Source organism: Rissa tridactyla, chromosome 21, assembly GCF_028500815.1.
Source record: "Rissa tridactyla isolate bRisTri1 chromosome 21, bRisTri1.patW.cur.20221130, whole genome shotgun sequence".
Taxonomy (NCBI): Eukaryota; Metazoa; Chordata; class Aves; order Charadriiformes; family Laridae; genus Rissa; species Rissa tridactyla.
In genome coordinates this window covers 4270116-4409093 of record NC_071486.1, presented here as the reverse complement: position 1 = coordinate 4409093, position 138978 = coordinate 4270116, and the positions used below count along the sequence as shown (strand labels likewise).

Here is a 138978-nt window from a genome sequence, read left to right as displayed (position 1 = left end):
GCCGCCTCAGGATTACCACCTCTTCCTAAATCCCACATTTACTCGTTTCCCACCTTGCCTGCTCCTATCAGCCCCCGTTATCTGATAAGTTTGCTGGGGCAGTCGGAAACAGCTGATTAGCACTAACAGGAGAGCGCTGACACCTCGCCAGAGAAATTACAAGGAACACAAGAGATAAGCAAGGACCCTGGGTACACCGAGATAACACGGGTCTGCGTTTCACAGCGCTCGCCCTGCCTAGGTAGCACAGATGTGAGCGCGGACACCCTCACACGGTAACATCGGCACGTTCATCAGAACCTGCAGATACATATTTATCCTGACAGATGAACACATAAGATTCGGTGGAAGAAGCAGCGTCAGTCAGCAGCGCTTTCTTCTCCACAAATTACAGGAGACAGGGGAGTCTATAAATAACAGCTCTTTAAACTCCCTGGGAGGCAGCTGGGTGAGACCCCCAGCTACAGCAGAGGTGATCGCCCATCTCCAGGCACCCCCGGGAGCCCCGAGGCCCTGGGTCAGACCCACCACACATGGGAAGAGCAACTGGATTTTACACGCTGGGTGCGGTGGACCTGCTGGCACCCCCGAAAGCCAAGGGGGCACCTCTGCCTGTGCCCCGTAGACCTGGCGCATACAACGCTGGATGAAGGCTTCCTCAGAGCGGGTAAGACATAGTGCCTGCGTGCCATGAGTTGACCGATTCATTCGTGCTGCGGGGAGATACGGAGCTTGCCTGATCCATGGCTTTGGCTGCTGCAGCAAATCCTAAACCTGGGGAGCACAAGACAAATGCGAGACTCTCGGGCTGGAGAGTTTCGTGGCTGTAGTTAATGTGCTTCCCTATCTGTGTGCAAGGACGGCCCAGACAAAGGCATAGAAATGACAAACTGCACACCCGCCTGCAATTATGGTCGCAACATGTAGGATGTATTTTTGACCTGGCAGCTCTAGCAGGGCCCCCTTTGAACACATAAAAATCTTTCTTTTTGTTTATTATGCGACACATCTGATGACACCACACACATCAGAGTGGCTAATTGCTTGGAGTATTCCAATGGGTGCTACTTGGCCCATCATAAACTGTCGGTGAAGGAGAATTGCTGATAAACACACTATCTTGCCTCATCATATAAATAATTGGTAGTATTATGAATGCATGAGCCAGCACAATTAGGACCTGAAGGTTGTGCCATATGTCACAGCAAAGCTAATTTCTCCTAGATTTGCAATGAGGCTTATTACTCAATGTCACAAGCTTATTTAGAAGTGGATTCTGGTTTCATGTAAATCAGCGTAACTATGTTAGAGAACAGGGCAGCTCTGATTTATGCCAGGTGATGAACTAGTCCATAATGTCCATATGGGTCTATAATTATCCATATGGACATTCTGCACCAAACCACTACTGTGCCTGTTGCAGTTATGATTCAAGATCATAAAAAAAGGCTAATGGTGTGTTATATGCCCATCAAAAGTCCCAGGCTAGTAGAAAAGTAAAATTTTCCAATTGCTACAGGCCCTAAGTAGACAAAATAATGTCCATTTTGTTTTGTAGGTTGGTTGAAGCTGAATTAGCGAGAGAGATTAACCTAATAAAATACAACATTCCAACACTGGAAATGTCATATACTGATGGCGGATGCAGACGCCTTAGTTTAAGGTTAGAACAGACATTGCAAAGAGTGACTTTACTGCAGGGGAAATGCACTACAGAGCACAAGACCTGAATCCAGACCTCCCAAAAGCCACCCCAGCGCCTGGACCAGCTTTTCACCAGTGCTGCAAGCCATCCATCTGCAGGAGGTGGGACGGGGAGGATGGCAGGAGATGACTCAGCCTCCTCCGTACTTCAGTGGAGACGCAGCATGAGCAAGCAGAGGATGTTGTGCCTACCTGCGCGTTCGCAGCCTCCTCCGAGGGAATCCTGGGGAGCACAGGATGCTGAGAACGAGCACACACACCGATTCAAGTGCAAACCTCCAGAAATCCCAGCGCTTGGACCATATGGAGAAGGTTCAAGACAGGTTTACAGGAAATTCTAAGCACAGAGAGCAAGATAGGTGCAGCACACTTCTGTCTGTGCTGTGCAGATTAGCAAAGGATCTGTGCTGGGCTTGATCTACTCAGGGATCCCATCCAAAGCCAGCTGTGATGCTCCCACAGGGCTCAGCCACACACTCAGACCTGGTTATCCCCCACCCATCCAACAGCAGCCTCCCATCCATCAGGGCAGCAGAGCATCACCGGTTTGGGTCACTGACAGCTTTGTATGGCAGGAATTTTAATCTCAAGCCCAAGGACTTCTTGTTTTATCCAAAAAGGCAGCCCCTGAGGCACCCGTCCCTGGCCAGTGACTGTCCTGGGCAGCAGCACAAGCAGGAGGACCTCTGCGGTCATGCTGTCCCATTGCTCTAGGCTCAGCATGGGGCTGTCGCCCCCAAAGGCTGTGCCGAGGCTGCAGAAAGCCACAGCAGGGACCCTGCTCCCTGCACCCTTACAGAGCCAGGGCCGGGCTCGCACCTTCTGGAGCGGGACACTCGCCAAATTTCACCTGAGACACGAAATGGACATGTGGACCGTTCCCCAGGATTGATCTTCCTACAGGAGTGAGCTTCTGGAAATAGTAACAGCTCACCTACTTCCCTGGCAGCCTTTTCCCCATGCCCAGCACCCCCCTGGCATCCCCGCGGTGGGCTCGGCCCCGCATCGGTCCCCAGCCCCTCTCGATCCTGGCGCAGCATTTGTGCCCGCCCCGGGTCCGACGGCGTGGAGGTGATGAACAGACAGGTGCCTGTTGCAGCTGATTTATCACATCCCATTGTGTCTTGTGATTCTGGATGGGGCGCAGGCTACGCCGTGGAAACAGAGCTCTTTCCCTGCCTCTTCTGAAGCCATGCGAACCACCAACAGGACCGGATAGCTTGTTTTATTCAGGGTAGCAGAGCTAATAAGCACCAGCAAGGCAAGCATTAATAAGGTACTATAAATACCGGTGTCCCTCTCGGAAGCAGCAAGGGGGGCTCAGCTTTCAGTTATATGCCTCGCAGCAAACCTAAGGCTTGAACCTACACAGAAATCCCCTCTGATCCGTTATGGGCTCACATTATCCACAGCACCAGCTCTTTTAATTTGACATTTTCCTCCAGCTTTCCCAGCCTGATTCAAACTCCAGCCACCAAAAGTGAGAATTTACATTTCCAATTCATAGGCAATACAGTCCATTAGGTTTAACAAGTGAATGAACTTCACATGTAACCTACAGCAAGCATCAGCTCTGTGGCTATTCATTTTAACTGATTACCTCGTTTGCTATATCTAGGAGCCCCTGGCGTGGCCATGGCAACTGGTTTTGCTTAAATGCAGCTGAACAGTGAAGTTAATTTTAGATTAGGTGAGGAGGAAGCTGGTGTGCCAAGGGAAGCTCAGTGTTAGAGATCTCATCTCATCTTCCCTAATGGAAATGGCTCTGCCAGGTCCTTCGCAGCCGGCTGTTCCCTTGCCACGCACCAGGCTCCCCGCTGGGGTTGCCAGGCTTCAGGCATCCCTGCACCAGACCAACCACACGCAAGTCCATTAGCCATCCGTAAGCCCTCCAAGCCACCAGAACACCGGCTGAGACCCTGCTGGTGGAATCCCTCTCCTCCAGCCCACCACCAGCCCTCTTCCCAGCTTCGTGTACAGTCAGAGGAGGAAAGCAGATGGTGCGGTTTCTCACGTCCCAGGGTAGGTCTCTAACCCAGGGGGGCTGGTTTGCCCTCTCCCTTCCAGCACTGCATACATCACCGAGATGATTTCCTCTTGGTATATTACAAAGGTGTCAAAAACATCGTTAACAACCCAGGCCTGGGGACAGCCATGCCCCAGCTCAGCACACTCATCTACACATATTGATGGGAATGTTCACGCCTTAGCCAGAAAAACCCCATAAATAAGCTAGAAGTGACCTTAAACGTAATTAGTACTTTGGACCTAAGAGGTATATTTTGGTTGCTCTCACATGAAAATGTGAAGTAGGTGGTAAATGGGCATTTCTGTGAAGCAAGGCTGCTTATTACTCCAGTCCTTCCCCCCAGGACTGCAGGAAGCAAACAATGGCAGGCAGCTTCAGAGCCCGGATTCCCACATCTCTTATTCCAACCAAGGGCTCACCCTGGAAAGCTTTCTCAGAGGCCGGGTTCGCAGGGCTTCCTTTGCTCTTTTGGGTTTTCTGCCTTCTTCCCCGCCTGCTCCTGTGAAGTTTCTGGCTCGGGCCATACAGGTCTGCATCAAGCAGTGGCAGTCTATAGCTGTACATACAATACATGCGTATATATAGTCATGTGTTAGCATTTTTGTTACATATCCATACACTGCGTGCAAACCATCACTGACTATTAATACATATATACATATGCTCACATAAGAAAGCAATACTGAAATAAAAACAAGACCAAAGCATGCCTTGATTTGGCTCCAAACTGTTGCCTAGCATAAAAAAAAATGCCTGCCTGCATTTAAAATGTATATTTACTTATAAAATTTTATATTTACTTGGGCAGCGACCCCGAGTCCCCGCGATGCCCGTTGCCCACCGTGGCCCAAGGGCAGTGGGACTGGTTTGGTGCTCAGCCTTTCCCAGCTCCAGGGCTCAGGCAGGGCTGAACCAAGCCCTGCTTCTCGCTGCTTGCACGAGGCTTGGTGCTCAGATGCGCACACGAGAGTCCTTTTATTTATTCCTTTTTAGTTTGTATTCAGGCCTCTGGCCATCCAGCCCAGGACTTCAGAAAAAGACAAAAATAACCAGGACCTCTCTAGCAATTCCAACTAATTCCCACGACTGGGAGACAAAAAAGCATCCGCTACTACAGTCTTTTCCAGGAGACGGTTTAAAAAAAACTTCATACAGCAAAACCTATTGAGATTGATTAACCAACACAGTGATTTGTAATTTTGCTTAATGCTATTAAAGAAAAGCATTGACCATTTGTTCAAGAGAAAGGCTGGCAGGGCGCCAAGTTTTTGCATAATGAATTCAGAGGATTAATCCTATTAGTCTGCCTCCCTTCCCCCAGCCCCTTAACTTCTCTCCAGATGAATCGCAGATGCAAAAAAAAAAACCAACCCAAAAAAACCAACAAACAGCCAGATATTGGCTGAGCTGCATCTGATATCTCCCAGACCTTTGTGCTCGCCCTGCAAGAGAGCAGGATGACTCAGAGGAGTGGCGGTAGGTGAGGAGAACAATGGTGATGCTATCAGAGAGGCTGGGAGACGGCTTCAGAGCCTCCAGCAGCTGAAATACACAGAACAATAGAAGGGGGGGGGAATATTTGTGTGGTTGAGGAGTAGGTAGAGGGGTATTATTAGCAGGTTACAAGCGGTGTGTGTGAGGGGGGCTGCACCCCATTGCGTGGTACAGGGTGGTCCCGGGGTTCAGCCTCATTGCAGAGGGGCACCAGCAGCCCAGTGCCTTCCATGGAGGGTGTCACTGTCCGGAGGTGCCCCCTCACCCCTGAGTCAGGCTTGCAAGCACTAGTGGCAGGGGACACGCAGGAGGAGAGCTGGAGAGCCACCTGGGCCCCTCTTGCCTTCCCCCCACCTCTGAGATGCCAGCATGGAGCAGGGTGCAGCAGCCCTGGCTCCCCCCATACCTCCACGGGCTGGGACAGGAGACCTTTCTGCTCCCACCCAGGCAGCAGTGGCCCAGAGCTGCTGGGGGGGAGACACGACACAATCCTGGATCACCTCGGAGCAGTGCCAGGGGGGTTTTCCCCCACCTCACAGGACAGGCATGCTCACCACCGCCACCCTGGTCCTGCAGCAAGGGGTGCTCATGGGGAAGATTTCACATCAACTCTCATCTTAGAGCCATCCGAAAGGCTAAACTAATTTTCTGAGCTTCCCCTCCCTTATCTTTAAGTATCATGTCAGGGAGGAAATGACTCTTCCACACCCAGTTCCCTTGTCCTCTAGCTACATGTAAGGCATTGCCATTGCACTTTCGCCAGGAGCCGAGGAGGACATGAGCTGCTTTCCTTTGGTGCAGCGTGTCACCTATAGACAACGTCACGTTAGCTTCACATCATTGCATGTGACAAGCCTCTGCATTAAGAGCCATAAATATTTATATAGCATGAATGCAGACAACAGAGCCAACACCTCGCACTGCAAAGGGATTCAAGCATGGAATATTATTTACAAGTTCTACAGTAACACTTGAGTGTCATCCCTTCAGTGCCTCCCTCTCTCCTCTGCATTATTCCTTCCAGGAAAGGAGGAATATACATCTCCAGGCACGGAGGGGTTTGCCTGTGACATTTCTCAGCTAGAACTGACTGTACAGTATTTCTCCACCGAGGACATCCCACGCAGTCAGCCACCAGCTCTAACCAAGTGATCAGAGAGAGCTGAGGAAGCCGGGGCTACCTACTACAGAGACACACCACAAACCCAGCTGCGCTGGTGGACTGCCAGGCAGGCCATTAAAAACCGGCTGGTTTTAACCACCAGGATGATAATCCTCTCATAGCTGCACTTTCCTTAGGAGTCTCTCAAAGCCAGACCTGAAGACACCAAACTCTGCCAGGCAGCACCTTCCCTTTCAGGGAAGGTTCAGCAGGTTAAACCATTCCAGCAGCACCTGGGACTGCTGTGGGCTCCCAAATCCAACCATCCCCCACAACCTGTTCACTAGTGAGATGAACCCTTTGGGAGCTGCTCCTCCCCAGGAGCTCCTGCCTGTGTACAAACAATGGCACCGCACCCCTTCCAAACCCAGAAGGTTTCCTTCCTTACCTTATCACCCGTGCCCACGGGGCAGCTCAGGATCACACCTCCCATCCTCAGTCTTCTGCAGGAGCAAGTAACACCAAGAGCTTCTGGTTGCAGCCATATGTCCCAGCAGCCATGGCCACCTCAGCCAGCACCAAGCCTGTCCCATAGCACACTCAGGAGAAGGGACGTGCCACCCCAACACACCACCAGTGCCACATCCAGGCACCCCAGGTCCAGCAGCAGCACCCAGGGGAAGCAGCCCCCTCCCCTTCCACAACTTTATTTGCAGAGCAGCTCTTACACAGGTGCTCAGTGTCTTGAATTTCCAACACTTTTCAGGTGTTGGACATCAATCTTGATGAAAGCAGCCAACTGCCAAGTGTCTCCTTTGTGAGCTTGCTGATGAGCACTCAGACTTTGTGTTCTTTTCCATTAATAGTTTACTAATGAATTTCTTGGCACGTGTGTTTGAGCAAACAGCCAAATCCAAAGCAACTTTTAGAGATATTTCCAGAAAGTGCATTCAGAGCTCGCTACCGCAAGCATTCAAAGAGCCATCCCACAGGGGAGCAGAGGCACAGGAGGAATAACTGATCCGGAGCTCACCGAGGCAGTTCATACTGCAAATCTCCTGTCTGCTGCTTGTGCGTTAGCTGCCGTTTGAGCAGCTGGTGCAGAAGTTATTCCACGATTGATTTTTAAAAGAAGATCTGGCCAGGAAACTCATAAGCTGCTCACAAGCGAGTTTCAAGCCAAGACTTGTCCAGAAAATTATTTTCTGGGAGGCATTTACTCAGTTCTAGCCTTGCCCTAACAAATCCGATATGGTGCCCATGATGCTCCAGACCGAAGAGGCTGCTGCAGTCACTCGGCCTGTGCTCCAGCCATGAAATTCCTGCAGTTTACACTAATAACCATCTTACACTTATGGTTTGTGACTGAACTGGAGCACCTCCCTGAACCTCCTGCGTGGAGAGGCGCGGAGGGAAGGTGGGCAGCCTCGTGGGCCCCGTCCATGAGTCCAGAGCTTCCCGGACATGCCGGAGCAGCATTGCAGGCGCGGGGTTGTCTCCTCGCAGGTAGTGCTCTGCAGAATTAGCTCTCATTAATCCTCATACACTGCCAGTTGACCACAGCATTAAATTAGCATCTGGCTAAGCATGCACAGGAGCCGCAGGAGATCGATCAACGGGAATGAGTCTCCAGTGGCCATAGATCAGCTGCGGAGTGTTGGGGACACCGGGTGAGCGGGGAGGTCCCACCACTGCAGCATCCATCCATGGGGCGGTGTTCGGCTGCCCCTCCACAGGGGCACATGCAGGACCATGGCAGGGGGTCCCAACGCTGGTGGGACCTCTCAGGCCCCCAGCAGTCGTGTGCCCTGGTCTCCCAGAGGGCTGAGGGGAATTGAGCAGCTCAGTCCCACCAGAAGCACAGGGTTCGAGGAGGAGCTACCACCAGTGATGCCCAGCCAGGGGCCACTGGAGGTGGGACAATCCTGTGAAAGGCAGAGTGAGATGGACCTGAGGTGGTCCTGATAAGCCCTATGTGTGTCATCTTCCAGGTGGAACCATCATTTAGCTGGAACCAAGACACGGATGACCCATGACGACTAGTCCAGGAGGCGGTCGCTGCAAGGGGAAGACCAGGCTGTGCCCTTGTCCACATTCCTGCTCCAGAAACCTGCCCTGGGCGGGTCCAGAGCACGACACATCCAACCAGAAACCCTCTCAGATCCACCTCTGTGGCTGCGGCAGTGCCGCAGGGCGAGGGGACACCTGGATGCTGCTGGCAGCTGATGCATGGCACTGATGCTCATCGGGGTTCCTGGCTGCAAAAGAAGCGCCCTGGAAAATTGTTCCTGTCTTGTTTCCTCAAAACGTTTTGTAATGAGGCTTGCAAGCCACAAAATTTTCACCACTACGGTGGTTTTGCCCTCTCATTTCAAGCAGCGTGTCTCTAAGAATTAGCTGCCTGAATACCTAAGGACAGTCTCTGCTATGAGAGGCTTCTGAATGCACGGCAGGGCATCCTTCCAGTGCCCCAGGCTGCTGCCCAAAGTCTGCGCCTGGGGTCCCTCATCTGCTTCCCAGGATTATACAGGAGCAAACACCAGACCCTTCCCTCCAACCTCCCCTGTGATGACAGCTGAAGCTGCAGCCTTGGCTTCTACCGATGGCAGGTTTCAATGTTTGCTTTCTGGAAGAACTTGCATGGGGACGTTAGCAGGAGCGGCGCAAACTTGGCGGGGATCCTGCACCGCTACCCACCATGGGCAACCTGGGCTGGCCATGGTCAGGTGTCCTCCAGCCTGTATGACTCAGGGTTGAGCCGCTGGGTGCTTCTGTCCTGGCTCCTGCTCGCCTCCCTGGCACAGAGCACTGGGGGAATGATGGCCAGCAGGTGGAGGGAGGTCATCCTCCCCCTCTGCTCTGCCCTGGGGAGGCCACATCTGGAGTACTTTGTCCAGTTCTGGGCTCCCCGGGTCAAGAAGGGCAGGGAACTGCTGGAGAGGGGACAGCAAAGGGCTACAAAGTTGAAGAGGGGACTAGAACTTCCTTCTTATGAAGAAAGGCTGAGGGATTTGGGTCTTTTCAGTCTGGAAAAAAGACAACTGAGGGGGGATCTTATCAACGCTTATAAATACCTCAAGGGGGGGTGTCAGGAGGATGGGGCCAGGCTCTTCTCAGTGGTGCCCGGCGACAGGACAAGGGGTAACGGGCACAAACCTGACCATGGGAAGTTCCATCTCAACACGAGGAGGAACTTCTTTGCTGTGAGGGTGGCAGAGCCCTGGCACAGGCTGCCCAGAGAGGTGGGGGAGTCTCTGTCTCTGGAGACATCCCAACCCCGCCTGGACGCGTTCCTGTGCCACCTGCTCTGGGTGACCCTGCTCTGGATGATCTCCAGAGGGCCCTGCCAACCCCGGCCATTCTGTGATTCTGTGGTTTGCGGTCCCAGGGACCCCTCGTCACTGGTCCACCCCATCACCGAGCCATGGCGGCTGCCGAGGCGTGCGGGGAAGCGAGCAAGCACTGAGCACGTTAAGCAATGAACATTGTGTCTTACGCCTGCCTGAAGGCTATTTACACAGTTCCAATTGATTTGTTGTAACCTGTAATTATTTTAGTTGATTTTTTTTTTTTTTTTTTTTTTTATTTCATGCTCTGTTTGTTTTCCCTCTCTGGGAGAAGCACAATATTTCTCACTGCCAAAGCAACGCTGAATGGGCTGGGGTGGGCAGGGGTCTAGCAGAATAGCAGCTCACAGAACCGCTGGTCACTCGCTTGCTTTCCGTCCCCCCCCCGCGAGCGATGGCTGCTCACTCCCCTGCCCTTCCAACGGGCTAGCAGAAGTGTGGCTTCGATAGCCGGCCTGATTCCTTCCTCCTATTTATCTCACATCTATTTTTATTCTGGTGATTTTCTTTTATTTTTCTCCTTCTTTCTTCTACGCCACCTTACAGCAATAAAACACCTTCGCCTGGAAAATCGGTGTTTTCTGCCGGAAAAGAGACCGCATAAAGCCAGCACAGCCCAGAGCCCCCCGCTTTTGAGGCTGGAGCCTGAATGCATCCCCATGAGCGGTCCCAGTTGTTTATTATTCGAGCTCCATTAGCAGCCAGAGACGCTTCTGTGCTCGCACAGCCCGAGCTGGAGCCGCTCGCTCTCACCTGAGAGCTGGGGGGAAACCCTGGCCGGGACTGACCTTCTCGTCCTGCTTTGGGGATAGGTAAACGTCAGATTTATTCATTTCCCCGATCCATTTAGTGGGTCACCTTTCTAATTTACCTTGCCTTTTACCTCTTGGTTTCCTGGGGATGCTCTGACGGTATTGCAAAGGAAAAGAATTATTATTCATAAAAGAAGTGGGAGAGATGCTATAAATGTAAAGCGCAAGAGCAATCCTTAATCATCCTCATCATTAGTTAATTGCCGTAGCCTGAGTCCATTCCAAGGAGAACACAGAGTGTTAAATATAGATGTAGAAATGGGATCTATTTTTGTGATTTTGTGCTCTCTCTGAAACGGATCCTCGCCTGCTGCTCTTCCGAAGGATATCAACACCGGGGACTGGCAGAGCAGCGTCAGCCCCGCAGTCGGTGGGACGTGGGCTCCTACCCAGCGCCTCTGGGAATCCGTGTAGCGAGAGCGATGCCTGACAAATGGATGCAATTAGGATCCTGCCACATTTTGCACTCGGCCTTTGGGGAAAACCTGGTAAATACCTGATTCCAACAGTGCCTTGTCCAAAGTCACATCAGGAAGCCGGTGGCAGAGCCCGGAGCTGAGTCAAGATCGGCTGAATCCTGCCCAGTGCCTCGACCACGAGGCAGTTGGTTTCCTCCACGTAAGGAACCATTTGCATCTGTTTCTTGGGCCTTAGGCTGCAGAAGTCTTTGCTCTCCTCCATTTTTTTTCTCCTGTCTGTACCTTCATTCTGTGTCCTCTCTGCATTTTCTCCCTCCCTCCCTCTCTCCTCCCATTCCATCCACTCCACTAAACGTTTTCTTCTCAATCAGGGTGGTGGCACCCACGGAGAGCGGCTGGCCACGGAGCGGAGAGGGTCTGAAACACGTGGAGCGGCTTCGTCCTCAATTACCTGCCCAGAGATTTCTCCGGTCCAGCGCTCCTAAAAACGCTTCGCAGTTAACTCCTGCTTTGCGGGGGGCTTTGCAGCAGCGCCGACGACGGAGAAAGATGCTTTTGCTCCAGCCCAGGCACAAGGCCGCGGGGGGCAGAAACCCGTGCCCCTCTCCAGCCGCCCAGATTAGCGGAGGCTTCCGGAGCTAAATCCCTTGGCAGCGCCGGCAGCGGGGACGGTGGCTCCGAGAGATAAAGCCCCGGTGAATGCTTTTTCCCATGGCCGGCGGGGAGGCGGGTGCCAGGCTCCCCGCGTCTCGTCGCCTTAGAGATGGCAGCGTTACCCTGCGTCCTGGTTTGAGGTGAAACAGAACCAACTTTCTGTTCAGTAATTTTAACCTCTTAGCTAGGCCTCTGCTAACTCTCTGACATTAACAGCGCGTGGTGTCTGAAACGGTTCGTTCAGGGTGATAAGACAGTTTGTGCCAAGGAATGGTGTGCACAGACGCTCTTGCTTATCCTTATTGCTGTAACAACCAGGGTCAGCTAATTTCGTTATTTGCCCCGTTGGAGGGTCGGAAGCCGAAAAGCCTAGAGGGGTCCCACCTGCAGGGAGGAGCGGACAGGAGAGGGAACCCAAAATTGACCAACAGGGGTATTCCGTCCCATCTGCCCAAAGCTCAGTATAAAAGCTGAGGGATCAAAGGGTCAGCTCTTTTTCTTCAATGGCCGACGTCTGAGGAGGACCCTGCTGTTCATCTGCCTTTGATCCTGATCCGTGTGCTCCTGACTCCATCTGTGGAACCAAGTTCCCACCCGTCACTGAGTCCAGTCTGGGACTCCCCCAGTGTCTGCTGGTGATACCATCCTGGGAGCTTGATACGGTTTTGTATATATTGTATCTATTTCATTATTTTCCTTTTTATTTTCTTATTAATATTTCATTAAAGTAGTTTAGTTTCTTCTAAACTCGTAAATCTCTTTATCTCTCCTCCTCCCCTCCGTGCATGAGAGGCTGGGGGGGAGCATCTGTCACCAGCCATTGGCCAATTTGGCCAAAACCACGACACACTGCCATCCTGCTCAGCTCTGAGCCATGGATGCTCTGGCATTAGGCCACATTTGGGGACAGAGTTGGGACGGAGGAGCAAGCGCTGCCTGCGTTTCAGTGTAAGGGAGTGGGACAGGGCAGGAGTTAGGGGACATGCAGCATCCTTGGGGTCCCTGAGGTCCAGGGTGGGTGTGTGAGTCCCTGAGCATCCAGACTTGTCCCCGGCGGTGTTTGCATCCCTGTGCTCATCTTGATTATACAGCACGCGTGACCCATGCGTGTCCACGTGGTACTGTGTGCATGTCACAGCGGGTGACACAACCCCCGGTCACACTGCGGCGATGCCGGTGCTGGGGGACGTGCATGCTTCACCCCCCTGCAAGCGCACTGCCGAGCGAGTGGCTGGACCAGCACGAGCGTGCAATTTTGCGGGGGGGCTGAGCATGTCCAAGCACGCTCGTCCTTGAGCAGAGGCTCGGGAAAGGAGGATTAAATGCCAAGCGCTCTGCAGAGCTCTGCCAAGGGTTGACGCCTGATGGATCGAACCTGCTGGCCCGCTGACAGATACCTGGGCTTAGTGGCTTCTCTGCTCTCTAGCAACACCCCAGCAGCATCTTAACGCTAAAAATTCGGCTGCACTGAGCTGAGTTGTGCCCCAGGTCCGAAAGCGCAGGGACACTGAGTGTGCACACGTGCACAGCTGGGCAGCGCGCATCGGTGTGCGCGTGTGCTCCTGTGTGCCTGCTGCCCCTGCACACGCGTGTTCAATGCGTGTGCATCAGGTGCGTCTCCCCCGTGCGGGTGTGCGCACACCGGGGTGTGCTGCTGCTGCGTTCCTGGGACATACGGTTATGTGACGTGTGTGTGTCATTCACCCTCTGCAGGGCCATGCCTTCGTGTACGTGTTTGGCCAATTAGGGGCTTAATTACCTGCCTATATCCTGGCCCAAGGGACTGGTATAATGAGAGGTGGCCGAATGCGACTCCCCAGCAGACGTTCACACTGAGCTTCAGCAGCAGAGGCTGGGGCTGATCTCCAGCACCCACCTCTGATACCCTGGGGCCACCTTTGTCCTCCCTGCTCCTCCGTCCAGGGACTGGCCATCCCTTCAAGCCACTGGTAAGAGCAGCTGTTGCACCCGCATTGGGTCCCTCTGCAGCAGGGGCTGTGCCAGCCTTTGCCCTTGTAGCCCATCAGCAAAGGGCAGGTACCCACTCCAGGGGAGGGTATTTTCTGCTTTTTGTGGTACGGATTAATGAAACTTGGGTTTCGTTCCTCTGCTCTGCACCTTTCTTGATGCCAGGTGTTGGGGAAAGATGCTTTTCTCCAGCATTGTCCTTCACCCTGCCATCTCCACCAGTAAAGCAGGAGATGAAGAGGCAGAGGGGGTCCCACAGGGCTGGGGGGAGCAGGGATGAGGAGGAAGCATCCATCCCCTCTCAGCCAGCATTTCTCCACCATAATCCATGTGTACCCTTTTTTTCAGGTGGCTGGGGCTCTGTCACCTGCAGGCAGGAGCTGTGCCATCCCCTCTGCTCCTCTCAGCTGGATCTGCCCCTTCGCAGAGAGGAGAGAGCCGTCCTCACGCCTCCCGGCGAAGCCTCGGTCCCTTCGTTTGGATGCCAACACTCGCAGGAAAACGGCTGGCAGCTGGGGGGGGGAGATTGGGCAGAGGATCTCAAAGGGGATAGAAAGGGAAAGTCAAAACTTAATAAGACATTAAGACAACAGATTCATTAAAAAGTCATTAGTCTCTGTCAGGAGTGGCTTTAATTAACAAATGCCAGGAACTGCCGTACTGTCTTGTTGCTGCCACTGTGCCTCAACAGTATTGTGACCACCTGAATGCCACTAATTAAATGCCATTTAAAGCTCCCCCAAACCTGGCAGCAAATTTTCAACGCTTTGCCAAATTTTCTCCGCAGCCTCCAAATTCACCTCGTTTGTCATTGTCCTCCCCACACGGTGGGTGGCGTTTCTTGGAAAACCTTCCCTCCCCTCCTCCCCTCCCAAGAAGGGCTTTCTAAAGGTTGTTTCCATCTTCCAGTCGTTTAGCCAAATCCCACACTACTTCTGTATTTTTTAAGCTGTGGGCCCATTGACACTGCTGTGGGGCAGCTTGGAGAGCTGAGCTTTCTCTGAAACACAGACGCACCGGCTCTTGGACAAGGTCTAGTTGAAGATGTCCCTGCTCACTGCAGGGGGGATTGGACTACATGACCTTTAAAGGTCCCTTCCAACCCAAACCATTCTGTGATTCTGTGATTCTGTGAAGGTGTTCCTCATCTAAGGCTCCTTCAGCATCTTCAGCTCATACCCATCCTTAGCCAGGGAAGGTCCTCATTCCTCCTCCCACAGCTCCAGCTGGGACCATCGCCCCTGTGCATCCCCCAGCACCGGGCAGCCCAGAGCCTGCAGATGCTCCTTGGCCATCTCGAGGCATCTGCAGATAAGGGATGGGGTTGCTGCTTGGGGGGAAGCTCTGTCAGCTTAATTTATTCCTCTGCATTGCACTTTTACAGAGGCTTCACTGTCAGAGCTGCACCGGTGGAAAATAAACCCCGGTGTCCACCTGCCAGCCACCCCCACCCCAGCGTCTTTTGTAGAGGGGCTCCGAGCGCAGCTGCAGTGACCCCGGCGGGCTCCCAGCCATGGGCAGTCAAGCTGATGGCCTGGAATAGCTGAGCAGGTCACCATCTGGAGCAGCACGGCTCACCCGGGAATACCCAGGAAAACAAAAGCCACTTGAAGCAATAGAAGAAGGGCAGCGAAGGCCTTTGGAGATGAGGGCAAAGTAGGAGAACTTGTGTCCAAGAGCTGAGGAAGGGGGTTTGCACCCAGGGGTCTTCTCCTCCAGTAACCAGCTACATCCAAACTCCAGCTCTCCTCTCCTCCTTGTCCCTGGAAAGCTCTGGGGCTGGGGAGAGGGAAGGCATTGCCACGGCCCTTTCTTGACTTCTCATCCTCCAGGCCAGGGAAGGGATCATGCAGCAGCAGAGGGAGATCACGAGCTTCCTCACAGGAGACACGGGGCCCCTTTGAGCCAAGCGCTGCTCCGGCTCTCTGCTCTACCCAGCTTGGGGTTTGTCGCCATTTCCATTTGTGTACAACATCTCCTCCCAAACCACCTTGAGCTCCTTGGCTCTGGCCACCTCTCCCTCGCTCGCTCCCTCCCGTCATTTCCTCTCTGAAAATAGCTCATCTGTTCCTTGAGTAATGGGATTTCTTTGTACAATTTCAGGAGCCTTAATACTTCATACTGACCTCTATTGGCAAAATCAAATCAATTTAACCGCAGGCTCCTGATTTCCTTGAGTTTTTCTTTGCTCGTATTGTCCTTAACGTTTCTCACGATCCTTTGATCCGACAATCAAAGGTGTCCCTTTAGCTGCACACACACGCGGGGACGTAGGCAAACACCCAATCCATAAAATATACAGCATCCTCGCACTGGGATTTACATAGCAGTGACACTGAAGGCATCAAAAAGAATCGCTTATTAGACTTAGAAGCAATTACGGCAATGGCTCCTACAAAGGAGGAGGAGGCTGGAAGCTGACAGCAGGTGACACGGGCTGGTAAATGCTCGGGGCTCTCCCGGCTCTAGAAGTGACACTCGTTCTGTTTTACACCTCGACAAGAAGTTCCCAGTGACCAGCATCTCCAAACCTCCCCGCCCTGGTCCCCTTGTTTTCCACAGCCTGAGTGACAGCAGCTTCGCAGAGAGACGTTTGGAAGGAGTCCATGCTCTGCAATCGAGCATCTTTAATCTCCTCCGGTGCCACCAGCGCGGCCGTGACGGGCTGAGCCCCAAGCGGGAGGACACGGGCCGACTCTTTGCGAAGGAATTCGCGGCAGGCCGGGGCTCCCAGCGCACGTGATGCCGCGGTGGAGCGCGGGAGGTGGCCTCACATACCATCAATCAGAGCGACACTCAATCACCTCTCTCAAATTTGGGAATTTGCTTTGGAGAGCATTGCTAGCAGACAGCTGAACTGACAGCAGACAGCCCCCCAGACAAATCTAGGGCCCAGTTCAAACCTATCCGGACACCAAAGCTGACTAATTAAAGAAACCCAAACCTATATTGCACGTGCCAGATTTAACAAGGTGGCCTCGTGGTGCCAGATAATTGTAGATCTGTGGCAAATTTGGGGCTACAGGGTATCTGAAAAGGCAAACGGCAAATAAACCAGCCCAAACTTAACATTTTTTGTTAGAGTTCAGAGTTGTGAACTCTTGTTTTCGGTAAAGGCTTCCTTTTTGGAGCTGAGACATGCCTTTAATTTTATCTCTTATCTTCTATGATGTGCACCCCCATGCTACAGAGCGCTGGGCTGAGCTCCCACCCTCCTTTCCCTTGTGCCCACAGCCCGCTGAAGAGCCCAGAAGCAAGACTTACTTTCACTCAGCCAAAACAAAACCGAAGATAAATAATCCCAGAATTTGTAGATGCTTGATTGCCATGGCAACCCCGCAGCCTTCCTCCTCCTGAGCTGCCTGCCAGCGTCGGGAGCTGGCTGGAGCTCCAGCGGGGAGCGTTTCCCCCAGCTCCCATCTGCTTTCCAGGGCTGCAATCCCACCCGTTTTCCTCTCTCCGTGCCCAGCTCACACCGCCACGGGGTTTTGTCCCTGTTGTCTAGCGCTGGGCAGTGCCATGCCCCAGCCTGATGGCACTTGAGCAGCCCTGGGGTGGCTCTAAGGCAGCTGTGACTGTCACCACCACCCTGCGCCCTGCCCCGTGCTCAGCCCGGTTGCTTCCATTGCCAGGAACTGGGAGCAAAGGGGTCATTCTGCCCGACTCGGGTAGATATCAGCACCCTCAGATACGTCAAAGCAGCATGAATATGTTTTAGTGCACCAAAAAAACCCAGGTCCCAGGTTTTCTTCCCCGCCTCCCACCTTTGCACATGCAGGATGTGCATTATTCTCCCTGCTCCGTCCTCTTAATCCTGATGGGTTTTGCCTTCCAGCAATTCAGCGCTTAAACGAGCTCAGAACAGGCCGGGAGAGCGATTGCTCCCACCCCAGTTCACTGGCATTTCATGGGAATTGAGATCACAGAAATCAGGGATGGAGGGGCTGAGCTCTGGTCCTGGAGGAGCTGGGGTGCAGCTTGGAGGCGGCGTGTGGGTCCGATCCTGTCTCCAGTGAGGGTACCCAGGGCTGTGCTGAAGCAGGGTCAGGCTCTGTTAAGTGCTGCTGCTCCTGCGTGAGGGTCTGAGCCAGCTGCGGCTTTGCTGGGGCATCGCCGCCTCCAGGAAAAGATGCTTCGAAGCTCTTCTCAAAGGCAGCGCTGGCACTCGGGGATTTAATTGCACGCTTGGTATTCTGTTCAGTTCGAGACCAGGTATTATTTGTAAAAATAGAAAGTGGGAGAAAACATGGGGGAGAGGAAAAATATCAGAGAGCTCTTGAATTTTCATGCGGTTTGTGAGCAGGCGGCCTTTTGGAGCATATCACAGCCCGGTGCCCCCGGGAGGACGTGGTGCTGTGCTCCACTGGCACCGCAATAATGGGGGTTTGCGGGCCAAATCCTGCGCATGGAGCAGCCCAGGCTCCTGAGCAGGAGTTGTCACATCCAGCTCTGGAGTCCTCAGCACAAGAAGGACACGGATCTGTTGGAGCGGGGCCAGAGGAGGCCCCGGAGATGCTGGGAGGGCTGGAGCCCCTCTGCTGTGGGGACAGGCTGAGAGAGCTGGGGGGGTTCAGCCTGGAGAAGAGAAGGCTCCGGGGAGACCTTCCAGCCCCTGCCAGTCCCTAAAGGGGCTCCAGGAAAGCTGGGGAGGGACTCGGGATCAGGGAGGGGAGCCATGGGACGAGGGGGAACGGGTTTAAACTGCAAGAGGGGAGATTTAGATGAGATCTGGGGAAGAAATTGTTTGCTGTGAGGGCGGTGAGCCCCTGGCCCAGGTTGCCCAGAGAAGCTGTGGCTGCCCCATCCCTGGAGGGGTTCAAGGCCAGGTTGGACGGGGCTTGGAGCAATCTGGGCTGGTGGGAGGTGTCCCTGCCCAGGGCAGGGGGTGCCACTGGACAATCTTTAAGGTCCCTTCCAACCCAAACCATTCTGTGATTCTATAATTCATGGCACTTTGCAAAGCAGCTGAGGCTTAAACTTCGCCCCGAGTTCCCACACAAAGGGCTGCAGCCGGCAAAGGGGCTGAGCAAGGAGAGGGGACAACGTGGTGGCTTTCGGCTGCGCTGGCGTGACTGTGCTGGGTGGCCCCATCCTGCCGGAACCGAGCCCCCAGGGTGCAGGGCAGGCAGGGCTCACCCCCTGGCACACCGGGGCCGAGGACCAGGGCTGCTCATCGATGAGTCATTTGCAGTGATTAAAAAGGGCTCTTCTTTTTTTATGAAGGAACGGTGGAAGGATGCCAGCGAACATAACCTCTGCGACTGCTGGAGGGATCATTCTGGGGAGGAATTAGCAGCACAATATTAGTTGCAGGCAAAGAACTTAATTAGCAGATTCAGCAGAGATTCCAATTAAAAAAAAAAAAAACCCAACAAAAAAAAAAACAAGATGGGAAGAAAACCCTGCGCTCGCCCCTGGCTCTTCTTGGGACGAGGGGGTGTGGATGGGGACGGCATCCCTGCGTGGGGCTCCTGGCAAGCCTCTGATAAGCGAGGCTGATGGGATTAGGGAGGATGGAGAGCCGTGGCCGGGGCGTTGGCTACTGAGGGATCTATTTCGGTGAAGGTGACAACGCTGCAGGGTCACCATGCTGCAGGCTGGGGCAGCCCAGCAAGTGCCAGCACCATGTCTGCCCAGCATCTTCCTCAGCATCATCTGGGGGTCCTGCCCAGCATCACCCCCTCGACCATGCTGGGTCATTCGGAGGCACCCCCGGCTCCCCCCGCGTCCCTTGGCTCGGCATCACCGCCCCACTTCTCCCTCCTGCCTCCCCGGGGGGCACATATTCACCTCCTGCCGCACGCCGCACGCCCCAGTGGGACACCGGTCCCAGGCACCACATTAGCCAGAGCTACCCTGAGTAATTAACTCCTTTGCTGGAACCTGCACTGGGGGAAAAAAGGATGATTGGGTGGCTGTTTTTTTTTATGAAATGCCAGTAATGAGCCATTCTCTGGTGACCTGGGGTGGTGACAGCCCCAGCGAGCACCCGAACAGCAGCGACGGAGAGCGTGTGTGCGAATGGCCCTACAGCAGAGAAACAAATAAACGCTACATCTTGTAACCGCAGCCTTCGCCTCCAAAGTTGTATGTTCTCCGTGTTCAGCCGCGGGCGCAGGCGCGAGCAGCCGCCTGCTGTTAGTGCTTGTTTGCAGCCAGCAGCGCCCGGAGCGCTGGAGCCCGGGATGGAACAGGGAGGGAAAGGGAGAGGGAGAAAAGCTCAGGGAGGGGGGTGTGCTCATGGGGGTGCATGTGAGCGTGCGTGTGTGCACACTCCTATGAGCGTGCGTGTGCCTGCATGTGCACGTGCATATGTGCTGTTGTGGTTTGGAGAACACACAACAACTTATTGTCATTTAGACAATTCATTATTCTCTCACCCAATGAGCCCTCCCCATCCAGGATGCAGAATCGGAGAAAAGAAGGAAGCCCAAGAGTTGAAATATTAACAGATTTAATAGAATAAGACTAGAAAATTAACATTAATAACACTAAAGAACCAGTATTGATCCCGATGCCAATATAAAATATCCAAGGACTCTCCCCAGCCCATTTCGTCCGCAGAAGCCGTGCACTCCCTCCAGGGACAGCCAGTGTGGGACCCTGCGAGCGCTGTGGCTTCGGGAGGAAGGGAAGGGCTCAGGGCTCCGGCACCCGGGCGAGGAGTTCTCAGGATCCCAGCCATCAAGGGAGAGAGAGAGAGAACTCCTCAGCAAACTCTCTAATTTCTATCGAACGTGACATTCATGGTATGAAATAACCCTGTTGACAGCTTGGGTCAAGTGCCCGGGTCTCGCTCCTCCTCATCCCTGCACCTGGGGAGCTCGAAAGCACTGAGACCTTGAAACCCGCACCCCAGAGCTGGCTGTAAAGTAAATATTTTCACAACTTCAGGCACTAGAGTCTTCTAAAAGTGCAGCTTTCCCAAGAATTAAAAGAGAAATTAGTCCTGTGTCGGTCCTGAGCCCATGTGTGTGCAGCTGAGCGTGTGTATGTGCGTGCGTGCATGTGCGTGTGCTGTCCGGGTGTACATGCGTGTGCGCCCGCGTGTCAGCCCGTGCCTGCGCATGCACACGTGCGCGCACAAGGGGCAAGGACACTGCCACATCGCCATGGAAACGCTGACAAATACAAATCTGCCGGCGCCCACCGCTCGCTCTGCCTCGCACCGATATTCCTTGAGCGGCAGCTCCGAGGCAAACAGCGTCGAAACGCGCCCAGGGAATGTGGGGTCCTGCCAGGCACCACGGCAGGGACATCCTGCGGCCCCCTGCCCAGCCTGGATGCCCGTGTGGCTTTCTCGCCCCTCTTGCCGGGCCAAGCTGGGGTGCAGGGTGCTGGAGGACCCCAACCTGCGGGAGGCAGTGGGACACGGGTTCAGCAGCACCCCCCATTGCCCCAAGCTCCAGCGGGGACCCCGGGACACCAGCACCGCACGAGCCCTCAGAATCACAGGATCACAGAATGGTGGGGGCTGGAAGGGCCCTCTGGAGATCATCCCCTCCAAGCCCCTGCCAGAGCAGGGTTACCCACAGCAGGTGGCACAGGAACGCGTCCAGGCGGGGTTGGGATGTCTCCAGAGACGGAGACTCCCCCACCTCTCTGGGCAGCCTGTGCCAGGGCTCTGCCACCCTCAGGGTGAAGAAGTCCCTCCTCATGTTGAGATGGAACTTCCCATGGGCAAGTTTGTGCCCGTTACCCCTTGTCCTGTCGCCGGGCACCACTGAGAAGGGCCTGGCCCCATCCTCCTGACACCCCCCCTTGAGGTATTTATAAGCGTTGATAAGATCCCCCCTCAGTTGTCTTTTTTCCAGACTGAAAAGACCCAAATCCCTCAGCCTTTCTTCATTAGAGAGATGTTCCAGTCCCCTCTTCAACTTTGTAGCCCTTTGCTGTCCCCTCTCCAGCAGTTCCCTGCCCTTCTTGACCCGGGGAGCCCAGAACTGGATCCTCCCTCCCAGCCTGTCCCCTGCGCTCTTTCCTCTTCTCATCCCCTGAAATTTCTGCGGGGTTTCTCTCCGCGGTGTGGGATGGATCGCCAGGTCGGGCTGATGTCCCCGAGGGGGTTGCAGCAGGAGCCCGGGGACGGGGAAGGGGCAGGCGGTCCCCTCTCGGGATCCCAGCTTTGCTGTCCCTGCAGAGCATTGGGAAACAACAGCACGCGGTTAATATTCCAGTGCAGAAGCTGGGAAGGAAGGCAGCGCCCGAAGCCTGCGCGGCACCATTTTCCCGGTACATCCCTGTCGCTGCTACCTGGTTCTGTATCTGCGGGGAGGCAGGGGGAGAGATAACTGGTCCTCGGAGATTAAAAGACCCAGACACAAAAGGTGTTAATGGCCCTGTCTGCTCGCAAACAGCAACAACTTCAGTTGCAATTGGCTGACGCTGCAGCCCTTTTAATTACATTTTCGTCTGGCAATAAAAGAAACAAATTTGACTCTTAAAGCAGCACGTAACACAGGAGGCACGGTAATCATTTTCTTCGCTGGTTTTTCCTTTCTTTATCAGCGAACGTTGGGCTTTTTAGGAAGTTTATTTCCCCCCGGACCAATCTCCTGCCTGTAAATTTGAGAGCGGGTGGGGGCGAAGACGGCGAGAGAGAGAGAGAGAGAGAGAGAGAGAGAGAGGAAGAGAAAGCAATATAAAATTCCTGCAATGCAAAGCACATTCCATAAAAAAAGGCCACGTTATTCGGCACGCCTTGCCGGCGTGTTCGTGTAATGGGGGACTCCATCAGGCTGGCTTCACCCCTCTCACGCGCTTCCCAGGGCGGCTGTAAAGACGACGGGGAGGGGAGAAGATAAACTGGGCTGCTCCTCCTGCGTTTCTGGGGCTGGCAGAGGGAGCCGGTCTCCTTTGGGCTCTAACTATTCTTGTTCCTGCATTTTATAGCACCGCCCCTGATTTATTATCAGCTTTTATAGTAGCTGTAAACCAGCCCCAAAGCAGAGGAATAGAGTAACCAGAAGAACGTTTCCCCCTTCCCACCCATCGCGGTCGGTGCGGCAGCCGGGGGGATGCAGCGTGTCCCTCCATCGCTGTCACCACGGCCGAGCGAAGCATGGCGCGTCGGGGAGGTTGCTCTGATCCGAAATGGGGTTAATCAGGGCTCCCCGCTCCCGTCTGTATGATAAAGACGGGGTTTGGTATTGATCTCTCGAAGGTGGTGTGAGGCTGGGGGACGAGCGCTCTTTAATCAGCTTGAAACGAGCACCTGCGGGCAGGGAGAAGGACAGCCCCGTCATTCCGGACACTCGCCTCGGACTTGGGCAGGAGTCCTGAGTCCGATTCCCTTCGTTGCTCCAGACTCCACTGTGACCTTGGCTCGGCTGTGTAGACCCAGCGCTCCAAATGTATTTAGATACCAAAATCAATGGGGGCTTGGAGGGAGATGCTTAAATGTCTTTATTGATCTGGCCCTTGGCCTCGCGGTGCCTCGTTTGCCCGGCTCCGGTGCAAGTTTGGGCTCCTGTCGGTGGCTGAGCCGTGCCGGAATTTGCCGTACCCCCAGGGCCAGGACCCCCCCTGGCTCCCTGACACCGATGGCTTCCACGGGCTTGTCACCTTGCCCTGCTGCACCTCTGCTCCCCTTCTTCGGGAGGGGACAGGGAGTTTTCCCTGGGCAGCGTTTTAACACGCACGGGCTGATCTTGAGGGATTTGGAAACCATTCCAAAACAACTACTAAAAGACACTATAAAAATATATAAAAATATGAACACGAACATCATAATAATAGCACATTAATAGTACCTACGGTGGAAGTGCGGATTTACTGATAACCGTGAAAAAGCTTGGTGTGGGTACACGGCAGCTCCAGACGACACAGAGCCTCCCCGAGCCTCCCCAAGCCTCCTGCCTCCTAAACTCCAAATATATGTTACTCCTCCAAAGGAGCAATTATTCAAACATTCCTCCTAGGTGCAAAGCTGGTGTCGCAGCCAGCTCCAGGGCCCCACGCTGCCCAAAACCTCCCCCGGGGTTTGCAGGAGCAGCCCCCGGCTCCAGGGAGGAGTCGCGGTCCCGGATCAGGGCTGGGAGAAGCACAGCAGCGGAGAGAGAAACACAGTGGGAGTAGGAGGAAAACACGTAGTAGATCCTTGAAAACCTCTTTTTTTAAGGCAAATCAGGGAAGCTCCGGGGCTCGGGCTGTGCTAGCCGGTTTGTGTTTTACCCAGCTGGTTTTTCTTGGCATTGCTGCCAAAGGCAGAAGGCTTATTGATCCCTGCTTCCAGCGATGCACAACAGGAGAGCCCCGGGCGCCGAGGGTAATGTATAGCTGCCCTGCCACGGGCGGCAGAGATGCCGTAACTCAGGAGCAGCCGGAGCCCGCCTGAGTTACGGCTCTGTCCTGCACCAGCGATAGGCCGGCAATAACTTACTGCCAGCTGCGGGGATGTGATTTGGTTTATTCTGCACGAGGGAGATGCGGGAGGGGAAGGGGTGGCTCCTCTTTGGCTCCAGGGAAAGGGCCGCGGGTGGCTTTTCCGAACACCTCCCGGGGTTTATGGCTCCATCACGCTGCCTGAGGGAGCTGCCGTTATGTCCTTAAATCATTAAAGAATAATAAGAACCGCGACACCAAAACCAATTGCCATATATGAATAATGAGTCTCCAGGAGGTGTGGGTACTTCTTACCCAGCAGCTCCCGTCCCCACTGGGAGGTAGCGACGCCAGGCTTGGCTCAGCCGACGCCTGGGAGGAAGAAGAGGAGCAAACTGCTGTTGGGAACGGATCCAAAGCAGCCCTGCCATCATGCACCAGGGACTGGGGGCGTCACTTCTTGCCTCCCAAGTGTTCGCAAGTGGGTGTAGGACCTGCCTGGCCTTGGCACAGCCTGGAGAGGCTGGAATCCTGCCTTTGGCCTGGGGAGATGCTGCGGATGGGAAACCTGGCAGAGGCACCAGGACCCATGTTCATCCAGGTCTGTTGGAGCTAAGGCTTGGCTGAGTACGGCTTGCCCAAGCTTAGCCCTCCAAATCTACTGCTTCTCCATAAGACTGCTTAGAGCTGCTCCCCAAGGAGCTAATGTGGTGTCTTAAGGGATAAGAAGGGGAATGGGAAGCTCCTTACAACGCTACACGTGTAACTGGCTGTAGGTAAAAAATCATCCTGAGACTGCAAGCTGCTTCTCCAGCAAGAAAAGTTTTTAACCCCTTGCACCAGGGGAATATGCTCCAGGTGCCTTCAAGTGCAGCAGAGGCATGAGAACTGCTGAAGCAGCAGGGAAAATAAATTAGTGCCATCTCGGCTAAAATCCCACACAATTAAAACCTGGATCAGGCTGTACTCATCTGCCTGAAGATAGCATCTCCAGAGTGACGTGCATTAGTCATCATCCGCAGCAGGCTGGCTGAGCGCTCGGAGGAGCCCCGTTACGAGCAAGGTGTCAGACAGAGAAGGCTCCTGGCCACCCGGGGCCGGCTTCTCCCCGCCCGGCAACGTGTCTGGAGCAGGGGGAAAAGCCTTGCTCCATCTCCTTCCCTCACCTGCAGCGGAGGTTACAGAAATGCTTGTCCTCCTGCAGCTAAAGCACGTGGGGGAACGCTGGCAACCATGGGCCAGCATCTCTCCCTCTGCGAGGCAGTAAATGTCCCATGTCACCAGGAGGTGACACTAGTGTCCCCATCCGGCAAATGGGAAGGGGGTCACTGAGTGAGGGACCTGCCGGAGTTCGCGCAGGGAGTCTGCGGCAGAGGAGGAGAAACTCAATTAGTCTTAAGACCAAACAAGCACCTTTGAACCCCCCGTACTTGCAATGAGAAGTGATTAAATGACCTGGGCTTAACGGTGCTGTACAAGCTTGTACCAAGGCTTGGATGAAAGCCCTGTGCAGTTCATCTGGGTTCAGCTGTTTCTATGGAGTTTGCTTGTCGGTCCAGCCCCGAGCAAGGTCTCTGCAGCGCCGGCTGCTCCGATCGATGGTGCTCTGGCAGCTGGGGAGGGAGCTACTGCCACCCCACCTCCCCCAGGCCCGTGTTTAGGTCAGGGTGCCCTGAAAACGGTCCCCAGGAGCTATACGATGTTGCAGAGGGACCCAGCCGAGGGCAGGAGCATCCACCCATGGCCACATGGCCGTGGCAAAGCTTTCCCTGTTCCTCCCTGAGCTGAAGCCAGCCCTCCGTGCAGCAACCTGGGGTGGGCTTGAGATGCCTCCTGCACCATGGGAAGTACAAGGCAGCTCTTCCCCCTTGCTCACTGCAACCTGGTCTAGTGGGAGGTGTCCCTGCCCATGGCAGGGGGGTTGGAACTGGATGGGCTTTAAGGTCCCTTCCAACATAAACTGTTCCATGATTCTGTTTCTGTGATCTGTGGGTGCTGGATGCCTCACTGGGGGTGGGCACTGGGTGGTTTGCAGTGGGCTGGTGTGGCCAGCCACCCGCTCAGCCCCTCTGCCCCGATGTTGAGTGGGAGGGGAGGGCGCAAGGCGCTTGCCCTGCCAGCCCCACAGCACAGGGGCGAGTGCAAACCAGAAGCAATCCCAGCCCCTGTTCCCTCTAAGCCCCCGTGGTCCTGGCAGCAGCAGCAGGAGGTGGGCACCGGCACAAAGACCATCTGGAAGGGCTTCTCCGACCGACGGGGAGCTCCATCGTCTCACGAGAGAAGCAGCTTTCATAGGATGCTTATGGGGTTTTTGCAAAATGAAGCGGCATCACCCCGCATGCCCCAGTATTTGGATAAAGCCTCACATTTCACCTCTTGCCGTTTTAAAAGCGGTGAGGGGACCTTCCAGCTGAGACCCCTCTTTGACTCTCAGTTTATGCTGCAAAGCGTTTACGCGAGGCTAACATTAAGCATGTGTTCCCATTAAGTATCCGCATAAACGCTTGGCTGAATGGGGGCCAACATGCCAGAACATCACCCATTTGGTTTGGGCACATGGGCAGGGATTTTATGTTATTGAAGTCCTGCCAATTAAATCAGGTCACTCCAATCTCTCCTCTTCTGCCTCTCTGGCTCTCTCGCCTGTGCACGCGTCTGTTCTCCGTCCCTGCGGTCCAGCCCACCGCCCCAGGCAAATGCTCTGGGAACAAGCCAGACCCCCAGCTCAGCTCACTGAGCGTGAAATGGGGATTCAATGGCCACTGTCACTTCCCCGGGGGGCGTGTGGCATCCGCAGGGCTCTGACAGCCGCTGGATGGAGATGGGGAAAGCATTTCTGGGGAGAGACGGCTGGAAAGCAAACAAAAGCTGGGGCTGCTCTGCTGCACCCGCCCCAAAGCCTGCCTTTGTCAGAGCCAGGGCTGTGCCTGGCTCTGAGACGCTTCTCCCTGTGTCACACTGGGGTGCGAAGGGGGATGGGGTCTCTGTCCCTCACCTCTTAGGATGGGTGACAGGCATCTGGGACCCCAGACCTCTCCGTCTGAGACACAGCAAAGCAGAAGGCAGCTTTTCCCCAATGTTTTTCAAGGTTAAGAGTTTCTAAGCATCCCCTTCCAGAGGAGATGAGCTACTGGCAGCGTGTCCTGCCTGGGGACTCAGCCAGAGCCAGAGGGGCAGGGGAAGGTGCTGCAAAACCCCATGGGTGTCACCCTGGGCACACCGGGATGGGGTCGGTGGCCCCAAGGACCACATCCAGACAGATCTTTCCAAAGGCAAACAAAAGCCCTTTGGGTGCTGGCGGACAGGAGGGGATTTGGGCCACGAGTCCACCCTATCGAATCTCCTGCTTCCCTCCTAATGTGGGGCCATGTGGGAGAACCGCCCACCCCCGGGCTGGGTGACCCCAGTGTCCCAGCCTGTGGGGAGGGGACCCCGGTGCTGCAGCGGGCTCCGCTGCAGCGGGAGCAGGATGCGGAGCAGCCAGCACAGCCTTTGCAGGAGCTTTTTCTCTCCGGTCCTGGGGAGCATCACCCCAAGGGGCTGGGGGTGCCGGGGCTGCCCCCCCGGCCGCTCGCCAGAGCCGCAGGAGTTAAGCGAGCAGCCGGCAGGAGCTGATTCAGGTGGGTGGCACGTCCGTGGCGACAAGACTGGAGTGAGGAGGAGGAGGAGGAGGAGGAGGAGGAGGAGGAGGAGGAGGAGGACTGGGAAAGGGAGGGGAGAAAAGAGGAGGAGGGGGGAGCCTTTGCAGGCAGCGGGGAGCGGCGAGTGTGCGAGGGAAGGATGATGGTCTCTCCCCGCTGCCTCCAGACCGGGCGCTGAGGGCGAGCGTGGGGGCAGCCTGGCAGGGGGGTGGCCTGCTGTCCCTGTCCCCCCATCCCCAAAGGGACAAGGACGGACCCCCCAGCTTTGGCAGGTCCAACGCAACCCCGGCCCTTTGTCTGCCGGCGGGGGCTCTGCCCGAGCCAGATGTGCGGGCAGCTGTGGCGGGGAGCGGGCAGGCGGATGACAGCGACGCTGGGAGACGGGAGGAGAGTCCAAGGGTAAGTTGGGCTCCAGCCCCATTAACTGTATTGTCTGTCGGTTGTGACTTTTGGGGGGGCTTATGTGCCGGGGGGCTCTGCAACACAGTGCTGGCTGCTCGGCAGTTTGTTTGTTTGGGGTTGGGTTTTTTTTCCCTTCCTTCCAGAGCTTTGCTTTCGCTGGTCTCTGGCACGGAGGATAAATGGAGTATTTGAAAATAAAAGCAAAAAAAGCAGGTGAAAATAGGAAAGGCTCATGGCATCGTCGCCTCGATGGTGCGTGGTCCAGGAGCGGGCAAGGGGTGCGTGAGGCAGCCGAGGGAAAAGAGGTTTCCCTTGGCACTGATGGAGGGAGATGGATTCCCAGTGCTGGAAATTCCTCTGGGATGGAGTCGGTCGTCACCCAGGCACCGAGGGGAACGTGGGGTGACCGTGGCCAACCCCGTGGCGATGCGCGGGGGCTGATGCTGCTGAGACTGAAATCCAGCCTTGCCCAGGGACGCTGGCAGGATGCGATCCAGCCGGGAGCAGCGCTTCCAACGCCTTAACCCCTCTGTGCCTGAGCTCTGCAGAAAACGTTAAAGCAGTGAAGTTAGGCGTAGAAAAGAAGCCGTGCCGAATAAACCAGCCTGGTCCTTTGCTCTCCCTCCCTCCTTCCCAACCCTCCTTCACCTGCTGGTGCCACCCAAAGGAGACGACAGGCTGCCCCGGGGGTGGCAGGCAAAAGGTGATGGCAAAGCAGACCGTGGGAGCAGCCACCCTGGGTCCATGATGTCATTTTAATGATTTCTGTGCTGGTTTTGCGTTTGCCTCAACCCTTCCTAACTCTATGCATGCGTCTCCCCGACGCAGCTACACAGGACATGCCCCCGCCTGCAGTCTCCGTGCTTGTACCCCCGTGCAAAGCATCCGTCCCCTCCCGCAGCGTGGGGTGCGTGGCCGTGCCCTGCCAGCCTGGGGAGCGATGGGGACCTGGGCTCCCGGGGGTCTGTGTACAGGGAGGGACCTGCTGCAGGGACCCCAGCACCCGCCTGCGCTGACCTGGTCCGGGAAGGGTGCTCGGGGTGGGGAGGGACCCCAATGGCTCCGTGTGTGGCTGAGGCATAGTCTGTCCTCGCCTCTCCCCGATGCTCAGGCAGGCGCCGGACCCTCCCCACCTCCTCCTGCTCCCTGCCGGAGCCTGAAAAAAAAGGGATTGGAGAGATCTCAGCAATGCCCTTCTCTCCCATGGGGGAGGAGGGGGTGAAGCCCTGTGCTCCCCAGGGCTTGTCCCAGCCTGGCAGTGGGACCCCGGAGTGGAGGAGGGGATGCTCCAGGCTGGGCACTGTGGGGTGGGAAAAGGACCCTAGGAGTAGTGTTCCCAGGGAGGCTTTTGCTGGAAGTTGCAGGTAGGTGCTGCCATCACCTCTGGCCATGAGGATCTGGTTCCTCAAGCCATGATCTACCAGGGCTGAGGGCTCAGAAGCTACGCAGGGATGCTGCCTGTCACCCCCTGCTGTGCCGGTGCTGAGCCAGGACCCAGCCCCTGCTGTTGCTTTGAGGATGAGCAGCCCTGATCCCGCATCCCGGACGCAGGCATTGCTCACAGGAAGGCTGGGAAGGGAACATCTCGTTTCCGTCTCTCAAAGCCTGAGCGCGGTGCGGCCGCGGGATGACGGGATGTGGCTGGGTGCAAGTTTCCCGGAGCGCTGATTGCTCCCTGCCATGGGGCTTCTCCTCTCGGGGGTGTCCATCGGTCCTGGGGCTCACGCCTGGGACGTGGGGCACCATCATCCGGCTCCGGTCCTGGCTCCCCGGGGCAGAGGACACTGGTCCTGCTGGCCCAGCATCTGTGCTGGGGACACAGCTGTTCCTGGTGCTCCTGCCTCTCCTTTCCCTGACATCTGAGCGCTGCCACCCCAGCACCCTGGGTCCTCTCTGTGGGCAGGGGGGGCTGCTTTGGCACCCAGTTGGCATTGGCATCAGTGGCTGTGCAGGGCAGGGCTGAGGGCCAAATCTGGGGACGAGTCTCTGCTCCTCAGCCATTTCAAACCCCTTCCTTTGGGTGGGATCTTTTTTTTTTTATCTTCTGCAATGTAAAACAAAGAGCTCGGTATCAGCTGCCGGGGCTGAACTGTGCCAACACCCATCGCAGAGCCTGGAAAATCCCTCAGGCGCAGGGGAAGGGGGTGGTGAGTTAGGCAGGACCCCAACCAAACCCATCCCACCTCCCTTGGGATGTCGGAGCATCAGGAAAGCACTGGATATTAAGCTGCATAATTGACTCCCCCGGAGGGGCCGGGGCAGCCCCTCTGCTCAGCGCTTCAAAGGAGATGCGGCGGAGGCTGCGATTCCCAACGCGGAGCCGAGCTTCTGCTGCTCCAACCAGACGCGGCTCCTCCTGCCTCCAAGTGCCATGCCGGCTCACGGCAGCAGAGGGTTTGTCCCCACTCCTCGCTGTAGCTGATCACTGCCATTTAGGGATGTGATCCTAAATTTCCCGGCTAGGACAGGGATGGAGGATGCTAGGAAGGTCCAGAGCTAGGTCCCAGGTGGGCGTCTGAAAGGTTGGGAACTTCACCACGCTACCAGCACCGCTCCAAACGCAGGGAAGTCCTAAAAAACAGGGCATTCTCCCTGTCTTTATAACCAGCAGACGATGTATCTCCTAAATCACCTTCAGGGCAGACCCTGGTCACTACTGCCTCTTCCCTTCTGTCCTAAAAGCCATCCATGGGATGGATAGCATTCCAGCTGGCACGTGGCTGATTTCCTAAAGAGCAGAATTGCCAGCCCGGGGCCCGTGGGATCCCCTCCTCTCACACAGAAACTCGCCACCACCTTCCCTTCTTCCTCTTGCATCCTTTTAGCCAGGAAACACGCCGAGGGGCTGTTTCGCTGCCTTCTGCCAAAGGTGAGGTGCGATAGTGGCTCTTCCTCTGCTCAGCACGCGTGGGAGGTACCCGTGGCTTTGGTTCTCCTCCTGGAAACGAAATTGTTGTTCCTGGAGTGGGGGGGAAATGCCCTCTCCTGTGCTTTCCACCGAGAGCTGCAGCTCTGCTCGGGGAAAGCCAGGAGCAGGAGAATTCGGGCTGCTGCCGAGCGCAGAGCGCTGTCTGCTGCTCGCTGGGAGCGCGCCAGGAAAAACAGTAAAATTAGACGAGTTTAAAACTTCTCCTTAAGAAGTCTCTGCGGAGAAGGCTCTGCGCTGGGACGTTGGGTTTGAGTTTAGGGTTTGGTCGTTGATGCTCTTGGGTCGTGAGCTCCTCGTGGAGCCCAGGGCATCCCCTCGTTGCCCTCCTGTGCCTGCCCACGGCCGTGTCCTGGACTCCGGCACACCGGTCCCCACGCGCGTCCCTCCCGGCATCCCTCCCGCGCTGGAACTGGGCAGCCGCCGAAATGCCCGACACTGTTCCAGGACATCAGCCAGCTCATAGGTGGTGAAATATATGTGCAGGTTTAGCCGTTGTTGATGGCAGAGAGCATTTTGTGATAAGTATATTTATAGCAGGTTTTTGTAAAAGGCTGTTCCAATGGGTGGGTTTTAGGGAGGCGATAAATGGGCGAGAAAATCGCTCCGGTTGGAGCTCGGAGCAGGGGGATGGCGGCCCCAGCACCTTTTGCCTTCCCCCCTGGTGGTGGCGAGCGCCTGGGGCTCCTCAATGTGGAAAATGGGGTCCCCCAAATGACACCATCCCTGTCGGGGAGGGATGGGGCACCCCCATCCCCCCCAAAACGACTGGAGTCCTCGCACTGGGTGCTCCCCGGGAAGTGTTTGCAAACACGCTGCAGAGCAGGAATTATGTGCCGGCTCTGTTTGGCGTGTAATTCTGAATAACAAATAAATATGGGAAAATTGGGATCCGTTCCCAGACAATTCACAAAGGGCTTAATTGGGACTTAAGTGGTGCCTAAGTCTTGTGCTGGCTCTTGGCACTGGGGTGCTTTTCACCCAGACAGGGAAAAGAGACAAACTTAGTCAATAAATTACTTGTGATAAATTATTCACCAACTCTGCTCAGAATTAATGCCAGCTTCCCCCTCCAGCAGCTTATAAATGCTCTGATATCTCCTGACCCTATCCAGGCTCCAGAGCAACCCATCGGCTTTAAAAGCCCATCCCAGGCGCTATTATAAAACCATATTTTGTGGCGTTTATAACCAGACATAAAAAAAAAAATCACTCCGAGATTAAACTTGGCGTGCGAGGTCGGAGCGTGACCGGCTTTGTCCTTCCTGTTGACCAATGCAGAGTTCTGTTTTCAGGTTCAAGCTGAAAAAATTGTTTTTTTGCATGAAGACAGGCCGCTGTGCTTCTGTGAGACTTAATAACGCTTGCTTTGAATTTAAAAGCCTTCATCAGCGAGGAATTTGTAAACAGTATAAAAGGAGGGGGTTGCATTTTAACCAGCTTTTCCCAAAGGCAGAGATGAGCTGACTCCAGGTTTCGGGGGAAGAAAGCATCCTTGCCCCAGAGCCCAGGGAAGCTTCTCTCTCTGCTCTGTCCTGTGTCCCATCAGGACCGTACGGATAGAGATCAACAGCCTGGAAAAATAGAGGGAAAAAAAACCAAAACCACAAGCATCTGGTTTCCTGAAAAGGAAAAAAATGTTGTTTTTTTTTTTCCTATTTGTGAAACGTCAGAAAATGAACGACTTCGGTTTGTGCTGGAATAAGCATTGCAATTGGGTGTCTGACACTCCTTCGTAGTGTGATTATTAAATTGAATTCAGTGCTTTGGTTGTTCAAACCACTGTTTGGCAACGCGCAATCAAAGCCGCGCGCTTGACTTCAAAAGCCCATTTGGACTTTGGACACGTTGGCCCAAAAAAGGGTCTGCGGTGCTTGATCCCAATTTGCAAATTGCTGCAGTTGATCGGGAGCTGCTGTTTGGTTTTTTTTTTTTCCCCCAGCACAAGGCCTTTATTTCCATGGAAAATTCTGCCGAGTCCTATTTCTGAGTCACTTTTCCTAACTCCTACGTGCTGCCACCGCTGCTCAAAGCCGGGCAGGTTGTCCCAAAGATGGGGCTCAGCGATGCTCCGACCCTCCGGCAGCAAAACGCGGCTCATGCAGTCGGTGGGTCCTCTAGTTCCTCGACTCGCAGCAGGATTCGTCCCTGCATCCGGAGCGTTTTTAAGGACCAAGGAGCAGGGCCGGGGCTGGCTCCGCCGTGATGCTGCTGGGTCTGGGGGCTGCCCCGACCCCCCGTCCGTTGCCTGCGTCCGAGTCCCGCTCCGTGCTGAAATCGCCCCTTCTTTCCTTTTTGTGAAGATAGCGATTGTTAAATAAGACAAAAGGCATTTCAGTGACACTCTCCAGCTAGCTTTATGGCTTTTTTAATATTTTGTTGACTCCCTCTTCGCTGCTTAAACCTTCCTGGCAAGCCGCAGACGTACCCCTTTGGCCCCCTTTCCTTGGCCATGCTTGTTCCCCCCCGTGGCTTGGCACGTTTTTTTCCCCTGTTTTGCTCAGGTTTTAAGGGAAGTTAAATGAAGGGGGCTGTTTACATCTGAAAGCCATCGCTTACCGTGCCGATGTCTCTGCGCTGGCAGCGGCAGGACTGCTGCAGCTCTGCAGCGCGGGGGCCGCAGGGAGCCGGGGGGCTTCACCGAGCAGCCCCGACGTTGCATTTTGCTCGGGGTTTCTGTTTTTAAGGGGCTGGAAGGAAGCGGGGACGGAGGGAAGAGAGGAGCAGGCTGCCAAAGTCGTTCTTCTCCTAGGAAATTGCAGGTGCGCTCGGAAGAGTAAAGGGCGATGCACCACGGCATCCCGCTCAGCCCGGGGGGGGCAGACCCCAGCCCCACTCCGGTGGGTCTGCTGTGGGGCAGAGGTGGGTGCCAGCTCCATCCTCCTTGCGCAGGGCTTGGTGCCATCTTGTTTTTCCCGGTGTCCTTGGTGCAGACAGTCTCCTTGGGCAGCGCCTGTAAATAATTGAGTTGCAGAGATGAGTGGGTTTAAAAACCATGGCGGGGGGGGGGACGTTTGCAGCCAGAGGCAACGGGGGGGGGGGGCGTTGATGTGGCTCCTGGCTCCGCAGGGCTGAATCCTTCCTTCGCATTGACTGCGGGGGGGGGGGAGTCAGCGGGTCACCCCACTGTGCTGGGGACCCTTCATCCCCCTCCTGCCCTCGGGGCTGCCTGCAACCAGGCATTGCCCCCCACGCGCCCCCTGCGGGATCGCCCCGCGGCGCAGCGCCCTGATCCCCGCGGCAGCTCGGGATGACTAAGAGGTGATGAGCCACTCACGGAAACTCGGAAGAGATCTCATTCTGTGAATAAATCGAGGGGAAAAAAAAAAAAAAAAAAAAAACCCCAAACGAAAAAAGATTCCTTGGGGGGGGAAACGATGTTTGTGAATTAAAGACAAAGTGGGTGACATTTCCGCCAGCCCTGTGCAGCTGCGGCGCGGGGAGGGGGGGACGCACGTGGGGCTGTAATTCCCGGAGACGATGGGAGAAGTGGCAACTTCTCACGCTCTGCCCGCGCTGGGCGGACGGGCACCGGGCGGTGCGGTGGAACCTCGTTCCATCGGGTGACAGCCAGCCCTCGGCTCGGCGCGACCAGGGCAGGAACAAAGTTTCCCTGTTGCATGGCGGCCCTGGAAACTGGGGGCTTTGCAATTAGCACGAGAGGGATGAGCGAAGGAGCAGCTGGGATGCACCTTTGATCCTTAACGCTCGTCCTTCCCGCAGCCCCTCCAGGAGAAGTGACTTCAGGGTCACTTCTCGGCTCAAAGCCTCCGGCTCCAGCCCAGCATCCTCCAAACTCAGCAATGCCAGTGGCCCGGTTGTCCCGGCTCATCGCAGGCTCCTACGGGCTAATTCCCTCTCTGCTAGCAATTCCCTTCTCCCCTCCTCCACCCCCAGGCTCCCAGCAGTCAGATCGATGATTTAAAATAAACTGGGAATGCATTTTGCCAAGAATAAGCACAGTTCCTCACCCCTGAAGGCTTCTTCCATCCCCTTCAGTTTGGGGAGGGACTTTTATCAGCCTCCCAATGTCCCGCGATTTGGCCATGGGCAGGGACCAGCACGTAGTGGGGGGGGGGGGGGACACGGACCTTGGTACAGAAAAGGTGGAGATTTGAGGGCTGGGTGTTGGTTCCTCCCCAGCGGGTGGGTGCAGGGGGGGACGTGCAGCCCCCATGGCTCATAATGGCAGAGTCAGCCCCATGGTTGGCAAAGGACTGAGTGGTCCCCATCCCATTAGAAAGCATCTTGGGGGTCTCTGCTGGGGACAAAGCCCTGCTGCGCCCCATGGAGGGACTCAGCACCCCCAAAGCCCGTCAGGGCGATGCAGGTGAAGCTGCCCCCGCCTTGCCGAGCCCTCCCCGGTGGCGGTGGCTTCTCAGGGCACGGCACAGGGCTTTGGCTCCATCCCCACCTGGAGCTGCTCCGCGCCTGAGGAGGGGGTGAAGCAGCCCCACGGCTGTGCCTGCCAGTTGCTATGGCAACCGTACATTTTTCTTATGATTCCTAATGACTTATTGGCATTTGCACCAATCTATGGCTTTTTTGGCTGCCGGAGGTTGACTCGTCTCCCCTCAGTCTCTAAGAGCAGGTGCATCCCGTGCGGTGCCGGAGCCCAGGTTGGGCTGGGGGGGCTGCCCCGGTGCTGCCCCCCACACCGGGCGCAGCATCCTCGGTGCTTCCCAGGGAGAGCAGAGACGGGAGCCAGTGGCCAGCACTTTGCAAGAGGCAGGTGCTAAATCACGGCTTGTTTTTCCCCCAGTGAGGCTGAGAGAAGGTTTGGAGGACCACGGGGTTTGGAGAGGAATGGCTCTCACCGGGCAGGAGCCAGACGGAGTGGAAAGCAACAGCCCCGGGAGAAGGAAGAGGGGTCCCAGACTGTGCAGACCCCCAAACTGATGCAGGGTTTGATGGGGTCCGAGATGTGACTTCAGTGTCTTGTTTCCACCCATGCTGGTAGGACGCCTGAGCTTTTCCTTGGTGAAATTCAGCACAGAGAGAAAATCAAATGCACTCTTTTTAAAATCCGTGCTTAATACCAAAAGTAATGCCTCGCCCAGATTTATTCGGATGGATTAGATACTTCTTAGCTGCTCATGAGCATCACCCAGCAGCTCGCGAGGCTGGAGCAATGCTCCAGGCAGGGCTGCCCGGCTCCCTCAGGCTGAAAGCAAGGGCTTGGACCCGGGCATGGCCAGGGCTGGCTTTGCAAGCGTTGGGAGGCTTTTTCAGAGATTCAGAGAGTCTTTTTGCCCTCACCTGGGGGCCATTTTCTGGCTGCCGAACCTGTGCTTGGGCCCTGCGAGCAGTGCGGGGTTCTCAGCAGGTTGAGTGTGTGGCGCTCAGCTTTTCTGCCTGGTTCCTTCAGAGGCACAAACCATCAAGTCTTGGGTTTTTCACTGCTCTGTTTGTTCTACATGGGAAACAGCGTGGGGGGCAAGCAGAGACCAAGGGGACAAAGTCACCAGCATGGCCAGGAACAGCTTCACCTCCAACCCTTTAATGTCACTGATGTGCTCTTTCTGGCTGTCACGTCCTAAGAAGCTGCTGAAACATTGGGTTTGCAATTACTGGCTGAAATGTTTAACCCTGAAATGTTCAACCCTCGGATAAAACCATGGGAAGACCTGGGGGATTTTAGGGTCAGTGACAAGCTGCTGCAGCGCAGGGGCAGGGGATTGTTCCCCTCGTTTGACAGGTCCTCACCAGTCCAGATCTGCTCTTGTCCTTGCTTTTTTATTGCTGGAGCTTCCCTCCTCTTTGCTCTGTCCTGCAACCTTTGAGCCCAGGTGTTGAATGCAAGGGGGGGCCGCTGCTGGTGGGGGAAGGGAGAGCCAAGCTCCCTCTCGCTGCTGGCTGAGCCTCCGCCACCTCCATGCACCAGTAGGTTTGGTAGGACCTCATGTCCCCAGGGCATCTGCAGGGGCAATAGAGCAGCAGCTCATCGAGATGTGGTCTGTGGTGGGAATCATAGAATCGTAGAATCTTCGTGGTTGGAAAGGACCTTTGAGATCATCGAGTCCAACCATACATACACAAAAAAAAAAACCAAAACCAAACAACCCCCCCCCCCAAAAATAAACGCCTACAATCTCTGCCACTAGTGCATGCCCTGAAGTGCCAAATCTAGATGTTTCTTAAATACCTCTAGGGATGGTGACTCAACCCCCTCCCTGGGCAGGCTGTTCCAGTGCCTGGCCACTCTTTCAGTAAAGTAATTCTTCCTGATATCCAATCTGAACCTCCCCTGCCACAGCTTCAGCCCATTTCCTCTGGTCCTGTCATTATTCCCCTGGGAGAAGAGGCCAACAGCCACCTCTCTGCACCCTCCTTTCAGGGAGCTGTAGAGGGCAATGAGGTCTCCCCTCAGCCTCCTCTTCTCCAAGCTAAACATGCCCAGCTCCCTCGGCCTCTCCTCGTATGCCCTGGTCTCCAGAGCCCTCACCAGCCTGGTCGCTCTCCTCTGGACACGCTCCAGCGCCTCAGTGTCCCTCTTGTACAGAGAAGCAGCGGGGGAGTCCAGGCCTCCAAAGGGCAGGCTCAGCCCTCCCTCCAAGAGCATCCCGCATCCCTGCAGACACTGCTGAGATGCTCTTTTGTGTCACTCCATGGGGTCATCAAGCCCTCAGGAGGTGCTTTGTAACTCCAGCCCTTTATCGCAGCCACGTGGCCCAAGGAGGCCAGAATGTGCCAGCAAGATAAGAGGGAGAGACTTCCCCGTAATTAGAAATTAGCCTGATTTCACGGCACTTACAAGCAGCTGCGTTGCCCGTCCTGACCTTTCTTCTGCTGAAGATCAAAGGGAGCGGGGCTAGGCTGCAGCCGTGGCTGCTCTCGCCCCACTTTGTGTGTGTGATGTGACCCCATTCCGCTGCCCGGCCACCGATACCAGAGTCCCCTGCCCGTCACACAGCCCATTTGCTGGCCCTGAACCCTGCCTGTGTCCCTGCCCGTCCCCTTCCCCAGCCAGCCACCACGGTGGCCAGCAACCCGGTGAGCTCCTGGCTCCATTCACCCCTGGAAGAGCAGTTCGATCCATGAATGAAGAGGCAAATAAGCTGGAGATGGTAAGGGACCAGCTGAGCCCCCAGTACAACGAGGGCTGAGCGAGGTCCCCCGTCCCCTGCCCCTCGCCTCTTCTCTTGGCACCATCTGCGCAGCGTTCCCCGCCTGCAGCAAGGCTGCTTCGCTGGAGAAATATTGTTTCCAACAACAGACTCCTCTAGAGAAATAACAGGAGAGATCCCATCACGGTTTAGATTTTAATTACGCTCAGGGATTCTTTCCTTTTTTTAAGCTTTGTTTAATAACCTCTTCCTCCCCACCCGCCCCTCCCCTGCCAAAGAAAGTTTAAAGAGCCTCAATTTATCCCTCTGAAGGGACCGACATCAGAACACTGCGCTGGCAGAATGTTTCTTCCTAAAATATCCCCAGGGGGACAGGCAGCAGCAGCCTGTCGATACCTTATTCCGGTGACCTGGTTTTTTTGGTCCAACGGATGGACACAGACGTGCCCTCCCCAAGTGACATCCCAGGTCTCTGTCCCCTCCGGAGCCTGTAGCTCAGATTGGCTTTGTGGCCAGTTCGTGGAGAGCCACGTGGGTAGCAGAGCTCGACAGCCTTTGACATTGCCCGGAGCATCCCCTCTCCAAAGGATGCTGCCCTTGGCCTTGGTGCGGGTAGAGGAAGGGGGGAGGTTTGGGGGGGCTGCTCTGCAAATGAGCCAACCTTAATGGGCACCCCCCCGGCCCCCGGGCTGTGCCGAGGGGGATCGATCGCTCCTGTTGGCGTGCTGATCTGCTGGGGAAGGTCACTCGGGCTGATGCAGCGCCGGCAGCGCCTGCAGTCGTGCTGCCAGGACAGCGGGTACCCTGGCCATCAGTCTGACGGTTTTAGGGCCCGAGATGCCCCTGGGCTGGACTGGGGACCAAGCTTTTGTGCTGGGTGGGATGGGGACTGGGTCCAAGCAGCCAAGAGCAACACAGAGAGATGGACGCTTTCCTCTGGGCTTCAACATCTCTGGAGAGGAAGGTTCAAACAGCCTCTGCCTGCCCGCTGCAGCTCTGGGCATGCTACTTGTTTATTTGATTAGAGAGATGAAGAAATAAATGAAAGAGATATGAGCATCCCTCTTCACTCCTGGCTCCTACGCAGCACTGGCTTGATTTTTCAAAAGGACTCAGTGTCCAGAGCTTCAGAGCTGTCTGCATCATTCAGATGGGCGCGTGGGAGATGAGCCCTTTGAAAATCTTGTCCCAAATGGTTAACGGGGAGCCGTTCTTCCCCGCCGGCTGGCGGCCTTTCCTCCCACCCTAACGATCTGTGGGGTCTTTCCCTGGATCTGCAACGTACAAGGGAGGGAAACGGTATGTCGCGGACATACATATCATAATTTCCTGGCGTGCACCTGTCTCTCCAGCACACAAACTGCTGCGAGGCACAAACACACACTTGTGCGGATTATGAGCTACCACTGCTGTCATGTCGTCGCAGCTCAACAGGCGCCTACCGCCACGGGAGCCATCACATCCCAGCGCCCGGCTGCTGGCAGCCCCTGGCAGCCGCCCCGCTCCTCACTCCCTGCCAACAGCCTCCCCGGGGCTGCGGGAGACCGTTGTGTCTCAGAGCTGCGGGGGGAGTGGAAAAAGGACCCCCCTCCCCTACATGGCTCGCAGGGACCCAGCGCAGAGCCTCCCTGCAGGGAGAGGAGCTGCAGACTGTGGGAGATGCTTTAGACTCGAATTGCCGGGATGTCACCGAGCCGCCAGCCTGCCTCGCTGCTGAGAGAGTGCGGTGGCAGCATGGCGGGGGGCGGGGGGGAGGAAATCAGGCTGAGCTCTCCCTCACAGCTAATTAGCAGCCTGGAGAGACGAGAAGGGAAAAGGTCCCTCCACCAGGGCACTGCCTGATGGAGAGGGGTGGCTTCCCACGGGAGAGCCCCAGTCTGCATCCCCCTGGACGCGGGGCTGATGCGAGCCCGGGCTCCGCAGCCCCCGGCAGAGCCGGCTCCCACGCAGCCAGCGTCGTGGCCGGGGAGCCTGCCAGAAACCCAGGAGGTGGGAGAGCCGGAGCGAAGGCAGGAGCTGGAGGTCTCCATTTCCGCTGAAATCTGGCACCTTCCCCCTCTCTGGCAGCCCCGTTAGAAGCTATAATTATATCCGAGTGCTCGCAACACCCTTTCCCGAGCACCCTGGGGATAAAAATCAAGGAGGATGCTCTGAAGGGGGAGGCTTGATTGATGGGAGCTGGGCTTGACGCTCCGCGCTCAGCGCCGGATGGGTGAGGGAGCAGCGGTGATGAGCCCCAGCGCGAAGGGAGCTCCCCCCCAGGCTGGGTGGGCTGGGAGGGGGGTCTGCAGGCAAGTCTCCTTGAGGGGGGAGGACGATGGGCGCTCCCATTGTGGAGGTGGCAGGTCCCAGCGCTGCCATCCCATACAGCACGGGGTGCTCTGCTCCGCTCCGCTCCAGGCGCTAATGCTGGAGGAGCGAGGGGCTTTGGGGGTCTGCAGGCCCCCCCGGCGCTCTGCTGGAGACCCCCTGCAGGCCGTCATCCCCGGGGCTGGCAGGAGAGCAGGAGACATCGCGGGCAGGAGCTCCTCTTCTTCGGCAGGGTTCAAAGCCAACCCACCTGGGACTGCGAACAATTAATTTTCCCAATCTGCACAACGATCAGCTTCTGAGGAGAACAATTAGCCGGTCACAAATTGTAATTGTCATCTCACTTCTGATTTTAATTTGGCCTAATGAAGGCTAAGTGATTCCGTCTCGCTCCTCCTCCCCTGGCCCCACGGCCCTTCGGCATCCCCGGCTGCAGCGGGGGCCACCGGGGGAGGCAGCGCCCGGCCCGCAGCCACGGTGGCCCTCGCCGGGACGGAGAGTGCTGGGAGCGGCCAGGGAAAACCATTAATCCCCATTGCGAGCTGCTTGTTTTCAGATATCATGGCCAATAAAAGTTTTATTTAAGGGAATTGGCTGCCTGTGTCCATGCATTCTGGTTTGTCACAGCCTGTTAGCCTCTCACGCTTGCCCTTTGAAGCCAGGGCTGTCATTTAATCTTCATCTACAATAATGCACTGATTTCCCCCCCCCTCCCCGCCTTTCTGATTTTAACTGGCTGCTGCTTCTATGTCTCTGTCTGCACCCTGCTCCCCTCGCCCCATCCCCACCTCCCCGGCACGTTATCATCAGCAACACCTTTTGGATCTAGCTGTTTTCTAATGAATTCACGGTCCTGCTGAATTGCCTTTCACTTTAACACTTAATTTAGATTGAAGAAGGTGGTTGCTGGGTCTCGAATACCAAGTCACTCCGTGCCGTAGCTTTGGCTGGAAGCTGCGTGATGCCCGGTGGGGTCGGGATGAGCAGAGCCGTCTGAGTTTGGTGAACTTTGTGGCAACACCTCGCCGCTTTCTGAGCCTGGCAGCCTCCTTTCTCCTCCCTCCTCAGCCTGAAGCAGCCACATGAGCTGTCATGGGGATATGGCAGCCCGAGCCGCTGGAGCTGGGGCTGTTGGTTGACAACCGGCTGACTATGAGCCAACCGTGTGCCCAGGTGGCCAAGAAGGCCAACAGCATCCTGGCCTGTGTCAGCAACAGTGTGGCCAGCAGGACCAGGGAAGTGATGGCCCCCCTGTACTGGGCACTGGTGAGGTCCTACCTCGAGTGCTGTGTCCAGTTTTGGGTCCCTTGCTACAAGAAAGACATTGAGGGGCTGGAGCAGCTCCGGAGAAAGGCAACTGAGCTGATGAGGGGTCTGGAGAACAAGGAAAACGGTCTGGAGAACTTGTGAGGAGCAGCTGATGGAGCTGGGGGTGTTCAGCCTGGAGAAAAGGCGGCTGTGGGGAGACCTTCTTGCTCTCTATGAATCCCTGACAGGAGGCTGGAGACAGCTGGGGGTTGGTCTCTTCTCCCAAGGAACAGGTGGTAGGACAAGAAGAAATGGCCTCAAGTTGCGCAAGGGGAGGTTTAGACTGGATATTAGGAAACGTTTCTTCACAGAAAGGGTTATCAAGCATTGGAACAGGCTGCCCAGGGCAGTGAAATCGCCATCTCTGGAGGTATTTAAAAGACAAGTAGACATGGCGCTGAGGGACACGAGTTAGTGGTGAACTTGGCAGCGTTGGGTTGGTGGTTGGACTCGATGATCTGAAAGATCCCTTCAAACCTAGACGACTCTATAATTCTGCGATTCTCTGCTCTGTTCGCACATCACATCACCCACCTCCGAGAAGTCCGACCCCGGCCCCCTCCCGCTCTGCAGCTTCTGCGCATCCTCTAACGCGGGGCAAAGTGACAGCAGGACGCTGCCGAGCCAGCGAGCAGGCGCTTTGCCACCCGCTTTCCCTCCTCCCCAGCCCCAAGCGCCGTAATTTTAACCCGACCACTAAGGAAAGGGCTCCTTCGTCCTGCGAGAGAGACCGAGCCTCTTCTGGGGTGAAGCATTGCAGCTCTTTAATAGCACCAATTAAAACTGCAGAGGGAATGAGGCGTTGGCAGGCAGTAATCACCCGGACTGGAATATGGCTTGAGCCTGAGCTTTAATAGCTTCGCTTTAAAGGGAAAACATATTTTCTGTGACCCTTGGATGAACAGAAACCTGGTTTCAGAGCTTCTCCGAAGCCTGCGAGGTTGAGTCTCAGCGTGCCCTCCAGCCCCACGCTGGGACGCGGCCGCCTGCTGTGCCCCATTAAAAGCAGCAGGCAACGAGTCGTGAGAAGGGGCAGGGCGAAGGGAAGAGGAGAAATAGGTATATCAGCAAGACGAAGATCAAATGGCAGCTACATGAGCTGATCTCGCAGGGAAAAATGTCATCTCCAGGTCGGGGCAGGGGTTGCATCGAACTCGGGAGAAGAAGGGGTATTAATTGAAAGGCCTGTATAAGGCATCCCTCGCTTGAACAGGAGCGTGGGAGTCGCGCTGTGCAGCGGGGTCTTCAAATGCTAGTCGCTGAAACTGGCTTCTTGATTTCTGTTTCATCCCAGTCCTACACACACCTTACACTGAGCCGCGAGACTGTTGTAACACCTAGAGAGGGTCCTGACCCGCCACTAGTGACCTTCCTTCCTCCTTTCCGAAAAGTGTCATGAACCTAAAGAAAAAAAAATTACCGAATTCATAGGTGAAAATGAATCTCCTCTACTCCAAGGTTTTCTAATTTCAAGGAAAAAAAAACCTCAAAACATGGCAAGTTGAAATAGAAGTTTTACTGTTTATAGGTGGTAATAGCAAAACTTCAGTTTTGGCGAGTGGTTAAGTTCTTTAAGGTGAAATGTTTTTCGAGGCCGGTTAAAGTAAGTGAAATCCTTCCCTGCTCACCCCCTTTCTGCAGCCCAACGTGCCGCCGGCAGCAGCATCCCGCGGGCACCCTGGGCGCCTCGTGGGCTCGCAGGGCAGCCTGGCAGACCCTGCCCGCCATCGCCATGGGCTCAATGTGCCTCCCCGTTTTTTTGTGCCGCCTGGGGAGGATCCGGGGGCGATCCTGCCCCAGCCGTGCCCCCGACTCCCTCCGCAGCCCTCGCCTGGAGTTACGATTAACGTGCCCTGCAGACATCTGGGGCTCAGTGACGGCTGATTCGGTTAGCTGTTAGCGCAACTGAGGTCAAAGCTCATCTTGTCTGAAGCTAAAAACAATTAAAATCACTCCTGGAAAGCCCTAAGCACGCACCTGGCTGCCTGCAGCCCAGCGTCCCTCCTCACCCGCTCAGCCCCCAGCATCCAGCAGGATCCAGCCTCCTTGCATGCCCGGTCGGACCAGCCCAGAGTCAGGGACCACCAGGTTTCCCCTAAGCTGGCCAAAGCAGCCTTGCAGCGATGCCCACCTAGCCCTGCCGCAGCCATCTTGGCGTCACCATCGCGGCTGCCACTGTCACCGGGATGGTGACAGTTGCTGGAGCCTCCAGCTGGGGTTGGCAGCAATCACATAATGATGGGGCCTCGTCAGGGCCAGGAGGACCCCGTTAGAGCATCCTATTTAATTGGGCACGGGATGCTGAGTGGTGCTGCTTTGCTGGGGGGGTTGGGGATGCAGAGGTTGGACTCGGTGCTCGTTAACCCCTGATCTTAAGGGGCTCATCACAGCTATTTCACAGCCAGCGGGAGGATCTCGGTGATGTGCAATCTGCCTTTCCTGTGCTATTCCTAGAGCACTTCCCTGCCGTGGTTTGATTTCCGAGAGGCTTAGGGATGCCAATCTGCACCCTGCACACCTTTGGAGAAGCCTGCCCCAAAATTTGGCCCCTCGATGGTGTGTTTGAGCTTTTCTTTCTTCCCCCTGCCATGGCTGGTGTAAATACCCTGGAGGCGGCTGCAGAGGAGGCACTGGAAAGGTAAAGTCCTGTATTTTGTTCTGCATTATGTAGAAGAAAAACTTAGCATGTCACTGCCACTGTAGGTTTCTGCTTGAAAATGGCTCTTGAATTTCTCTTTGCTCTTAATACACATACACACACACACACACACATGCCGACATCCCATGTCAGGTTCATCTTTTTTTTCCAGTCCTTTCAAACCTGCAACGACACATCTGAAAGTTCCCCCCAAACCAGCCCCTCTCCCTCCTCCTGCGCCACGAATGGATGAAGATCTGCTCAGAGCTCAGTCATGCGGAGAGTAGCTTCGGTGGTTTTTTTGAAAACCATATTTTGTCGGTTCCTCCGAAGACAAGTCGATGGTGGGCTGTCTCTCTGCCCCGACGTGATTCCCTGCCCGCCTCTTGGGTGCTCTGGCTGCAGCAGCACCCATCCGGGGGATGCACCCATCATCTGCATATGTGTTCCTGGGGGTCCTGCAGCCACAATCCTGCTGGCTGCAAGGGGAAGGGGCTGGCTGGGAGCGGGCTTGCAGCCCTGCACCGTGCTAGCCACCTCTGGCATGGGGGATGCTGCATACCCATTCTCTCGGTGCCGGGGCTGGGAGCTGCCCCATCGCCTGCGGGAAGGCTCTCCCCATGGCAAGGCGCCGCATCCAGCCCTGCCAGGGCTTCATTGGCTCCCAGCCACCAGGGCCAGGGTGATATTGGGATCATAGAATGGCCTGGGCTGGAAGGGACCTTTCAGGTCATCGAGTCCAACCATTAACCAAACTCTGACAAAAACCATCACTAAACCGTATCTCTAAGCACTGTGTCTACCCGTCTTTTAAATTCCTCCAGGGATGGTGCCTCAACCACTTCCCTGGGCAGCCTCTTCCAATGCTTAATAACCTGTTCCAATGGTTAATAACCTGTTCCAAAGCTTAATATTGCTGCCTGCAGTGTGACACAGCCCTGGGTTTTCAAGAAGGACTCCATATCCTTTGCAAATTTTCCTTTCCAGAAGAGAAATAATAGAGGGACTCCGTATCTTCTGCAAATTTCCCTCTCCAGAAGAGAAATAATACACTGCGATATTACTTTATTTAAGTAATTCGAGTGGATGCACAGTGCCTGGAGGAAAAGGCAAGGAGACACAGCAATACGCTCCCCAAAGGCCCTGCCTGTGTGTTGCCCCTCTGCTGCCGGCTCTGCCCCGGGAGCTGCTCCAGCGCGGCAGCGGCGGCACAGACCCGGGCACAGACCCGGGCACAGACCGCACCAGTCTGATGTATAATATCTGCATGGAGATCTCCAGCGTTAATCACAGAATGACGGGGTCAGAAGGGCCCTCTGGAGATCATCCCCTCCAACCCCCGGCCAGAGCAGGGTCACCCACAGCAGGTGGCACAGGAACGCGTCCAGGCGGGGTTGGGATGTCTCCAGAGACGGAGACTCCCCCACCTCTCTGGGCAGCCTGTGCCAGGGCTCTGCCACCCTCACAGCAGAGAAGTTCCTCCTCATGTTGAGATGGAACTTCCCATGGTCAAGTTTGTGCCCGTTACGCCTTGTCCTGTCCCTGGGCACCACTGAAAGAGCCTGGCCCCATCCTCCTGACACCCCCCCTTGAAGTATTTATAAGTGTTGATAAGATCCCCCCTCAGTTGTCTTTTTTCCAGACTGAAAGGACCCAAATCCCTCAGCCTTTCTTCATAAGAGAGATGTTCTAGTCCCCTCAGCATCTTCGTAGCCCTAAGTGGCAACGCGGTGTTCCAGTGGACAACACCATGCCATGAGCATCGGAGAAGCTGCAGCCGGTTGTCCCATGGGTGCGCGTCGGGATGCTGAGCAGCTCTGACACCCCGATGGAGCCGGCTGTGATCAGTGCTGCTGCCTGGTGAGCTTAAACACCCGCTGAAGCCTTCCCGGGCCGCATATTTTCACAAAACTCGTAGCTGCCTCCTTATCTTTGAAATTGGAGAGTTTAAAAGCCGTTTGAAGGAAAGGACACGGGCGCGCGTGCCCCCGTGCGCTGGCTGCCTGACCCCCCTCCATTAGCAAGTTGGGCAGCGGCCGGGGCGGCCGCATCCTGCCCCGCTGAGTGGACCAGGGCGCTGGGGCCGCCCACCCCTCCACACCCTGGCTGTGGGTCGGGTCTGGAAGGGACGTTTGGGCTGTAGCCGCAGCCTCAGCAAAGTCTCCGTGCGCGTCCCTCCCAACCCACCGATGCTCTACACCGAATCATCCTGCTGCCAAGCTGGGAACCCTTAAATAGGTGGGACAGAGGCGGCAAATGTTTTCCATTTCTCTTCCTGTTCCTATCTGGGTTTTTTATTATTATTATTATTTTATTTTAGCTCCCCTTTGAGTGACAACTCTATCAAAACAGCTCATTTGGAAATGTCAGGTCCATTCTTGATAAGTCATCAGTCATCATGATTGGTGCTGACAGACGCCCTGCAACAGTGCTGTGGTATCTAATATACTGAGCTGCAGTCTTTTGTAATATCACATTATTTTATTTATTCAGCATGGCATGAAATCTCTCCTTTAGGAAAGGAAAAGCCGGGGGGGGTGGGGGTGGGATTAACCCTTCTAGTGATGCTTCCATTTCTGGATACTCCGCATGGCGAGTAGCAGAAATCAGACTGTAACGTAGCATTTGGGTAGTTTAAAGCTCCTACTGTCACCGGAGCTGAAGCAAGATCCTGGATCGTAATCCGCTTTTGGTAGGACTGGCCCAATGAGAGCTGACACTGGATTTCATGGGTGTCCAACGTGGGTGCAGCCCCTCAGGGTGCACAGCACCCATCTACCCCCCGCCCGTGGGGAGGATGAGGACACACTGTTCCAGTGACGCCGTTTGCTCCATCAGGGCGATGTCGGGAGTTGCTGCATCCCACCGGGCTTGTGGCCGTACCTGCTGCCCGCCAGTGGGACAGCCACGGGCCTTATCCCCTCGGCCAGCAGCGAGCATCCCGGGCGGCGAGCCACCCGCTGGCCCCTCCTCTGTGCTTGAAATATATGGCAGGAGTGGGGGCGGTGATTTAAGCTCCCCCTTGGCCTCCCCTTGTATTTATGAGGTGCTCGGCTGCATGAAAAATACAGCTCCTTGGCATCCTGCCTCCTCTCGCTCTCCGGGGAGCGGCCGCAGCACCACGCTGGTCCCTTCCCCAGGCCTGGGGGTGACTTTGGGGAGCTCCAGCCTGCCCGGTTCTGCCCCCCAGCCCCACGGTGCTGCCCTCCAAAGCAGCCTTTCAGCCTCGTGGAGCTGCCGGAGGGCAGTGTCCGGCCGTGGTCCCGGGGGTGTCCCCCAGGAGGGGATGGCAAAGCTGGGCTGGCTGCCACCGGCAGTGCCCATCCTGGGAGATGCTTTCCTGCATCCCCTAATTTGCATCGCGGAGCCTTTGTTTGCTCTCATTAACGTGTCTGCGAAGTGCCTGATGTGTGAAATATCCTTTTTATTAGCTGGAATTGGTGGGGCCTTCTGGGACTCGCGTCTGCTCCGCTCTCAAGGCCAGGACTCTCCAGACAAGCCCATGTTGGCCTTGCTCGGTTTCTGGCTTGCGGCTGGCGAAGGGCTGGGGCTCGGCTCGCAGGTGCTCTCCTCCACCCAGAAACCACGAGTGGGACAAGCCACGGTGTCGCCCATGGGTGCACCCACCCCTGAGGTCCTGCTGGGAGGAGGGCAAGAGCGACGCGGGCAGAACGGTCTGCCAGAGCAGAGCTGGGGCTGCTGCCTCTGGAGTTGGGGATCCCCCGGATTTTCCTGCCTTCAGGGATTAATCCGGTTTTCCTAGAGCCCCTTCAGACTATGGGGACTGTCCGCAGAGGGCAGAGGAGCTCAGAAACCGGGGCAAATTTCCCCCCGAGATGACAGTTGGGTGGGAATTTGGGCAGTGAGAGCAGCCCCGCGCTGTCCATAGCCCACAGGGGATCTCTCCATCGTCTCCATCTCCCTCTTTTTCCCACCACTTTCTTCCCATGTGCGTTTTCAGCCACTGTCACTCCCGTAGCCTCAAAGCAGCAGCACAAAATGCCGTTGACAGGCAGCAGGCTCCGCTTCCGCAGCCTTAACCTGCTTGCAGGAGGTTGCCAAGCGAACATTAAACCTTGGATTTGTAGCCAGCCTTGGTGGGACCAAATCCTCCCTCCTGGACATGCTCCCTCCCAGCAAGATGCATGTGTTGGCCCGTGGCCCCACCACCCACCCTGCTGCCCCTTCCTCCGCCTCCTCCTCCTGTCCCCGGTGCTCCCAAGACCCCCGGGGAGTCGCGTCGCAGCAGCCGTGTCTGTCATCAGAGCTGCCACCAAGAGCCAGACAATGACAGGCAACAGGAGGACAAGAGCCCTGCTAATGGCATGAGTGACATTATTGTGTGTTCCCTCCGCAGTGCCCCGCTCCTGCCCCCCCGCCGGGCTGGGGGACGCGTCCAGACTCTGACCAGGGCACCGCGGGGCTCGGCAGAAGGGAACGGGGATGCTGGAGGGGGAAAACGAGGGGACGCAGGGAAATGTCAGCGGTGTAGGGCTTGATCCGAGGCTTTCCAGCTCTGCTCCGGAGCCGTTGCTGCTTGTGGGGTGCAGCGTGGTTCTCCCCGGCCACCCTCATCTACGGAGCGAGGCTTTGGGGATGGAGGGAGGCTGTGCCCTGCTCCACCAGTAAGCTCCATGCGACACCCCAGTAGCCGGGCTTGGACCATACTGAAAGGATTTGGCTTTGAAAGCACCCGCAAGCAGAGCCCATCTCCCCGTGGGGGACTTTGCTCCAGGTTTTGCTCTCTGCTGCGTCCCCCATTTCTGCCTGGTTTGAATCTGCCTGGCTTTGGCACTGCCGCTTCTGCTTCGTGGCCCTTTGTGGCCACCGATGCGGTTCCTGGTCGGCTTTGCACCAGCCGGGACATGGCCCAGCCACCTCCCTCCTTCCACGAGATGCTTGTGGTGCTGCCTGCATGGCTCGGGAATCTGGGGACCCGGCAGCCAGCCCTGCCACCGCGTTTGGGGACAGCGCGGTCGCCCGTGCTGGCTTGGCGTCTTTGCGCTGGTGGAGGGACTGGCCCTCCCTGCTCCTCTCTAGCCTTGGACGGCGGGCCCGTAGCGAGCTCATTAGGAAAGACCTGGAGGTGTTTTCCAGGCAGTTCAGGAGCTTCACCTGAATTATTTAACACGCTGCTCCACAGCACGGCGGGGAGGAGGAACTGGGGGAGCTCATTACCGGGCTGGAGCTGTTTGTTTCTCAGCCATGGCACGGCAGTGGCGAGGACAGGCTGCGCCTGCGGCACGGCTCCCTGCTGCCGGGCACCGCTGGCCAACACCAGTCACACCAGTTTGGGGAAGGGACTGGCACTATCTGCCTCCGACCCGGGCAGGCTGGAGCTGTGCCTTGCCGGGAAGGTGCTGGAGCAAACTGGAGGTCACCGCGAGGGTGGAAAGTGGGAATTGAGCACAGCAGAGGGGAAGGATGAGGGTTTTAAATGGGCTCGGGATGCTCGGGGCATCCTGGCACGCTGGGTGCTGTCTGAGGGTGCTGGGGTTGGGACACGCAGCTCTCCAGGGAACCAGGAGCTTTGCTGATCACAGATAACATTTTCTAAAGCTTCGGGGTGATTAAGGAGGCAAACGCCATTTGAAACCCTGCGCTAGGCTCTCAGCAGCTCAGCAATGGCTTTTACAAGCTGAAGGGCTCTAAATTAGCTATTGCCACTCAGGAAGAAGATCGCGGAGATAGCTCTGGAAACAGTCAAACAGTGCAGCAAGAGTCGGAAAGGGCAAATGGCAGGCGAGGGATTAGGGAATAAATAAAGCGGCAGAGCAAAACCAGTGATGCTCCTGCCATCTGAGCAGCGCCTGCGGGCTCTCCTACGCGGACGGGAAGGGTCTGAGCAGGGAAATGGCAAGGGTTGGAGCTGTGAAATGGGTCCCACGTGAAAAGCAAAATGGACCAGGGCAGATTGCAAAAGAGCCGGTGGCGGGGGGTGCGGTAGGTGCCTCCAAAACCAAGCACAGCAGCTCTCCTGCTTTCACCGAGCTCGCCGGCACCTCCCCACCTTCTCCATCCCGTTTCTGCCCGGGATGTTCTTGACTTTGACACTTGAAAGGGGTGTCGGGGGGTGCGGGGGGTGGTGTGGGATCAGCGTTCAGCTCCTGCTGCAGCCCGGAGACGGTGCCAGTCGTTAGAGACGCTTCCAAAAATGCAGCGAGCTGCAGCCCGATGCAGCGCGGGTTTTGTCAAACGATGCCAATTTTACAGAGCAAAGGACAATTCAGCTACGAGCTGGGACTGAGACTCCATCTTCCCAGCCTCTTATTTCTTCAGGCAATCCGGAGCGGGGATCAGCCAGCTTTTCCAGTTGGCTTCTGCGAGACGTTTACAAATGCACCAGTTAACCCCGCAGCCTGGAGACCAGCCCTGCAACTCTCGGGGATAAAAGGAGATGCCCCCAGGGCTGCCCAGCCAAAAAGGAATGGATTTGAGGCTTTCCAGAGACGCCAGCATGCGGGACACGGGAGAAGAACTGCTGCCTTTAGAGCTGGTGCCACCAGCTCAGCACCTCCAAAGCTGCTTTCCCAGCAGAGCAGATGGATGGAACTCCTGGCCCCGCTGAGGAGCCCGGCCGTGGCTCTGGGTGACACAGGTGCCATCTCAGCATCCGTCCCCACCACTGTGCGTGGCCACCCGGCCCCAGGACTGCTCCCCAACAAGGTCTCATGGTCTCAACTTTTGCAATCCAGGAGAACGAGGGAGACGAGGGGCAGGGAAGGGCCCTGGTGATTGTCTCCAAGAAGAATAAACCTTCCGAAAGCCTGAACGCCGCTGAGCCACGTTTTGGAGAAGCTGCTCTGCAGGGACCCCCGGCACAGCCCAGGGACCCCAGCTCCTCCCTGAGCATCTCCCCGGCCACCGCGGTACCCGATCTCTCAGCATCCCGGCGGGATGGGACCGTGTTTATCCCCAGGCAACGAGTGTGGGACCAAAAGCAGCTCTGGGATGCACTCAGTGCTGCGTGGGCAGTTTGTGGCTGAGCAGGGCCAAATCCTGCAACGCTTCAGGCTGGAGGCTGCGCCTGAAGCTGCCAGCAGCATCTCCGGGAAGCCACTGGGACATGTGAGAGCGTTCTGGAGGCAGGCAGAGCCACCGCAACCCTTCCAGAGCCTGAAAGCAAAAGAAGAAGAACAACAGGCTTATTTCCCAGCCCTCCTCATTAAAAAACATCCCAAGTGGAGGCAGAGAAGCATCCAGATAAGAAGCGGGGACGGCTCCTGCCTGCCGGCTCCTGGCGGATGGGTGCGATAGCGAGGTGCAGGCAGCCGAGCGGTTTGCTTTGCACGCTCCTGGCAGCTTTTTATCTCCCAGACAAGCAGAAATAACGCTATCGCCCTCCCTGCCAGGAGAGATGCAGGAGAAGGGCCACAAAGAGCATCCCTGGGTCTCTCCGCACACAGCAAGGCTTAACCAAGGCAAGAAACCGCCAGAAAAGCCGGCAGAGCAGCAGCCCGGAGCTGATGGTTTTGGAGGGGTCTGTTCCCTGTCTTGTGTTAATGATTTTCAGGGGCTAAAGAGCTAAAATCACCGCTCGAGGCTGGAGCACGGCTTTGCTGCTGTGGCCCCGTGCGTTGGCGCAGAGAGCACGCAAGGTGGGATGCAGGGACCGGTGTGGGATGCAGGGACCGGTGCGGGATTCAGGGACCAGTGCAGGATGCAGGGACCACTACGGGGCTCCCCGTGCCCCCCACAGCCCTGCGTTGATTTGTTTGCTTCAGCCAGGGGTGAAGCTGCAGAAAAGCCGGGGTGGGAGCATCCTCCCATCCCTCGAACCAGACAGCGGCAACGCAGAGCTGCATAATACGCCGGAATTTAATAAAACGCCTCAAACAGGCAAAGTTTTTCCTTTTGCCAGCTGCTTAATTAAATTGCCTAATGCTGTTTGCCATCGCAGCACAAACTCCTGTGTTTAAAGACCACGGTGTTGCCATGGTGCTCACCCGGCGGATGGTGCGGGGCTGTGACGGAGCATACAGATGAGGGAGGCTGCCGTGGATGCGGGGGGAGCGGTTGCCATGTTACAGGGGGGGTGGTGGGGGGAGATTCGGTGTCTTTTCTTTATTTATTTATTTGTTTGTTTTCTGACGCGGCGGTAAACTCCCTGCCAAGGTTTGTGTCGGGATCTTTGCTCCGAACAGAGCAGCTGCTTTTCCACCCCAGGGCTTTGAAGATGCTTGTGCGGAGACATGAGCTCCCCGGCAGCGTTGCTGGAACATCCCAGCCCCCCGCTTTGCCATTGCCTTGCATGCCGGGTTTGTAAGGACACAGGGCTTGGGAAGCCTGAGGGCCCCGGAGATGCTGGGAGGGCTGGAGCCCCTCTGCTGTGAGGACAGGTTGAGAGAGCTGGGGGGTTCAGCCTGGAGAAGAGAAGGCTCCGGGGAGACCTTCCAGCCCCTGCCAGTCCCTAAAGGGGCTCCAGGAAAGCTGGGGAGGGACTCGGGATCAGGGAGGGGAGCCATAGGAAGAGGGGGGACGGGTTTAAACTGAAAGAGGGGGGATTTAGATGAGATCTGAGGAAGGAATTCTTTGCTGTGAGGGTGGTGAGCCCCTGGCCCAGGTTGCCCAGAGAAGCTGTGGCTGCCCCATCCCTGGAGGGGTTCAAGGCCAGGTTGGACGGGGCTTGGAGCAACCAGGGCTGGTGGGAGGTGTCACCCCCGTGACCCAGGGGGCTGGAACTGGGTGGCCTTTAAGGTCCCTTCCAACCCGAACCATTCTGTGGTTCTATAACTATTTTGCCACAGTCCCAACACGGGTCTGAGATGGGAATTGAGCCCAGAAATCCTGGCCTCCGGCGCCGGGGGCTTACCCTGAACATGTCTTTGCATGATGGAATTTCCCACCAGCACCAGGAGCGAATTTCAGCCCAGGACAGGGGAGAGTCGAGCTCAGCCGAGGCTCCACCGAGGTCTCCAGCTGCATCGAACCCCCGGCTGCTCCGTTCCCCGGGTGTGAAGTTTTCCTTCTTACACTGAGCATCTTACCAGTGCCGGATGGTACAACTGCTGGGACATGCTGGAGGTCCGGGAAGGAAAATCAAACCTGGCTGGGGGCTTTGGGCTTGTTGGTTGTGGGAGAGGCGAGGAGACCTGCCAGCCAAGGCCGGCTGAGTTGGAGAAACTTGTGCTTCCTCTGACAAAGGGGAGCTTTGGGTGGACTCTGGGCCACGGTGCTTGAACAGGATTCCTTGCTTGAGCGTCAGGTATCTCACACAGCAATTTCTGCCATTTTCTATCCCTGTATCAGCTGCATCCAACCCAGGACGCCTGCAGAGGCATCCCTCTGTCTGCCTGGCTGGTTCTCACTCACCGTTTCCCCCCCTTGGTGGTGCAAATGGAGAAAATCCCTCAAAACCCATGAGCAGCAGGGCTGAGACTCCACGGGGATGGGGTTTGTGGGGCTCCCTCTGCCCCCAGGCACAGGGGGACGCTCAGCCCAGGGCTCATCCCACCTCCCGCAGCCACCCCATCGCTGCTCCATCCCCGGTAGTGCCCGGGGGCACCGGCTGGTCCCTACACCAGAAAAACCTTTCGAGAGCCTCTGTAACACTTGAAGGATATATTTCCTTTTCCTGATATCCAGAGTTACGTCTCCGCGTCATCCCTGCCACCATTAGCCCCAGATAATGAGTTGACCTCCGCAGCTTAACTGAGATTTAATACGTCAGTTATTGTATGTTAAACAGGGGATCATTAAAAACATTTATTCAAGATTAACAGCTATCTAATAGATACCATTAATATGACAGTTGTATAAGTCGCTAATCCAGAATGCATGCCATTTCATGATCCCTTGGGATGGATTTGCCATGCTGGAACTGTGCTTTTAGATCCAGACTCAGGCTGGCCTGATCCTGCGCTCCGCGGTGGGGACAGGCAGCGATGGGGACCCCCGGTGGCATCTGAGCTCCCCGGGCAGAGCTGCCCCAGCGCCAACCCCTGGCCCAGGGTGGATGGAGCCACAAAGTGCCCTCGCTGGCAACGTTTGTGCGTCCTTTCCAGATGGCACGAGTTACCCGGGGGGGGCAGGGAAGGGGCTTGTTTTGCATTTGCACTAAGGCTTTTACTGCTGTAAACGCATCATAAATAAGTCACGCTCTCAGCTGGCATCGCGACGGCAGCAGGGGCAGGGCTGGGGACCCTGGAGTCCATGCAATCCCTCTCCCCTCTCCTCCCAGCCTGGATTGCGTCCTGTGAACTGCACACAGCTGCCTCCGGATGCCAGGCACGATGTGGGTGCTCAGCACTGCTGAAAATAGGAATTCCCAAGGAGTTTTTAACCGGGGAAGGTGGTGGTTCAGGGGAGACTGTGCCGGCTGCTCCAGGGCAAGGGACGGTGACAGCCCTGGAGACAGCAAGAACCCCAGAGCCAACCTCCTAAAACCGGCCATTAAAGCCCTGCAGGATTTAATACAACATCTCCTTCCAGATAGAAAAAGTGATATAAGAGTGTTTCGGATAACAGCAGGGTACCCTACTTCTAACTTTTACAAGTAATTGATACAGAACCCTGTTTAATTCTTGTTGGTTTTATCACAAGTAAGAATGAAGCTATTACACCGAGATTTAAAGAGGAGAGATGTGACCCCAGCCTGAGGGGACAAACTTTGCTGGGTGTCACTGCGGAAAGCCCTGAGCCCAGAGCAGCCAGGCGAGGTGATATGTCCCCCAAAATATCCCTTTTCTGGGGGTACGGTGGGACTGCGCAGCTTGGTTTGGCGTTGTCTGAGTGTGCAGGGAGGCTGGACCAGGCTGGACCGGCAGCGTGTGCGTGTCTCCGGCTGCAAACCCATCCCCATCCTCCCCGCCACCGCCTCCTCTCCCCGGGGCTGGCTGCGGATTTGAATCGCGCCATCGAAAAGAGGCAAAAGGCATCGGGGACGGGCGAGGGGGAAAGGATTTTCCCACAGCATCCAACTGCCACTTCTCATCTGCCTCCACTGGGAGCTGGCGGGGCCGGTGACAGGGACGTGAAGGCTCAGCAGCCGCCAAAGTGCGGCAGTGCTGGAAAGCTTCGAGAGCGCTGGCCGTGTCGCAGGCTGCTGTGTGCTCTGCTTGCTTAAAGCCGTCACCCAGAAAAGACAGGGGCTTGGCAGGAGCTCACCGTCCCCGGGGAGACCCAGCACGGGCTGGGGCGTCTGCGACCCCTTGGGGACGCGGCTGCGGGAGAGCTGCCCCCGCACAGAGGGGCTGAGCACGGCCCCGCTCCCAGCTTCCCCCAGCCAAGGGACCCCGGGAGGTGTCGGGGTTCTCCCCGTCCCCCCCAGGGTGCAGGGGGCGTCCGTCGCCTCCCGCCCGGCAGCACGATGGGGGAAGCGTTGGGCTGCTGATGGCGGTGAGGGAGAGGGCCGGGCAGGAGAGCCCCGGGCTCAGCTGCAGCCATTTATCTCCCGAAGCCGGGCTATGAGACAGATGACAGAGGGAGAGAGGCAGCCGGTGCAAGCACCGAGACCAAGGCTCCTTCTACCGGGTGATTTATCTCCTGGCTTCATCCAGCAAACTTGCTGATGAAAAGATTCTTCCCTTCTCTGTGCCTCATCAATTCTCATTCTCGTTGCTTTTCTTTTTTTTTTTTCTTTCTTTGCTTTTCTTTTTTTTTTTTTTTTTTTACCCTTTCCTTGGGCTTCTGCCGCCTGTTCATGCAGCCACGTTCCCCCCTCCCCAGCGCTGCGCACCCCGGCTCTCCTGCGCTCCCTGGCTCCTCTCCCTCTCCCAGCCTCATTCTCTGATGGTCTCTTTGTCCCTTTCCTTCTCCTTTTCACCTCTCGTTTTCCTTCTTTATCTCCTTGTGGCGCTTTCATCCCCCCTTATCCCTTCTCTTTCCGTATTTCTCCACCATATCCCCCTCTCCAGCCCTGAGCATGCCTGGCTGGGATGGGAACCGATTCCCCCATCAGTGACACCGCAGACGATGTCATGGGCTTGTGGCAAATTCAGGCTGGTACCATGTGGGGCAGTGCCACAGACCCCCCGCCTGCCCCTGGCACTTTGTGTCTCATTTCCTCGGTGACCGCCTCCGGATAAAATCCTTACCAAAGGCATACTGGGGCTCCAGCTTCTCTGCAATCGTGAGGAAGGGGAGATGGACATTTGCACCTGGGATAAATCCAGAAAGTCACAGAAATGCCTTAGGGCGACGAAGGAATTGGGTAAATGCTGGGAAACTATGGAAGAGGCAAGGAGCATCCCCGGTGTGGGGACCGGGCTTGAGTCCTGCTGGGGGGAAAAAAGGAAACTGGGGGTATTTTCCATTTCCCAGTGTGCCGGGGCACTGCAGCAAATGTTTCAGCCCCCTTGGCTCTACATTTTTGGAAAAAAATAAACGTCACCCGGCTCCCTGCTGTCACTCTCGCCGTGCCGCAGCCCACGCCGAGGAAGAGCCTGAAATAGCAGCCGGGGGCTGAAACAGAGCGGGGGGCTCGTGGCATCGCCGGAGCCCAGCCTGGCTGCGGGGGGGTCCTGGTCCCCAGCAGACCCTCCAGCGCCCACCTCCCCGCTCCTCCTGGCTGTCCCCTTTCCTCTCTCGGGTTTTACCAAGGCTCCCGTTATCCCGAGCAGCGTCTTCCCACCGCCTGCGAAGGCAGAAATCAGGCTGTCTCGGAGCGGAGATGAAATCTGGGCTCCCTGGGACACACCACTTAGCCTCGCAACCTCAGCCACGTCTCCAGCCTGATCTCTCTATTTGTTAGCTTCAAACCCCGCGTCCCTCCGCTTTTTCTGTCTTATTCTGTGCCCTGAGTCTGTTTGGGGGGAAAACAAGGGCTTTTGGGGCACGGGCAGCGCTTTGGTGCTGCCGCAGATGGATGGGGTGGGTGGGAGTTTGGGTTACGTGCGTGCGTACGTGAATCACAGCAAAGATGCACATGGGGAATCGACCCCATGGGAGCCCCTCGAGGGCCCGCGGGTCCCGGGACCCCCGTCCCCAATGGCCTCCCCCAGGCTGGGGGGTGCAGCTCTGCAGGGGGAGGCTTTCGAACCCGAATGGGAAACCCACAGAACTAAAACGGTGGCTGTGGGAGCTGCGGGACTGCCCGGTGCGTCCCACCATCCCTCTCTGGTGCAGCGCAATAAAAGGCTGAAGGAGTTTGTGTGCTACCTGCGGGCTGCTTCGGTGCCTAATTAAGAAATAATGAGCCCGACTTCACTCAGTAATGGACAAAAGCCAGCCAGCGGGCTCCTGCTCTCTCCTTCCCTGTCTCCTCACCGCCCCACGGCTGGGCTGCGGGAATTCGGGGTGCAGGTCCCCAGGGTGTCACTGCCATCAGCAGGGAGCTGGGCTGTCACGGCAGGGGTGGGGGGGGGCAGCTCCGTCCCCTGCCAGGACTGTCCTCCCCGGGGTTCGTACCCCGCCGCGGGGACGACACGCTGCCGATGCTCTCCCTGCTCCGTTTGCTCCGCGGCATTTGAAACCATGAAGTATGAGGTTTATTAGCTAGACTTTCCAAAAAATGACATTTTTCTGCAAGCTCTGATCCCGTTACTTATACAAACACCTGGACCGTTATGGCGTCATCCTGTATCCAAGGCTTTCCGTGGCCATCAGTGCTGCAACGCTGTCCTGTGCCGGGGAAAAGCGATAAAACCTGGTTAGAGACACAAACCCCACAGAGATATCGCCCAACAGCAGAGCCGGGGAGTCTCCCCTGTAAAACGGGGTTTGAAACAAGGTGCTTTTTCTGGGCTCTTCTTCACAGCCTTAAGGAAATGAAAAAAAAAACCAAAACCAAAAAAACACAGGTCCTCCGTATTATGTTTTTAAGGAGAAAAGATGCTATAATATTTTAATGGCCGGAGAGATTTATAGTCACAGAAATGTCTATGCACTTAAAAAGAAAGATGAGGGTCCATCAGAAGGATGCAGAAATCAATACAACCTTCCTCTTCTTTAATGCTGTTTCTCCGGGAGATGGTTTAAAAGCCAATGCCCTCGCAGCAGGCAAGAAGGGAAGCGTTCGGGATCAATTCTGGCGCAAGGCTTGGCAGAGTCAATGCTGAATAAACTTTGGTTGGAAGCCCTTTACAGGGAGAACAAGGGGGTGATAAAATAGAGCTGCTCGGAGAGAAACCTTCTTTTTCCCACTCTGGCTGCTTTTTAATGTTTGGTTTTGTTTTTTTTTCCCTGCTGCGTGTGAGTCTTTTGAGACAGGGAGAAGCTTTGGGGCTGGGTTTGATTTGTGTCAGCGGGGGTCAGGGGAGCTGTAGCAAATCCGAAAAATCAAAAGTGGAGTGATGGCCAGCTCCGGCTCCTCCAAACCCCATGGATGGACCGGGAGAGGGGCAGGGAGGTACCGGGGGGCTCATGCCCACCCCAGCCCCTCACCGAACACCCCACCGAGAAACCCTGACCCCTCTTCCCCAGACACGGTGCACAGCAAGGGGCTGAGGACAAGGTCCCTCATGGAGAACCTTGCGTGGAGGTCCAGCATGGAGGGGGTTAAAGGGCTTCTGCATTCCCCCAGGAGCTTCTAATGAGCCCAATCAGGGTTTTCTGCTCCCAGAAAATTGCCCCCACCCTGGGCCAGTGCTTTAAAAGGAGCTGGGCTGGGGGGCTTTGTCCTTTAATCCTCCTTGTACAGGGGTCTGTGTGGCTGTTCTGGATGCTGTAGCTCTGTCGTGCAGGGGCTGTGCTGGCTTTGTACTGCTCTTCCCTAAAAAAGCTTGGCTTTCTGCTGAGCACCAGCCCTCTGGGCCACCGGCTTCCCCCCAGTATCAGCTAATTTAAGCCTTGTGGCCCAAGTTTGTGCCGAGGTAGGTGTCCTTACTGCTTTGCTAGTGTAGAAACAAAAGGGGTGAGGTGGGTCTGGGATAGTCTGTCCCTGCGCAAAGCAAAGTGAGCTCTGAGCCCGTGGTCCACGTGCTGCCACGGGCCCGTGTGCTGCTATGGGGCTTCTGCTAGAGATGCCAAGAAACAGGTCTGTGCTTGGGGACACGTTTCCTCCATAAGCCCATCAAGGAAAAACACATTAGGGGCCTGCAAGTAGGGCTGGGAGCTTCTGGATGAGGACACTCGGTGCTGGGGAGGGTAATGGGCAGAAAGCAGAGTCCTGAGAGCCCGGAGGAAAGTTGTCCCCATGGAGGTATTCTCTTCCCAGTGTCTGCAGCTCTGGCTCTGCTCAGGGGAAAGCCTCTGGTGCATGGGCTGCTGGTGGCCCTGAGCAGAGCATCGATGGGCTAATTATACTTAAAACCTCTTGGGATAGGAGGGTGCAGTTAATGCTATGGATATAAAATAGATTAAGTGGACACATTGGTCTATCTTGAGGCTGGGTGAGGTTTCGGGTGTCCTGTACATGGGGCTTTGCCTCTCCAGCCTGTTTGTTCTCTTGTTTGCCATGTGCAGGAGGTGTCTCTAACACAACTTGTTGTCCGGCCTCTTTCAGGAATGACCTCGAGGAAGGACCCGAAAGATGCAGCCGAGTGCAAAAATGAATCTTTTGGGGAGGAAGAAAAGGCGAAGCTCTGACTGAAGGCACCAGCCCCGCTCCTGGGTCTTATGTGCTCTCGCCAGGGGGGACCAGGCAGGGCAGCCGGCAGCAGGGGCTGATCGGTGCCAGGGGCTCTCATGGAGCATCTTCTCCCACGGATGCTGTCCCCACCTGGCTGTCACCCCGTGCCCCGCTCCGGATACGCCCCGTGAGCCTTTCCTGCCTGGGAGGAAGCTGGTCCCACCAGCCGAAAATGAGACGCTTCCAAACCAGCTTGCTCCTGCTCTGCGTGGTGGCCGCCACCGCCATCCCCATCGTGCCCTGGAAGGTCAAATGCCCCCTGCAGTGTGTCTGCCAGATTAGGCCGTGGTACACCCCCCGCTCGGTGTACCGGGAGGCTGCCACGGTGGACTGCAATGACTTGTTCATCTCCACCGTGCCTGAAGACCTGCCGGAGGGGACCCAAACCCTGCTGTTGCAAAGCAACAATATCGCCAGGCTGGAGCAGAGCGAGCTGGACTATCTCAGAAACCTCTCGGAGCTGGACCTGTCACAGAACAGCTTCTCCGATGTCTGGGATTTTGGCCTGAAGAGCATGCCCCAGCTGCTCAGCCTGCACCTGGAGGAGAACCAGCTTTCTGAGCTGCCCGATGGCAGCTTCCCTGGGCTGGGCAACCTGCAGGAGCTCTACCTGAACCACAACCAGCTCCGCAGGATCGCTCCCCGTGCCTTCTCCGGCCTCGGCAGCCTGCTGCGCCTCCACCTCAACTCCAACCTGCTGAGGATGGTGGACAGCCGCTGGTTCCAGATGCTCCCCAGCCTGGAGATCCTCATGATTGGAGGCAACAGGGTGGATGCGATCTTGGATATGAATTTCAGGCCCTTGTCGAACCTGCGGAGTTTGGTTTTGGCTGGGATGAACCTGAGGGAGATCTCAGACTATGCTCTAGAAGGGCTGCGGAGCCTGGAGAGTCTCTCTTTCTATGACAACAAGCTCGTGAATGTCCCCAAACGGGCGCTGCAGCAAGTTCCTGGCCTGAAGTTCCTAGATCTGAACAAAAACCCATTGCAGAGGGTCAAGCAAAGCGACTTCACGAACATGCTGCACCTCAAAGAGCTGGGGCTCAACAACATGGAGGAGCTGGTGTCCATAGACCAGTTTGCCTTGATCAACCTCCCTGAGCTGACCAAGCTGGATGTGACCAACAACCCCAAGCTGTCCTTTATCCACCCCAATGCATTCCACCACCTTCCCCAACTGGAAACCCTCATGCTCAACAACAATGCCCTAAGTGCCTTGCATAAGCAGACGGTCAAGTCCCTGCCCAACCTGCAGGAGATCAGCATCCACAGCAACCCCATCCGCTGTGACTGCGTCATCCGCTGGGTCAACAGCACAGAGAACCACATCCGCTTCATTGAACCCCAGTCCACGCTGTGCGCCGAGCCCCCTGACCTCAAGAGGAGACACATTCGGGATGTCCCCTTCCGGGAGATGACAGACAGGTGCCTGCCTCTCATCTCCACCAAGAGCTTCCCCTCCCACTTAGAGGTGGCAGATGGTGACAATGTCTCCTTGCATTGCCGAGCCCTGGCAGAGCCGGACCCGGAGATCTACTGGGTGACTCCTTCGGGGGTGAAGTTGATCCCCTACGCAGAAGATGGGCGGTACAAGGTGCACCCCGAAGGGACGCTGGAGATTCATGGGATCTCAGCTCAGGAGGCTGGGCTCTACACCTGTGTGGCTCACAACCTCCTTGGGGCAGACACTAAGAGCATTAGCATGATGGTCAACCACTCCTTCCCACTCAGTGAGGACAGCCTGGAGCTGGTGGTGGCGGATGTCCAGGCCTACCACATCCTGGTTGCCTGGAAGCCGCATCTCAACACTGTCTCCTCCAACCTCACCTGGTCCAGCTTCTTGCTTAGCTCCAACTTGGACATGACCAACGTGGCCCGGATCCCCATGGGGACCCACACGTACAACATCACCCGGCTCCACCAGGACACGGAGTACTGGGCTTGCCTCCACGTGGCCTTTGTAGACTTGCAGGCCAAGGTGGCTTGTGTGAACGCCAGGACTAAAGAGGCTGCCCCCCGCTACCGGCTCCTGGAGGGCCGGCAGAGCCTCCTGACGGTGCTGGTCCTCTGTCTCCTGCTGCTCGCCGCCAGCCTCGTGGCTCGCTATGGTGTTGGGACAGAGCCCAGGAGGGCCAGGGAGCTGCTGCGGGGTGCCACAGCCGTGCGGGTGGTCTACCCCCCCCTCGGCCAGCCCTGGGCTCGGGGGCAGCGCGGGGGGCAGCTGCTGGCTGTGGAGGTGCAGGCAGCCCCCCTGGACTGCTGAAGGTTGATGTGCTGGTGGGGCTGACCGTGGGGTGGGGTGGTTTGGGGTGGGAGGTGGGAGAAACTTTTTTTTTTACCAAAAAAAAAAAAAAAAAAGAACCCAACTACAAAACTGAACAAAAAAAAAAAAAAAAAGGAGTTTCATCATGGACTTGACCACGAATCGAAGCGGTGTGGCGGATGGAGAGGAGCAGAGCTGGCCACGGGGCTTGTAGAGTCTCTCTCGTGGTCCTGGCAGGGTCTCGACCCATGTGTAGGGTCTGGATCTGTGCATGGCTCCCAAAAGCACCCGCTGGGCATCCGGGAGGGCTCAGAGGGGCCCGAGCCCGAGGGGGACGATGCCCCGAGCGGTCGAAGAGCCATACGGATGATCAGCAGATCACCCCCTTCCCCACTCCCCCTGGTACCACGCAACACCCCAGTGGTGTCAGCTCCTTGGCTGGACAGTCTCTGTTTTGGAAATACAGAAAAAAGGCCTTTCCCTTTGGGATACATGTTCTTTTTGTTTGTTTCTTTCTTTCTTTTTTCATTATTTTTATTTTTATTTTTTTTTGAGCACTCAGATAATCAGCCACAAACCCTCCCCCAGCACCTTCCCGCTGCCCTGTCGTTTCCTCGCGGCCGTCGGCCGGAGGGAAGCAGAGGGGAAAGGAGGGGACTTTGGGCAAAAGGAACAGGAATGGTGATGGTGACACATCTCTTAATTGGCATCCCTGCGGGGCTGGCCGGCTTCTGCCGCAGGCGATCGGATCCTGTATCCCGCAAGCGTAATCTCAAGGCTATTTTGTAAACTTTTGTGGATAATGTTAAAAAAAAAAAAAAAAAGGAAAAAACGGGAAGAAAAGGGGTGTGGGGGATGGGGTGGAAGTTCTTGCTTTACTGGTTTTGTATGGAAAAAAAAAAAGAAAAAGGAGGAGAAAAAAAAAAAAAAAAAAGGAAGTTCTTTGTATACTGGTGCGCAGCTGGAGGGCTTCGTGGTAGGAACCCCTTGCTACAGATGCTGGGGGGGGGATCTGGGGGGGCTCTGCAGGACAGTCCCTGAGTGCGTGTGGGAGGTCAGGGACACAAAACCTGCTCTTCTGGGGCGGCTGATGCTTCTTTCTCTGATCAGCAATTAAAATTGCAAATGAACAGGAGCGGTGGGCAGCACCAGCCCACCCCCCCACCCCCCCCACCATGTTGTGCCAAACCAAGGGACCTTGGAGCCGTTCCCCTCCTGCTCGATGGATGCTGATGCTGCAGGTGATGTTCCCCTCCCCAGGTAACGGGAACACGCCACCCCTTTGCTTGGGCCTGAACCCAACGCCAGCTCGTCAGGGGGGAGGGCTCTGGGGTCGGGTTAGCTGCAATCCTAAATGAAATCGCCTTTACCAACACGCGCGCGGCCCCAGGAGAGCCCGGCGCAGCCCGTGGTGCGGGCATGGGTGCATCCAGAGCCCGGCCGACACCACCCTTAGAGGCTCCTTCCATGGGAAAGACCAAGAAAACACATCCCAGCCAGAGCTGGGGGGCCGAGGGGGTGCGGGTACCCCCGGGAGGTCGCATCTCCCTGCGCACGCGGTGCCCCCTCGGGCGCAGCGGGTTGTGCCAGCGCAGTCACGGCTTTGAAGGGGCCAGGAAAACCTTGATGCGGTAAAAAGCCGTTTGAACTTCTCATCCATCTTCCGGCCAAGGCGAGATGGTTCCCCCCTGGATAAGCTCCGCTCAGCCAGGCACGCGAAAACGGCTCCCGCGACTTCGCCGGGGGAATTATTTCGGAGGGTAACGGCTCTCCCCGCTCCCCGTTCCGCTCGCCAAAGCGCTTCAGCATGTGTTCAGGACCCAGCGAGGTCCCCGGGGGGGTCCCTGAGGCTTTAATACTTTGCTGAATGAGAGTCGGGATGCCCTTTGAATATTCGGCTCTGCTCAGGTGTGCGACCATCACAGTTTGCAGACTCGGGGCCTGAAACAGCCTTTTGTCCAGCGGGGGACACTTAAACGCGGAATGTATTCCCTGTGGTTCAGCGAAATTGGTGCTGGAACACGTTGGAAATAGTTGCTGAGGAATTTCCCCGGTGTAAACGCGTCCCTGATTTAATCCTGCTCGTCCCCGCAACACAGGGGCTGAGCGCCGGCGCCTCCCATCCCCTCCGCCGTCCCGCTCCCTGCCAAAAATACTATCGGTTCCCGCGCAAAGCAAGGGCCGAGCCCCTTAAAGGCTGTAATTTTGTAGGTGTAAGAGGAAAAAAGCCTCTTCGATCAGGGTTATCGCGGCTGCCACCGCCACGCTGGGCCGGGAGGGGAAGGTTCAGCCGCTGCCTGAGTCGTGGGCTCTCCTCTAAAAGCGATGCCTGCAAGCCAGGGATTGAAATGCAGGATACCTGCAATGGATTTGATTTCCTTGGAAACCGGAGCAACCCAGGGAGCTCGATGCCGTGCATCTAGCGGGGCACCTGCCGCTGAAGGACTCGTTGCCCAGCGGGTCCCTGGCCCCGAGTGTCCCCGGGTGGGTGACACTCAGCCAGCCCAGGCTCCCCACGAGGGGGATGGGGGGGCAAATCACCCCCCTCCCCAAAATGCCCCAAACCAGCAGCTTCGCTGTGAACCGCTTCCATCCCCTCCCTTCCTCCGAGGACATCGGCTGAGAGCACCGTAGGCGCCTCATACGCTATTTATTATTGTTGTTATTTATTTTTAAAGCACCAACCAGCTTTTCCCCGGCACGGTGCTGGAGGAAAGGCTCCGGAAACCGGTGCCTGTCCCCCGTGCCCGAGCCTGGATGGGGCACGTGGAGCTGGAGCAGCCGTGGACAGAGCCTCGCCAGCGTTGTCCCTTGTCATCCAGGGGCACGAGGTTCCATCTGCTCAAGACTCTTCCTCCTACAGAGGCCACGACCGAGCGTGTCCAAGGCAGGCGGCTGAATTAAAGCCCAGCCCTCGCTGGGGGAGAGCCCAGCGCCTCGGTACCAGCCCCACAGCACGTTTCACCCTCATCGCGCAGCCTCCAGCCCCACGGCACCGAGCCCCCCGCGCAGGGGAGCGATGCTCACGCTCCTCATCGGGAGGGATCCGGCCAAAAATGAACCTCGCCGGGTGAATTATAGCGGCTGCGAAGTTTTACAGGGCTGGCCATCGGGACTTAAGGCTCGTCCCTCCGCCTGGAGGCTGGATTCTGCACCTGGGGGCGCTTTGGGAGGCGCAGGAGGGTTATTTTGGGGTGTCAGGCAGGGGGAATGAGGCTTTTTAGGCACAGCAGAAGCTAATTGCATCTCGAGTTGCCTTCAAGAGGGAGCAGCTCCCTGGGCGCCGAGGTGGATTCGCTCTGCAGGGGCTCCTCTGCCAGCCCGGAGAGCGAGGATGCGGCAGGAACCAGAGATGCTTCGGAAAAGGGGGAAAGTGGCATCTGACCCAGGACGCTCTCGGCTAGAGGGCCCTTTAATCTGCCCCCCAAAGGCACGGCGAGAGCCAGGGCAACTCAAATTAGAAACAAGACGTCACTGTGTTTTTTTACAATCAGCAGTAGTAGTTCACCACTGAAGCAGTTTTATGGGTAGCAGGGGACAGCAGGCTCCGTTTCCAAGCCCCCCCGCAGGGATGCGGCTCTCGAAGAGATGCTCTAGTGAAGAGGCTCCCAGATTTCTTGAGCCCAGGAGACTGTCACCGACACCTGACACCCCTCCTGGCCGCTGCCAGCCCAGCCCAGGGGTGCCAGGGGCCCAACAGGGCGAGGGAGGCGAGTGGGGGTGGCCTCCGTCACCTCCTGGTCCTCCTCCTCCTCCTCCATCCATCCATCTGTCCATCCAGGCTTGTTTGGGAAACGCTTCTCCTCCAGCCTGTCCCATCAGGTGTCACCCCCAGGCGCTGGTTTCTCTCCCATAAAACACTCCTCCTTAGCTGCTCCTCAAGGTTTAATTTCTCCTTTTTTTTTTTTTTTTTTTTTTTTGTATATTACCTTCACTTTGAGGATAGCAGTGAAAGTCCTCATTTCTTCTTCTGCCCTCCACCCCTCCTCCTCCTCCTCTTTCTCAGCGCAAACAGCATCGTGGGTCTCTCGTGCAACCGAGCTTCTCTCGACAAAGCCAGACGAGAGCACTGCGTGCCAGGCTCTATTTTAAGCACCTAATAAAACCGATTTTTGGAGCGGCTCCATTGCTGTGTCCTTCTTGCGTGGAGCCCTTGTCCCTGCTGAGGGCCCCGCGGTGGAGGTGCCCCGTTCTCAGCGCCCATCGCCGGGCTCCCAGGGCTGCCTGCGCCCCCCGCCCGCCCCAAAGGCTCCCAGGCTCGCCTGTGACAGGCACGTATTTATTAGTTCGTTAGAGAATCAAAGCAGGCCTCTCCGCCTCTCTCCAGCACTTCCTCAAAAATGATTTAAATTAAATCACCCGACCTCCCCGGGAAATGTCAGCGCTGTTATCCATATGCATGATGCCATTATGATGAAGCAGGTGCAGCTTTCAAAGCCTTCAGGAAAATCTACCTGTCAGTCTCCACGGCACCCAGCTCTCCTTCCCAACGCTTCTGCGCTCTCACACAGTGGGGAAACTGAGGCAGGGAGAGGCTTAGTGACTGATGGTCCTCGGTCCCTTTTCCCCCTCCGAGCACACGCTGGGGTCAGGAGACAAGCGGTGCTTTGGCCTTTCCATCCAGAAGTCGCCCAGGAAAGGAAGAAGAGGCGACGGCAGGAGGAATGATTGCAGCTCATTGATTTCCCGTCGCCTTTCCCAGCCTTTCAGAGCTGAAGCAGCTCCTTGCCCCCTGCTAGAGCAGCCCGGCCGGCCCGAGTAAATGGCTTCAGCTGCCTTCAAGTAGGCAATTGAGGCTAAAATCAGGCTGATGGAAAGCAGCGGGGCAGGAGAGGTGGCAGGAGGTCAGGTTGGAGCTGGCTGAGGCTTGAAAAGCACCGGCCTCGGCAGGGGCTGGCTTGCGATTAGCTGCTTTCCCGGCCCTGGCTGCCTCCTCCCGGCTCTCCCGCTCCCTCGGGCAGTATTTTGGGAAACCCAGGACCCTTCCCAGGGCTGGCTCCTCTCCCGAATGGCCGAGCCATCTGTGGGGGATGCTGTCACGGATGAGGCCGTGGCTTGGATTTGCCCTGTGGTGCAGGGGGTCTCCGGAGGAGCGTCACAGGAGACGTCGGTGCTGCCAACGGGTGCTGCAGGTCCCGGTGAGAGACGGGTGCTCGCTGCTGGCCACTGTCTCTGCTCATGCTGCCGATGCCAGACAGGCTTAAATCATTCATTAAGCAACTGGTGTCCTCCTGGGTGCCATTTTAGCGTGTTTGGGGTCTGACCCCACAGTGAGCGAGGGCGCGGGAGGCCGTGGCCACCCCAGGGCGAGGGACAGAGCCCCCTGCTCCCATCCCGGCATCCGCCCCCCTGGTACCCTCACTGCCCCCGAGTCGTCCTGCAGCCAGATTCAATCTTAATTAGCCGGGGTTGGGGGGGAAAGGGAGGAATTGCTTTTTGGATTTGCATGTGCCTAAATGGGAAGAGAGCTGGGAGAAGGGAAAGGCAGGCAGGGCTGGCGCTGATGGGGAGTGAATATTAATAGGGAATAACAAGCCAGAGCCCAGCTCCGTGGGGGCGGGCAGCGAGTGCAGGGACCCGTGGGGCTGTTGTGGGGCGAGCAGGGACCTTCTCAAGGCAACTCGTGGCTGGGGGCTCTGCCCAGGCTGGATGAGGCCCTGAGGAATACAAGGTTTTGGCGGGGACTCAGCAGATACGGGGAGACGCGGAGCGGGGAAAAAAAAAATCCCACCTCTGCAACAAGAGCCAGAAAAAAATGCTTAAAAGCAACAGCAAAAATAACTAAATATAAAGGGGGGGGGTTCGGCACCGTTGCCCGCGTCTGGGGGTCCTGGGGAAAACCTCCGGCGAGTTGGGGATTTCTAGTGCGAACGCCAAACCGCTTTGATCTCTGCCAATCCTTTCTAAGTCTCGAGCAGTGTCTTGTAAATCTTTAATTACAAGAAAATTGCAACCTTAACGGTGAACACACAAACTGCGCTGATAAATATTTAAAATTGCCACAGCGACAGATCTGAGGGGATTAAGAGAAGATATATTGGAGTGATAGTTATTAAACACTAGATCCCAGTAAATGTTCCTGAGCAGATAAATAATGCAGGTCCCCGACACCTGCTCGGGGCGGGGGGGGGGAACTGGCTGATTTGGGGGGGGGGGAGCCTGGTGATGCTGAGCCCCTGGGCCTTCCCAAAAAGCCCGGGGTGGTGTGGGGGGCGGAATTAGGGGGTAAAAGCGCTTTCTCTCCTGCCTGGAAATAAAAAGCAGCGTGTACTGCGGCCGCTGAGGAAGGGGCAGGAGCTGACGGTGTCTCTTGACCCCGGGCTCAGCAGCTCGCCTGGAGACCCTGCTGTTTTCTCGCTCTTTGCTGAATTAATTCAGTGACAGTGGTGGTGCTGAGCACGGGGCGTGTGGGGGGCTGTGGGTTCTCTGGCTCCTTTCCCAGCATCCCTCCAGCATCCCTCCAGCATCCCTCCAGCATCCCTCCAGCATCCCTCCAGCCAAAGCCACCCGGGTTCGGCTTTGTTCACCCGCTGTGCCACCGAGCTCCCGCCTGCCACTCTGTTCCCCATCCACTTCCCTCACCTTTTTCTGTAAGTTTTGAGGTCACGGACTAAATTTCCGTTATTAAATTTCCAGCCAGCATTAAAGATTTATTAGTTCGCTAAAGGTAACCAGCAAAAAGTTCATTATTCCTAATAGCCCGGGCTTCACTCGCGTGGAGGGAAGATGCTCGAAGCGTGAATTACCCCAGCAACCTTCCCAATAAAATATTGATCTAAAAAGTTGGTTAATTATAAATATTACAGCAGGGTGATGAGAAAGGACCCCGTTTCTGCCTATTTTGCAGGAAACTGCCCTCTCTTGATGTGGCCTGAGGATGGGCATCGGCTCTGCCTGGCAGAACATTGTCGTCTGTCTCAGTAGAGCTGCGGTGAGAGCGGTGCCCGGCCCAGCATCGCCGTGTCCCTGCCATGGGCTTGTCCCCAGCGCCCCCCCCCAGTCCCCCCAGCACTCTGGGGGAAGCCAAAGACCCCTCCGGAGACAGGGATTCTCCCGTCCTGCCTTTGGGCTCGGCCTCGCACAGCCCAAGCCGGGCGTTGCAGGGTAAGTGTGTGCCTGCTGCTGTGGTTTTTAGCTCTAATTTAGGGTGTGCTCTGCTGAACTGCGATAACGAAGCACTTAAAAACCTGACGGGGGGGGGGGGGGGGGGGGGGGGGCGGGGAGCTGGTTCATCGGCCTTGCAGAAGTGCTGATGCCCACCTAGTAAATCTTTAATTGAAAGCAGAAGGGAACTGGGAGGCTCACCAGTACAGAGAAAACAGTAAATATTTAATTTGGGCACAGTGATTACACAAAGAAGGTTAAGGGAAAAGGGGGGAGAAGGCATAAAAGTGGCACCTGTAGAACATTAAGTCCAGATAAAGTCACCAAGGAGATAAATAAAATATCCTCTTCCAGCAAAGGCAGGAATAAACCGAGCGGCGCCGGGGCAGGCGCCAGCTCCCTGCCCTGGCACCCAGGGACACCGAGGGCTGCGCTGGGGTGGGGGGGGGGAAGGCGGGCAGAGGCTGAACTGCTTTGAAAATGGGAGTTTGCAGCTGGGGGTTCAGCTCAGCACCGTGTTGGGGGGTGGGAAAAAGCCCTCACAGAGCCTGGCGGGGCTGGGGTGGGTGCGCAAGGATGTGCCCGTCCCTCCAGCGAGGGCAGTGGGCACCCACTGGGAGCCCCCCACGTTTCCCGGCTTGCCAGGTAAAGCCCCACTTTGGGATAAAACCCAAAGCACACACGCCCCCCCAAGCACTTGGGGAGCAAGTGGGAGTTGAACACATGTGCAGGATCAGGGTCGGAGAGGATACCCGAGCACTTCCACCATTAAACCCGCTCCGGGCTGCCAAGTGCCAGCAGCTCCCGGCCCTTTCCGCGGGAACAGCGAGTGACAAGAGCCTGAGCAGCCCGGCTCGCTGTCCTCTTCCTCATCGGTGGCAAAATGTCCGTGCCCTTGTGTTTTTTAGCCAGAGCGATGTATTCTTTGTGTACTCGGCTGTTTTGGGGTGGGTTGTTTTTTTTTTTTTATAGCTTTAAGGCCTGACTGCAACGTGTTTTATTTCTAGGTATGAGCAGAAAACGCAGTTTTGCAAGTCAGGGCCGAGGGTGCTCTCTCGCGACGAAGTAAGCGATGCTTTACACCAAATGAGAGTAAGACCCAGAGCGCGCAGGGCTGTCTCAGCCTGGGTTACAACCCTCTCCGCTAACGGCAATAAGAAGAGTATTGTCGCGAGTTAACTAGCTTGCTCGCGCATTCTTCTTTGCGATATCGATTTTAAGGAGAACACGGTTTCCAAAGCAAAATAACAAAAGTCAGCGCTTGTAAAGCTGTTCCCACGCTCAAAGCAATATGCAAATGTTTACGTGCCGTTTAAAGCATGTCGCTACATCACTCCCGTAAATAATCCTTCCTGCGTTACCGCTGCCTGAACTGGGGGATGCTGCGGCCTCGGGCCGGCTCTGGTGCTGCGTGGGGACAGGACAGGTCCTCGGTGGCACCAGGGCCCTTCTCCAGGCAGAGCGTCGCCGTCGCATGAAACGGAGCTACAGAGAGGCCGGGTTTCCAGGGGAAAAAAAAAAAAGGTATGTGCAGAACTAAGAGCCCCCCCACCCCATCCTTTGTGCAGGAGATGGCCCGGCCCCCCCAGCGCCTCCCTCTGCTCCCCCAGACCCCACCGACTGGTGCTGGCTCCTTCTAACCCCCGCTCAGCCCCGCCGCTGGGACCGCGCTGCCACGTCCCAATTGCGTGGCCATTTCAATCCTCACATTAATGAGGCTTCAACTGCTAAAAGAAAAAGCTGCAGTTTTTATTTATTTTTTTTTTTTTTTTTAATTTTCTTAAAACCACCCTGGGTTTTGTGCCCTGGCAGCTCACACCCGCGGTGCTGAGCTGGCTTTGCTGGCGAGGTTTCACTCCGCCTTCCTCCCCGTCCCAGTAAGCTCCAGTTGGAGACCCCGAACAGGGGGTCTCCAAGCCTGGGCTGGTGGCTAGGACAGCAGCGGTGTGGCTCACATCAGAAAAGTATGTTTTTTCTGGGGAAAAAAAAACAAGGAAAAATGAGGCATGGTGAGGTGGAGGGACTCGGGGGTAGAAGCTGAGTCGGCGTGGAGTGCTGAGCCCCGGCGACTCACACGCTACAGCGGGAAAAAAAGCATCCTTTATTTTCTGCTAAGAATAGGATTTCTTCCCCACAGAAACACGCTGTGGTCACACCTGCGAGGAGGACGAAACGCTGCTGCTTCCTGTCGGAGATGAACGGCCACCTCCTTTCAGCGTGCAGCCGGCCGGCCCCCCCTGTTCAGAAGTCAAATTCAGAGGTGAGCAATTCCACTTTGCTCCAGTACCTTTGCCGTTAAAACCGGGAGGATTCGTTTCGCCTGCCCCTGGCTGCTGTTCGCCCAGGGTGGGCAACCTCCCCAGCACAACAAAGCCCCTGGCAAACAGGACGGACGCAGCTGCTCTGCTTTATGCAGCCCCTGCGCCTTGGAGCAGGTTGGGACAGGTTGGTTTTGCTGGAAGGGAACAAGGACAGGTTAACCCAGGCTGCGGGGGCAGAGCCAGAGACTTCCCTGCGGGCTTGCAGATTGGCAGAGGTGACCAGCAAGTCTAATTCTGCTCTTAACAGCTGCTGCAGGACAGAATGGAAACGGCCGGTGGGATCCTGGACACCAGCCCTACCTAAAGCTGCTGGAGAAACGCGGGCAGGGGACAAGCAGGGACAGTTGGGCAGGACCGTAAATATGACCAGCCCCATCCCCTGCCAGCCCGTGTCCCCGTGCCAGGGCTGGGGGAACCAGCGCAGGTTCTCCTGTTCTGACACCACAGGTGGAGTTTTATTGTTTTCCCCCCAAAGCAATCAAGATGCTCTCCGTTATGAAGCAGCATCTCCTCCTCGGCAAGCGGTCGGTGATAAATCACTGCTGGGCGTGCGCGGGGCTGGTTTGCAACACAGAAGAGCGGAGCGTGCTCATCTGTCTTCCTCCTGATCACCTGCAGCCCGCTACTCTCCAACCAGCACCGTAAACCGAGGGAAAATACGGAAAGACCAACCCCAACCACGGGACGTGCGTCCCTCAGCAGAAGGCGTCAGTGCAGGCTGGGTGTGCGCAGGCTGGGAGATGGGAGCCACCAGCATCCGCTCCGTGCCATGCGCGGCCAGCGGGTGCCCTCTAGTGAGCCGCCTGCCCGGGGAGCCCCTGCCTTCCCCCGGGCTGCTTCCATATCCCCCCCCGCCCCCAGCAAACTGCCTTAAAAACAGCTGGAAAGGGGCTAAACCACCTCCTGGCACTGCCATCGTTATCCCTTCTCAGCAGTGCCCAGTGACAGGACCAGAGGCAACCGTCACACACTGAAACACAGGAGGTTCCCTCTGAACACCAAGAAATGCTTTTTTGCCGTGAGGGTGACCACGCGCCGGCACAGGTTGTCTGGGGAGGTGGTGGAGTCTCCCACTTGACAATAGTCAAAAGCTGTCTGGACACAGTCCTGGGCAACCTGCTTTAGGTAGTCCTGCTTGAGGAGGGAGGCTGGACCATTTGACCTCCAGAGGTCCCTTCCAACCTCAAACATTCTATAATTCTGCTACAGAAATATTGAAATTTAGATGTCTACAATCTGTATTTGAATCCCACCTTGTGTTTCTTCCAGGTGGCTGCCCCTCCTGGGAACCTGGCATGGTCACGGCTGTTGGTGGCAATGGGACCGCGGAGCCAGCTTAAAAACATCCCAGGAAGAACGTTCCCAGGCTGGCTCAGGAGATGACTCTTGAGCCGTTCCCGTCCCTGCTGGCTTCTGCAAACACAAGGTGCTACAGCCTCCCCTCCCAGCGGCAGGGCAGCCCCATACTGGGAGGGACGGGAGGGCTCTCCCTCCTGGAATGGTGGACGCACAGGGAGATCCCAGGCTGCTGAACCAGTAACGGCCCTTTACTTAAAGGTTTTCCCCAAAACGCAGTACAAATGAAAAAATAAACCTACATTACCATAGAATGCGCTCAATTTAATTAAATTCGTTACGTGCAGGACACAAAAGCCAGGTCATCAATTTTGTGCTACATGCCTTTTTTTTTTTTCCTTTTTTTTCCAATAGTGCAACCACACAGATGTTGTTCAGCGAGCGCTCCTGCTTGTTACCGCAGTGACTGCGTGGGTGGATATTGAGACGCAGAGTTTTTCTAAACAAGAAAAATATATCCGGGAACAACAGGCTGCAGGGAAGAAGGGTGCTGGGGAGATCCAGTAGGAAATCGCTCTTTCCAGAACAGCAAATCTTTATCTTTGCCAGAGGTACGATGTGTTCCTGCCTTCTTTGTGTATCTCCTCAGCGTGATTATGTCTTCTAGGAGTCGGAGACTCCGACAGTCGCTGCCGAGCTCGGCGGCTGCGTCTCCCTGAAGCAGCGTGGGGCGTCTGCACAGACGTGTGGGCAGCCGTTGCACGTTACCAGGGTAAAACAGCACAGAAAAGCAGGACTGCGATCACAACAGCTGCCTGTACTAATCAGAATAAGGTGCAGAGAGCGAGCTGATGGGATGCGTAACCCCGCTGGTGGCAGCTGACCTTTCTGCTGGCCAGATACCACCATGTAGTCACAAGGGCCTCGCTTGTTTTCAAAGGAGCAAGGAAAATTCCAGCCATTGTGGATAGATAACCGAAGAAAGAGCGGAAAAGATGCTGTACGAAGGTCATCTGTGCTTCCAGAGCTGTTCCAAATGCACAGTTTATCACCCCCGTATCATTTGCGGGTCTCATTCTTGCTCTTGACAGAACAGCCTCGCAGTATCTCCTTTTCAAGGATCCTGACGCTACTTGCTGATGTCCATCCAGGTGGCCAAAGAGCAGGCACAGGACTTGAAGAGCTCCTTGCTCAGCTTAGGGACAAAGACAGAATGGAGACCGGTGCCCTGGCTCTTTCTTCAATTGCTTAATCATGGCATCTTCCAAAATGGTCAGCCTTCACTGAAGGCCTCTAGCGAGAGCATTTTGGTTTTTCTTCCAGGACTGGAAGATGAAGTTCAGGACAGGCAGAGTGTGAGCAGGCAAAAGCAAGCTGCCCCGATGGGGTTTTTGAGACGCTCCGTTTCCACTCCATTTCCACTTCCATTTATCCAACAGCCGCTTCTCTGCAAGGACAACTTCTGAGCAGCAGATACAATCCATGTTGGATGCAGAAGGGTGGAGCAGATCCAGGCAAGCTACATTATCGTTTCCATCACAATCGTGCATGGTACTAAATACGTAACACAGGCAGAAAGTTCATCGCTGTCTTTGTGGAAACACCCACCGTTCAGAAGAAACAAGCACTCTGGGGGGCTCCTCCAAGGGGTCTTTGTAATTCGTGTAGCGGCTTTGTTTAGGCTAAATTGGCTCAATAATCCATCTCAGCAGAGGAGGGATGCTGAGATTTTTTTGAAGAGACCGCTGCAAAAAAGGCTGATGTGCTGTGCACGTTAGTAAATGAGTCACTGAGAGTAACCGAGAAGAGGCACTTGAACTGGAAAAACTTTCAGGAGTCAATGCAATGTGCGTACCTCTGGCTGCTAATACCGAGAGTTTACAGTTTCACGTATGTATGTACAGTTTCACGCTGCAGAGCACTATAATGTGCTGAACGGCACTATACGGTTGCGAGCCTCATGGCTCCCATCCTGTATTTAAATACCCACCAAAGTAAGAAAGCTGCTGGTTCTGGGGATAATTAGCGCCAAAACTTCTGGCTGAAAAGCTGAGGGATCTAGTAAATGAAACCTGACCTACAGGTACACTCACGCTAGTGAGACTTCAGCAGGTTCCTGAGGAACACCAACCAATGTCACTCAAGGAAAAAAGCAGTGACACAGATAAACCTTTCTAGTCTGGACATCAAAAGACAGCTGTGGTCAACACTTCTCCTACCAGACGTGCAGCAAAGACCGCTAAAGATTACCAAGGATGTCTTCTCTCATATTGCACTTCATAGTAAAACCACTGTAAGAGAGAAGAACTGTCATCCGCTATGAGACACCAAGACTTATTCAGAGAACCTGAATTCACACCCGTCTCAGGTAAATGCTCAGCTCCTCCAAAAAATGGGTTTCTGAATTAGGATCCCACATGAACTGTCGCGTCTGTAGAGAAGGAAAGTAATAGCACTGCCTGGCCAATATCCCACCTGCGCTGCAACCGAAGTATTGCAGCCGAGCGCCCTGAGCTACTTCTTCAACCCATACCTCAAGTCCGCACTTCGTAAAAATGAAGTCAGAAGCACAGTTCTCAGTAAATTGCTACGTATTTAGTCTTAGACTTAAGTTAAAACAATAAAACATTCTTTGCCCCTTCTCCTGCACCAAAATTCCCCACCCCTCCAAGCCCCAGCCACGAGCTGGGCAGTTACAGCTACGCGCAGTGTGCGTGCCCTGCAATAGCTTATTCTTCTATAGGAAGGAAAAATCAACTGTTACGTTGTGATCCTCTGTCCACTAACTAGTTCAGTTTAAAAGAATTAAGAACTCGACAAATGCAATTTGTAAACACCATAGTTAATACCGAACAAGAAGCCACAGATACAGACTGTTACATTGAAAGTTACCCTACAGATTTGCTTTTCATCACTAACTGCCACACTGACAAACAATTTTCATTTAACAACGGGAGCTGCGTACAGATCTCAGGAGGATTTTAGGAGGGATATTCAACCCCATTACTAAACTTTCCTGACTACTGTATATTTTTTTTTTTTTGGTCAACACAAATTACATGCTTTTCAGCGTGGCCAGATCTGAACAATTCAGTAAAACTGCTTTTAGCAAAACGGTTTAGTTCTTAGAAGCAATCGGGGCGAGGGGGAATTCACAGCATTCAGAAGTGCCACAAAGTGCCACAACACACCCTGAACCCGATACCTTAACCTGAAAAGAAAAGAAAATACCGAAAAAGGGAAGAAACGACCTGACAGGAACTCCCTCCTACAACTCCAGGAGGTAACGCTGCTGATCTTAGCATGATTAAAGTGCATCACCAGCAATTTAACAGCCTTTTAGTTAAGAGAGCTTTTCCATGTACATTGATTCCCGTGGACTTACAGATAGTGCACCAAAACTCCAAACGGTTATCCTCCGATTTTTAAAATACAACTGTAAATAACAGCCAACAGTAATAGCCTACATTACAGCCAACAAAGAAATAATCACAACGCTACGCAAACTATAAAATAGATCTGGCTTTTGGCAGTGATTACTTATAGCACCTACTCTTGATATCTTTGCAGAAAAACAACTCGGACACTGCAGTTTGCTGGGGTGTCCCAGGGACCTTCCGCTGGGCAGGTTCTGGGGCTTCCCACCGTACACCTGACCTGCTGGGGCTGGACCAGCACAAGGAGTGTGGAAATCAAGGGGAAAAGAGGAGCCTAGAGAAGCACCAAGGTATGAGCACTATCTCCTCTTTTTTTTTTTTTTTTTTTTTTTTTTTTGGGTCTTCAGGTGTACTTCCTAGATTAGAGGGGGAATTATAGAGAAGACAACAAAACGGGGTTTATTCTACACACTGTACTGATGTGCCTGTATACCTGAAAGGTGAAGGCACTGCCGCATGATGCAGGCCTTCCAAAGCCCTGGAGAACGGGAAGGCTGAGGACGGTGCGAGGACGCTCCAGAAAAGGGTTAGTGGTTTTTAAACTACAAGTTCTAGCTGAGTTTTAACAGCCAGTAGAGCAACCACGCGTAAATTTGAGGGACCACGTAAATGCTGCGTTCAAATCAAAACAGATTTGAAGCCTTAAATCACGGGGAAAGAAAAGTAGTGGAGAAAATGAGAAAAAAAACCAAAAACAAAACAACCCAGAAACTAACACTAAGTACAGCCCATAGACTAACCAGCTGCAATTGGTGCTTTACGGAATTTTTTTTTTTTTTTTTCCTTAAAGGCCCATATCCTGTCTTTAAAGCCACATCGCGCTCTAAAGTGACCATCTTCTACCTATAGCGGCCTGATGAGATGAGGCAGGTAGAAACTGCGATGGGGCTGTAAGCACAGAGCTATGAGAACATCCCAAAACATGGAGAGAGCTGTTATAATTTAATCCAGCTGGCAGACCAGATTCTGTGCTAACGTTGGACAGGTTCCATCAAAGTTATGCACAGATGACATAGGACTGTGTTTAAATGAAAAAAAAAAAAGAAGAATCAATAGAAACCAAAAGATCCAATAACTAAGCAAAGTATAACATTCCATTCTTTTGCCATCTGATACGTGACCTGAGATAGCTACAGACTAAAACTTTAGAAGGACTTATTTCAATCTTGGCAGCAAGAGGACCTTCACTTTATCTAACAAACCTACAATAAAGAACAACAACAAAAAAAAGCAGAAACCAAATTATTTACTTCTCACCGCCCTCAGGAGAACTGATCCTTGGAGAAATGGCTTATCTAAATTGCAAACACCGTGGTCTAACCTTCCCTCCCACCCTTTCCCACCCCAGCCCACCCATGCACACACGCATATCTCTCTCTCTCTCTCTCTCTCTATCTTTCAGATGCAGACTCCCCCCGTAAAAGGCATTGCACAGGTTTGACTGACTGGAGAACACCACTCCAACAGCCAAAGTTACAACTCTTTCCACAACTTGCTTTCTGCAAGGACCAGTTGTCAGAGCTGAGAATCCCAGTGACACCACTGAGGTGAAATTAGATGATTTAGACAATTTCAAAGCTGGGGCATTGACAGCAACATGCCGGTCACTCCCTGCTCCCTATGGACTTTAATTTAAATCGACATTGAAAAGTGGATGCTGCTTCATTTAATGCAGAGGGTCCTCAGTGTTCTTGGTCAAATTTGAATCTTAATTCTCTTTGGTATTCACCAGCCGAGTTCTGAAGTTAGGGTCTGTGTGAGTGCAAGAAAACCTCTGTGCTATCTTTTGGGGAAGGACTGAACTGGCGCAACTACCCCATAAAGATCCTGATCACCATCTCAATCTCTTTCCTGCACACTGGGCAAGGTGATCTCTTTTTCTTCAGCATCTTTGCACACCTGAAACAGGCCACAAGGTGAGCAGTCCTTCCATGGACAATATTCCCATCCCGCGGTCTATGATGGCATAAGAAGCAAGGATTGAGTAATTTTTTTATACTCTCTAAAGACTGTATTTCTTCCTCCTTTTTATGCTCAGTGAAACGCAACAGAGACTCCTTGCTTTCACATTCTCGTGCCAAATCCAAAGACTCAATAGAACTGCAGGGATCTACGTGCGATTTGTTTTCTACCATGTACAGGTCTTTGGGTTGGCCAACTGGAGCAGAAATAGTCCTTCGGCAGTCTGGCACATCTATCCCTTCATCATCATTTTTGTTTTGCATAGCATCAATGTCGGACAGAGAAAGAGAATGAGCCAGTTTGGGACAATCTGAGTACCAGTCTTTCCGTAAGGCCCAGCAGCGGTAACAGTACCGTTTGCCTGGAGAGTTAAATTTCTTGCATTTGGTACATTGCCAGCAGTCCTGAGGAATGATCGAGGCAGACAAAAACAGCAGTGAGTTAGTGTATTCTTGTGTACGACTCCTTTCCTCTACACAGGAAAAGCAGCAAAGAAGCTTTATCAAAAAAGGGCATTTATTACTGGATATAAGCTTGTGAATGCACAATTGCTAGTTTGATTATCAGCAGCTCAGAAAGCCTAAGGAGAATTTGACTAACCCTGTGCATTCTACCGACGCAGATCTCTTCTTAAGCATTAAAATCTGTCCTTCCTTCCTCCCAGCCTCTGGAAGAACACAATGTTCTCAAGCTGTGCAGTTTATTGAATTTTCAGTATCTCACTCTAAATCCACGGGTTGAGCGCCTGGAATCAGTCAGGAATATATTTCCCAGGCTCACTAATCACTTAGCATCTGTTGAATCTGCACAACTAATAGCGGCTTACTTGATTACCCCGCATTGCGAGGGCAAGAGCTGCCCAAGTTCAGAGCTATGATTCAGCTGTCCAATGCCAGGAACATCCCAATTTGTCTGGGATGTCTAGAAGTCTAGAAATTTATGCTAAAAAACTTTGGTGCCACCAGCTGCAAAGAGTATTGTGATACACTTGTGCTGACTTACAACAAAACCTCAAAAGGCAGCCTGCGGGACTGGGAGAAAAAAAGGACAGATGAAAGAACACAAACTTGATGTCCCTCGCTATCTATCATGAGAATTCAGAAGAGGAATGGGGTACTGGGGAGGAGTGACAACCCAGTAATTACTGCTTATTCTCTCTTTCCACCTTGTTTTCTCATTAAAACAGGGAGAAGAGCTCTGGTCTGTCCTTAGAGAGGCACTGGGAGGACAAAGACATTACACCAGCAGGTACGCAGGCTCTCCTCCTGACAAAGTATCTCGGAAAAATGGGTGAGATGGGAAGCAGGTTCTCTTATCCCAGAGACTACAACAAAACAAGTGACAGCTTCAGAGCTGGCTCGGACACCCAGGACTCAGTGGAATCCTGATCCTGACACAGAAATTTCCACTAACAATTTTTTTGAGTGTGAGCACCTTGGTGATTACAAAGTGCCTAGTTTAGATTTCCAAATCTCTGCCAAGGACTATACTCTAGATTTCCTTTCAGAGGACATTACAGAATTAACCTTATTAAAACATGCATGGATATTGTTAATACTAATTTCATATAGCATTAGACTGACCATGCTGGAAACTGAGGGCCTAATTTTCATTCATTTCCTGGGTGTGTTAAGGGACAAGTTAAATCACGAATAAAAAGCCAGTGGCTGCCCATGCTGACACTACATTACCCTGCACAAAAGGGACGAACAACGTAGAAACAAGGACCCTAATCTCCTAGTCAAAAAACCTTCCTAGCCAGAGCATGTATGAATTCTCTCATGTCACCAGAAATAGTGGCCGAAATCAGGTAAGTTCCAGGACTGCTCTGCAGTCAGGAGAAACACTTGGTGTCTTTGGACTGGGTGGATCAGAGCGTTCATGGGCTCTCAGTGCTCAATGCCTATCCAGCTCAGAATTTAACAGAGCCCTGCTACGATGCAGCACACTGCAAGCAAGGAACGCTGACCTAACGCGTGCCTACCTCAGAAGTAGCTTCTGTATCTGTGTCATCACTTAAGCATTGAGAATCCTCAAAGTCATGCAAACATGCATCCTCAGTCACCTGGAAAGAGTGGAAATGTTGTAAGAGGGGTGCAATAATCTCTATTTATGACATGTCTGGCACTGGACACCAAAACTAAAATGACTATATAATTGCCATTTCTGTAAGTGAATGAAAAGCTACTTTATAGTCACTATCCATTCTAGGCTGTTGTCAATAACTGTGGCTGGGCGATATTCCTTTGGTCAACCCATACCTCTCTCTGATGCACACAAGAATCACGCAAACACATACACAAGAAATCATGAACTCAATCCTTTTAACACACACCTGATTAATTACTCTTCTGATCAATCTTACTAGTGACTTACACCTCAGCTAGCAGACTGAGGCCAGCCTACCTAACACTGAATACTAACACAACGTAAACTCAGATTTTCCTCTTCTGGTCTTTTCACTTATCAGTCTTGCAGCTACTGGCTAGAAATATAGTAAAGTTGCTGCTCGAATTTTATTTAATTTTAAATGATTTTTTTGCCTTGGAAATACATGCATTTAAATGAAAACCCAAGCAGATTGACTGGAAAACTATCACCCCATGTATGGAATGGTGACAGCCTTTTTTAAACACAGTTTAAACTCCAGATGGTTATAGACCTAGCTCCTCCCAAATCAGCACAGCACTAAAAGGCAGATGAAAAGCAAAGGATTTTGCACTTCCACGAGATCAATTAAACAAGGCCAACCTGCTGAACACACGCACTGCGGCTGTTTGAAGAAGTACCTTTTTGTCACCTTCTTTCACTTCCTCGCAGTCAACCGTTTCCCCCTTGACTGCAGCACTGCTCTGATCCGACGGGCATTCGTTGAGGAACCACAAGTCATCAGTAGTATCTGAAACAACGGCAGTGTCTATGTCCTGTTGGAGAAGAAACAGAAGAGACCACTCAGAGCTCAGGTTAGCAGCAGCACCACAGCAAATTCCTCTCCCCTTTTTCTCACTAACAGCCTTCTTAGCCCTGGGCAGCTTCTCCAGTCACCCCTGGGAGAGAAGGGGACAGCTCGCTACTCTCACAAAAACACCCATTTTTGCAAGCAGCCCTGTGCTCATCCCCTTGCCAGCTGGCCACAGGGCACCTGGCCACCAGGCTACAGCCATGTGCACCGCGTAACAACTTTCAACCCGGAAGAGGGGCAACTCCTGAAGTGCAGCTAATGCTCTGGAGCGCGGACAGACGGACCTCCAATGGCTGAACATGGCCTTCAGTGCGCTCCTAGTTTATTTAAGAACACTAAAGGTAACCAACCACCTGATGTGAAAGGCTGGGACAGGAACACACAAGGGAGAGGCCGAAAATCCTGGAGTGGGAAGGGGGAAGAAAGAACAAGAATATTTTATTTATTTGGAACCCAGAAGAGGAGAGGAAGAGAATACAGTGCACCTACTTAAAATGTCTACACACCTGGTTAGTCTGAATATCTGTTGATCCATTACTTCTGGACTTGTAATTGCTTCTGAGGTTGCCTAAAAACCACCATGGAAGACCAGCTACATCCCATTCCTCAAACACTAGGTCCAGTTTAGGCTTCTTGCTTTTAGAGAGGTTTTCTATTAAGTCTTTGTCTGTAAGAGCCAAGTAGAATCTAAGTCATGCCACACCTACATTACTTAAGAGACTATCAGAGAAAAATTTGGCCCCATCAGATTTTAGAAATCTTTCCTGCTCCTTCTTACAGCCAGTTACTGCTAAGAGCTTTGGGTTTGTGTGAGTGTACTGGGATGTTAGTTAGATCTGCCCCACACCTGTACTCATGTAACTACCCAAGTGAACCTGGCAAAATGGTCACTGCAGAGCCATCAGAGCTCAGAGAAGCATCCCAGTGTTCCCAGTATCTCTATAACCGTACAGGTTCTCTTTAGCATTACCTCGCTTTTAAAACTCAGTACAGAAACACGAACGCTTCTTTCAGAGCTCAACCCAAGTCAACACCGCGTAGATTTCTTGAGTGACTTAAGATGCAGAAAGAATCTGCTTTGAATTTGGTTCAAATTTCCGGTGATGGGAGCTCCTGAATTCCGAAACCAGGCTCCAAATAGGAAGCAGGAAGGTAAGAATCCATCCTCCACAACCCCATGCTTCAGCCTCCTTTTTAGCCTGTGCAATTTAGTCTATGATCCTAAACTCAGTAGCCTGAATTTCAAGATAACCTTGAATCTCTCTCTCTTCAGTGCCAAGAGTTTCAAAGGACAAGGACTGTTTCTACCTCCTTTGTACGTGCAGCCAGGAAAATGTCTACTGCTCTCATTTGATCTGGAAATACCCACGCTTGCAAAGAAGATCTGGTTTTACAAATTAGGTTCCTTGATATGAGAACGACATGAGAATAGAAAGTAGAAAACCAGGAAAATTGCTTCCGTAACACCACAAACCCATGAGTGAACCAGCAAGAAATCCCCAGACATTAAAACAAAGGAAACGCCTAAATATGAAGGAGCTGTATTACACTTAAGTTGGATAAGAAAAAAATTTTCCATTGTTATTCAGTTCCCTGATTGGCTTGCAGGTAATGACTGCAGACAGCTCAGGCTGTGTTCTCTGTAATCAGAGGAGAGAGTCCCTTGGGAAGATAAATAGATACAAGTATAATTTCAGCATTTAAAATACCCTTCAGCAAGGTCTGTAAAATTTTTCATTACATTGTTTAGTGATAGATGTTCTTTTGGAGCTTATCCTGCCATTTTATTCAAAGAGTTTGTTTATTTATGAGACCAAATATCCAAGCTAGAAAACACGTCTACCTTGAAATACCTTTGGTGAACATTTGCAGTTCTCTCAATCTTTAACATAAGATGATGATTTTTTAAAAATTATGTTCCACAACAGGTTTTTATTAGTCTCCCAACCCTCCTACTGCACTTTGCTGATGCAGAGCTCAATGTGTCACACTGGAGAAGGAGCAGAAGAGCTTGTACACATTGTATTACCGCAGAAAAGCTGGAACTCACCTTCGTAATTCTCACATTTTTGCTCTGAGGTAGACAAAGCAGAAGCATTGCTTTCACCGTCCATGACGCCAGTGTCAGAACCTTCTTGTCGGCTAAACTGCACGAAGGAAGGAAAAACGAGATGTTAGTCCACCAGAGCTTATAGGGACAAGGGGATGTAGCACTTCAATTCCGAGTCACCAGCTGCAGGGCAAGACCATGAAGTCATGAAAAGGAATAAAAGCCTCTGAACAAAAACTAGACACTAACAACCCTTTAAGAAAGCTAACGCATCTGTAATCAGCACAAACAATATACTGGCAACCTAGGAAAAATCTTAAGATTGGCAAAAGTCCAAAAGTTGCCATCTTTAATGCAGTAATGCTGTGATCTTTTTGACCCTCTGGCCCCCAGTGAGAACAGACACCTCCCAGTTCAGACTACTTTAATCCCAAAATAGACCTGGAAACAAGTTTGAGTGTGCAAAGATTTTTCCTAGGTTTCAGATTCTGCCTGAAAGCTTCTGAAAACAATCCTACTAAACACAAAACTTGTTCACACATTTTAGAAAGCTTAATTATTTGGCAATTCCTACTCAGAGAGGGGATGGGAGAGAGGGGAGAAAGGCATGAAAATAGAGTGCACGCTGGAGGAACTGAGGACTAGAAGTGCTACACCCCAGAGAAACGCGCTCAGAGACTGGTACTCTGTTATGAAGAGAACAGAGAAGGGTCACTCTGTCCCTGCTGTGTGGACTCCAAGAACTTTTCAGGAAGGTGAGGACCTGGCAGCCAAGCAGCACAAAGTTCTGGCAGTCCACCATGCACAGGTACAGAGAAGGGGCACTCTGTACAACAAAAGAAACCACCAGGCAGTGGGTTTACCTTCAGCTGGTCTTGGCTTGGCTTATCGACGCTCTGTTCCTTTGCGAGATTCTGTGCAGCATCTAGATGGCAGGTAAAACAAAAGAAAAAACCTTCCCTGGTAATAACCATTCTCACAACACAGAGGGTCTTCAGCAAGCAACCAACGAGCCAGGCTTGGCAGACCTCTAAGTAACCCTTTACGAGAAAGAGAACCCTTTCTTCCTTAAAGAGCTGGCCGTTTCCTAGAGAGGCATCGCTCCAGTATTCCCTAGGCCTTCCCAGGTCCATATGGAGGCATTAGCCTGTGGAACAGAGAGTCTGTGTCCCCTCAGAGATGAAGCCTGATGAAACTTCAGAGCATGTAAGAATCTTCTTCTCAAGGTGAAGAACTATTCTTTTTCCTACAGGCTATCTTCACACCACAAGAAGTTCTAGGTCCTTTACTCAAGAGGTTTGCATGGAGGCAGAAACCTAGAGCAATAGCAGAGGGTGGGCACTCTCACTTGAAGGCTGGATCAGATCCATGCTGAAGAAGGTGAACACAGAAGAGTAAGATTTTATAAATACCTGAGGACACCATCTCTTTCAGCTCACGCTGAGACAGGAAAAACGTCTTCCTTAAAGGGTGTGGGCATGAACAACAATGACTAGACTAAAGAAAGGAAAATTCCATGCACAGCAAGCTCTTTCCTGGGTAACTGTGTACACATCCATTACAGAATTTAATGCAGATGATTATGCTTGCCCCGAGAGTTAATTAAAAGGCCAACCTAAACAGCAAGAACAATCAAATTAACAAAAAACTTTCTACACAATAGGGGAGCTGCACTTAGGAAGCCTACCCTTTAAACAGAACGACTTGCTAGAGAACAAGAGATGCAAGGATGGCTCCTGCTTGCTCCCCTTTCAGTTTACCAGAAAAACTCCCTGCTGAATGCCAGGCAGACATGAACAGTCCGATTCACATCATGAATGCTGGCACTGATATGAAGACACTGAAAACTGCTGCTATAGGCAGAAAAGTGGACCACAAAGTGTCCATAAAATGAGCCAAAGCACAGGACCACAAAATGAGATGGCTCCATGCTATATTCTTTGCCCTCCGTGCAGTAGTTCAGCTTTCCTTTCTTCCCTTCCATCACCCTCAGCTTCTGCAGTCACTGATTATTTAATGCCTGAAGGAAAACAGAAGCCAATTGGCTCATCCATAATTGCTTTGGCTCTGCAGAGACACTAGAAGAAGTGAAGACCTACCCTTCTAACACTTTATAAATACTGCAACTAGCCTTAAACACTGGGTGAAAAGACACTCCACTTACTGGAAGGCTTCCTTTTCTGAAGCCAACATATACTGTACAAAATGTCCTCTAAAGTGAGGTATTCCTAAAGACACCTGATGTCAGTCACACTCCGTGAAAGCTAGCCAAGTAAGGACACCATCTGATAAAGAGCATTATGCAAGAGCTTAGTCTTCATTATCAAGATGTACTGCAGTCACTTTTCTTTCTACAAGTGTACTTAAAAGAAGTGGCCCAGATAATCTGCAAAATGATGTGCTGATAAGCACTGATTTGGCTAATGAATATAAGCAGCTATTACAGAACATGAAACATGAAGACCTCTTTAAGCCCTATGGCACTTCTAGTTATTCCTACGGTGTGGTGAAGGCAAAACAATAGCTAGTCATCCTTCCTATGTATTTGGCGAAGGCCTGGTCTGCCAAGCTTGTTTCGTTTTATAGTCCCACGCATACACATGCAGACACGGTGGTATAACTCAGTGATCATCTCCCTAAAGGAACGGTATTTCCTTTGGCAGGTTTAAAAATAGTTACACCATGAGTGGCCCATACACGCACACGCAGCCACAGGCACGCAGCCGCAGGCACACACCGAGCAGAAGAGGACAGGGCAGCAGAGGAGAGAGCGTTTCGCTGGGATCCTTTGCTCTCCACATACAATGCCTATAGGGAAGAGGCCAGGGCATCACCAGCAAGGGAAACCGCACTCACACAGTTATTCTGTAGGTAATGTGTTTTGACGAGAGTCAACTTAGGAAGATTGTTCTATATAAATAGAGAAAGGAGGGGGACCTCAGAGGCACCGAGACATGGCTCAAAGCAGAGGACTAAGCAGTTTAGGGCCATGTTTTCTCAGTTTCTAAATTTGTGCAAGCTTTTATGTACGTGTAAAAAACAGGCTAAGCCCTTATGAAGAACTAAGTGCATATTATTTGCTTAGAGACCCCAGGAAGTACGGCACGAGACTCCACAACCCTCCTGGTGCAGCTCCCGCATGATTTGCACACTTGTAGTTTCATTAGAAGGTTTTTTTCAAATGAAGATTACCATCTGTACAATGGGAACAGCTGCAAAGAAGCCATCAGCTGAGATTAATTTAAGAATAAATTTAATTTATGACTGAAGGACTTTTGATGTAGGTAGATTTGATTTCTCTTATGAGCTGGGAAAGTAACAGTGACCTTTAAAGGTTCAAGTGTTCAATTAAAGCCCAGACCTCTTTGGCCTGCAGAACTAGGCTGGGTTTCCAGCGCTCATATTCAGTCTCAAGACTATGAATGTATAAAATGAGGTGAGAGCGAGAAGTCGCAGCATGCTATGAAACTGAGAAAAGACTGAGAAACCAGTAATTATTTGGGTGGGATACTACAGCCATGTTGATTTGTACATCCAACAGCTAACTGATTTCATATCACAGCTACTGATGGTGGACACACAGAAAAGACACATACTCGAAGAGATTGTCTTGTCAAAGCCTTCATTAGCAGTTTGTTCCAACTTCAGAAACATTTCTCTCTTCTGAATATCATTACTTACCCAAGTTACATCAACACTATATTGAATATACTTGCCCATACTGTGACAAACCTACCTGCCATTGCAGCAGAAGTCAGGTTCCGCTTCAACATGTCATAGACTGGGCTGTGGGAAAGAAGGCGACAGTTGACTACACTCGCAAAATCAAACAGCACTACCCTTTTAAACCAGGGACGGAAATTCTCTTTTATTATCCAGAGAGATACTGAAAACTGCAGGACAACTGCAGACTGCCACTCCTAAATGCTTGCTATAGAGAAGTCTAGCTCAGAACTTAACTGAAGGATGCAGATTTTAGCTTAAGTCTGAGATCAAGGGCCTGAGAAGACGCAGAAATAAAAGGGAAAAGATGTCACCTCGAGCAGCTCACTGCCTGGACCATTCCAAACTGGCTCTTCAGAACAAAGGAACTCAGCTCAAACTTGTCAAATGCATCACCAATAAGCCACTGAGCAGGGCACTTGGTATGCACGGAGGGTTATGCGACAGCGAATAAAAACAGTGACACCAAGGGTCTCGACAACCTCTACAATACAACATACATTGAAGGTGACTTTTTCCTACCTTGGATCTTTTACAGAGAAGCTCTCCAGTCCCAGCAGTTCTCCCAGCTGATCTCCTCCACAATAGACCATGTGTTGCTGTCTTTTGTCATATAGCTGCCTCACCATTATATACTGTCCTAGGTAATGCATAACCTGGGGATACGTAACACACCGTTAGCCATATCTGCAGCTAAAACCAAACCAATAAAGACCCTGGAAACTTGCTTTCGTTTATGATTCTTGCCTCCTGCTACCCTATACAGTGTGAGTCAAATAGCACCTGCTTTTTATGCACATCTGCAATTCGTTAGTGCCTCCCAACCAAAGGAGTTATGCTTTACCATACTGCTATAAGGTTTGTAACTATTAACCCTTGACAAGACGGAAAACTGGGTCCAAGACGGACAAACAGCAGTCACTGCTACCCCACGTTAAAATGAAACACGACGTGGGTGCTAACACTTTTATCTGAGCAGCCTCCCTCAGTGAGAGCTGCAGATGGAAACTGCTGGTGCCCAAATAAAAGCAAAGAAGAGAAGGGAATGGGTGCAGAGGAGACAGAAGGTATCCCTGGTGAAAAGCATAAGCTGTTACTAAAGGATGACCACATTTACAGTGCTCTTCCTCAGGACAGTTTACAAGATGCAAAAATAAGTGCATTAGTATCACAAAGAAGGATAAGAGAGGAAACATCCTCTGAGAGCTAGGGGACGCTGCCAGCTACAGTGAGGAATGCAGAGTACAAGAGGATAAAGCAAAGTGCATTAAGCACTATATAGGCAGGTTCAACCCCCCCATTACCCACCAAAGTGACCCTCCTGAATGACAAACGACCCTCCTGAATGACAGTGTCACCAAGAAGTTGCTAACAGTACTCCATTCACTGCAGAAAAAAACGACTTGCCTGAGTTAAAATGTTAATCTATACAAGTAACCTGCATTTAATACTCAACTCTCCCCATTTAAACCATTCAATTTGTTTTTGCAAAAATTTTTAGAAGCTAAATAAGTTATTTAAATGCATAAGTGTTTAAAATAAGTCACAAGGCTCTGCAGGAATATTTGACACATTCATAATGAAAAACCACTGCATTTAATTCTTTGCAGACAGGGTACTCTTGTAAATCACAGTCAGTGTCATTTTTTTAATCTCGTACACATATTGCATTTTGATCTTAAAATAAATGAATTCACGGGGTCTCAGGTTTAGCTGACAAGCCATTTCAAAGGAAAGTTAAAAGAAAAATATCAACTGGAATCCAATTTTTAAGGCTTTCATGCACTGAGCAGAGAGCAAGACAATTGAATAGAATCTCCTACACTTTCTCAGGACTATGGCTATCCCATCTCTCCTTTCTTTAAAGAGGTTTCTGATTTTCCAGAATAAATGATTTTCTTTAATATTTCACTCTCCTATTCCAGTTCCTCCAGGGGCTCTCAAGACAATTTATGATCAAATCACAACAGCCCTATGGCTAAGATATCTCTGTTTTGCAGATAGGGCTTCAAAGTACAGAAGAATTAATAGCCAGTCCCATCCCTGCCCCACAAAGAGCCATCCCCCAAGCAACGAGGGACAGGCACATTTCAGTGCCAACAAACTGAGCCCACCTCCTTCAGTGTGAAGGTTTCACCTTGGGCACCTGCAGCCTGCAGAATCTTCAGAAGCGGCAGTTTGGGTCGCACCTAAAAAACAAAGAACAGAGTTTTGTTTGAATGACAGGAAGCAGTGCCCTGCTGAGAGAAAGCACGTCACCCTGGCATGCACACCTGCCTATCACAGCAAACGAACACACGCTGCCCAGGTCAGCCTGTGCAAGACTCACGCCAAGCACAGAGCTGACAACCCTGGTATGAGTCAGAGGTCGTGGGGAAACACTGCTTGCCCCAGGCTAACCTGCTGAAGGCTGGTATTCTTTTTTACAAGTAATCTGCATGGACAAATGCTTAAAAAGAAGTTAGAAGGACTGGAAATCAGCACAATCATTCTGACTCAAGTGCAAGACAAAAAAAAGCCAAGGAATTTGGGCAGCCAGCTCTAAAGGCTTTAATCACTCACATTGTCCCATTAACTTTGATGTCATTCATCCTGTGAGGGAAGGCTGGAAACTCAGACCCTTGGTATGGAGTCCCAGGCAGCGACTAACAAACTACTGAGTCATATATTTAGGAGCTATGGTGGTGCATTCAGATCGCCACTTCAAGAGCAGCACACCTGAATTTTCTCAATTAATGCAGTGAACAAATTGGGTCTGCTCTGTACAGACCTTTGGGAGCACGTATTTATTAGGATCCATGAATAGACACATAATAATAAGACTGCGTTAAACACAAGGTGTGGTTAATTAACACCATGGATCAGAACCTGTATTTTTTGTAGATCTCACTCATCAAACAAAATCTTTATTATATAAAATATAAAGCACCCTAGGAACGATGCAACTGCTCCACAACGCCTTTAGTTTCACCCACACGCTCAAGCAGCTTTGAGTAGCAGATGAGAGAGATGATGCTATATAAAACAGCAGCAAGTTTTAAATAGCTACTTCCCCCCTACGTTGCTCCTTCATCTATTCCAAAAGAATTTTAACAGTTCCTAGGAGAGGGCCACCACATGATCTGATGCCTTGTGTTCTCTAAAAATGTCAGAAAGCCCTCACTGTTCTCTGAACGCTACACTATTATGTACAATATTGTACACTAATGCACATTTCCCACACTGAATCACTTCCTCTGCTCTCCTTGTCTATCAGATGCTACTACAGCAAGATATTTCCATCTGTCACAGCACAGAAAGTCCAGTCCTCAGTGCACGACGTTCATTGCTGCTTCCCCTTTGACAAGGCTTATGCCTTCTCCAGGCATGTGATCCATGATAGGTAGTAAAGGTCCTTACCTATCACTATTAGGTGGGTTCACCTGTGTCGCATACCCACCCTTCCTTTCTCCCTATATAAATGCAATTGCAGTCTCCCTTTGCCTTCCCAAGGAGCAGAGCCTGCCTGCAGCCCTGTAATACCCCCTTGAGGGACAGTCTGACCTGCAGCACTATTTTCCTGCACAAGGTAAGAGTGGGGTTTGGTGGCTTGTCACAACTCTAATTTGTCACTCAGCTATCAGACAGTATCTTGGTGGGGTGTTTGTTCCACCTGTTTTCTAACACTGTAAAAAAATTACCTCCCCTGTGAATGTGTCTGGGCTGCCTGTTTTCTCATTATTATGTTTGCAAAATGCATTTTTAAGCTCAAATGGAACAGCTCATGTCCAGCCCCAAGTCTCTTCTCAAGATCAGCTTTTTCACTAGGGGAAAAAAAAAAGCTCAGCACAACTCGAATAAGTGCTTCTATCAGCACATGATTTTTAATAAGATGAAATTATGTGTTTGCATTCATTCATTTCTCTAATGACCACTCTCAAATGGGTATAAGTAACTTCTTACACATCTCTTGCTGATTAAAGCAGCAACCTAGTTAGCTTGATCACTTTAAAATGGGCCCTTAGCTACTACAGTACAGCCAAAATGGAAGTGTTTATTCCACACTGCCTAGGACACTGAGTGTTGACAATCAATATTTTGCTACTAATATCAGAGCCTATTTACTTATTTTTTCATGCAGAGTGAATTGAATAAATAAGCGTATACATCAGTTCTGCACAGGACTTGGCTACATTTCAAAGCTTCTAAATTAAGCCTCAAATGAGTTCTAAATTAAGCCTCAAATAGGAGGTTCTCTCAACTTCCCATCAGCTTATTTCCCTTCCTGCCACATCCCCTCATACTGTGGAAATGCTTCTTACAATGTATTGGCTCTGGAAGGTTGGATGCCTGTCTCAGAGAAACCTTTCTGATTTTTAGACCAGATTTTTACTGTTATTGTTTGCAAATTTCTCTTCTCTGACTTACTATCAACATGGTATCGAGCCATACTCAAACCACACACCTGCCACATTGGCCTTGGCTCACAGCTACAAGTACTTTTTGTTCCAGGGACACTCTAGGAATAGTAGATAGTGGGAGTACTACGTGTTCAATACTTATCTAAATTGACCTGAAAAAAGGCATGGGGGTGCATTACTGACTAGACAAAGTTCAGCATAGAAGCTTACAAAGCTCCAATACAACTGTCTGTAAGAGTCCAGCACTAGGAGGAATTCTTAAATATAGGTCCAGCACAAAAATAGGCATTATCAAGTTTCTTGTATGGCAAGTTTTAACTGCTTTTTCCCCTTTCTCCCCCTTTAAAATGTTCATAAATCATTGATATGAAACTGAAAGCCAACAGAACTCCTCAGGATAAAAGCCCTACTCCAGCAGGCTAAATTCTTATTACTTAAATGCACTTGGGAGAGCTTTGATTTGATGGAAGAAATCACTGCTTCAGTGAGGAGAAAGCTGTGAGAATAAGTGGGAGAGATAATTACCTGGTTAACTTGTCCAAGTGTGATTCTGCAGGCATTCTCAGCTGCGGGATGCTGGGCAGAGCTTGAAGATGTCATTCTGGCAGTGATTAGCTGTTTATAGCACAAACCTATAAATGAGAAGGGCCATGTATCAATTAAGCTGAAAAACCTGGTCTTGAGTTTAACCACTTCCACTTCTTAGAAGCTTCAGGAAACCAGTATTTAAAATTAGCCCTGCATGCATATCTTAAACCACCGCTGTATAATGCGAAAGTTACTGTGTCCCTCACCTGCTTTGTCCTACCTGAGCGGCACCCGGCTGCCCCATGTCTGACAAAAAGCCATGTGGGAACAACTGGGACAGATCCGCTGTGGCACTGAGGATGCTGTAACTGCCCATCTCTAGGAGTGGCACAGCATGGTGAGGAACTTGGGGACCTGCCAGTCTCCATCAGGCCCCTGGCAAATTCTTAACATGGTGAAATCCTTGAGTCAGAGGCGGGGGGAAATAGAAGCTGAGTCACAATCAACCACAATGGAAATCTCCACAAGACAGCAACCCCCCCAGTTGTCCAAACGGAGGAGCAGTCAGTGCTGATGGCAATAATTAACACCTTCCCCACCCGCTCTTCCAAGAGCTGAAAACCTGCTAAAGCTGCTGCAGCCTTCATCCCAAATAACTAGATGCTGGCTATAAATGAACAGTTTTTACAGCATTACTGGATGAGCAGGTGAAATGATCCTTTCCTGGAAAGGAACAAAAGGGGAAGTCCTGCAGCTATTTGAATTTTTCAAGCCCTATCAGTTTCAGTATCCACCCAAAGAGCACAGCTTCATATGCAGAATGATCTGTAATGACTCATGCTCACAGCACAAACCACACAAGTTTGAAAACTTCTTTATATGTAAAGAGAAAGGCTAGTGTAAATTTAAGTAGCCACTGAAAAAAAGTAACTTGAACCTGCTGGAGAAGGAACTTAAGTCTTGACCTCTTGGTTGCAGCAGTAAAGCTCAGATCAATATAGCTGTAAAACTGTGTGTCCCTGGACCTAGTTACAATAAAATCTCCATTTCAACGTTCATCTGGATGCACTTCTGCAGGCAATACAGAAACAAGCCCGGCAACTGCCATTTTTGTCCCTGCCCAGAGCAGGGGGGTTGGAAGTAGACGATTGTTAAGGTCCCTTCTAACACGAACCATTCTGTGATTTTGGTAAACTTCAGGCTAGAGCACGAGACAAACTAAAAAGTCTGAACCTGCCTACAGAGATGCAACTTCAGGAAAGTTTTTACTGGAATCTGTGGAATCTGGAAGAAGCATCGACTTTTAACCATGCAGTAGTTAAAATTAGATTCGAACATGTGAAGCAAAAACTTTCAAAGCAGTATCTAAATTGTCTTTCGCAAAATTTTCCAGATACAGCAAATGAATTTACTATTACTACAACAGCTATAAAGAATGTAAGCCAGTACAAAACCAGAAAAACAACCGGACTTACGCCTTGAGGAATGTAACCAAACATTTTAGATGTAGACAAAACAGGCTGAACATCTATCTAGCAGGCAGTGCAGAAACCTCAGCAATGACAAAAATCTGAGCACCAATTCAAGTTACTGCCCACCTATCCCTCCCCTGCCCTGTCTAGTAAAAGGAATTTACAATGACTTTGTTAGAGGCTTCTGAAAATTCCTATAGCATTATATTTCCCTGAAGTAAGGCACTATCAGGAATAAAATCGTTCCCAAAGATCAAACATATCTCTAAATATTTAGGAAAGCTTAATTAAAGCATATCAAATGTTCAAGTTTGGTAAATAACCTTGACAGTGAACAGGCCTAGGTAGTAACTCAAAATAAGTGACTTATAACAGCTAAAACAACTTTCACGTTATCAGTGTCTTAAATTTTAACTAAAGTTTCTACTTGATAATGCCAAGCACATTGCAACACAAACTGCCCACCGGATCCTTTATGCTTTAAAGCCGTACTTTGTCCTAGCTGCAGACAAACTTACCGACCTTGAACTTCTCTGCTCTAAGGAGTATCACTAGGATGGGCCAGCCGCTGCCTCGGGTTCCCAGGTTCCCTTTGCTCCTGCCAAGGAGAGTCTGCGGGTCCTTGTGCAGGAGAAGCAGCTCCAGCTGCCCGGGGGCGGGGGGGGGCTCAGTGCAGCCTCCCCAGGAGCTCCCCACGCCTGGCTGGGCTCCGGCGGATGCTCTGGGCTCTGAGTCGCTCTTTCAAAAACTGCTCCTGCCTCCAACTCATCTAATCAGGAGAGGGAGTCGCTAAGTGCATCAGCCTCTGGTAAGAGCTGGAGTTGGTGTGAAAAACGGACAAAAAGGGAGAAAGCAGTGGATTTCCTCTCCACCCTGCATTCCTGGAAAGGGGCTCAGCAAGTGTCAACCAAAGATGACTTTAACCGTTTCAATACTGGTTTTATTAGAGAAAGGCAAGTTAGTGCCTTGCTTCCAGTCTTCACAGACAAATTGTATTTTTAGTATGTTTGACTCTTAGTAATACTAACTTCCTTTAACTAGAAATTAATCTGGAGATTACTGAATGCCGCCCCTCAAAGCATGCAAGCTCTAAAATGCGTCTAGGCTGCAGACAGCCACAGGATTTAGGGAGGCAGCCACCAGTCCTGCCAAGGACTTGGCAGTCACCGTCCTGCCAAGACAGAAAATCTCATTTATGTTACCACCCTCTGTCCAGAGACTGGCCAGAAACACAAAGGGGGCAATTCCTAGAGAACTGAGAAGCTTCTTGCTCAGTGAGCCCTATCTAACTTTCCCCTGCAACTCTATTTTCTCAACTATTTTATGCCAAATATTTTACTCCACAACCCTGGAAGTGTCTAAACTAATTTGTGGCCAACTGAAGGAAGCACCAGTGAACTTACCGCTGTTCCCCTCTATGGCTTTGGAGCTACATGTTAGAAAATTACACCAGACCAGAGCAATGATTTGGAGGAAACCATGAATCACGAAGTAGTCATGAAGTAACAATTTTTTTCCATTTGAACACTTTATATGGTCATGCACGCTACAGGAACGAGTCATCTGCCTGTTTTGTGAGTAAAAGTTCCTTCTCTTGAGAGATCAAAACCCCACGAGACCACAGCTTTTGATGCTTGCAGAAGACAAGGCTCGAGACAGAAGATTTAACAGACCCGAAGGGAGCGCAAGTGTACTGTGCACAGACATTCTTGACAACAGTGTCCAAAAAGCTGAAGCTAAACTTGTAATTCAAGTTCACTTTTCGTGTTAAAGGCTCCTTCTTTTAAGGAAAGAACACAATTTCTAATTTCTGTGCAAAGTGAAAACATAGCAGGGAGCGTAAGCTAGATATTATTGTTCAGTGTATCTGTGGACCCTGTAATGGCTCACTTCAACAGTGGGTTACGATCTGACACTTAAGTCTTGTCCTCAGCATCATCCTTTTTCATCAGGCTTTGAATTAAAGCGAAATTTCTACCGAAAACAAACTTGCAATCTCCTGTACAGTGTCCTGTAGAGGGCGGCCCTGGAGGGGGGCTTTACACCAGCGCTAATCTGACAAGAGCCAGAGCTAATTAGGTTTGTCCCTATCAGTGTGAGTCCCTGCGAGGTTTTTATGCCTGCAAGTCCTCCTCCCCACCCGGCTTGTGACAGAAACGGTTACCCCTCCCTGCAAACCACACCTTGTGACATCCTTCGCTCCACCACCGCTGTCCCAGTGCTTCCACCCTTCTCTGGGCTCTATGTTTCACCCGATCCCATCACCGTGTTCCCAACAAGCTCACACATGTCCTTTGAGAGCCGCACAATGCCAGCCAAGGGGACATCGAAGTTGCCCTTCCACTGCCACCTTGTCACGATTTTACTCCATGAGCCCTTGTAAGTGTTGGCTGGCTACTGGGGGCTTCTGAATGGGAGTGGTAGCAGGAGGAGAGAAAGCTGGGCTGTGAATTACGTGATTTAACAGATTTCACACTTTATAGACTGCTTGACTTCAACTTTTGCTGTCCTGTGCTCAGTTAAATGCTCTAATTCATTGCTTTGATATTTATTTAGCACTCAATCAGGAAAAATACCCTCTGCTAGGAAAAGCATCCAGAGAAAAGCCCCATTTCACTATGGAGAGGTCCCTTAATGCATTACATATGGCAACAAAAGGCAAGGCTACTATTTTTAATACTAAACGCTAATTTTAGAGTTCCTTTTTTGGCAGCTGCTCTGGAGTAAAATCCGTATCTTTGAATTCAAAAACCATTTTAATTCTGAATTTCACCTGACATGAGTTTTGTTGCTGCTGTGCTGCATCTGCCCCGAATTGTGTGCTGCTCCCCAAAGGTCTGCCAATAATGCACCAAAATTAGCCAACCTTTGATAAATACTAGTAGTTAACAAATGCAAATGTTATGCAATGCTCATTTTATTGCAAAACCACTTAAGCAGGAGGGAGAACAAAACTGATAGTTTCAATTTAAAAAGGCACACTGGCAAATTACGCTCCAAATCTCCCTAAATCAGCTGCTGCCGACGGTATTTGTTGCTGGTGATGTCTGGAACCGGGCAGCGCTTCCACCCCAGTGCGCATGCCCCTGTTTCCATTTATCTCTATTTTAACAGATGAAATCGGGCTTTTCTCGGAATCGCTTTTCCCAATAGCAGATACTTCCTTAAGGGAATGTCAAATCAATATCACTATTTTAACGCATTCAACCATGGAGCAAAAAGTAGTTAGATCATGAAAACAAGCTGCTTCCATCAGATAAGGGCTATTTAATACCCTGAAGTGACTGTGCTGACTGTTCCTGTCACAGCAAACTACAGCTTAGATGAAGATTTCTTTCCCTTCAGTGTTGAGCCAAATACTTTAGAATTTATGAGTCAAACTGAAGCTAATAATCTATTTTTTGTAGCAGTGAAAAATGAGAAAAGCCCTGATTTTAATCACATCTTCGGCAGAACTAGCTGCGTGATGTTTCACTTACAAGTTTGCGTATTGCTGAACGTCTAGGGGCTTTTGTTCCACTGCTAGCAGAGCTGCTAAATGTATAGGCATGCACTCAAACTCTTATTACATGTGTTTGCCACGTGGCCCAAAGGTCCAAAGAACACTTCTGAAGAAGCAGGCACTCGGGATATGAATTTTAACCCTTTCTTTGGGGCCTACAGGAAAGCTGGGGAGGGGCTGTTTGCAAGGGCATGTAGCGACAGGACGAGGGGCAATGGTTTTAAACCAGAGCAGGGAGGTTTAGATGAGACATTAGGAAGAAGTTCTTTACACTGAGGGTGGTGAGACACTGGCCCAGGTTGCCCAGAGAGGGGGTGGAGGCCCCATCCCTAGAGACATTCAAGGCCAGGCTGGATGAGGCTCTGAGCGACCTGATCTAGTTCACGATGTCCCTGCTCACTGCAGGGGGTTGGACCAGATGGCCTTTAGAGGTCCCTTCCAACCCAACACATTTTATGATTCTATGATTTTTGGGTATGTTTCCTGTTCAGTCTCCTGGCAGTGAGTGTAACGCAGGGAGCTGCCTGGCACCTGACCTACCTGGCAGAACTGTCCAGGCTACCCTGCTTGGAGCTGGGCCACCTACGCTGGCCGTGCGGCCACTTGGAGCTGCTGGAGAGCATTAAATGAACAACTACCGTAGCAGAAACAAGTCTGAGTTCTCATAACAGCTCTGTGTTCATATTCAGTGGCCCCTTCAACCTCTCTTGTTATTCCTTCTCTAAAAGTTTGTCATTTGCATCTAGTAAATTCTGCTTCTGTCAAATATAAGTCTTGGAAAGCTGTGGGTTTATTTCAGCTCTTTTGAACCCTCTGAGCGTTACAGCCCTAAATTCTGCACTATCCCAAAGCGGGTATGTCAGAACCGATCAGCCTAAAAACAAGGGATCATCTTTTAAAGTCCATCTGTTTAATACACGTGAAACATCACACATCTAATCTTTCGAGTGATTAATCCCTGCCTGAAAATGCTTCCTTGTTGTTAACACCGCACTTAGCAGAGCAGCTACTTCCAAGCGTTAACCTGCCCAGCCTCCAGCAGTGTTTTGCCTTGGAAAAGCACGGCAGGGTTTAAGGTAAAATCATGGTGTGAAAGATGACACATGGCAACAGCCCCTGTCAGCCTCTGCCGTAGTCAGCTCACATCACATCCCTCAAGCTTTTACTTTAAATGCTGCCCCAGTTATCAATGCTGCAGGTAACCATCGGGTACGCAAAAGCTCAGAAAGCCAAAAGCGTGCTTCGGAAAAGCTCTTGGCCCCTCAACCGCCTTCACCCCCGTCCCCCGCCGCCCTCCCCGCTCCCTCGGCCCGCCCGGCCCCGGAGCGCTGCGCCCCCGAGCCCCGGCCTCCCGCGGCGGGCTCACCCTAGAGCTGCTCCATGGGCCCCAGGTCGCCCCACAGGCCGGGGTCGGGGGGGGTGGGGGTGGGGGGGACGGGCCCCTACGCCCCCCGAGGCCTCCTCTCCACCATCTTAGCGGGGCTGCGGGCCGCCACTTCCCCTCGCAGGCAACATGGCTGCCCGGCGCGGCGGGGCCGCGCCATAGAGCGTAGCGGAAGTTGCCGCTAGAGAGGCGCGGAGCCCCGGGCGAGGAGCGCGCACGCCCCCAAGCGGTGGAGGACCGAGCACGAGTTGCACCGTTCCGGTGCAAACCGCCCGCCCCGGTACAGCCCCCCTCGGTCCGCCACAACCCCCCCGGCCCGGTGGAAACCCCCACGCCGGAACGGCTTCATAAGGTACAGAGCTGCACACACCCCTCCTCCTCCAACTCAATGCCAACCCTCCCGTCCTTCCATCTACCCAGCCCGAACAGGGCTGTGCCCGCACACCGGCCCGGTACGGCCCCCACTCCGTGCCTCTCCCCAGCCAGGTACGTGCCCTGCCGTGGTCGCGTGCGCTGATAGGAACAGACCGGGAAGCCTAATCTCAGAGCCCGGATAGCTCAGTCGGTAGAGCATCAGACTTTTAATCTGAGGGTCCAGGGTTCAAGTCCCTGTTCGGGCGTAATTACTTTTCCTCTGCTAGAACTTGTTTTTGAAGTGTTTTTTTTTTATTTCCTCTCTGGGGGCGCAGCCGGAACGCCCCCGGTGGGAAAAGCCGCCCTTGCCGCGGGAGTAAAAGGCTTTTGGGGAAAAAAAAATAGTTAGGAGAAGCGGAAAAAAGGGAAGTGAACGCCCGAACAGGGACTTGAACCCTGGACCCTCAGATTAAAAGTCTGATGCTCTACCGACTGAGCTATCCGGGCTCTGGCAAGGCCCTTTCCCGTGCATGCAGATCACCCTAGCCGCGATCCGCACGGCTGCCTGTACATTCTGCACCCTCACTGAAACCCGCGCCCCCACGGACATTTTCAGCGTGGGCCGCCGGGCAGGGGGTGCCCTGCGAGGAGGGATGTGTCCCCCCGGGTGTCGCCCTTCCCCACAGCAAAGCTCCTTGCTGCTGGGAGGGCAGCGCTGGGGAAAGCTGCGAGGGGGGGGGGCGGGCAGGGTGTTAGGCAAAGTGGGAACAGGAAGAGTACTGGGAATAATCCGTCCCAGCACAGGGGATACTGGGGTGTGTTTAATTAGCGGGATTTCTCCAGTCGACCCACAGCCCCGCATCCCACACCGTGGGTGACGATTCCCGTGGGTTTTGCAGGCCGATGTGGTGCAGACTGAGACCATTTTTCCACCAGGGCCTGGTGGGAGATGGGGCCCCGGGGTGCCCAGCTGCACTGGGAGACCCCCAAGTCCCGACTTCCCCCGACGTGGTATGGTGAATCCTGCAATGACCTCCATCCTCCTGTCTCCTGGGGATCTGCAGAGAAGCAGGGAGGCTGGGATAACACTGTCCCCACTAAACCCAAACCACAGGCTGTGACTCGCAGCCCTCCCAGCGCGGTCCATGGCTCTCCAGCGTGGCGCTGGGGTTTCGGAGGTGATTATTTCCCCCGTCTGCAAGAGCCTGGCAGGGCCGGCCGCCCACAAAAACAAATTACAGCCACCGCTGCCGTGGCTCCAGCACATCTGTTACCCACAATGTGCTTGTGCAGCCGCTTCTGCCCCTGCTCTCCCCCCTGAGCCGTGGGTTGCGGGTGAGAGTGTGTCCCCACCAAGCTGGGGGGGGCTCTGGGGACCCCCAGGAGCACCCCAGCTCTCCAGTGGGGTGCTGTGGGGTGTCTCAGCACACTCCTGCAGCTCCCCGGAGGGGTACAGAGGAGCACCTGCGCCTGTGTCAGCACCAGCCCAGTGGGAAGCAGTGGGAGGTGGGTGCTGATGGGGACCCCAGGGATGTCCCCAAGCATGGGGAACTTTGAGGAGGTGGAAGGGGGCCGTCAAAGGAGCAAGAGTGGCTCATCGCCCACCAACTGTCCTGCCAGGGGATGCAGGATGGGGACAATGCAAGACAGCAGATGAGGGATGGGGAAATGCAGGATGGGGGGGATGTAGGATGAGGGTGCTGTGGGATAGGGGCGGTGGGGGATGGGGGGATGTGGGATGGGGAGGGATGCGGGATGGGGGAAACGCGGGATGAGGGATAGGGACGATGCGGGATGGGGGGGACGTAGGATGAGGGGGATGAGGGATAGGGACGATGCGGGATGGGGGGGACGCGGGATGGGTGTTATGAGGGATAGGGACGATGCGGGATGGGGGGGAGGCGAGATGGGATGTGGGGGGGGGGGGGGGTTGTGCAGCGAGCATCCCGAGGGAGCTGCCAGAGTCCCGGGGACACGTACGTGGAAGCCGCGGGGGGTTGCCCGGGGGACCAGCCCCGCCTCGCCCCCCGTCCCCGGCGCCGTGCAATGCGGCGGGCCGCCGGGAGATGGCCCCGCTCCGCGCTGCGCCCCTCCATTGTCCGCCGCCGCCGCCGCTGCCGCCGTGCTCCCTCCCTCCCTCCTTCCCTCCCTCCCTCCGCCCGCCTCCCGCCGCCGCCGCCGCGGCGCGGCCCCGCCGCCGCCCGGCCCCAGCCCGGCCCGGCCCCGCCGCCGCCGCCGCCGCAGCCCGCTCGGAGCAGGTAGGGCCGAGCCCCCGGGGAGCGGGGGGGGAACAACGGGGCAACCACAGCGGGTGCGGGGGGACGGGGAGGGGGGAGCAGGCCGGCTCCTCCAATGGGCGGCTCGTTCCGGGTTTTTCCCTTTAAAAAAAATAAATAAAAAATTACATATATATGTATATCAATAATTTCCCCTCCTGGGGGGAGATGGGGGAGCTCCATCGGGTCGCGCAGGGGGGTGCTGCCAGTCCTTCCCCCCGCTCCAGCCTAGCCTTGTGGTTTTCCCAGGATTGAAAACCCCCCAAAAAGCCCCGGGGCGGCGGTGGGGGGGTCCCGGGGGCTGCACCCCCCGGGGCACGGTGCGGGGTCTGGGTCTCTTGAATTGCACCGTCGGGCGGGGGGGAGAGGGGAGGGGGCGGAAAGTTGGGTTATTTTTATGAGCAGAACAATGAAACGATCCCCGTCAAATTGCAAAGTTGCCCATCAGCAAAGTGGAGAGGCAGGGCTGGGGGGGCTCTGCTCTTTGCCAGCATGTCAGAGCCCCCCCCCCCTCCCCCTCCCCCCCGCGCTGGGACAGGGATGGGGACAAGCCAGTGGTCATCTGCGGCCGGGAAGGGTCAGCTCGTCCCACCGAAGCCACGGTGGGCTCTCGGTGCGGTGGTGGGGGCAGAAGGCACTTCTGGGGATGCTGGGCACGCTGCAGCCAGCTGCGATGCTCCCTCTGCCCCTGCGGTACCGTGCTCTGGATCCTCAACTTGCAGAAACGCCCATGCGTGTATTTAGCAGTAAACTCCAGAGATATGCGAGCTATTACCCCTAAGCAAAGCAGATATATTGACTTAACCGCAGCTATTCGTGTGTGCGAGGCCAAGCACGAATGTAATTGCTCACGGGATCTGGGCCGGGGTGAACTAGCACCAGCGTGATCAAGAAAAATCAATGTTTTCCTCCCCAGGCGGGAGGGATGGGGTAGCGGGGAGCTGTGGGATGAGGGAAACCTGCCCGGGCACCCAGCTCTCCCGGGCTAACCGCCCCAGCGAGGCGCTTGCCCCACCTCGCCTCGGGAGCACCCTCCTAAATACAGACTGGAGCGAGGTCGGGGAGAGGATGCGCTGCCAGGAGCCGAAAGGAGCTGCTTTTCCAGCCCAGCAGCCATGCAGCTGGCCCTCCCTGCATGCTGCAGGGTAAGTCGATGCTCCGTGTGTGTGTGAGCGTTGCCTGGCTGCACACCAGGGATGTGTGTGCAGCCCGTGCATGCCGGCACCCTCGGACAGGGGAGGTGTGTGCGGGGCCAGCGTGCCGGCAATGCCAGGGGTCCCGCGGTCCTGAGCCCTGGGGAAGGACCACTGGGGTTGTAGCAGCGGCAGCATCCACAGCCCTGTCCCGAGTGAGGTGTTTCCCTGCATGTTGGGTGCTCTGGAGGGGTTGCGTGTGTCTGCAACGTGTTGTCCTTGGGCTGCGGCTCTCCCACGGCGTGTAAATCCTGCGGGCAGAGCCTGAGGAGTCGGTTCCGGTTGCAGACTGGGCTGGGTCTGCCCAGGACCCTGCACCCCAACAGGGTGCTGTGGGCAGGGGGGGCGCTGCACCCCGGCTGCTGCACGTCCTCGGTGGCCGGTTCAGCTGCGGGAGCATTGGGATGAGATCAGGGAACAGCCCTGCGGAGCGTGGGGCAGGGATACAGCTGCAATCGCAGCAGCAGGATCCATCCCTTGGGCTGCGGGGCAGAGGGCAGGGAGGGTGGTGGCCACTGCTTGCCAGCCTGTGCCGGCCCATCCCAGCTCCGCCGCGCGGGCAGGACTCTTCCTGGGCACTACTGGTGCAGCGGGATGTGCCGAGGATGGGGAGGTGCCATGCTTGACATCGCTCCGCTCTCCTGGGTGGGCTTCAGTCCCTCGTGCCTGACCGAGCCCCCCGTGCGGGATCACTCCCAGCACGCCGGTGTGTGCAGCTGGGTGCCCCTACACCCGTGCCGTCGTACAGCTAACCACACCACACCGGGCGCTCGGCGCGGAGGAAGCCGAGATTTGCATAGAAACCGAGTGCCGGAGCTGCTGTGCCGGGGAGAACCTCACCGCCAGCATCCCCCCCCCCGGGACACCGAGCACCGAGAAAACCTGGCCCCGGGGGCGGGTGCTGGGTGCTGGAGCAGCGAGGGTTGAGTAATTTGGAAAGTCTGACCGGAGGTGTGCCCCGGGGACGGGGAGCGGAGGAGGCACTGGGTATTTTGGCCCCATTGTTGGCGCTGCCACCTGGGAACGCCGGGGAGGATGCAGCGGTGGGTGGCTGTGGAAAGGTCCCACCCACGCTCCTCCCCGTGTCCCCATCGCTTCGCAGGTGCTGGGTGAGGTTCAGCATCTCCTGTGCAGCCGAGCGTGCGGCTGTCGCTGCACAGGGGGGCTCTGACATCCCCCCACCCACGCTGCCTCCTGCCCCACGCCTGCCTGGGACACCCCCATTGTCCCCTCCGTTGTCCCCGTTGCGGACTCAGCTCCTGCCACGCGGGTCTCTGGGGGGTTCCTCTGCAGAACTCCCTCCTTCAGCTGGCCCGAGTCAGGGGGCTTTCCCATCCCAAACCCGACCCGTCGTCCTGGGGCAGGATTTCCTCCCGAGGGTGGAAATACGTAGAAAAATGATGGAAGAGAGTTTGGCATCGTCCACCTTCACATCCTGCCTCCTCCAGAGAGCTTGGACCGGACTGGGCTTTGCTCTGCTATTAATAGGAGACATATTGGCTTGAAGAGGAAGAAACTCCTCCGGCCGTAAGGCAACAGGTTGGAAGTGAGCGGCACTGGCTGTTTTCAAGGCATTTGCTCGTCTCGATGTGTGCGGGGCGGCAGCTGATGGGTTTTATTTTGCTGCACGTAACGAACCGGCCGGACCCTGCGGGTCTCCACATCGCAGCGGCGAGCGCTGCAGGTCTGTCCCGGTGATGGGAGGCTTTGGGGTGCGTGGAAGGAGCCGTGTCCTTCGTGCCCACGGTGGCTCCTGGGCAGTGAAGTGGGGCTGGAGCCTGGCACGGGGACCCCGGCTGTGGGGCTGGATCCTGGGGGACAGGGATGAGCTCCAGGCCCTTCCTATTGCCCTGCTGAAAAATGCTGTCCACTGCTCTCGGTGCAGGGGAGTCAGCTCCAAACCCCATCTGGAAACTCCCGGGAGCACAGCCCCTCGGCTTTCGGAGTTGGGCTTTTTGCCTGCAAACTGGGGAAAACAGATAGAGTAGCCTGAAAACGTCTGCTGGGTTCAGTTTTGGGGGGAATCATGCCGTTTTCACTGCGAGCGCTTTCGGAGCGTTGGTTTTGCTGGGTTTTGGGTTGACGGATGGTGTTTTGGCAGCGCCGAGTGTGGGTCCAGGAATGAAACGCTCTGGGTTTTGGTTTCAGTTTTCAATGACCTCTGAGACCAGGTTCCCTCTCTGGAGCTCCAGTTCCAACCTGAGATGAAAATCCTGCGTTTTGCCGTGTCGAAACACCGCCTGGAGACCCAGCCAAAGGGCTTTCCTTGGTCATGACGTTGAGCGGGAGGTCCCGAAAGGCCCCATTTCCCTCCTGTTTTGGAGGGGAAAAGGAGAATTGAGACCAGAGAGTTTCTTCTGGATGAGGGGGAGCTGGGTCCTGCCTGCTCGGGGGGGTGCTGGAGCTGTTGGGGGGCACGGAAACATGCCCCCTGATGCCATGAGCTGCATGGGACGAGGAACTGGTGCTGCCTCGCAGATGCAGGAGCATCCCCAGCGCCGGAGGGTGGCCCCAGGGTCCAGTGCGTCCAGGGAGCTTTGTAACCCCACGATGTGCTGTGACCTGCAGCGGGAGCGATGGCACGCAGCCGGGACATGCTGCGTGGCTGGGAACGCAGCCGGGAGCTGGGTCCGTGTCCCCGAAGCGGGGGCGCCCTCGCCATCCTCCTGTCCGGGCAGGGGCCGCTCCGGCGGCTGGGAATGCCGCGTCTCACCCTGTTCAGCGGGAGCGGCAGGATGGATGGATGGACCCGCAGCCCCAGAGGTGAAGGCTGGTGCTTTATCCTTCTCACGGCTGCTCCTCCCTCCGCCGGATTATAAATGGGTGTGAATTGTCTCCCCTGATAGGCATAACCTCCATCCCCAGCTCCCACACCCCGGGGAGGTGCCCCTCCAGGGCTGCCTTTGCTTCCTCGCCCTCAGATGTTTGATGTCTTCCCAGATGCTTCAGAACGTTTCTATCTGCTCCCAACGCAGCTGCCTGCGAGGGGGAAGGGAGGGAGGGATGGGGAGAGCTGGGGGTGCACAGCAAGCCCCCACCATCCGCGGGGGCTCTGCCCCGGGCTCCCGTCCCCCAGGGTTTGCTCCACCGTGGGATCCCGTAGGACAATTTTCTGCTCAGTTTCCCTAGTCCCTCCCCGCGCCGAGCAGGTGCTGCTCAGCTGCCGGGAGCAGAGAGGGTATGGAGGGGCTGCAGGAGATGCTGAGCTCCCCCCTGATTCCCCCCGGCCTGCCCCAAGCTGATGCTCGGCTCTTTGCACGAGGGCTGGGATCGTCCCTCCCTGTCCCACCGATGCTGGGTGTGGGGACAGGGAGAGCCCGTGCACCCTCCGCCCCAAAGCCCTGCAGAAAGGCCGTCCCCAAGAGCCACCGCACAGCGGGACCCGCTGGGGTGGGGGGATTTCAAGGGGGCTAACAGGGTCTCCGAGCCCTCAGGGAGGGGGGGACCTGACCGCGGCCGTCGGGCTGGGCTCACTCCTGGGTGGGTCCGACTGTTTTGTTATTTGAAAAATAAACTCTGCGGGATCCGCCGGCACGCAGGCATGAAAACCTCAGCCCAAGCCTCCCTTCCCTTCCCGTCCCATCCCGGGAGGGTGCCCCAGGGGCTGCGGAGCCCAGGGGGGTGCTGGCCGGGCTGGCAGGCAGGGTGCTGTACCAAGGGGCCACGCTGCAACCAGCAGATGCTCTGAAATGGCATTTAAAAATGCAAGAGGTTGCCAAAAAGAGGATTTGGAGCTGGGTTTGGTCTCAGCACGGATGTTCTGGAGGGCTGTCCCCGGGAAGAGGTTGGCTTCGTGCCTCTGGGCAGCGCGTCGATGGGGAAACGTCCCTCCGCTCCGCTGACGCGGCCACACAGAGCAGCGCAGCGATTGCTGGTGGGTTCCACGGGGGATGCGGTGCTGTGTGTGGCTCCCCGCCAGGCTGCAGTCTCCCTGACGGGGCTGTGCTGGTGCAAACTCTGAAGAAAATTGTGTCAAACCATAATTCGGGGCTTAGGGCACAGGGTTTCCAGCGGCCGAGTTGTTTTCCCTGCCGCGCGCCTCCAGCCGAGCCGTGCGCTGCAGCGGCAGGAGCTCGGCACAGCGAAGCGTTTCGCCAAAAGGTGGGATCCCAAGTGCTCGCCGGATGGGTCTCCTGAGGCTGACGTGACCGTGGCGAATGCCAGGAAATTTAAAGTCAGAAAATTACCCCTATGTTAGTAGTAGTAGTAGTAGTATTTTAAAGAGGAAACAAATCTGCCTGTCTCTGCTCCGCTGGAATTCAGCTCCCGCCTGGGGAGCTCCCGTGCTGAGACCCAACCCACGCTCACAGTCCCGGGTAATTTTGGTAACAGGCTGCTGAGGAGAGGGAGGCATTCAGTGGAAACGCTTGCGGCCATGCACCAAATCCCCAGGAGCAGGACCCTGCAGCGGGAGGTGCTGGTTGAGCATCAGTCCTGCCCCTGGGTGAGGATTTGGAGGGCGACGGGGAGATTTTGGGGCTCTTTCATGTGGGTTTGCACCACCTTGGTCCAGCTGCCATGCCAGCTCAGGAGACGAGGGGATGGGGGAGAAGAGCTTGGGGATGCTTGTGGTGTCCCCAGCCAAGGTGACACCCCCTGGGGTGCACGCAGCCCCTTCCCGTGTGACTTTTCTCCGGCTGGTGTTGGCACCGCGGGGTTGCTATGCCAAGCACAGGCTAAGCCTTCCTCCCCATCCCTGTCCCCATCCCCGTGTCGTGGTCGCTCCAATGGTGCCCGAGGCTCATGGCAGAGGCAGGTCCATGTTTGCTGTTGCTGCCCCGGCGCGGGTCCGGCTGCATCCCACCCATCCGTGCAGGAGCCCTGGCTCGACCAGGCGGGAGCGTTTCTCCGCTTGAAACGTCAGCAAGATGCAGATGATTCTCTTGGAGATGAGAACGGGTTTGTGGCTTTGTCAGCCACAAAAATCGGGTTGATTTTATTGCTTTTGGGTTAAAAGCAGGTTTTCTTTTTTCAGCTTCCAGAAGCCCAGGACTGCCAGCTTTTGGGATTTCTATTTTTCCAGGAAAAGCCCACGGCTGCCGGCAGGGACTGAAACGCCGGGGAAAGGAGCGTTTCCAGCCTGTCCCCAACCCGAAGCCGTTTTTCCAATTAGAAAGCACAAAGCGCTGGTTGAGTGAGGTGCTGGGGGGCTGCGAGGGGACCCGTGTGGTCAAACCCACCTCGCTCGCAGGAGATGTGTTTGCAGCAGACGAAGCCTGGGCCGGGCTAATTAGCAGCCATCTGGTCCCGGGGTCAAGAGGACCCATTTGCAGGTGGGAGGGGGGTGATAACCAGCGACTGGGCTGGGAGGGGACCTGCGGACCAGCCTGGCGGTGCTCCATGATGATGGTGATGCTCCACGGGGTGCTGTGTGCTGGAGGAGGGTGGTCACCGGCATAGCCCAGGCTGGAGGTGGTTGCCCCATGCTGTGGGGTGGGATGTGGGGGCCACATGTTGTGCCAGATGGGCCCCTCCATCGCCAGAGGGGTCTGCCCATCCTCTCCCCGTGATTAAGGGCTTTCCTGCCACCTGAGCACAGGCTCCCCCCCGCCACGGGCACTGAGGGAGGATGCTCCGGTTCAGCAGTGCCCGCAGCCCCCTGCAGCACTTTCCAGCAGAAACATTTGCAATCACCGGGAAGGAGTTATTTGCACCCTTTCGCCCTAAATCAGAGCGTCAGCCGGAGCCCTGCGCTGTGCAGGGCAGAGGAGAGCCCCGGGTGGCAGCGCAGGTCCCATGTCCTCCCCATTCTGAGCCCTGGCCGGAGCCCGAGAACACTCGGCTGCCTCTTGACTCTCGAGATTTCAAGTGCTGGCCATCTCCAGGGGCTTCGGGTTTGCTCCGCTCTTCTGTTTAACATCCACTTCGTTATTTATTTTGCTAGGAAGGGAAGAGGAGGTGAAACATCCTTCCCCGGGGAGCGCGGTGCTGGCTGGGCAGAGCGGAGCTCCCCCTGCGGTCACCGCTCTCCGCGGGTTTTGGTCAGGGGCCAGGGAGCAGTTTCCAGTCCGGCTGTTGCGCCTCTCTGCTCGTGCAGCTGAATTTTTGCAAAAAGCCAGGCTTGGAGGCTGTGCAGCGCCGGGCGCCGCCGAGAGGCTCGGGGGGACCCGCGGGTCCGTGGTTAGGAGAGCAGAGCGCGACGCCCGCGTCCCCATCGCTGTGCCCCGTGTCCTCCTCGCTGAAGCATCCCGGGCTGGTCGGTGCTGGGGAACAGCGATGGGAACCGGTGAGCAGCGGGTGCTCCCGGCCATCCCGGGCTATGCGCGGTTCCCTCTGCTGAAACGGGATTTGGGGAGAGGATGCCATGGCCCTCAGACGGGGAGGGAGCAGGGTGCTGCCGGGTAAAACCCTCGGGACCAGCCACGGGAAGTTCGTGGCTCAGAATCACAGAACGGTGGGCACTGGAAGGAACCTCTGGAGATCACCTACCCCCTGCCAAAGCAGGGACACCTGGAGCAGGTCGGACAGGACCTGCGTCCAGGCGGGTTTTGAATTATCACCAGCCTCGCTGCTGCAAACCAAGTACCCACTTCCCCCACGGGCATGGTGTGGGGCGAGGGGGGCAGCGCCTCCTCCCTTCCTTGCCCTTCTCATCTTTTCCTTTTTCCTTCAAAAACCCCTAGTTTTGCTGGCGGAGGCTGTCCTTTTTCTCCAAGCTGTGCTGGTCCTGAGACCATCAAGGCACCTCAGAGCCACGTCCTAGCCACACCACCGTCCTAGCCACGCCACCGGCGCATCGGCACCTCTGCGGAGCCCGCGCCAGCTCCCGGCCCCGGTTGCAGGTTGAGTCAGCCCCAGCTGCAGGCGCCGGCCCCGCTGCCCTCCCCGCTCTCTGCCTCTTATTTTGTCCTCGGGGAAATACGTCGGGGCTCCAGCAATAGCCCCAGCAGCTGCTGCGGGGCCAACAAGCCCTGCCTGCCTGGTAGCCATGGGGTCCTGGGGGGGTTGGAGGCAGTAAAATCTTTATTTAACCCATCGCATTGCTGAGCCACTAAACATTTCCTTTTTTCTGTGGCAGAGAGGAAGGGCTGTGCCACCGGCTGCTGCCCGCTAGACCCTTGTTAGCCAACCTTCCCTACGGTAGCCCGCCCAGCCTTAACCCTTGCTTTTCCCCTCCTCCCAGGTGGCCGGCGGTGCAGCATGCCTTTCTCCTGACCCCTCAGCCCGGGAGGAAGAGGTCCCGGTCTCCGGAGAGATGTCCGCCACGCGCGGCAATGGGGAGCACTGGAAATCCCTGGAGTCGGTGGGCATCAGCCGGAAGGAGCTGGCGCTGGCGGAGGCTCTGCAGATGGAGTACGACGCGCTCTCCCGCCTGCGGCAGGACAAGGAGGAGAGTCGGGCCAAGCAGCGTGGAGACCAGCCCCTCATCTCCTGGGATGACCCCGCCGAGAGGAACGGCTGCGACGGCATCAAAGCGGCACGTGGCCTCTCCGGCTCTGACCCCACGCTCAGCTACAACATCCCCATGGTGCCCGAGGGTCCCCCCGTGCCCAGACCACCCCCAGGACCCAGCCCCCCCAATCCGGACCCCCAGCCCTGGCTGAAGGGACCCCTGGCCGGGGACTACCTGTACATCTTTGAGGGGTCGGGGGGGGACTTCCTCGGGGAGCCGCTCAACGGCACCTCACCCCACGACGACGGGGGCAGCTCCCCCAAAAAGCTCTCGCCGCCCCCGCTGCCCCCCCGGCACCCCCTCTGGAGCTCCCCCGAGGGGAACCAGCGCTCGGGGAAGGGATCCCCCCCGTCCTCCAAAGGACCCCAGCCCAGGGACATCAACATGTTCTCGGCGGCCCACGAGCGGGCTCACGGCAAGCTGCTCGGGCGCCGCATCTCCGAGGAGGACCCCTACGGCATCGCCGACTACGACGGCATCAACGACGCCATCACCTGCCTCAACCTGAAGTCCACCTACGAGTCGGAGGTGCTGCGGGAAGCTGCCCGCGGCTGGAAGGAAGGCAGGAGCATCTTCGAGAAGGAATCGAGCGGCAAGCCAGTGGCACGGAGCAAGACCATGCCCCCCCAGGTCCCCCCGCGGACATACGTCTCCCGCTTCGGCAACAGGAAGAATCTGGCACCGAACAAGAACCGCAGGATCTCCATCGACCCGGTAAGAATCATAGAATCATGGAATGGTTTGGGTTGGGAGGGACCTTAAAGCCCCCCCAGTGCCACCCCCTGCCCTGGGCAGGGACACCTCCCACCAGCCCAGGTTGCTCCAAGCCCCGTCCAACCTGGCTTTTCTCTCCGTGCCTTGGAAGTGGGGCTGGGATGGAGCCGAGGTGCTGGAGGGAGCTGGAAATGCGGCTCCAGGGTGTGAACAGGTCCATGGGTGCCTGTGGCTTTGCTGCGTTTCCTTTGCTCCGGGTTGGTTGTATTTGTCCCATCCCTGTGGCTCCTCAGAGTCTTGTTTGTGCATCACGATCGGAGGCATCCGCGCCCTGAGACACTGTCCCTGGGGGTTAATAAGACCTTTCCAGATTGCATGTCTCCCCGAGGGTTGCGGGATCAGGTAGTCACGGCCAAAACCCTCCAGGGCAGGTGAACTGGGGCCAGGAAGCCAAGCAGAAGGGCCAGTCCCACCTGGCCATCATCCCGAGCAGGCGGGATGCTCCGTGCACAGCCATCCCGAGCGCTGCCTCCTCTCTGCACCCTCCTGCCCAAGACACCTCTGGGGCTGTCCGCAGCCTCAGAGGGCACCCTGGCCATCGCTGCCACCCCACAGCCAAAGCCTGGTGGCCACAGGAGGGCACGGGCAGTGCCCAGCCCCATGGCTGGCTCAGCACATGAGTGCCCTGGAGCTGCCGCGCCGGGCACGCAAGCGCCGCTGTCTCCAGAGACCACGCTGCAGGTGTTTTGCAGCGGGCTCGTGTCCCGCCAGCGCGCAAAATGTCACAAGATCCTCCGGAAAGAGCCGGGAGTCTCCTCCCGGCAGCCGGGCGATCACTTTCCTGTTCGACTCACAACATCCTTTCCTATCCCGGCTCCCTTCTTCCCTCCGGGCGAGTGGCGAGCGGCGAGTGGGACACCTCCCCTCTGCTCAGGGAGGTGTTGGGGGGCTGCTGGCGCTGCCGCCATCTCTCTCCTGGGGCTGCCGGATCCCCCGTCCCCACTGAGGTGCCCGTTGCAGGGGCAGAGCCCCTGCTCTGGTGCGGCTCATCCCACCTCTGGCAAGAGGAGGAGATATATAACCGGAGAAGTCGCCTTCCTCACAGGGTCCCCCCCTCCCCGGGGAGCGAGGGATGCAGCCAGGGACCACCGGTGGGGGCTACGTAAGTCACTCTCAGCTTTCTTGGTGCCAGAAACTAATTATAAAAGAGCATTAAAATTGTCTTTAGCGGCTGCTGTGTTCCCTGCCTTTCTCTGCCTCCCATTAGCTGTTGGCTGGGTTAATTGCTCTGACAGTGGGGCCATTGTTTGATGCGAAAGAGCGATGGAGGCCCCGGGGAACCCCACGCACGGGGGGAGCCTGGCACGGCGGTGCCGCCTGCCCCGGCACCGCGGCAGGGGAGCGGCGAGTGGGGCCGGGCACGGGCAGGGCTCTGCTGCGGCACCCCGGTGGCCTGGGGACGGTCCTTGCCCATCCCGCGGCATCCTCAGGTCCATCTCTGCCCATCCCTTGTCTCCGCTGGGGAATCTCCCCACTGGGGCTTTTGGAAACCACCTGGAAACGGCCAGTTTTGTGGGCTGGGGGCAGCGAGACCTCGGGTCTCCCTTCTCCCGGCCATGGGGAAGGTGTCGGTGCAGACGTGGGTGATGTGTCCCGTGGCTGGTGCCCGCTTGGCCCAAACCCCTCCGGTGCTGGACCACGTCCCCCCCGCGCTGCTGCGGAGCTGCTGTTCCCCTGGTCACAGCAACGCCGGGGCGAGCAAAGGCTCCCAGTGCCCGATTCTCTAATGGGGGGGATCCAGCAAACCCCATCCCAGGCGGGTGGTGGGCTGGAGCCCCCAGGGACACTGCAGCCAGCTGATGGGCTCATGCTCTGCCCTGTAGGTTGCCCCCCGGCTACACTCCTTCTCCAATGGCTACGAGCTCTTCGAAGTCTCCGAGGAGCGGGATGAGGAGGTGGCTGCGTTCTGCCACATGCTGGACGTGTGAGTACCCATCCGGGGCTGGAGCATCCCACTGCAAACTGCCCCAAAACAGGCATCTGTTGGGGGGTTGGGGAGGTGGGGCAAAACCCAAAGCAGGGCAACATCTCTGACCTGTCCCTGCCTCGGCAGGCTGCGGTCCGGCTACAGCACCAAGGACTATTCCCTCACGGGCTTGGTGTGGAACGCCGTCAACCTCAGCCCCGAGCAGCTGGGTCACGGCGTCAGCCTGAAGGTGACAGTGGTGTGTGACAGCCTGCGGGAGCCCCTCACCTTCACCTGCGACTGTAAGTGCCCCACACCGCGCAGCCGCTTGCCCGTCCCCCCTTGCAGCAATCGGGGGGTGATGTGAAGCGGGGAAAAACCCTAGCAACACCTGGGTGGAGGATCGGGGAGGGGTGTCCCGCCATCCCCGGGGCTCAGGATGCTGCTCCTTCTCCCTGCAGGCTCCTCCACCGTGGACCTGCTCATCTACCAGGCGCTGTGCTACACGCACGACGAGCTGCACGCCATCGACGTCGAGGACTTCGTGCTCAAGATCTGCGGCTTGGAGGAGTTCCTGCAGAAGTGAGTGTTGGGGACAGGGCTGGAGGGGGGTGACAACACAACCCAGGCGTCCCCAGGCTCGGCCGTGCTCACCCCGTACGTGGCCTCGGCCGGGTGTGATGGATGGCCGGGGCTGATCCCAGCGTGCACAGCGGGAGCCTCTCCGCTCCCTCTCCCGCCTCCTCCCGAACCGCAGCTGTGCTCTTGCCAAAAGCAGCGTGTTGGGAGCATCATTCCCAGTGGCAGGATATCCGTCACGCCGACCCCTGCACGCCGGGAGAAGGGCCTGAAAAGCAGGGAGCTGCCAAAAAAGCTCTTTGGAGGAGTATTAATAACAGCCATGTCACTGAGCGGAGCGGCAGAGTCTGGCTTCTCCTAGCCCGGTGTTTAAATTGCAGGAGAAGGTGGAAAAGGGACATGTTGGGGGGGACCGAGGGTAGGGACCATGGGAGCATCAGGGCTGTGATGGGCTCCCTTGGCCATGGAGCGGGGACGGGTGATGGGGGGGTGAGACCTGCACAGTGCGGGGGTGAGACCTGCACAGATCCCTCCTGCCCTTGCTGCCTTTCCTGGAGGAAGGCAGCGTTGCCGGAGGGGTTTTGTGGTGCTCGGCAGCGCTCTCGGCAGGGGAAGCAGCAGCAGCCACGCGTGCACAGGCACACGCCGTCCTTGCTGGCGGCTCGGTGCAGCGAGCCAGCTCCCGCTGCTGGAGAGCAGCCCCGAGCCTGGCCCTGCCGCGGGAAATCTGCAGGAAATCTGCCATGGCCTCCAGGAGCTGCCGGTTTAGGCCCTAAAGGGGCAGCTGGGAATTGCTCAGCCCGGCAGAGCCTGCGTGGCACCCGTGCGGAGGGCGAGCGGAGCCCAGCCTCTGCTCCTGGCCGCCCGGCACGGCTGCCAAAGGGCTTATTCCCATCGGTGCTGAGCACTCCTGCTGCCAAGCACCACAGCACATGTGTGTACGTGTGTGTGCACGTGTGTGTACGTGTGTGTACATGTGCTCGCATGCAGCGGAGGTGCAAGCTGTTAATGGGTACAGCGGCATTTCCATACATCTGACCTGCGAGGCTCCGGGGAGACCTTCCAGCCCCTTCCAGTCCCTAAAGGGGCTCCAGGAAAGCTGGGGAGGGACTCTGGATCAGGGAGGCGAGCCGTGGAACGAGGGGGAAGGGTTTTACACTGAAAGAGGGGAGATTGAGATGAGATCTGGGGAAGAAATTGTTTGCTGTGAGGGCGGTGAGCCCCTGGCCCAGGTTGCCCAGAGAAGCTGTGGCTGCCCCATCCCTGGAGGGGTTCAAGGCCAGGTTGGACGGGGCTTGGAGCAACCTGGGCTGGTGGGAGGTGTCCCTGCCCAGGGCAGGAGGTTGGAATTAGATGATCTTTAAGGTCCCTTCCAACCCAAACCATGCTGTGATTCTATAGAGCAAACCTCTGCTGTGGGTGGCTCGGGGCTGCCAGGGAGCACTCAGCTGTAGGACGGATCCAGCCAGCTCGGAGGACATTTCCCAAAGGGACAAACCTCCTGCTTTTTTGGCAGGGAACGGCATCCTGGGCACAGAGCGGGACAGCCCGTCCCCGGCGAGCGGTTCCCCGGGAGCCGGTGCAGGCAGGCACTGCCGTATCGCCCGGGGCCCTCAAAGGACCTTTGAGAAAGCCCTGGGACATAAAGCCCTTTTGTCGCCGATCTTTTCTTTCCCCATCTTCCCGCGGCAGAGGAGATGCTGGAAGTGCCAAAAACCCTCCCTGCGAAGCCGGTCCGGGCTCTTGAGCTCTGCAAACCAGCCTGAGCTCCTGTCACTTGCTGTCCCTTGGCTTTCAGAAGGCGCCAGGAGCAGGCAGGGGTGGCCGTGGGCGCCTTGCTGCCTGCGCACGGCGTTTTGGAGGGCGCGGGGGGAAGGAGGGAAAACAATAGCTTATTCTTTGAGTTTCCTAGAGCAAACCACCCGCTGCCACGAACGTCCGTTTTTGCAGGCGAGGTGGCTGCGGCTGAGCTCCAGCCGACCCTGCCTGGCCCCGGGGCGGTGGGATGGGGCATCCCGGGGTTGGGTTTTGGGGTGTCTCATGGGACGGAGCGGGGCGTGGGGCTGAGCGTGCGGTTCTGTGTGCCCGCAGCAAGCACGCGCTGGGCAGCCACGAGTACATCCAGCACTGCAGGAAGTTCGACATCGACATTCGCCTGCAGCTGATGAAGAGGAAGGGGGTGCGCAGCGACCTGGCCAGGACGGTGGGTGCCGGGGAGGGGGGGGCAAGGTGGGGGCGGCCATGCCACCTCGCTGCTTCGGGAGCACCCACGGGTGGCCGAGCTACAGCACAGCATCTCTCCATCTCCAGGCCAACGATGACCAGAGCCCCTCCACCCTCAACCACTACATCCACCTGCAGGAGAGACCCATCAAGCAGACCATCAGCAGGTAGGGGGGGACACGGTGGGACTGCCCCCCCCCGCGCCGTGCTGGGTGCCCACCTGGCTGGGGCTGAGCTCTGCTCCCTGTCCCCCAGGCAGGCCCTCAGTCTCCTCTTCGACACCTTCCACAACGAGGTGGATGCTTTCCTAGCAGCCGAGGTGAGCACCAGCGGGACGGAGGGGGCATTTTTGGGGCCACCTTGCCTCATTTGCAGCGGACTCTTCCCCCCTTTTTGTTATGGGGCTCAAAGAGTGAACCAGAGAAGGAGAAAGGCGTGAAAGGAGTGGAAACTGAGGCACGGGCTGGTGCACCTCCCTGTGTGGGGTGCAGGGAGCAGCCTCGGCTGCCCGGGAGTCCTGCATCAGCCCACCTCTGCCCTGCAGGGAGACTTCCCGCTGAAGGCGGAACGGGTGATCCAGTCGGTCATGGCCATCTGCAACGCCCTGGCTGCCGTGGAGTCCCAGGAGATCACATCAGCCCTCAACCAGATGCCCCCCTGTCCCTCCCGCATGCAGCCCAAAATCCAGAAGGTGAGTGATGGGCAGGTCCCCACGGGGCGCGGGGTCGGGGTGGAGGGAGATGGCTGAGCCGGGGGGTGCGGAGGGGAAGCACGTTTTCCCGTCTGCCTTCTTTCCCTCCTTCCTCCTGCCGTACCACGTGGAAAATTCCTCAATAGCTGGAAGGCGAGGAGCCCGGGCAGCTTACGTAAAGCGGCCGGCTTGGCGAGCTGCTCCCCGCCGACAGCGCGGGGCTGGTTCTGATGCTGCTCTTGTGGTTTTTCTTTTTTTTTTTTTTTTCCTCAACAGGATCCAAATGTTCTGGCCAAGAGGGAAAATCGAGGTATTTCTGTTCTTCTCCTCCCCTTCTGGGCTCAAGTTCTCGGTGCTTTTAATCTTCAAACCCTTCCCCTTCAATTATTGAGGCCAAAAATGTGTTTGAAACTGTTCTGGTTAAGAAAAGAGGGTTTTTGGAGGCAATGGCTGTTGTTCCTCCCCATCAACTCAGCAAAATGGGAAGCCTGAAATTCTCCCTCTCACACCCGCTTTGTCCCCGGGGGGGACCTGCCCGGGGTCCAGCCCCGGGGTCCCTCCAGCATCCCAACTCCAGCCCCAGGGGACGCTGCGGGGGGCAGCAGGGCCAGCGGCCGCCCCAACTCACCCCTCTCCCTCCTCCCCTTCAGAGAGGATCGTGGAGAGCCTGACGGCTGCCATCCTCAACCTGGTTGAGCTCTACTGCAGCACCTTCAATGCTGACTTCCAGACAGCCGTGCACGGGAGCCGGGAGCACGGCGTGGCGCAGGAGGCTCGCCTGCTCTCCTGCCCACTCTCCTTCACCGTCTACGCCACCCACCGCATCCCCATCACCTGGGCTGCCAGGTAAGGGCAGCTGCCGCCACCATCCCGGGGCTCACACCTGTCTTAAATACACCGTGTCCCTCTCCTGGGTGGCTGAGGAGTGTGTCCCCATCCCTGATACTCAGCAGACGTGGAGGGAATAAGAGCTAACACACCCCAAGCCTCTTAAAGGGCAGGAAGCTGGTGCTTGATGGGCAGTGAAGGATATTCTGGTGCTCGATGGGTGATGAGGGATGCTCTGGTGCTCGATGGCAGTGAGGGATGCTCTGGTGCTCGATGGGTGATGAGGGATGCTCTGGTGCTCGATGGGTGATGAGGGATGCTGTGGTGCTCAATGGATGATGAGGGATGCTCTGGTGCTCGACGGGTGATGAGGGATGCTCTGGTGCTCGATGGGTGATGAGGGATGCTCTGGTGCTCGATGGCAGTGAGGGATGCTGTAGTGCTCAATGGATGATGAGGGATGCTCTGGTGCTCGATGGGTGATGAGGGATGCTCTGGTGCTCGATGGGTGATGAGGGATGTTCTGGTGCTCGATGGCAGTGAGGGATGCTCTGGTGCTCGATGGCAGTGAGGGATGCTCTGGTGCTCGATGGGTGATGAGGGATGCTTTGGTGCTCAATGGATGATGAGGGATGTTCTGGTGCTCGACGGGTGATGAGGGATGCTCAGAGCCAGCTATTGGTGGAACCTCTGGGTGTGAGCAGGTGGGGCGGGCTCTGCCGCGCTCTCCCATCCCACCCCCACGAGTCCCCATGGCTGCAGCGTCGCTCCCGGGCTCGCCGCCACCCCCAGGGATGTGACAGATGGCCCCGGTGCAGCAGAGCCAGGCTGCCCTCGCCCCACAGCAGCAGCGTGCTCCTTTGTTAGGTGCCTCGGTGCCTGTACCCGCTTTCGGCCCCACGTGGGGGGACGGCGGGGGTCCGGGCAGGCGGCAGGAGCCCGCCGTGGGGAGGGTGTGCGAGGCAGCGGCGCCAGCAGCAGCCGCCCCGCCGGGGACCCCTCGCTTTTGTCCTGTCCTTAATGTATTCCCCCTGGTGACTGGCTCCGAACAAAGCGGGTAGCCTGGGAAATGCCGGCATCCCCTGACCTCCGGCGCCCCGCAGCCCTCCCTGGATTGTCGCTCGGCACCTGCCACATGGCAGGGCCCCCCCGGCAGCCCCCCCGTGTGATGGTATGCGCGGTGGCATATGGTGATGGGGACGGGGGCTCCCAGCTCTGCGCCCCCTCCCCGGCACAGCCCCCTTCCCAAGCCCGGCCTGGGGAAGGCACGGAGGGGCAGCGCATCCATCCTCCCACCCCACCGGCGTGGGGTTTGCCCCATGGCGGGGTGAACGCCCCCGGTGGCAGCTCCCCGGCCCCAGGCAAAGCCCCCCTGACTCATAAGACTGGAGAATAAGGCTTATGAGGAGCAGCTGAGGGAGCTGGGGGTGTTCAGCCTGGAGAAAAGGAGGTGGAGGGGAGACCTCATCGCTCTCTACAACTGCCTGAAAGGAGGGGGTAGCGCAGGGGGGGTCGGTCTCTTCTCCCAAGGAACGGGCGATGGGACAAGAGGAAACGGCCTCAAGTTGCGCCAGGGGAGGTTTAGACTGGATATTAGGAAAAATTTGTACACTGAAAGGGTTATTAAGCATCGGAACAGGCTGCCCAGGGAAGCGGCTGAGGCACCATCCCTGGAGGAATTTAAAAGATGGGTAGACACAGTGCTTAGAGATACGGTTTAGTGATGGTTTTGTCAGAGTTGGGTTGATGGTTGGACTCGATGATCTGAAAGGTCCCTTCCAGCCCAGGCCATTCTATGGCTCACGGCTCCCTCTGCTCCTCTTGCAGCTACGAAGATTTCTACCTCTCCTGCTCCCTCAGCCATGGCGGCAAGGAGCTGTGCAGCCCCCTGCTCACCAGGAAGGCCCACGTCTACAAATACCTCTTCCACCTCATCATATGGGACCAGCAGTAAGGCAGCACTGCAGCCGTGGGGCGGGCAGGGGGTGCCCGCTGCCATCCCCTGCCTCCTCCTCCTCCTCTCTGTGCCTCTCCCTATTTTTTGGGTGTCGGAAGCATTTGTGTCATCCCCGAGAATAGCACCGGCCCCGCCGCCAGCCCTGCCCTCCCTGGACCTGCGTGTTTGCACCCAGGAAAGGGGATCTGCTCCAAAAATAGCCCCGGGAGCAGGCAGGGAGGCTGTGCCGAGCCCTCACCACGCCTGGCATTCGCAGCAGCCCGGGGAGGTGGGGATGGGACAGGATAATTTTAGAAGGCGCCGGTGCCCCCCAAGGACAGGCGCCGAGCGGCCGGCGGGGAGCGGAGTGGTGCCGTTCCCCTTCGCCGGGCGATCCCCTGCCCCTGCCCACCGCGGGCGGGATGTAGCTGCTGCCCTGGGCTCCCCGGGAGCATCGCAGAGGAGCCACAGCCCCGGGGTCCCACGCAGCCCTCCCTGGCCACGGGACGAGGTCAGTGTGCGGTGGGGGCCCTCTGTGGCAGCCCCCCTGCCCCACGGTCACCTTCCCAGGACAGAGAGCGTTCAGGCTCTCCCCAAACCCACCTCCCACGGGGTGTCTGCCCATGACATGGGACCTCCGTGGGGCACGTGGCACCCCCAGCGCCATCAGCAAAGGCATCTGTTGGGCCGGGCTCTCCCAGGGCACGCTTGGCATCCCAAGGCAGGGGGCTGGCAAGTGCCACGGGGTGCTGGCAGTGGCCATCCCCGGCACGGCTGAGCCGCTGACTGCTGTCTTGCAGGATCTGCTTCCCCATCCAGGTGAACCGTCTGCCGCGGGAGACACTGCTCAGCGTCACGCTCTTCGCCGTGCCTGTCCCACCCCCGGGGAGCTCCTCCGACGCCAACAAGCAACGGCGGGTCCCCGAGGCCCTGGGCTGGGTGACCACCCCCCTCTTCAACTTCAGGCAGTACGTGGGGTGTCCTGCCGCGTTGGGCATGGGGGGGGACCATGCCGGCATCCTCAGAGTGGGGCAGAAGGGGGCCCAGCGCCTTGGCTCAGCACGGAGACAGCATCGCTGCAGCGGTGCCACCCTCCTGCCCCAGCAGAGCAGCCCCCAGTGCCTGGCTCTCACCCCTCCTTCTCCTCCAGGGTCCTCACCTGTGGGCGAAAGCTCCTGGGCTTGTGGCCGGCGACGCAGGACAACTCCAGAGCCAGGTCGAGCGCCCCCAACTTCAACCAGCCCGACAGCGTCATCCTGCAGGTACGTCCTGGTCGGGGGGGGGGGCTGGGGGGACACACAGGCGCTGATCCCCACGTGTGGACCCTGCTCACCTTCTGCCTCTGCCCCAGATCGACTTCCCCACCTCCGCCTTCGAGGTGAAGTTCACCAGCCCGCCGGCGGCCGAGTTCAGCCCCAAGTACGAGTTCGGCAGCCTGGGGGAGGAGGACCAGCGCAAGCTGCGGGAGGCGATGCAAAAGAAATCGCTGTACTGGTAAGCAACCCCAGGGTGGGGGGGAGAGGTGCCATCGCCCTGGCAGGGGGGGCTCTTCTGATATACCCCCAGCACTGCCGTGGCACGCAGAGCGGGTACCTGAAGGTCTGACCCTGCCTCTGGGGATGCTTTTGCCTGGCGTTTGGCAAAGCTGCCTGCCCGCAGATGCCTATTGTCGGTCCTTCAGCGCTCTGCCCTCCCCAGCTGCCCCTATCTGGGGAGGGTCTCTGCAGCCACATCCCCCCCCAGCGGGGACAGCCGCCCGGCCCCTTGTCCAGCCTGGCACGGCCAAGCCGGTCCCAGTCCTCTGGCGCTGGCTATAAATGGGAGGATCAGGTGTCGGCAGCTGCGCCGGGATCCACCACGCAGGACAGTGCTGACGCTCCTTGCAAAATGCCTGGGGTGCACAGCCAGCCCCTGACCGGCTCGGGGGTCCCCGGGCAGGGGGGGGACAGCCAGGGCTATCCCTGCAGCGTCTCGGTCACCCCTGTGCACGGGCGCTCGGGTCCTGGCTGTCCCTTGGGAATGAGGTGCAGCGTGGGGACAGGGGGAGCCCCCAGCATCCTGCAGCACGGCACAGAGCTGTCTGCTGAGCTCGCCCCAACCTGGGGGGATGCAGGCAAGATCCTGCTCTCCATCTTTTTCATCGTGGGGCAGCAAGGAGGGCTGGGAGGGGTTTATCAGTGTCCCATGCGCCATGAGTAATGGGGACAGAGGGATGCCAACCTGCCAGCCCCATCCCCATCTGTGCCATCCCCTCCCTTGCCCCGAGCCTGAGCCGTGCACCCCGTCCCCCCCGCTGCCGTAGGCTGATGGACGCTGATCGCAAGCGGCTGTGGGAGAAGCGCTACTACTGCCACGCGGCACCCGGCGCCCTGCCCATGCTGCTGGCCAGTGCGCCCAGCTGGGAGTGGGCCTGCCTGCCCGACATCTACGCCCTGCTCAGCCAGTGGACCTACATGAGCCACCAGGATGCCCTGGGGCTCCTGCACGCCACGTAAGCCACCGGTGGGCTGCGGGTGCCGCGGGGATGCATGCTCTGGCACTGCTGCCCTCTCCGTGCAGGCAGGGAGAGGGTAGTGGTGACAACGGGGTAGGGGGGATGCTGTCCCCATGATGCCTGTCCTGGCCACAGGTTCCCGGACCAGGAGGTGAGGAGGACGGCTGTGCAGTGGATCGACTCCATCTCTGACACCGAGCTGCTGGACTACCTGCCCCAGCTGGTCCAGGTGTGTGGTGGGACTGGGATGTGGCGTGGGGTGCATGCAGGACCGGGATGTGGCATGAGGTGCATGCCAAGACCAGGACATGGCATGGGGTGCATGCCAGGACCGGGATGTGGCATGAGGTGCATGCCAAGACCAGGACATGGCATGGGGTGCATGCCAGGACCGGGAGGTGGCATGGGGTGCATGCTGGTCCTGCTGTGCCCCAAAACTGTCCCCGCTCCAGGCCCTGAAGTACGAGTGCTACCTGGACAGCCCGCTGGTGCGCTTCCTTATGAAGCGAGCAATCTGCGACCTGAAGATCACCCACTACTTCTTCTGGTGGGTTGGGGGGGCTGGGAGCGGTTGGGGGGGGACCCTGGGGCTCTCTCCTGACCCCGTGTGCCCCTGCTCCGAGCAGGCTGCTGAAGGACGGCCTCAAGGACTCCCAGTTCAGCATCCGCTACCAGTACCTGCTGGCAGCTCTGCTCTGCTGCTGCGGGAAGGGGCTGCGGGAGGAGTTTGACCGGCAGTGCCTGCTCGTCAATACGCTGGCCAGGCTGGCCCAGCAAGTGCGGGATGCCGCCCCATCCGCACGCCAGGTGGGTGCTGGGGCGGTGGGAAGGGGGTGCAGGGGGTGCCGGGCTGTGTCTCAGCCCCCCCATCCCATGCCCACCCTGCAGGGCATCCTCCGCGAGGGGCTGGAGGACGTGAAGCAGTTCTTCAAAGCCAATGGGTCGTGCCGGCTGCCGCTCAGCCCCAGCCTGCTGGTGAAGGGGATCGTGCCCCGGGTGAGTGCCGGAGACGGGGGGTGGTGGGGGGCTCCTCTGCCTGCACCCGGCTCACCCTGACGGGCTGTTCTTTCCTCCCCGCTGCAGGACTGCTCCTATTTCAACTCCAACGCTGTCCCCCTGAAGCTCTCCTTCCAGAATGTGGATCCCCTCGGGGAAAACATCCGAGTCATCTTCAAGGTGAGCCCGTCCCCCCGGCAATGCCCAAACCCCCGGCATGGCTGCCCTAGCCCGCGTGGGGCTGGCTCGCCTTTGCCCCCGGCTCTGATGGCTCTTCTCCCTGCGGCTCGCAGTGCGGCGATGACCTGCGGCAGGACATGCTGACGCTGCAGATGATCCGGATCATGAACAAGATCTGGGTGCAGGAGGGGCTGGACATGCGCATGGTCATCTTCCGCTGCTTCTCCACCGGCCGCGGACGAGGTAACCTGGCATCAGGGCATCCCCAGGTGGCATCGGGCCCCAGGTTGTGATGCTCTCAGGCTGGTGACAGCACAGGAGGTCCTGGGGTTCTGCTAGAGAGGAGCTGCTGCAAGTAGCTGTGATCCACCTTGGGGTCTCATCCCACCAGCCCCTCTGCGGTCACAAGGCTTTGCAGGCTGTCACTCAGTGGTGATGGCTGGGGAGCGGCTGGGTTGGTGGCAAAGGGGTCTGGGGTCTCGGTGTCCCCCCAGGCAGGATGGATGGGTCTTACCCTGCTGTCTTGGCTGCCAGGCATGGTGGAGATGATCCCCAACGCCGAGACCCTACGCAAAATCCAGGTGGAGCACGGAGTGACGGGCTCCTTCAAAGACCGGCCGCTGGCAGACTGGCTGCAGAAACACAACCCCGAGGAGGACGAGTATGAGAAGGTAAGGAGGAGCCTGGCCAGGGTTCCTGCTCCTCATGCTCCCCTCTCCAGGGATGAGACCCCTCGCTTCCCAACGTCTCCAGCCTTTCTCCACGCCTGGTGGCTCCATCACTTCCTCCCTCCCTCTCTCCTCCCAGGCCGTGGAGAACTTCATCTACTCCTGTGCCGGCTGCTGCGTGGCCACCTACGTGCTGGGGATCTGCGACCGGCACAATGACAACATCATGCTCAAGACCACTGGCCACATGTTCCACATCGACTTCGGGAGGTTCCTGGGCCACGCACAGATGTTCGGCAACATCAAGAGGTGAGAAATGCCGCTGGCATCTCCTTCCCTCTTGCCTGGGCTCATCCCTGCGGGGTTATTTCACGGGTGAAGCCCCCTCTCCTGGTCGCGGTGGTGGGTGACCCCCAGCCATGGTCACTTTCTGTCCCTCCCTCACTGGTGCAGGGACCGGGCGCCGTTCGTCTTCACTTCGGACATGGCATATGTCATCAATGGGGGGGACAAGCCCTCCAGCCGCTTCCATGACTTTGTCGACCTGTGCTGCCAAGCCTACAACCTGATCCGCAAGCACACACACCTCTTCCTCAACCTCCTGGGGCTGGTGAGAGCCGGGGGGCCACATGCCCATCTCCCCCAGGCACAGCAGAGGGGTCCTCCTGCCACCACCTGCCCTCACCCCCTGCCTTGTCTCCCAGATGCTGTCCTGTGGCATCCCTGAGCTCTCCGACCTGGAGGACCTCAAGTACGTCTACGATGCCCTAAGGCCGCAGGACTCTGATGCCGATGCCACCACCTACTTCACCAGGTAGAGGACATGGGTGGGTGATGGGGCAGGAGAGGATGGAGGGAGCCCATGGAGGGAGGCACGGGCACCGGCTTGGCACACTGACGGGCTCCTCCATGCTGAGCACGTGGTGGTGGCCTCGTTGCAGGTTGATCGAGTCCAGCCTGGGCAGCGTGGCCACCAAGCTCAACTTCTTCATCCACAACCTGGCGCAGATGAAGTTCACGGGCTCCGACGCCCGCCCAACCCTCTCCTTCGCCCCCCGCACGCACACCATCAAGACGTCCGGCCGGATCCGCGACGTCTTCCTCTGCCACCACGAGAGGGTCTTCAACCCCAGCAAGGGCTACGTGAGTGGGGATGGTTGGGGACAGGCGAAGTGACAGCTTGGGTGGTTCTGTCCTGGTGCTTCTCCCCAGACCCATATGGACTCGGGGCACCCAGTGGTCGCCATCCCATGTCACAGCCCCATCTTTCTGCAGACCTACGTGGTGAAGGTGCAGCGGGAGAGCCCGGGAGAGGTGGTCTTCGTGCAGCGCACCTTCGAGGAGTTCCAGGAGCTGCACAACAAGCTGCGCCTCCTCTTCCCCTCCTCACTGCTGCCCAGGTACCCCCCAGTCCCCTGGCAGACCCCCGGGGCTGTCCGCCATCCCCCGGGCTTTGCTGAGTGTCCGTCCCTGCAGCTTCCCCAGCAGGTTCGTCATCGGACGGTCGCGGGGCAAAGCAGTGGCTGAGCGGCGGAAGGAGGAGTTGAACGGCTACATCTGGCACCTCATCCACGCCACCCCTGAGGTGGCGGAGGTAGGGACATAGGGGGGTTCCGGTGGGGCGGAGGGGGACTGCTGCCTCCTGAGAGGTGGGGATGGTGCTGGGGACACCGGTGAGGTTAGCTTGGGTGGGAAAGTGCGTGGAGGCCAATGCACCACATAAAGCATCGTAGCATGCACCATCATGGTGCATCGCTGTGCACATAAAGCATTGACACATGCACCGTGCACTGCTCCCAAATGGCGGGGGACATGGTCACCACCGTCACCGCTAATGTCACCTCCTCCCCCCCACAGTGTGACCTCATCTACACCTTCTTCCACCCCCTGCCACGGGACGAGAAGGCAGCAGGCACCAACCCAACCCCGAAGCCGGCAGGTAGGGGGGCTGGCGGCAGTGCCGGCATCCAGCTGGCACCGTGTGGGGTGATGGCGAGGGGCTCCCATCCCACCCACACCCCTCCTCTCCTCCTCTCCAGACGCCACGTGGGCTCGGCCCCTGGGGAAGGTCGGCGGGGAGGTGAAGCTCTCCATCTCCTACAAGAACAACAAGCTCTTCATCATGGTGATGCACATCCGGGGGCTGGTAGGTGCGCGGTGCCCGGGTAGGGTGGGGTGGGGGTCCACCCCACTAGTGTGCTCATGGAGGGCTCCCCACTCTGCCCCACAGCCACCGTTGCAGGATGGCAATGACCCTGACCCCTACGTCAAGACCTACCTGCTGCCCGACCCCCAAAAAACCACCAAGAGGAAGACCAAAGTGGCCCGAAAAACCTGCAACCCCACCTACAACGAGATGGTACGTGAGATGGGGATGGGGATGGAGATGGGGATGGAGATGATGGAGATGGAGGGGTCCAGGGGGGCCATGGCTGATGTTCTGCCCCATCCTGCCCCACAGCTGGTCTACGACGGGATCCCCAGGGGGGACCTGCAGCAGCGGGAGCTGCGCCTGAGCGTGCTGAGCGAGGAAGGCTTCTGGGAGAACATCCTCCTCGGGGAGGTCGGCATCCGCCTGCGGGACCTCGACCTGGCGCAGGAGAAGATGGGCTGGTTCGCCCTGGGCTCCCGTGGCCACGGCACCCTCTGAGGTCCCACTGCCGGGGCTGGGGACCCACGGCACTGCCGCCGCGGCTCTGCCCGCCCCGAGATGTGCCTGTAGGGACCGGGCACCAACGGGCGCTGCCGCAGGCGTCTTCTTTTTTAAGTTTACCTTGTGTCAAGGGAGCAACGCGGGGAGGGAGGGGCAGGGAGGACCGGTGGGGCGCTTCAGGGGGGTATTTCTTCCTTTGGGATATCTGTATTTTAATTTTTTTTAATAATGAGTAGCGTGCACCGGGGCGGAGAGGAGAGGGGAGGCGTGGTGGAGGTTTGCTGGGGGTGCGTGTACCTGCAGAGCCCCGGATACTGCTCCAGCCAGGAGCTGCCTGCCTGGATCCGGGCAATTCCTATGACGGGGAATTCACTCCCAAAGGAGAGAGGTGTGGCAGGGCTGTGCATGCAGCCGGTCCCGTGTGGCTGACCCTCCCAACGCCATGGGAAGGGGACCACCGGCCACCCTTCCTGTCCCCATGCCAGTGGGGACATCCCTCTCCTTGTCTGCCATCCGGCCCTGGAGCCGGGGACGCCTGCGCCGGGGTGCGGGCTTGGTGCCTGTGGTGCTTTGTTTACAGCGAGAGCTCCGTAAACGGACGAAATGTTTCTCAGGATCGAGAATAATGAACTTAACCTTTATATTAAAAGTTTTAAATATTGTATCTAGTGGGAGGCGGTGGAAGGACGGAGCCGGGGGCGCAGCCTGGCCCCGCTGGCGGCTGGGGCTGCTGGAGCTGTCACCCTCTTGCGGTCGGGACCCTCCTGCCTGTAACACGGTGGCGTGAAAATAAAGGAGATGAAACGCATGGGGCGATGCGTGAGCGCTGCCTGCACATCTGCCTGCACATCTGCCTGCTGCAGAGCCTGGGAGGCCGAGCCCTGGGTGGATGGGGACATGGCTCCCTCGGTCCCCAGGCACCATCTTATTGGCACACGCGGGGACCCCGGCCCCCTCCTGCCTGTCTCAGTAATTGTTACCCCGAGGGCTGACGAAGCGTCCCCACAAATGGCTGATTAATGGAGGGCCAGGAAGATGCTGGGAGGGCTGGAGCCCCTCTGCTGTGGGGACAGGCTGAGAGAGCTGGGGGGGTTCAGCCTGGAGAAGAGAAGGCTCCGGGGAGACCTTCCAGCCCCTGCCAGTCCCTAAAGGGGCTCCAGGAAAGCTGGGGAGGGACTCGGGATCAGGGAGGGGAGCCATGGGATGAGGGGGAACGGGTTTAAACTGAAAGAGGGGAGATTTAAATGAAATCTTGGGAAGAAATTGTTTGCTGTGAGGGTGGTGAGCCCCTGGCCCAGGTTGCCCAGAGAAGCTGTGGCTGCCCCATCCCTGGAGGGGTTCAAGGCCAGGTTGGACGGGGCTTGGAGCAACCTGGGCTGGTGGGAGGTGTCCCTGCCCAGGGCAGGGGGTGGCACTGGCTGGGCTTTAAGGCCCCTCCCCACTCAAACCATTCTGTGACTAACACTAACTGGGGTGTGCCGCTGGCTGGCGGGCTCCGGGGTGACGGGCAGCTGCCCCTGCCCCGGTTTACCTCCGCCGAGCCCGTGTCCTTCCCCGCCGCGCGGCCCGGTTCATCCCCCGGCCTCGGTTTCCCGCCGCCGCCAGAGGGGGCGCTGCCACGCGCCGCGCGCCGGCTGATGCAATCCCCACGCGGAGCGAGGGGCGGGGCCTCCTCCCCGGCGACGGCCCCCCGTGCCCAATGGACGGCGGCGGCGCGCGGTGACGTCGAGGGGGCGGGCAGGCGCCTGCGTCTTTGGAGTGGCCCCGCCCCTCGGGGCTCACGCAGGCCGCGGGCGGGTGGAGCCGCCGCTTTCGGCCCCGCACCGCCATTTTGTGCCGCCGCCTGCAGCAGGATGGAGTCGAGAACTCGAGGGAAGCCGCCCGCCGACCCCTGCGACCGCCGACCCGCAGCCCCTCGACGGAGCGTCGCTCCGCAGGCCCCGCCGCACCGCTGGGAACGCTGAAGAGTCTCCTCAGCCCACCGCCGCCGCTCATGGAGCCCAGCGGCCGGGAACGCGGCCTGGGGCGGGCCCGGCTGGGCTTCGCCGCGGCTTGGCCTAAGCTGGCCGGGCCCAGCGCGGCCCCCGCCGGCGCCTCGCCCCAGGCGAGCCCGCCTTTCTCCTTGCTGCGACTGATGTCGCAGCTCCTCTCCCCGCTGCCCGCTTTGCTGCAGCGGCTGCTGCCCGGCCCCACGCTGAGCAGTGCCCTCTGCCCCGCCGCCGGGCAGCCGCCCGCCAAGGGACCCCAGCCGCCGCTGCTGCTGCTCCCGGAGCCGGCCGCCTCGCTGGACTGGACCGAGGAGACGCTGCCGTGGCCGGAGGAGGCCCTGGAGAAGGGGGGAGAGGGCGGCACGGAGCCCCCGGCGGGTCTCTGGGGAAGTGGGCTGGTGCGGAGCCTGGTGCCCTTCCCCCTACGGCGTGTGGACTGGTACGTGCTGGGCCCGGAGCAGGGCCAGGCCGGCTCCTCCGGCAAGAGCCATCTGCCCCAACCCCTGCGAGCCGACGTCCCCGCCGAGGCCTGGCGAGGCTGCCCTGCCCGGGGCGGCTTGCGGGAGGTTGAGTTCCTCTGCAGCAAGCGCTTGGCTTTTCTCCAGCGGTGGCATTTGGCGAGCGGCGGCCTGGCCGTGCCAGAGCCGGACCACGGCTATCACAGCCTGGAGGAGGAGCAGCACCACAAGGGTGTTTGTCAAGAGGTAGAGGGACGGCGGGAGCAGCGGTGTGACACCGGGGAGTTGAAGCAGCCCGAGGAGCCGAGTGAGTCAGGGAGACAAGCTGGAGGTGGTCCCGTGGAGCAGGAGGGGATCAGGGGTTCAGCTGAGAAGGGAGCACTTGAGGCAGAAGGCTTGGCTGAAGAGGATGACAAGGACTCCGAAATAGAGCAAAACCTTACATTTTCAGCCAGACCTGTCTGTGCAAATAAATTAATAGACTATATCATAGGGGGAGCTTCCAGTGGGGAGGAGAGTGCGGATGATGAGGAAGACTGGGATGATGATGATGATGACGGGTTTGACAGCGAAGGGCTCCCCTCTGATTCAGATGCTGATAGCCAGGACGGGGAGAGGCTTCATCTCTGGAATTCCTTCTACAGTTTGGATCCATACAACCCTCAGAACTTCACAGCCACCATTCAGACATCTTCCAGTGATCCGGGAAAGGATATGTCGGATGTGGAGGAGGAGGAGGATGAGGAAGATTCTTCATGGGCAGAGGAGTCCTCAGGCTCACCTCACCCTAGTTCTGAAGAGGAGGACGACTGGGACTGTAGCAGTGTGGATGAGGCAGAAAACTTGAAACTTTGGAACTCGTTCTGTACCTCAGATGATCCATATAACCCTTTAAATTTCAAGGCAGCCTTTCAAACAGCAGAGAAAAAGGGGACGCCTGGTTTAAAAGGAGCAGAGAGGCCGAGTTTGGTTGTTTCTGAGCACAGTCACTTAACTGTCTGTCGGGTGCAGCTGGAAAAACATAACTGTGGGGTCACTGGCTTTGTGCAGCATGGCATTCTCTCTGGTGAGAAATGTAGAAGTACCAAGCGGAAAAAGGTATATACTTTGTTTATGTTTTTGTGTTTTGGGGATGCTAAAAAAAAAAAAACCAAACCGAAAACCAAACAACAAACCCACGTTGCGTGAGGTACGCAAATGGGTGAGGTTACTTGTGCCGGGATTCCAGCCACGGGGGAGGCAGATCATGCCCCCATGAGCTTATGGTCTAATTATTTGGCTGAAATGACTGTGCCTCATCATTTACACGTGATGGTAGATTTCGTAATTCAGTGACACAGAGCGGGTAACTTCTTTAAATTCCGTTTCTAGTTTTCATTCTATATTTGTGTTGTAACGTAGTTTTCGTTATCGGAGAAACGGATGAGAACTGTGATGTCATTTTTTCCTCTGGAAAGTACACCTTTCTGTTATGAATAATGTTGATAAAGTATTTTAGGACCTTTGCGTGTGTAGTGTAATCGAGATGTAAAGTATTGTAAACATTTTTAGGACTTGTGATAAGCCTGCTTGAGTTACAAATGTCTTTTGAAATAGGAAGAAATCTTGTGTTGTGGGTTAACGCATGCTACAGTAAGCCACTGAAGTCTCAATAGAGAGTATAGTAATACTCCCATTTCCATTTAAGAGACTATTACAATTCAGCAGCTGTTTATTAAAAGGATGTAATCTGGAACTGGGCTTTTGAGCGCAAAAGTTAGTTGAGTTAGTGCATTAGAAAACTTTTTAATACATGTAATAGGATTCATGTAAAGAGTAAGAAACAAATTCATCTTCTCATGAGTTTTATCGTACTACGGATGTACAAGATGGCTTTTCAGGTGCAATGTCTGAGTCTTGCCTGATAGTGCAAACATTTTTATGAGTTGTGATACCAAGTCCCAGGGTAATACACTAGTATAACAAGTTATCAAAATAGAAAAGTTGTATAATGCTTGCTTTAGCATTCTTACAGTGGAGAGATTTGTTTTCTTCTTTAATTGAGAGCTTGACTTGTAGGTAACTTCGTACCTGTTTTTGCTAGGGCAAGTGGCATTTAATGGTTCACACAGGATAAATTATTATATTTTAATCTAAATGGGAAATACTCAAACAGTTTTTGCAAGAGGTCCTCTGTAACTGAGAGCATCTGTCTGAAATGCTGCGAGGTAGCACTGATGAGCCCTGCTGTAAGTTCATACTTCTGTGACCTAAAATGTTGTTGCGTGTCAAGGATGTAGTACCTTACCAGTAGTAATTTTTTGACTAATTTATTGCTTGAGTCTGTGCAATCTGTTGACATGGTGAAAGAACGGTGATCTAGCCGCAACATTCAGCGTGATGTTACAGAATCCAGTAATTGTGCCCAAGGGTGTCCTAGACTGATGTAAAAAGGATGTAAGGTAGGAACTCACAAAGGGATAGGCTGATGTAACAGCTCCGTGTGCCTGAAAGCAGAGACTTAATTAGGTCTGGCTGCTAAACATCAGAGATTGCTGAGCAGTGACTGCAGTGACCAAGGTGTTCCCGGGAAATCTTCAGGCCGTTCATCCTGCTCAAGGCTATTTCCTATCTGGCATCCTGCAAACAAACAGCAGCAATATTCCTGTTTGTAGAGTCGTAAAACCTGGGAGTGTTTTGTTTCGGTTGCGAGTTAGCAAATGCATTGACACTACGTGAGGATGTGTGGGCTCTGATGCCCCTGCCTTTCCCAGACAGCTCGGCAGTAATTTGGGAATGCTGCCCTAGAATGGGATGACTTCTGGAGGTTGCTTTTGCACAATCCCTTGCAGCTCTTTATCCTCAACTGCTGATTATTCCTGTAGGTCATTTCTTCTGTAACTGTTACCTTCATGTTTTCTGTGAAGGTTGGAAGGTGACTACCACAAAAAGCAGTCTCACTCTACACTCATTGTGTTAGCGTGAACTGGGTGTGAATCTAGGGTTCTGTGTTAATAAAACATGGGGATGGAGCAGCAGGTTTTTTGTACCCCCCAAGTTTCTTCCTGACCTTCCAGAGGTAGCTGTTCTACAGCAAATTTGGTGGAGTTGTCCGTAAGGACAGTGTTTGGTTTGTCTTGAAGAATCTGTCCTAGTCTGAGAGCTGGTGGATGCTTCAGTTTTGTGCCTTTTGTACAGCTAAGTGAAAGATTCAGTAGGAGCCTGAAATAGTCTGGCTTTCGCTTATCGTTCTATAACAGAAAAACTTAAATCCTTAGCATAGTGGTAGTCTAAATGCAGTCAAGTTTAGATCCTGAGCCTGTAAATTTCTTTGTTTTCTTAAAATAGCTTAATAGTTCTTAAAAATAGCAGAGAGTCAAAGTTTTCCTGTGTATTTTAAAGTGCCATGACTTTGACTTCGTTTTGTTGCATGAACTTAAAATAGACTGGAATTTGATCCCAGCTCTGAATAGATGGGTTTGTTCCATCACCTAGTGACGAGTGTCGCTTCCTTATATGTAGCTTGGTGTGGTTTCTTTTTCTGGTGCTGAAGTACAGGCTGACTCACACGATTACTTATTCCACAGAACAATGATTCTTCCTTTTCTTATTATGTGAGCCTCAGTAATCAGAGGTGTTGGCCGGTAGCATATTTCTTGCCTTAGGTGAGTGTCCTGGCATGTCCCACTGAGTTACCTGCTTGAACCGTATCTGTGTAAGGTTATAACCCAGTGCTGATGTCAGGGAGGGTGTTATTTCACAGGGAACACTGTGTGATCTGCCGTCAGCCTAAAGAGGCCTCTTAGGCAGCAGTTCAGAAACTCTAGTAGTTTGAGCACTACTTTTGATAGAGGGAGAAATCAGCAACTGGTGGCTTTTAAAGCTGAGAGGTGACATATACTCTGGCCTGGGTGGTGCAGAGACCTAGCATGAATTGGTAGCATATCTGAGGCTTTTTGCTATTTTAGGCATTTAATAACTTCTGTTAAATTTGTGTGTGCAAATAAATATGAAGCTCCTTTTTGCACAAGTGTTTGACTAACACTTTACTAAATGACTTGTCTTTTCCAGGTAACCTTCCTTGAAAAAGTTACTGAGTATTACATAAGCAGCGAGGAGGATCGTAAAGGACCCTGGGAAGAGCTTGCACGAGATGGATGCAGGTTCCAGAAACGTATCCAAGAAACAGAAGAAGCCATAGGATACTGCTTCACGACAGAGCATAGGCAAAAAGTATTTCATAGACTCCAAGAAACCTACTTACAAGAGGGTTGATCTCTTCTAGCACCTTAAAAGATTTGGTAGTTGCGTGACCCTACGCACTCATGAACATCTTCAAAACAAGAAGTGGCAGCTGCATGTGCTATTTTGAAATGGGGAGAAAAGTGTGATTTTAACAGGTTTTTTTCCCCAGTTCGATATTCAGCCAACAGATATATCTGTGTGTCCCATTTTGGTATCCAGACAAAACCTTTTGATTATCATCAAGGGTAAGGATGGTGTAATTGCATTCCTTTTAAGTAACACTTGAGGAACAGACTGCTTTAGGTTAAATCCATTCCAAAAATGCCTTGTCTGCCGTATGTGGAGAAGTGGTGACTATTTAGTTGGATTTTTGCACTTTGAAAAAGCAAAACCTATTTTGAAGGAGATATTTATGGGGCTCAGAACCTAGTTATTGCAGTTTTGATTTAAAGTTTCTAGAGGTATGTGCTACTTCCTTGTGCTTCTCCATTTTCTGACTTGTACAAAAGTCTCAAAATTTTGTTAGCTAACAATTTTAACTTTACTGCAAAGCAGATAGTTTATTCCTTCCTTTTAAGATCCCAGTTTTGCATGTAATCTAATGTTTGAGTGTTTATGTAATGCTTTGTTGTCTTAATATTTCAGTCTAGCACACTGGGGGATTCAGGGGAGCTCTGGTGCACTACAAGCCCTTTGGTTTCTTGTTATTTAAATAAATACCTTTACCCAGTACTGTTCCAAAGGGTGTTGGCTGCTTGTGCACCAAACCTCTTTGCTTTCAGGGCAATGAAAGGCCTCGCCCTGATCAATAATTAAAGCTTCAAGGTATGTATCGAGGCTATGGCCGATAGTTTGAATTTAAGCCACGCACAGGGAACTAGGCCCTAGTTCTTCTTAATCTTAGAGTAACTTTGCCGTAATTGATTCTGCTTTTTGAAGATGGGATTGAAGTGGAGGATTCTACATATTTCTTGTATCCAATATGCTTGTTTTGGTACTTTTGAGGAGAATTATCTTTGATTTATGGAAATCTAAGGCTACAAGTTGCTGTGTTCTTTACCAAAAGCCAGTATTAATACCTCTATGCGTCTGCACTTTTGTTCATCTGGTACGAAAATAACATTTCACATTTAGGATCTGAAAGTTGAGGTCCTCAGTGGAAGAAAAACACTCCTTATTTATGTTCCTAACTTAAAATGTTTAATTGTTGTTTCAGTCAAAAATAGAAAAGCTACACCATTTGGATATGTGTTTGGACCTGAAGGATGTTGTGTGGCTGTTAGCCAAGCAGGTATGAGGTCATGCAATGGAATAAATACCAAACATCAAAGAGTTCTTATCTGTTTGCACAAAGTTGTGTGAATAAATGATTTGCTACTTGGTTCAGACTATAATTGTTTCCCTTTTTTTTTTTTTTAAGGGAGAAACCTAAAAACTTCAGATTTGTTATCTCATTAATGGCTTCAATTTTTAATTCGAAAGAAGATTACAGATACAGAAAAGCTTCACAGCACTTTACTGAATTTTCTGCTTTGTCATGCTATCTTTTTGGCCGTTATTTTTAATTCTGTCTCAAATTTCAGAGTTTTTGGTTTATTCTTATTGCATGATGTATTTTCTTCCCTTTCTCTGCTACACATTAGAAGTGTTACAGTTATGAACTCTACACAGTAGAGTTGTCGCGTAACCTTAAAACACAGCTGAAACTCGAGCAGCTTTATGGACTGGCTGCTTGGGAGCAATGCAGCAATGGCATTCGTCATCCACATGGCATAAAAAATAATTGGATTCTTCTTTCCTACAAAAGACAGTTTTAGTTGTGAAATTCTAATTCTTTAGGAGTTAATTTTCCTGTATCATTTGATAACAGCCGTTCTGCTTTTTAGTTTAGAAAAAGCACGCAGGATGACAAATATAGAATTACAGTAGAAAATTTGTTGACTTATGGTCCAAGTATGACTGATAAGTAAAAACGCTGTTCATTGCTCTTGGCAGAATATTCTATAGCAATTTTTCTGTCACTCTCCTAGTTTCTTCGATCTTGGAGAAACTTGTTGGTGCTTCAGTTATTCTGGACAACTCACTTGTTTTCCTGGTGCTTGTGAGGAGCTTTGGAGTGGTGTGAATTAACACCTGCAAATACTGATCGGCTGTTTGCAGAAGCTTGGAAAAAGCTACAGCTGGAAACAACCAGAATGGACAAATTGGATGTAAACTAGATTAAAAACTACTTCCAAAGCGCTTCTAACATTTGAGAATTTTTTTTTTCCAGTCTGCAGTGTATCAAGCACTGTGTTCTAACACTGCTGATTCCCACTCAAACATACCTGCTTGGGTAAGCTGTTCTGCCTCTCGTGTTTTCAAAGTATCCAGTGTAAGGTGACAGGTAATTAACACTAAATTCATCACCGTAAACATCACCTCAGAAGAAAGCTAAGCTTGATTGTCCCCATTTTCCCTATAACGTACCTTAAAATGGTCATACAGAACGTGTGTCAGTGCTTTGAGTGAGACAGTAAAAATAACACTTGTTGAACTTTAAATCAAAACTGTAATTATCAGATTTTATTTTTGTATAATTTAGAGAAGTTAGAAAACCTTCAACATTGGCTTTATACAGATTTTAATTGATTTGTGTCAAGTTTGTTGGGTTTTTATATCTAAAGTTATATTTCTGTACATAATAAAACTATTCAGAACTAATCTGTACATTGTAATAAAGATATTTGCAAGATAATGCCAAATTGTTTTTCTTTGAAAGAACTTAGGGGAGACATCAGGTAACTGGATGAAAGCGTGATTCATGCACGTTTGTTTAGCTTTATCAGAATGTGAACTATTTTTTTCATCACCTTTGGTGTTTCAGAGGAGGTTGTGGTCATTTAGAAGCAGATGCTCTTCCCTGTGAGTTTCCTTCCAAAAGGGCTCCTCGGACTGATGAAGCTTTTAAACTAAAATACAAAGTGTGCAAGTGCAATTAGTTCTATTCAGATGAGGTGTTGGCTTGGTGTACACAGGGATGTTAATGTTTTGTTGCCCTAATTGAAGCCGAGTATCGGAGATTTGGGTTTAGTTTGCTCGCTGGTTAGCATAACTTTAAATATGAATAGTACGTGGGTTTGAAGGCATTTCAGGGTGGGGTTTTTTGAAGTTTTCTTGAGGTTTTGCATTAAAACAAATGTGAGGTGAGTAGAAGTCACATCTACCTCGTTTTTCGCTTAGAGAAGAGCCCGAACACTTCCCTCTGTTTTAACGCAGCGTTGGCCTATAATGCAGACAATTATTTATTCCTTTTGGGTTTTTTTAATGAATTGGAGTAAAGTGTTTGGTGAGGAGCTCAGAATACGCGCGAGCATGGGAAGGTGGCAAGGCCCAGTGACACTTAATCCTGCGCAGCATTATCCACCATAATTGTTTTTAACGATTTTTTTTTATTTTTTTTTGTTGGTGTGTGAAGCTACGTCTTATCACTCCGTGGTTTTTAGACTAGGGAATACCATGATTTTGGCAGAGTTTTCCAGGAGCGTGGAGCCCAGATGCCTCGCAGGAGCTGGGCGCTCTCTGGGGCATCGCGCCCTCGGCTGGGGGCTCTTTGCTGGGTGGGATGAAGGAGGCTGGAAGACAAGGGTGGCGACAGGATGTGGGCTTCATTTCCCAAAGTGTTTTCAGGCATAAATCGGCTTTTCCAGGGGTTTCCAGTGGGATACTGGGAAATGAGGCTGGGCTGCTGACAAGCTTCCTCCAGAGTGGTGATGCTGGTGGCACGCTCACTGCAGGTGACATGGTCGTGGCGGAGTCGTCTCTGGAATGAGTTCAAGAGCCACGGGGTTCGTCACCCCTCTTCCAGAGCGACGTTTTGGGGAGAGCTTTCGAGTTATTGGTTGTTTAGTTTATGCCTTAAAGAAAAGTGCTGCTCGGAGCTGAGAACCAGAGCGGTAGGACAGGCTTTTGCTCCTGTCTTGCAGCACGAGCCGTGTCTCACCCGGTGCTTGCGTCTCCTCCAGGCATCTCAAACCTCGTCATGCGGTATTTGTTTCTGTAAAAGTATAGTGGGCAGAAAACTGCTGGACTAGGCATGGAAAAAACACTGTCTGAACTTCCTGCAATACCCCCTTTAAAACAGTGAACAAAGCTGAACATCGTAATTACGAACTGCAGTGGTTTATGAACCACAGTCGGCCGGGGTTTTTTTAAAGCCACATTCACCTGTTCTGCTGCCTCTAAAATCTGCCTTAAAAAAAAAATGAATGTTGTAATTTCTTTATTCAGTAAAAAGACCCCGAATATAGTAATTTCTCTTTATTCAGTGAGATAGCTTAAAGAAACAGCGTGCTAAATAAAAGCTCCTCTGTATCTGGCAGCGCATCCAGATGCCATCTGGAATGTAGAAACCCTGCTGGGATTTCTTTATTCTACCAGCACCGAGGTCTGCCGTTGGAGTTTAGTTGACAATTTATCTGTGTGAGAGTAGAATTGTTCTTGCTCTGGTCGCTGCATCTTCTCCACGGGACTTGAGAACTTGTTTGTCAGCGAAGCGCGTGGGGAGTAAATGAGCTGCTATTTCTGTAGTCGCTAGTGACTGCGTCCACTGAAATGCCATTTGCAAATTAATGGTGCTGCGGAGCTGGTTTGGTCCCGCAAAAAACAAGTTTCTTGTGAAACCGGGAGGCAGGAGAAGGCGCTGATGACGCCGAGTCGTGACGTGATTGTGGTTCCGGGGGGAGTCTGCTGCTTTCCAGCCACGTGGCTGTAACTCGGGCGTAATCCAAAGTTTATTTCAGCATGTTTGGCGCTGGTGGGAAGCGAAGCCTTGGCAAAGCTGCACGTTAGTCGTGGGGATATGAAGTATTAGAGCCCGTTAGCAGCAGGCATCCATCTGCCCCTCCGGCCGATGATGTTGGCCATTAAACACTGGCTGCTCCGTAGCCGCCCCGGCTGTAGGAGCACGTCGGATATTCATCGCTCTCCTCGTCCTCGCCTCTCTTTGCAGGATGGCGTGTGGCGTTTTGCTAGACTCAACTGGCTTCTCCGCTCTTCCTCTTCCTTTCACTAGCCATGTTGCTTCTCGCAAGAAAGAAATAACCCAACAAACCCCCCCTGCCTGTAGAAACGTACAGTTTGGGGTATCCCGCTCCGGCAGGGTGGACTCAAAGCTTTGAAGTGGCTGTGGGAAGGGAGGCCTCAGCACCGTTTACTCATCCAAGGGGGGCAAGCGTGGTTTGCGCTAGCCCATGGGCTAGTGTCCTCAAGCTGCTGAAGGTAAATTCCCCCACCTGTGTCACGGATGGGACTATCCTCAGCTAAATCTAAAAGCCTGGCTTTAGGGAAGATAGCTGCCACAAAGGGTAACTGATAGGTACGGAACAAAGAAAGGTCCTGCTTGGAAAACAGGGCTTCGGTGGGTCCTCGGAGGTTTGGTACGAGGAGGGAGGTGTTTCCTATGGCGCTGGAGCAGCTCTGCCTCCCCCCTGCTCCCGAGAGCCCGGGGGGAGCTGCTCCTTAACCCTGGGAAATGTCGGCTCCTTTCTTTCTCCGACACCCCTGGACCGGGTCCCTCAGCAGGAACGGAAAATAGCTACGGGCTGCAGCCCATCTACGTGCGAAGGGATACCTGGGATACCCGGGATATGGTCCCAGGTCTCTCGCGGGGACTGTGTGCCGAGAAGAAGCAAAGACCCAGCCAGGGACGCTTGGATTCGGCACCTTTTCCCCTTCTGCACCCTGCTGCTTGTTTTAGGCTTGCTGTTTCGGATATTCGGAGAGAATTTAGGCCAGATGCGAGGTGAAGCGCGGCTCCTGGTGACAGGGAAGCGGGAGCAGGTTAAAAAGATTTGACGTCTGGAGCTGGGGGGGTGTTTTGCTGGCGCCTTTCCGTGCCTCCTCCCGTGCTGGCTGTTGGGAGCTAATGGTAACGAGCCAGTCCAAGGGTTTGGAGTTCCCCGGGGCCGCTGTGGGAGCGGTGCGTTGCTGTGCCTGGTGGTAAACGTGCGACTGAGATTGGTGATAAAGGGCTGTTAAACATCTGCCTGCAATCTGGGCGTCTGGGCTCCGGCGCACCAGCCCGGTCAGATCCACTGGGCAGCACCCACCACCGCTCCCGGCAGCGGCGTTCCCTGGCACCATCCATCAAATTATGAGCAGTTTACAACCAGACGTAAAGAATATGAAGCAATTAACTTTCTTTTTTTTTTTTTTTCGCTTAGCAACACTCATTCGCTTGAGGTCATTATTGGTCTCTGTGCTCGAGCTGGGAAAGCCAAGAAGGAGCAGCGCTCTCCTGCCTTGCCCCCCTGTTGCAAAGCGTGGTGGTGGGATGGCCACCGTGTCCCCAGCCTGGCTGCCGGGTGGGGACTTTGAGTGGCTGGATGGGCTTTGTGGGGAGTAAAGGTGGGGAGGAGATGCCAGATTGAAGTTATGGGGGCAGGCTGCTGTCTATTGACAGTGAGGGAGGGGGCACAATGTGCATCATAGAGTGGTTTGGCTTGGAAGGGACCTTGAAGATCACCCAGTGCCACTCCCTGCCCCGGGCAGGGACACCTCCCAACAGCCCAGGTTGCTCCAAGCCCCGTCCAACCTGGCCTTGAACCCCTCCAGGGATGGGGCAGCCACAGCTTCTCTGGGCAACCTGGGCCAGGGGCTCACCGCCCTCACAGCAAAGAATTTCTTCCCCAGATCTCATCTCAATCTCCCCTCTTTCAGTGTAAAACCCTTCCCCCTCTTCCTATGGCTCCCCTCCCTGATCCCGAGTCCCTCCCCAGCTTTCCTGGAGCCCCTTTAGGCACTGGAAGGGGCTGGAAGGTCTCCCCGGAGCCTTCTCTTCTCCAGGCTGAACCCCCCCAGCTCTCTCAGCCTGTCCCCACAGCAGAGGGGCTCCAGCCCTCCCAGCATCTCCGGGGCCTCCTCCGGTCCCGCTCCAACAGCCCCGTGTCTCTCCTGTGCTGAGGACTCCAGAGCTGGACGCATCTTGGGGTGCATCAGGTTGGGCCTGGTGGAAGCCCCTGGCCGACTCGCTCTGCAGCTGCATTTCTGGTCTTGTTTCTGGGGAAACTTTTGTCCAGGAGATGGTGCCAGAACCGTACGGCAGCACGGGACTTGCAGCCGGCAACGC

The 138978-nt window shown here is 54.9% G+C and overlaps 4 protein-coding genes and 2 non-coding genes across 10 annotated transcripts; 4 read left to right on the top strand and 2 right to left on the bottom strand.

Annotated features, from left to right (window-relative positions):
• Positions 1-59809: 59809 nt before the first annotated feature.
• LRRN2 (leucine rich repeat neuronal 2) lies at positions 59810-61915 on the top strand. Its single transcript, XM_054181349.1, has one exon. It carries the CDS (start codon positions 59825-59827, stop codon positions 61913-61915), a length of 2091 nt encoding a protein of 696 aa, XP_054037324.1. The 5' UTR covers positions 59810-59824.
• Positions 61916-72939: 11024 nt separating this feature from the next.
• MDM4 (MDM4 regulator of p53) lies at positions 72940-98178 on the bottom strand. Of its 4 annotated transcripts, none has more exons than XM_054181181.1 (11): positions 98039-98178; positions 91696-91802; positions 88885-88959; positions 87293-87426; positions 86784-86833; positions 83911-83972; positions 83048-83144; positions 81504-81664; positions 80825-80959; positions 80020-80100; positions 72940-78439 (listed from the first exon to the last, which is right to left on the bottom strand). In XM_054181181.1, the coding sequence occupies exons 2-11, from the start codon at positions 91768-91770 to the stop codon at positions 77885-77887; spliced, it is 1425 nt and encodes a 474-aa protein (XP_054037156.1). In that variant the 5' UTR covers positions 91771-91802; positions 98039-98178; the 3' UTR covers positions 72940-77884. The 4 variants fall into 4 exon arrangements, with proteins under 4 accessions (XP_054037156.1, XP_054037157.1, XP_054037155.1 ...); XM_054181182.1 differs by lacking the exon at positions 98039-98178 and adding an exon at positions 93693-93981; XM_054181180.1 differs by lacking the exon at positions 98039-98178 and adding an exon at positions 91979-92343.
• A 425-nt stretch (positions 98179-98603) lies between these two features.
• TRNAK-UUU (transfer RNA lysine (anticodon UUU)) lies at positions 98604-98676 on the top strand. The gene has a single exon. It is a non-coding gene; the product is annotated as a tRNA-Lys (tRNA).
• Positions 98677-98844: 168 nt separating this feature from the next.
• On the bottom strand, positions 98845-98917 carry TRNAK-UUU (transfer RNA lysine (anticodon UUU)). Its single transcript has one exon. It is a non-coding gene; the product is annotated as a tRNA-Lys (tRNA).
• A 1694-nt stretch (positions 98918-100611) lies between these two features.
• Positions 100612-126008, top strand: PIK3C2B (phosphatidylinositol-4-phosphate 3-kinase catalytic subunit type 2 beta). Of its 2 annotated transcripts, none has more exons than XM_054181410.1 (33): positions 100612-100668; positions 109003-109986; positions 111870-111970; positions 112100-112254; positions 112414-112534; positions 114623-114734; positions 114842-114921; positions 115010-115073; positions 115299-115445; positions 115722-115755; positions 116096-116291; positions 118101-118223; positions 119010-119177; positions 119360-119471; positions 119561-119703; positions 120512-120700; positions 120839-120932; positions 121156-121250; positions 121330-121510; positions 121592-121699; positions 121787-121879; positions 121993-122122; positions 122414-122550; positions 122687-122856; positions 123001-123157; positions 123252-123361; positions 123489-123690; positions 123823-123947; positions 124024-124141; positions 124405-124486; positions 124587-124693; positions 124778-124906; positions 125009-126008. In XM_054181410.1, the coding sequence occupies exons 2-33, from the start codon at positions 109075-109077 to the stop codon at positions 125195-125197; spliced, it is 4884 nt and encodes a 1627-aa protein (XP_054037385.1). In that variant the 5' UTR covers positions 100612-100668; positions 109003-109074; the 3' UTR covers positions 125198-126008. The 2 variants fall into 2 exon arrangements, with proteins under 2 accessions (XP_054037385.1, XP_054037386.1); XM_054181411.1 differs by lacking the exon at positions 100612-100668 and adding an exon at positions 103404-103418.
• A 960-nt stretch (positions 126009-126968) lies between these two features.
• PPP1R15B (protein phosphatase 1 regulatory subunit 15B) lies at positions 126969-134607 on the top strand. The gene is made up of 2 exons (XM_054181345.1): positions 126969-128744; positions 131697-134607. Exons 1-2 carry the CDS (start codon positions 127194-127196, stop codon positions 131898-131900), a joined length of 1755 nt encoding a protein of 584 aa, XP_054037320.1. The 5' UTR covers positions 126969-127193; the 3' UTR covers positions 131901-134607.
• The last annotated feature ends 4371 nt before the right edge of the window (positions 134608-138978 follow it).

Coding starts and splice junctions, on each gene's coding strand:
- PIK3C2B (XM_054181410.1), top strand. CDS start 109,075: ATGTCCGCCACGCGCGGCAATGGGGAGCACTGGAAATCCCTGGAGTCG. Junction 114,922..115,009: donor ATCAAGCAGACCATCAGCAG/GTAGGGGGGGAC, acceptor CCTGTCCCCCAG/GCAGGCCCTCAGTCTCCTCT. Junction 122,551..122,686: donor AGGAGGACGAGTATGAGAAG/GTAAGGAGGAGC, acceptor CTCTCCTCCCAG/GCCGTGGAGAACTTCATCTA.
- LRRN2 (XM_054181349.1), top strand. CDS start 59,825: ATGAGACGCTTCCAAACCAGCTTGCTCCTGCTCTGCGTGGTGGCCGCC.
- PPP1R15B (XM_054181345.1), top strand. CDS start 127,194: ATGGAGCCCAGCGGCCGGGAACGCGGCCTGGGGCGGGCCCGGCTGGGC. Junction 128,745..131,696: donor GAAGTACCAAGCGGAAAAAG/GTATATACTTTG, acceptor TGTCTTTTCCAG/GTAACCTTCCTTGAAAAAGT.
- MDM4 (XM_054181180.1), bottom strand. CDS start 92,126: ATGGAGACTGGCAGGTCCCCAAGTTCCTCACCATGCTGTGCCACTCCT. Junction 86,834..87,292: donor TTCTCTGTAAAAGATCCAAG/GTAGGAAAAAGT, acceptor TCTTTCCCACAG/CCCAGTCTATGACATGTTGA. Junction 80,101..80,824: donor TGAAAGAAGGTGACAAAAAG/GTACTTCTTCAA, acceptor CACTCTTTCCAG/GTGACTGAGGATGCATGTTT.